Source organism: Xenopus tropicalis, chromosome 6 (assembly GCF_000004195.4).
Source record: "Xenopus tropicalis strain Nigerian chromosome 6, UCB_Xtro_10.0, whole genome shotgun sequence".
In the NCBI taxonomy this organism is placed as follows: domain Eukaryota; kingdom Metazoa; phylum Chordata; class Amphibia; order Anura; family Pipidae; genus Xenopus; species Xenopus tropicalis.
Genome location: NC_030682.2, coordinates 1,338,667 through 1,464,858, shown reverse-complemented (window position 1 = coordinate 1,464,858; position 126,192 = coordinate 1,338,667). Strand labels below are relative to the sequence as shown.

At 52.9% G+C, this 126,192-nt stretch overlaps 4 protein-coding genes across 8 annotated transcripts; 3 read left to right on the top strand and 1 right to left on the bottom strand.

Moving 5' to 3' along the window:
* Positions 1-7,309: 7,309 nt before the first annotated feature.
* On the top strand, positions 7,310-38,826 carry nos3 (nitric oxide synthase 3). Of its 3 annotated transcripts, XM_031903277.1 has the most exons (27): positions 12,931-12,998; positions 13,713-13,791; positions 18,292-18,394; positions 18,735-18,883; positions 19,233-19,395; positions 21,115-21,206; positions 21,756-21,897; positions 22,157-22,296; positions 22,747-22,921; positions 23,520-23,621; positions 24,572-24,766; positions 24,961-25,040; positions 26,038-26,182; positions 26,395-26,499; positions 27,647-27,714; positions 28,944-29,060; positions 29,248-29,422; positions 30,705-30,837; positions 31,868-31,946; positions 32,030-32,220; positions 32,414-32,595; positions 33,653-33,863; positions 33,953-34,040; positions 35,690-35,811; positions 37,592-37,740; positions 38,071-38,265; positions 38,366-38,826. In XM_031903277.1, the coding sequence occupies exons 2-27, from the start codon at positions 13,760-13,762 to the stop codon at positions 38,474-38,476; spliced, it is 3,444 nt and encodes a 1,147-aa protein (XP_031759137.1). In that variant the 5' UTR covers positions 12,931-12,998; positions 13,713-13,759; the 3' UTR covers positions 38,477-38,826. The 3 variants fall into 3 exon arrangements, with proteins under 3 accessions (NP_001243158.1, XP_031759137.1, XP_031759138.1); NM_001256229.1 differs by lacking the exons at positions 12,931-12,998; positions 13,713-13,791 and adding an exon at positions 7,310-7,717 and having other exon boundaries at positions 38,366-38,787; XM_031903278.1 differs by lacking the exon at positions 12,931-12,998 and having other exon boundaries at positions 13,607-13,791.
* Positions 38,827-39,994: 1,168 nt separating this feature from the next.
* atg9b (autophagy related 9B) lies at positions 39,995-56,206 on the bottom strand. 2 transcript variants are annotated; one of them, XM_018094712.2, is made up of 15 exons: positions 55,157-56,206; positions 49,146-49,292; positions 48,897-48,940; positions 48,309-48,373; positions 47,442-47,609; positions 47,207-47,348; positions 46,198-46,946; positions 45,446-45,599; positions 45,131-45,310; positions 44,427-44,672; positions 44,000-44,214; positions 43,732-43,837; positions 43,491-43,575; positions 43,172-43,337; positions 39,995-43,038 (listed from the first exon to the last, which is right to left on the bottom strand). In XM_018094712.2, exons 2-14 carry the CDS (start codon positions 49,252-49,254, stop codon positions 43,192-43,194), a joined length of 2,409 nt encoding a protein of 802 aa, XP_017950201.1. In that variant the 5' UTR covers positions 49,255-49,292; positions 55,157-56,206; the 3' UTR covers positions 39,995-43,038; positions 43,172-43,191. The 2 variants fall into 2 exon arrangements, with proteins under 2 accessions (XP_017950201.1, XP_002943059.2); XM_002943013.5 differs by having other exon boundaries at positions 39,995-43,007; positions 55,157-56,203.
* Positions 56,207-64,296: 8,090 nt separating this feature from the next.
* Positions 64,297-92,774, top strand: abcb8 (ATP binding cassette subfamily B member 8). Of its 2 annotated transcripts, NM_001128043.1 has the most exon segments (20): positions 64,339-64,457; positions 67,675-67,996; positions 68,613-68,768; positions 68,931-69,025; positions 69,965-70,070; positions 70,248-70,409; positions 71,462-71,547; positions 72,906-73,003; positions 73,531-73,636; positions 73,713-73,746; positions 73,910-74,040; positions 75,095-75,189; positions 76,011-76,144; positions 77,100-77,132; positions 77,135-77,220; positions 77,222-77,247; positions 77,403-77,453; positions 77,456-77,622; positions 77,624-77,653; positions 78,801-79,515. In NM_001128043.1, coding segments are annotated over 20 exon segments (2,061 nt in total). In that variant the 5' UTR covers positions 64,339-64,404; the 3' UTR covers positions 78,891-79,515.
* Positions 92,775-94,970: 2,196 nt separating this feature from the next.
* On the top strand, positions 94,971-109,993 carry cdk5 (cyclin-dependent kinase 5). The gene is made up of 12 exons (NM_001079308.1): positions 94,971-95,037; positions 106,020-106,108; positions 106,188-106,255; positions 106,402-106,462; positions 106,865-106,921; positions 107,603-107,698; positions 108,055-108,129; positions 108,214-108,310; positions 108,561-108,630; positions 108,768-108,828; positions 109,134-109,214; positions 109,420-109,993. Exons 1-12 carry the CDS (start codon positions 95,001-95,003, stop codon positions 109,504-109,506), a joined length of 879 nt encoding a protein of 292 aa, NP_001072776.1. The 5' UTR covers positions 94,971-95,000; the 3' UTR covers positions 109,507-109,993.
* The last annotated feature ends 16,199 nt before the right edge of the window (positions 109,994-126,192 follow it).

Here is a 126,192-nt window from a genome sequence, read left to right as displayed (position 1 = left end):
GTGGTACGTCCCCCCCTCCTGCAGGGATGCAATTCTCCGGTGCCCCAGTAGGTGGCAGACAAATATCACTTTCCAAATGGCAGAATTGAAATAACTGGAAATAATAAACAATGAAGCCTCAGTGTGAGCAGAGATTTATTTGCCTTCTATTCCTCCTCTCCCCTGTGCCCCCCTACCCCTGTGCCCCCCTACCCCTGTGCCCCCTACCCCTGTGCCCCCCTACCCATGTGCCCCCCTACCCATGTGCCCCCCTACCCCTGTGTCCCCCTACCCCTGTGCCCCCTACCCCTGTGCCCCCCTACCCATGTGCCCCCCTACCCATGTGCCCCCCTACCCCTGTGCCCCCCTACCCATGTGCCCTGCCCAGCTGGTTGCTGAGGTCCCTGTGCCCCCCTTCCCATGTGCCCCCCTACCCCTGTGCCCCCCTACCCCTGTGCCCTGCCCAGCTGGTTGCTGAGGTCCCTGTGCCCCCCTACCCATGTGCCCCCCTACCCATGTGCCCACCTACCCGTGTGCCCCCCTACCCCTGTGCCCTGCCCAGCTGGTTGCTGAGGTCCCTGTGCCCCCCTTCCCATGTGCCCCCCTACCCCTGTGCCCTGCCCAGCTGGTTGCTGAGGTCCCTGTGCCCCCCTACCCATGTGCCCCCCTACCCGTGTGCCCCCCTACCCATGTGCCATGCCCAGCTGGTTGCTGAGGTCCCTGTGCCCCCCTACCCATGTGCCCCCCTACCCGTGTGCCCCCCTACCCATGTGCCATGCCCAGCTGGTTGCTAAGGTCCCTGTGCCCGCCTACCCATGTGCCCCCCTACCCGTGTGCCCCCGTACCCATGTGCCATGCCCAGCTGGTTGCTGAGGTCCCTGTGCCCCCCTACCCATGTGCCCTGCCCAGCTGGTTGCTAAGGTCCCCGTGCCCAGCAACCAGGAAAAACGCTCCTTCAGGCATTGGTTATAATGCAGTCTGCCAGTTTGCTTCCCCTTTAATCTACTGAGCATATGCCCTGTGTGCCCGAGGGTGCACCCCCTGCCCCAGCAATCACACCTCCCAGTTGGGCACTAACCCCGGGCAGGGGGTCCCTACAGGTCAGTGAGATTCACACAGAATGGGTCGGTACCGCCCGGGCCCAGACTGCACCATGACATCTTATAAACTGCAGGGAGTCAGAACTCCCAGCACCCCCATTGGGCCCTTCTGGAACCCCAATATTAAATCCACAGTAAAAGGAAATTTCCTCTGCGTTTCCCATAGTCGGCAGGAGGGCCCCCAGCAGGTTCCGCCCTCAGTGTCCTGTCTCTCCCCTCCCACTCAGTGTAGGCCCCGCCCATCATCCCCGGGGACTTCTAACTGCCCCCCTGGCTCCTGTGTGGCCCCAATACTGTATATATATCAGCAAGTTCCCTCTATATAAGGGAAAAGGACCCAATAATGAGGGAAAATAGGGAATATTGACCCCCAGCCCCCGGGTCAGACTGTCAGTGGGGAAACCGCCAGTTGCACAAACCCATCAGTAAAGCCTCCGCCCATGAGGAGCTGCCACTTCCCAACTGTCATGTGAGAAACCCCCCGGGCAGAGTTAGTAGAACTATAACAATACAATAACAGGGGGCCCTGCAGCGCTGCTGTATAATAACATTACAACCAGTTTGGCGCACAGGGGGGTTGGGGGCCCTGATCCCAAAAGCTTGCAATCGCCCCTCGGATACTCGGATACTGTGAAAGAGAGAAGAATGGGGCATTTCCACGTGCCGAGGCCCAGATATAATACGTGGCAGTTACTGGGGGGTAAGTTCCCACAGTCTGTAGGGTAAGGAGACAGGGCCGGTGCCAGGGGGTGAGGGTGGTGCCGTTGGCACAGGGTGTTACCTGCTCACCAGCTCGGGAAGTCTCAGCAGGGGGCCTTCCTACCCCAGAGGACAGTGGGGCCCCCAGTGACTGGAATGGTGAAGCTGGGATTTCCCAGTTACACAGAATGGGAACATTGTACTGGGAATATTGCAGGATATGGTGGGGGTCACTGTCCAGTAACGGAACCCACTCGGGTTACTAGATCCATCATTGGATCAGGACCTGATACTGAGAGCAAGGGGTTAAATGGGGCAAAGTCTTGAACAGGTCCCCAATAGTGACCAATAGTTACTAATAGTGACCAGTAGTTACTAATAGTGACCAATAGTTACTGATAGTGACCAATAGTTACTAATAGTGACCAATAGTTACTAATAGTGACCAATAGTTACTAATAGTGACCAATAGTTACTGATAGTGACCAATAGTTACTGATAGTGACCAATAGTTACTGATAGTGATCAATAGTTACTAATAGTGAGCAGTAGTTACTAATAGTGACCAATAGTTACTAATAGTGAGCAGTAGTTACTAATAGTGACCAATAGTTACTAATAGTGACCAATAGTTACTGATAGTGATCAATAGTTACTAATAGTGACCAATAGTTACTAATAGTGACCAATAGTTACTGATAGTGACCAATAGTTACTAATAGTGACCAATAGTTACTGATAGTGACCAATAGTTACTGATAGTGACCAATAGGGACTAATAGTGCCCAATAGTTACCAATAGTTACTAATAGTGACCGATAGTGACCAATAGTTACTGATAGTGACCAATAGTTACTGATAGTGACCAATAGGGACTAATAGTGCCCAATAGTTACCAATAGTTACTAATAGTGACCGATAGTGACCAATAGTTACTGATAGTGAACAATAGTTACTAATAGTGACCAATAGTTAGTGACCAATAGTTACTGATAGTGACCGATAGTGACCAATAGTTACTGATAGTGACCGATAGTGACCAATAGTTACTAATAGTGACCGATAGTGACCAACAGTGTCACTGGAAAGTTCAAGCACAAAAAGCCTTGATATTCTGTTCGATGGTGTCCAGAAAGTAAAACTGTCCAATAACAAGTCCAATGGGTGATAAAGAAGAGCTGGCGCTGCCATTGGCTGCCCAGAGCTGAAGCCTCACAGAGGGGCACATAGCGCTGAGCAATGGCCGCCTCCCAATAGTGACCCTGGCTCCAACCATCGCTATTCCCTATACAGTGTAGGGGCGGTGCCTCCCTCCTCAGACTTTCCCATCACAAACCTACTACGGGGAGAACAGAACAGACCGGCACCGGGGCAGCACCTTCCTATAGGAGACACTTGTGCATCTTTACCAGCAAATAAAAACTGGGAGCAACTGGGAAGCTTGGCATGTATGGGGTTAATGCACTGCTTTAAATCTGCTTTCTGCAGTGTCCTTACTGGCATGTCTGGGGTTAATGCAATGCTCTGAATCCATTTTCTTCACTGATCTTACTGGCATGTATGGGGTTAATGCACTGCTTTAAATCTGCTTTCTGCAGTGTCCTTACTGGCATGTCTGGGGTTAATGCAATGCTCTGAATCCATTTTCTTCACTGATCTTACTGGCATGTATGGGGTTAATGCACTGCTTTAAATCTGCTTTCTGCAGTGTCCTTACTGGCATGTCTGGGGTTAATGCAATGTTCTGAATCCAATTTCTTCACTGATCTTACTGGCATGTCTGGGGTTAATGCACTGCTTTAAATCTGCTTTCTGCAGTGTCCTTACTGGCATGTCTGGGGTTAATGCAATGTTCTGAATCCAATTTCTTCACTGATCTTACTGGCATGTATGGGGTTAATGCAATGCTCATGATGAATAAGGAAATATCCCACGGGGGGTTAACATGCTAAAGAGGCCATGACATAACATTTATATATATATAATAAACCCCTAGGACCCATATAATATTGAGACACCCTGTTATTTGCAACAGCCCCTCCCCACTGCACCGCATAACCCACATCCTATTGCCCCCCCCCAGTCTCTCTATGGCCCATCTGTTCCATAGGCACTGCAGCCACATGGGCTTACACAAGTATGTGGGGGGGCCCTTAGCGTCAGATCCTCAGCTGGGCCCCAGGGGCAGAACTAGGGGTGGGCAGAAAAGGCAACGATGGGGGGGGGGGGGGGGCAGGTAGGTACCTTTCCTGCCCACCCCTAGCCCCCACTCCCATAGCCCCTTCCCATTAGTAGGATGATGCCCCCCATCTCCATTCCCCAGAATTTGTGACCTTTGTTTCCCCAACAAGCCAGAACCCTTGTAATGACCCAAAAACGTTCTTAATTGAAATGGTTAAACTCGAATCCTGGCGCTGCCCCCCCCCCCCCCCCCCCAGTTCTGCTGAAATCTCTTTTCAGTTGAGAATGCGAAGCTGCACAATGGTAAGAGAAGGGTTAAAGTCAGTTTTGGGAGCCGGCCATTGATCAGCGCTGTGTGCCCCTCAGTAAGGCTACGGCTCTGGGCGGCCAATGGCAGCGCCCGATCTGCTTTATCACTATTGGTCACTACTATTCATTATTGGTCACTATTAGTCATTACTGTCACAATTGGTCACTACTAGTCACTATTGGTCACTATTAGTCATTACTGTCACTGTTGGTCACTATTGGTCACTATTGGTCACTATTGGTCATTACTGTCACTGTTGGTCACTATTAGTCACTATTGACCACTATTAGTCATTACTGTCACTATTGGTCACTACTAGTCATTATTGGTCACTATTAGTCACTATTGGTAACTATTAGTCATCACTGTCACTGTTGGTCACTATTACTCACTATTGGTAACTATTAGACACTACTAGTCATTATTGGTCACTTTTAGTCACTATTGGTCACTATTAGTCATCACTGTCACTGTTGGTCACTATTAGTCATCACTGTCACTGTTGGTCACTATTACTCACAATTGATCACTATTAGTCACTACTAGTCATTATTGGTCACTACTAGTCATTATTGGTCACTTTTAGTCACTATTGGTCACTATTAGTCATCACTGTCACTGTTGGTCACTATTAGTCATCACTGTCACTGTTGGTCACTATTACTCACTCTTGATCAATATTAGTCACTACTAGTCATTATTGGTCACTACTAGTCATTATTGGTCACTATTAGTCACTATTGGTCACTATTAGTCACTATTAGTCACTATTAGTCATCACTGTTGGTCACTATTGATCACTATTAGTCACTACTATTCATTATTAGTCACTACTAGTCATTATTGGTCACTATTAGTCATTACTGTCACTGTTGCTCACTATTAGTCACTATTGATCACTATTAGTCATTACTGTCACTATTGGTCACTACTAGTCATTATTGGTCACTATTAGTCACTATTAGTCATTATTGGTCACTATTAGTCATCACTGTCACTGTTGGTCACTATTAGTCACTATTGATCACTATTAGTCACTACTATTTATTATTGGTCACTACTATTCATTATTGGTCACTACTAGTCATTATTGGTCACTTTTAGTCACTATTGGTCACTATTAGTCATCACTGTCACTGTTGGTCACTATTAGTCACTATTGATCACTATTAGTCACTACTATTCATTATTGGTCACTACTATTCATTATTGGTCACTACTAGTCATTATTGTCACTTTTAGTCACTATTGATCACTATTAGTCATTACTGTCACTATTGGTCACTATTAGTCATCACTGTCACTGTTGGTCACTATTAGTCACTATTGATCACTATTAGTCATTACTGTCACTATTGGTCACTATTGGTAACTATTAGACACTACTAGTCATTATTGGTCACTATTAGTCATCACTGTCACTGTTGGTCACTACTAGTCATTATTGGTCACTATTAGTCACTATTGGTCACTATTAGTCATTATTGGTCACTATTAGTCACTATTAGTCATCACTGTCACTGTTGGTCACTATTGATCACTATTAGTCATTATTGGTCACTATTAGTCACTATTAGTCATCACTGTCACTGTTGGTCACTACTATTCATTATTAGTCACTACTAGTCATTATTGGTCACTATTGGTCACTATTAGTCATTACCGTCACTGTTGGTCACTATTAGTCACTATTGATCACTATTAGTCATTACTGTCACTATTGGTCACTACTAGTCATTACTGTCACTATTGGTCACTATTAGTCATTATTGGTCACTATTAGTCACTATTAGTCATTATTGGTCACTATTAGTCATCACTGTCACTGTTGGTCACTATTAGTCATCACTGTCACTGTTGGTCACTATTAGTCACTATTGATCACTATTAGTCACTACTAGTCATTATTGTCACTTTTAGTCACTATTGGTCACTATTAATCATCACTGTCACTGTTGGTCACTATTAGTCACTATTGGTCACTATTAGTCACTACTAGTCACTACTAGTCATTATTAGTCACTACTAGTCATTATTGGTCACTATTGGTAATTCTGGGCCAAGCTATAGAGAAATCCCTGGCCACTGCCTTAATCAATCACAGAAATCTGGGGGTTTGGGGTTCACATGGAGGGGAATGAGCCCCCCGGGAACTGACTGCAGCTCAGCGCTGCGGTGCCGCCGTTATGTCACAGATCTGCTTCTTTCAACAGAAATCGCTACAGGCTGCGGCACGACCCATACAGGTCTCACTGTGTGTAATAATAATAGTAATAACAATAATAACAATAATAATAGTAATAATAATAATAATAATACTAATAATAATAATAGTAATAATAATTGTGATGTTCCGCACTTCTCTTTCTATATCCCGGGAGTAGCTGGGGATGCTGGGAATTGTAGTACATTTAGCTACCAAAAAGAAGATAATCCTGCACAATAGTTTTCAGGGTGCACAGTGTGTGGTACAGAATCTAGATAAGTTCATAAAGAAAGAAAAGGACACACCAGGAAAACCTTTTTTGGCACACCTACATTCTAGAAGTTAAAAACTACTTTATTTAATCACTTAAAATCCCTATTTGCATTAAGAACAAAGAAAAAAGTAGGAAAAGATAAAATTCTCAGATCTCTTCTTTTTCACTGGGCTGACACTTTGTATTGTATCTGCTGTTGTAAATTGGTTGCAATTCGTTACAGTTATCTGCCCATGAGAGGAACTCAGAAGATCATATTACATAGTTGCTAAATTGTTTCCTTTATCGCAAACTATGTGCCTAGGTAAGCTATATTTTTATAGGAATTGTAGTACAAGGACAGGCTAGGGGTGGGAGGGCAGAGAATAGGTTTGGGGAGGTGACACCCAGGTTGGCCAATGGCTGTTGTGCAAGGTGTGTGCTCACACCCTCGGGCCGTTAGCCCCTGTACTTCCCCTTTAACTGGCAACTTGTCTCCGTTTGTTTGCCCCACTGGGTGGGGGAGGGGCTGGGGCATATATAGGAGGGGGTATATAGAATGAACTCTTCGCTCTGTGGCATATAGTACATGTACCCCCTGCCCATGTAGCCCCCACACATGGGTAACTGCACCTTAGTGAATTTGCCCCTACTGGGCAGCTGATACATAAATGAGCCTCTGTAAGGGGGCAGCACAGACAGGCAATAGACCCCCAGGGCAGGAGGGAGGGGGGGCATGGTTATCTGGGGCCGGTGGGCACTGGGGGCACCTCCTTAGCATTGTTACTTAAGGGAAAAGGAAAAGGCAGTTCCTGCCTGACTGAGTGTCCCTTCCTGCCCAAGGAGAGAGAAAGTCACACAGGACAGATGGGGAGCTCGGCCAGTAGCCTCAAGGGCCTGCGCGCCCCCCTCTCCCTAAACTTCTGCCGCAAAGAGGGGACCCTGCCCGACGAGGAGGAGGGGGCACTGACGGACAGGGAGAGTGAGGGGTAAGTGCCTGTGGGCTGGGGGGCAACTGGACTCTCCCGAGGGCACTGATTGGGCTCAGGCTTTGCACCCACAGGGGGGTTTGTACTTGTGTTTGGGGCAATTGCACAGGGGGGGGGGGGGCAATGGATTCCCCCTGTGGCTCTGGGTCTCTCTGGGCCCAACCTTATTCTATCTTTCTACCCCCACTGAGAAAATCTGTACCCCCCACCCTGTGTAGTGAGCTGCTCCTGGGGCTCCTCTAGTGCACCCCTTATTAGTTCATTGGGTGAGGGACGGGGCCCCTATGGCCACTAGCACAGCAAGGGTTGGGGGGGACGCAGGGGGGTCAGTAGCATCAGACTCCATGAGTAGTTTGTGTGCCGTGGGGTCTGGGGCCACATTTACAGCCCATATAGTCTGATAAATCTGTTATTGTCCTCAGATTCACCGGCAAAACTCTGTTACCCCCCCTTGTTATATTCATTATATTATAGAAACATTGGGGTAACAGTCACCCCGCTATAGTTCCAGGGGTACCCAGGGCACAAATAAGCACTCACCCCAAATCCCCCCCTAACTGGCCTTCAGGCTGGGCCCCCTTAGCCCATAACAAGGTTACAGATATATAGAAACATTGGGGTAACAGTCACCCTGCTATAGTTCCAGGGGTACCCAGGGCACAAATAAGCACTCACCCCAAATCCCCCCCTAACTGGCCTTCAGGCTGGGCCCCCTTAGCCCATAACAAGGTTACCGATATATAGAAACATTGGGGTAACAGTCACCCCGCTATAGTTCCAGGGGTACCCAGGGCACAAATAAGCACTCACCCCAAATCCCCCCCTAACTGGCCTTCAGGCTGGGCCCCCTTAGCCCATAACAAGGTTACAGATATATAGAGACATTGGGGTAACAGTCACCCCGCTATAGTTCCAGGGGTACCTAGGCACAAATAAGCACTCACCCCAAATCCCCCCCTAACTGGCCTTCAGGCTGGGCCCCCTTAGCCCATAACAAGGTTACAGATATATAGAGACATTGGGGTAACAGTCACCCCACTATAGTTCCAGGGGTACCCAGGGCACAAATAAGCACTTACCCCCCCCCCCTAACTGGCCTTCAGGCTGGGCCCCCTTAGCCCATAACAAGGTTACAGATATATAGAAACATTGGGGTAACAGTCACCCCGCTATAGTTCCAGGGGTACCCAGGGGCACAAATAAGCACCCCAAATCCCCCCCTAACTGGCCTTCAGGCTGGGCCCCCTTAGCCCATAACAAGGTTACAGATATATAGAAACATTGGGGTAACAGTCACCCCGCTATAGTTCCAGGGGTACCCAGGGCACAAATAAGCACTCACCCCAAATCCCCCCCTAACTGGCCTTCAGGCTGGGCCCCCTTAGCCCATAACAAGGTTACAGATATATAGAGACATTGGGGTAACAGTCACCCCGCTATAGTTCCAGGGGTACCTAGGCACAAATAAGCACTCACCCCAAATCCCCCCCTAACTGGCCTTCAGGCTGGGCCCCCTTAGCCCATAACAAGGTTACAGATATATAGAGACATTGGGGTAACAGTCACCCCGCTATAGTTCCAGGGGTACCCAGGGCACAAATAAGCACTCACCCCAAATCCCCCCTAACTGGCCTTCAGGCTGGGCCCCCTTAGCCCATAACAAGGTTACAGATATATAGAAACATTGGGGTAACAGTCACCCCGCTATAGTTCCAGGGGTACCCAGGGCACAAATAAGCACTCACCCCAAATCCCCCCCTAACTGGCCTTCAGGCTGGGCCCCCTTAGCCCATAACAAGGTTACAGATATATAGAAACATTGGGGTAACAGTCACCCTGCTATAGTTCCAGGGGTACCCAGGGCACAAATAAGCACTCACCCCAAATCCCCCCCTAACTGGCCTTCAGGCTGGGCCCCCTTAGCCCATAACAAGGTTACAGATATATAGAAACATTGGGGTAACAGTCACCCCGCTATAGTTCCAGGGGTACCCAGGGCACAAATAAGCACTCACCCCAAATCCCCCCCTAACTGGCCTTCAGGCTGGGCCCCCTTAGCCCATAACAAGGTTACAGATATATAGAAACATTGGGGTAACAGTCACCCCGCTATAGTTGCAGGGGTACCCAGGGCACAAATAAGCACTCACCCCAAATCCCCCCCTAACTGGCCTTCAGGCTGGGCCCCCTTAGCCCATAACAAGGTTACAGATATATAGAAACATTGGGGTAACAGTCACCCCGCTATAGTTCCAGGGGTACCCAGGGCACAAATAAGCACTCACCCCAAATCCCCCCCTAACTGGCCTTCAGGCTGGGCCCCCTTAGCCCATAACAAGGTTACAGATATATAGAAACATTGGGGTAACAGTCACCCCGCTATAGTTCCAGGGGTACCCAGGGCACAAATAAGCACTCACCCCAAATCCCCCCCTAACTGGCCTTCAGGCTGGGCCCCCTTAGCCCATAACAAGGTTACAGATATATAGAAACATTGGGGTAACAGTCACCCTGCTATAGTTCCAGGGGTACCCAGGGCACAAATAAGCACTCACCCCAAATCCCCCCCTAACTGGCCTTCAGGCTGGGCCCCCTTAGCCCATAACAAGGTTACAGATATATAGAAACATTGGGGTAACAGTCACCCCGCTATAGTTCCAGGGGTACCCAGGGCACAAATAAGCACTCACCCCAAATCCCCCCCTAACTGGCCTTCAGGCTGGGCCCCCTTAGCCCATAACAAGGTTACAGATATATAGAAACATTGGGGTAACAGTCACCCCGCTATAGTTCCAGGGGTACCCAGGGCACAAATAAGCACTTACCCCAAATCCCCCCCTAACTGGCCTTCAGGCTGGGCCCCCTTAGCCCATAACAAGGTTACTGATATATAGAAACATTGGGGTAACAGTCACCCTGCTATAGTTCCAGGGGTACCCAGGGCACAAATAAGCACTTACCCCAAATCCCCCCCTAACTGGCCTTCAGGCTGGGCCCCCTTAGCCCATAACAAGGTTACAGATAAATAGAAACATTGGGGTAACAGTCACCCCGCTATAGTTCCAGGGGTACCCAGGGCACAAATAAGCACTCACCCCAAATCCCCCCCTAACTGGCCTTCAGGCTGGGCCCCCTTAGCCCATAACAAGGTTACAGATATATAGAAACATTGGGGTAACAGTCACCCCGCTATAGTTCCAGGGGTACCCAGGGCACAAATAAGCACTCACCCCAAATCCCCCCCTAACTGGCCTTCAGGCTGGGCCCCCTTAGCCCATAACAAGGTTACAGATATATAGAAACATTGGGGTAACAGTCACCCCGCTATAGTTCCAGGGGTACCCAGGGCACAAATAAGCACTTACCCCAAATCCCCCCCTAACTGGCCTTCAGGCTGGGCCCCCTTAGCCCATAACAAGGTTACAGATATATAGAAACATTGGGGTAACAGTCACCCCGCTATAGTTCCAGGGGTACCCAGGGCACAAATAAGCACTCACCCCAAATCCCCCCCTAACTGGCCTTCAGGCTGGGCCCCCTTAGCCCATAACAAGGTTACAGATATATAGAAACATTGGGGTAACAGTCACCCCGCTATAGTTCCAGGGGTACCCAGGGCACAAATAAGCACTCACCCCAAATCCCCCCCTAACTGGCCTTCAGGCTGGGCCCCCTTAGCCCATAACAAGGTTACAGATATATAGAAACATTGGGGTAACAGTCACCCCGCTATAGTTCCAGGGGTACCCAGGGCACAAGCACTCACCCCAAATCCCCCCCTAACTGGCCTTCAGGCTGGGCCCCCTTAGCCCATAACAAGGTTACAGATATATAGAAACATTGGGGTAACAGTCACCCCGCTATAGTTCCAGGGGTACCCAGGGCACAAATAAGCACTCACCCCAAATCCCCCCCTAACTGGCCTTCAGGCTGGGCCCCCTTAGCCCATAACAAGGTTACAGATATATAGAAACATTGGGGTAACAGTCACCCCGCTATAGTTCCAGGGGTACCCAGGGCACAAATAAGCACTCACCCCAAATCCCCCCCTAACTGGCCTTCAGGCTGGGCCCCCTTAGCCCATAACAAGGTTACAGATATATAGAAACATTGGGGTAACAGTCACCCCGCTATAGTTCCAGGGGTACCCAGGGCACAAATAAGCACTCACCCCAAATCCCCCCCTAACTGGCCTTCAGGCTGGGCCCCCTTAGCCCATAACAAGGTTACAGATATATAGAAACATTGGGGTAACAGTCACCCTGCTATAGTTCCAGGGGTACCCAGGGCACAAATAAGCACTCACCCCAAATCCCCCCCTAACTGGCCTTCAGGCTGGGCCCCCTTAGCCCATAACAAGGTTACAGATATATAGAAACATTGGGGTAACAGTCACCCCGCTATAGTTCCAGGGGTACCCAGGGCACAAATAAGCACTCACCCCAAATCCCCCCCTAACTGGCCTTCAGGCTGGGCCCCCTTAGCCCATAACAAGGTTACAGATATATAGAAACATTGGGGTAACAGTCACCCCGCTATAGTTCCAGGGGTACCCAGGGCACAAATAAGCACCCCAAATCCCCCCCTAACTGGCCTTCAGGCTGGGCCCCCTTAGCCCATAACAAGGTTACAGATATATAGAAACATTGGGGTAACAGTCACCCCGCTATAGTTCCAGGGGTACCCAGGGCACAAATAAGCACTCACCCCAAATCCCCCCCTAACTGGCCTTCAGGCTGGGCCCCCTTAGCCCATAACAAGGTTACAGATATATAGAAACATTGGGGTAACAGTCACCCTGCTATAGTTCCAGGGGTACCCAGGGCACAAATAAGCACTCACCCCAAATCCCCCCCTAACTGGCCTTCAGGCTGGGCCCCCTTAGCCCATAACAAGGTTACAGATATATAGAAACATTGGGGTAACAGTCACCCCGCTATAGTTCCAGGGGTACCCAGGGCACAAATAAGCACTCACCCCAAATCCCCCCCTAACTGGCCTTCAGGCTGGGCCCCCTTAGCCCATAACAAGGTTACAGATATATAGAAACATTGGGGTAACAGTCACCCTGCTATAGTTGCAGGCACAGCAGTCAGTAGGCAGTTACGGCCCCGGGGGGGGGGCGGGGGGGGGACACGTGGGCTGACAGGGGTACAGATTTAGCCCACACACCAATGCTAATAATGCGGGGGGATCGGGTGTCGGGGGGCAGTGCCGGGGAGGGAAGGTCAGAGAGAGAGAGAGACAGGGAATGAGGAAGCTGCAGAGACAGAGACTTACGGTGAGAGTTTCCGGGGGAGAAAGAGACAGCACTGGGGGGGGAGAGAGGGGAAACTTTATGGGGGTGACAGAATAATAAATGGGGTAAGAGACTTATAGATATATGGGATGGGGGGGCCCATTAGTAGCCCAATAAATAGTGACTGTCTGACGCGGGGGTCGGGCAGAGATATGCGGGGGTCGGGCAGAGAGACGCGGGGGTCGGGCAGAGAGACGCGGGGGTCGGGCAGAGAGACGCGGGGGTCGGGCAGAGAGACGCGGGGGTCGGGCAGAGAGAAGCGGGGGTCGGGCAGAGAGACGCGGGGGTCGGGCAGAGAGACGCGGGGGTCGGGCAGAGAGACGCGGGGGTCGGGCAGAGAGACGCGGGGGTCGGGCAGAGAGACGCGGGGGGTCGGGCAAAGAGACACGGGGGTCGGGCAGAGAGACGCGGGGGTCGGGCAGAGAGACCCGGGGGTCGGGCAGAGAGACCCGGGGGTCGGGCAGAGAGATGCGGGGGTCGGGCAGAGAGACGCGGGGGTCGGGCAGAGAGACCCGGGGGTCGGGCAGAGAGACCCGGGGGTCAGGCAGAGAGATGCGGGGGTCGGGCAGAGAGACTCAGGGGTCGGGCAGAGAGAGTCACATTAGGGCAGGGGTCCCTCTCGGTGCCATCGCTGTATGTAGGTCCCCTCGGGTCAGGGTGGGGTGCAGTCCCCTAATGGATCAGTCTCTCTCGCAGTCTCGGCTCGTTGGTGCCACAAGGTGACGGTCTCATTTCTGCTTCACATGAACCTTCCTGACAAAAAGAGAGCAATACGGTAACTTTCTGCCACTTACTGTATTATTGTATAATGACCCCCCCGAGCCCCCCTATTGTCTCTCTATTGCCCCCACACGTGCCCTGGGTACCCCCATATTATACTCCCCACATGGTGCATCTCTATTACACTCACCCGGTGCCTGAGTATAATATAACAATATAGGGGCCCCTAGTGTGTACCCCCCAGGCTGTGTGTGACCCCTGCCCTGTCCTTATCAGTAGGGCCCCCCCAGATATGCAGCCGCACCCCATTATCCATGATACAGATCCCCTTATTGCTCATTATTTGTGCTACAGTTTCCCATCAGTATTAGCCAAGTATTAGGCCGCCATTTGTGTGTCAGTGGCACCGCACATGCTCAGTGGGCTCTGGGCTGCTGGAGGGGGTATGGGAAATGATTAAACCAATGGCAGGCAGTGAGGGCACAGGAGTCACATGGCTGATTAGTAAATCTGATTATTGGATGTTATTGGCTCCTACATCCCAGTAAGTGACTGGTCCTGTTCCTAGAGGGGCTGCTGGGAGATCTCTCCATCTTGCCCTACTGTCTCCATCTTGCCCTACTGTCTCCATCTTGCCCTACTGTCCCCATCTTGCCCTACTGTCTCCATCTTGCCCAACTATCTCCATCTTGCCCAACTGTCTCCATCTTGCCCTACTGTCTCCATCTTGCCCTACTGTCCCCATCTTGCCCTACTGTCTCCATCTTGCCCTACTGTCCCCATCTTGCCCTACTGTCCCCATCTTGCCCTACTGTCTCCATCTTGCCCAACTATCTCCATCTTGCCCAACTATCTCCATCTTGCCCAACTGTCTCCATCTTGCCCTACTGTCTCCATCTTGCCCAACTATCTCCATCTTGCCCAACTGTCTCCATCTTGCCCTACTGTCCCCATCTTGCCCTACTGTCCCCATCTTGCCCTACTGTCTCCATCTTGCCCAACTGTCTCCATCTTGCCCTACTGTCCCCATCTTGCCCTACTGTCTCCATCTTGCCCTACTGTCTCCATCTTGCCCAACTGTCTCCATCTTGCCCTACTGTCTCCATCTTGCCCAACTGTCTCCATCTTGCCCTACTGTCTCCATCTTGCCCTACTGTCTCCATCTTGCCCTACTGTCCCCATCTTGCCCTACTGTCTCCATCTTGCCCTACTGTCCCCATCTTGCCCTACTGTCCCCATCTTGCCCTACTGTCCCCATCTTGCCCTACTGTCCCCATCTTGCCCTACTGTCTCCATCTTGCCCAACTGTCTCCATCTTGCCCAACTGTCTCCATCTTGCCCTACTGTCTCCATCTTGCCCTACTGTCTCCATCTTGCCCTACTGTCCCCATCTTGCCCTACTGTCTCCATCTTGCCCTACTGTCCCCATCTTGCCCTACTGTCTCCATCTTGCCCAACTGTCTCCATCTTGCCCTACTGTCTACATCTTGCCCTACTGTCCCCATCTTGCCCTACTGTCTCCATCTTGCCCTACTGTCTCCATCTTGCCCTACTGTCCCCATCTTGCCCTACTGTTTCCATCTTGCCCAACTATCTCCATCTTGCCCAACTGTCTCCATCTTGCCCTACTGTCCCCATCTTGCCCTACTGTCCCCATCTTGCCCTACTGTCCCCATCTTGCCCTACTGTCCCCATCTTGCCCTACTGTCCCCATCTTGTCCTACTGTCTCCATCTTATCCTACTGTCCCCATCTTGCCCTACTGTCCCCATCTTGTCCTACTGTCCCCATCTTGCCCTACTGTCCCCATCTTGCCCTACTGTCTCCATCTTGCCCTACTGTCCCCATCTTGCCCTACTGTCTCCATCTTGTCCTACTGTCTCCATCTTGCCCTACTGTCTCCATCTTGCCCTACTGTCTCCATCTTGCCCTACTGTCTCCATCTTGTCCTACTGTCTCCATCTTGTCCTACTGTCTCCATCTTGCCCTACTGTCCCCATCTTGCCCTACTGTCCCCATCTTGCCCTACTGTCTCCATCTTGTCCTACTGTCTCCATCTTGTCCTACTGTCTCCATCTTGCCCTACTGTCTCCATCTTGCCCTACTGTCTCCATCTTGCCCTACTGTCCCCATCTTGCCCTATTGTCTCCATCTTGCCCTACTGTCCCCATCTTGCCCTACTGTCTCCATCTTGCCCTACTGTCTCCATCTTGCCCTACTGTCCCCATCTTGCCCTACTGTCCCCATCTTGCCCTACTGTCTCCATCTTGCCCTACTGTCTCCATCTTGCCCTACTGTCTCCATCTTGCCCTATTGTCTCCATCTTGCCCTACTGTCCCCATCTTGCCCTACTGTCTCCATCTTGCCCTACTGTCCCCATCTTTTCTTAGTATAGAATTGCCAACCTCCTGTGGGTGAATTCGGTGAGGTTTATGCCCACTCTCTTGAAGTGCCGTAAGAACACCCTCACTAGCCTGGCTAACTCCCTGGCATGGCTAGCAGTCCCTCGGGCAAGTCTAGCGCTCTCCCTGGCAGGACGGGCACTCTCCCTGGCACAGCTAACACATATGTTAACCCTATGCTGCCCCAGAATAGCCCCAGGGATGTGCCCCTCTCACTCCCACACAAACTCTCACATACAGAGGAAACTCTCCTTCCAACTCCGGAAACAGAAGGGACAAACCCACGTCTGACTCCCCTCTGTCTCTCTCTCCCCTCTGTCTCTCTCTCCCCTCTGTCTCTCTCTCCCCTCTGTCTCTCTCTCCCCCTCAGCATATCTCTCTCTTTTTTTCTATGTCTTTCTCCTCTGTCTCTCTCTCCCCTCTGTCTCTCTCTCCCCTCTGTCTCTCTCTCCCCTCTGTCTCTCTCTCCCCTCTGTCTCTCTCTCCCCCTCAGCATATCTCTCTCTTTTCTCTATGTCTTCCCCCTCAGTCTGTCTCTCCCCCCCTGTCTGTCTCCCCCCCCCTGTCTGTCTCTCTGACCCCCCCCCCCCCCGTCTGTCTCGCCCCCCCCCCCATTTGGGAAGAGATTGGGTTACGTTTCTGACACTCTCAGTGTTTTGCTTGGGATTTAGTGGTTGGACTGAAGGTTCTGGTTTGGTTCCAACACTGGGTTCACATTTCCCATAAACCCTCTGGTACTGACTGGGACTGGATCTGTTTCACAGTTTGGAGCATTTGGGCCCATGTCTCTGAATCTGATTAACCTTTTGCTTTCTGTGAGTACCAGGAGCCAATAAGAACCCTCCTTTCCTGCTGTGTGGGAATTAGAGTGTAAGCTCTTTTGCTCTTTGAGAATATGTTTATTATGGGTACTTGGCACAGTCCAGTTGGGCCCATGGAAACAAGGTGCTAAAGGAACGTGTTATGTCTATATGGGCCCTACAGAACCCAACTTGCCCCTGCCCCAGGTACTGCCTGTATGGGCCCTACAGAACCCAACTTGCCCCTGCCCCAGGTACTGCCCCAGGTACTGCCTGTATGGGCCCTGCAGAACCCAACTTGCCCCTGCCCCAGGTACTGCCTGTATGGGCCCTACAGAACCCAACTTGCCCCTGCCCCAGGTACTGCCCCAAGTACTGCCCCAGGTACTGCCTGTATGGGCCCTACAGAACCCAACTTGCCCCTGCCCCAGGTACTGCCTGTATGGGCCCTACAGAACCCAACTTGCCCCTGCCCCAGGTACTGCCCCAAGTACTGCCTGTATGGGCCCTAAGGGAAGCAATTCTGTAACCCCTTAGTGCCTGTAGTATTGGTCAATGAGCAATAAATTCTGCCCCAGTCAACAACCAATTACATTGGTCAAGATTATAAAGTAATAAAGTAATGAAAGCAAGCATCTGATTGGTTGCTGTACTGAGAGTTGGGCCTCGGAACTTACTGCCCAATTGGGGCTAAAGACACGTTTCAGGTCCCCATACCAGCGCTTGCCAAGAGACAACTGCCTACAAACCCAATGGTACTGGTATTAATTCAGTTCTGCCCCACAGAGCTTACAATCTAATGGTGGCACTGAGAGAGGAATGGGAAAGGGCCACTGACTCACGGATCCTGGAATACAGGCCCATTACAGTAACATGGCGGATATATCTATATAAATATAATGAGACCCAGGGCCCCCGGGGCCCCGTAAGTGACAGCTTCCCCTGGCCCTGAGCGTGAAGCCACAGTGAGTAATGGCCGGCTGCCATGGGGGGTTCCTATTGTTCATTCCAGGAAGTGACCTCAGCAGTGTTGCTTGTTCAGCTGGCAGCCAATCAGATCCTTTCCATGTGTCAAGTGTCTATTCATTAAGTTTCCTTGGCCCAGAGCCCAGCGCATAGTGAGTAGGGTAGGTCTATAGTGGTGGGGAGGTGTGTGGGGCCCCATTGTCTGTAACTGAACCTACATCTCTTCAGCTGGTACTGAACTACATCTCCCACAATCCCCCGACAGACTAACCAGGGCCCTAATATAAAGCTTTACTGCACTTGTGCCAACCTGCCCCTTGCCAGCTGCGCTGCCCAATGGAGTTTCCCAGAACTCAGCATGATTGCCCCCTCTCTCTCCTACCCTCAGCTCCACCAATGGGGGCCAAGCTCAGACCCAGAAATGTATTCGAGTCCGGAACTGGGAAAACAGAACCCTCTCTTACGATACCCTGAATGTGCAGACAGAGAAGGTAAGTTCCATATTCTATAAAGAACCCCCTTTCCCCAACCGGCACGAGATGCCCCCTTCTCCCTTGCATTGCGCTAGTTTCCTAGCTGGTCGGGCAAGTTTAGTCTACGGCTAAAGACAGATGGTCTTTGATAGAAATGTGGGTTTTATTATATTACAATAATATGGGCTCAAGCAGTAGGGGGAGCACTTGGTGAGCGAGGAACCAAGAAACTAATGTGGAGAAAGTCTGGGTTGGGTCCAAAAAAAACCCAGAGTTTCCATTGGATCCAGAGTAAATGTGAAGCCCAGGTGTGCGCAGTACTTAATGTTCTCCCCTTGGGTTCATGTGTCTCCTACAGGATGTTCCCTGCACCAAGTCCCGGTGCCTGGGTTCCGTTGTTTACCCCTCCCAGCTGACCTGCCCATTACCAGAAGGACCAAAGAGCCCGGAGGAGCTGCTACCCAAAGCCAAGGATTTTATCAACCAATATTACAGCTCCATCAAGAGGTGAGTAGCCCTTGGCTTATTGAGTAGCCCTTGGCTTACTGAGTAGGCCTTGGCTTAGTTTTGGCTGCAATACACAATATTGGCAATGCCACGCTGAGGGCTGTTGGTTTAGCATAAGGGCCAAGGTCTGTGCCAGACTCTCACATCTCAAGAGTGACCCTACAAGTTGCTTCCTTCCAGGGAATTGATATCGATATTGACCGTTCCCCTAGTAGCTTTGGGCCACCAGTTTGGTCCAGAAGGTCTGGGTGAAGTAATGTACATAGCGAGTTAGCAGGTTGTTACTCTGTGTGGGGGCTTCCTACCCAGTATTAATATTGTTCCCCCAAATATCTGGTGGTCATTTCAGGGCCCAATCTAAATCTCACCTGGAGAGACTGAAGGAGGTGGAAGAGGAGATTGTATCCTCAGGAACGTACCAGCTGAAGCAGAATGAACTGATATTTGGTGCCAAACAGGCCTGGAGGAACGCCTCCCGCTGTGTGGGCCGGATACAGTGGTCAAAGCTACAGGTATGGTGGCACCTTCCTCCTCCTCCTCATCCTCAGTGACTGTCACTTCTTCAAATCTCATTGTCTCCTTATTTTGCCTTGTTCCTCAGAACTTACCCAAAAATGTCCTCCTCTTCACACTAAAAACCTCTTCCTTCAGCCTCCACCATCCACTCTCCATAAAACCTCCATGTGTATCTGCCTCCCTCTCATAAATCATCTCTTCATCCAAAGTGTCTCTACTCCAATGGTCTCTCACTGCTCAGCTCTCTTCCTACCAAAAATAATCCATCATCAATCAGTCATTCCTGATCCCCCCCTTCCACTCCTCCAGAGCTCCATCATTCTTCACACCAACTCCAAAATACTAAAATTAATTCTTCAACCAAAACTGCCAGAAGCTGAGGAATAAGGGGGTGCTGGGTTGGGTGTCAAATAGTTTCAGACGTGGCTGGGCATTTGTGAGGGTCTGGAAGGGTGGGGAGAAAAAGGCACCCTTGGCTGAAAGCTGGGGAGAAAATGGTATTTTGTAGGACTACTGAGAAGAGATAGAGATGGGGAGGAGTAAGGATAGAAGGACATTTGTGACGGTACTAAAGGGAGAGGGAGGTTAGGTATTAAAAGATAGAAGTTAGATATTTGGAGCCTTCTCTGAGAGGTTTGGTTCATGGAGGTTTGGTTCATGGAGGTTTGGTTCATGGAGGTTTGGTTCATGGAGGTTTGGTTCATGAAGGTTTGGTTCCTGGGTGGAGCTCTGGAGTAGCACTGAGTAGGGGAGGACACTTGGAGGGGTACTAGGGTGGGGTGGAGCTCTGGAGTAGCACTGAGTAGGGGAGGACACTTGGAGGGGTACTAGGGTGGGGTGGAGCTCTGGAGTAGCACTGAGTAGGGGAGGACACTTGGAGGGGTACTAGGGTGGGGTGGAGCTCTGGAGTAGCACTGAGTATGGGAGGACACTTGGAGGGGTACTAGGGTGGGGTGGAGATCTGGAGTAGCACTGAGTAGGGGAGGACACTTGGAGGGGTACTAGGGTGGGGTGGAGCTCTGGTGTAGCACTGAGTAGGGGAGGACACTTGGAGGGGTACTAGGGTGGGGTGGAGCTCTGGAGTAGCACTGAGTAGGGGAGGACACTTGGAGGGGTACTAGGGTGGAGCTCTGGAGCAATACAGAGGAGAAAGGGACACTTGGAGGGGTACTAGGGTGGGATGGAGCTCTGGAGTAGCACTGAGTAGGGGGGGACACTTGGAGGGGTACTAGGGTGGGGTGGAGATCTGGAGTAGCACTGAGTAGGGGGGGACACTTGGAGGGGTACTAGGGTGGAGCTCTGGAGTAGTACAGAGGAGCAATGGACACTTGGAGGGGTACTAAGGAAAGAGGGAGATCTGGAGAAGTATGGCTTTTGAGGGGCAACTAAGGATGAATAAATACCCCCCAACTATCAGATTTTGGTTGGACAGTCGGGATTTAACAGCTCCGGCCTAATTGTCATTTCCCTTTCATCTCCTGCACTGAGCGCCAAAAAAGATACAAAGTTTCCCAAATGTAATAAGATAAGGGGACTTTTGGCAGAGAATACTCGCCCCCTGCATGGTTCAAAAATGTTCCCTGCACATATTTTCTTCATGACATTTCTTTTTGCCCCTCTTTGCATTTTTCAGATGTTGGGAGGTATGTGAATGGGGCAGTAAGCCTTTGGGCAGGGTCCTTCTGTATAACATGATGTATCCCCCCCCCCCCCAGGTGTTCGATGCTCGGGACTGCAGGACAGCACATGAAATGTACACCCACATCTGTAACCATATCAAATATGCCACCAACAGGGGTAACATCAGGTAAGGAGTAAGGGGCAACTACAGAGGGAGAGGGGCAATAGGAAGTGTATATCATACCTAGGGGTATTTGCCCTCATTAGTTCTACCCAGGGGTTGCCACCTTTCCATTGGACTCTTAATTCTTAATCTGTGACATCAGAGGGTGGGACAAGGGCAGATATGGTGAAGGTTGGAGAATTCAAGCAGTGGGAGGGGCTTGATGCTTCAAAGGGCGGAGTCTGGCAGGTTAAACAAGTACATTGCCAGTAAATTTGAAATACTTGCCCCGCCTCTAGCTGGTGAGTTACTGGGCACCACGACTGGGCACAACCCTATATCATGTGACACATACACATAAGGAGCCATTACCCCTGGTTTGTAGTCACAACCGCAGGTTCTTGATTCACATACAATCGCATACAATCGCATACAATCACATACAATCACATACAATCACATACAATCACATACAATCACATACAATCACATAAAGACATGTCCTCCCTTCCTGCTGGGGCGGTGGAGCCCCAAGCCGTGCTCATTTAACCCTTATATGTCTTGCCTGCCCAGATCCGCCATCACCATCTTCCCACAAAGGACTGACGGAGCCTCAGATTTCAAGATCTGGAACAGCCAGTTTATTCGCTATGCGGGGTACAGGCAAGCGGACGACACGGTGGTGGGGGACCCAGCCAACGCCGATATCACTGAGGTCAGATGGGGGTCTCAGCCAGTAATTGGGCTCATTCATGGCAATTAATGTACTAGGGGCACAAGAGAGAACCCCCTCGGTGCCCAAGGTCTGGCCAGTACTGGGGTATGTACAAGGCCCCATAGTGACTGAATGACATGCACGTTAGGGAAGAGCTTGGGTGGCCAACGTTGACCCCCTTGCAAGCGTCCCTCATGAATACAGTGCCACCAAGCACAACCTGCCCCATGTAGTAACATGAATTGTCCTCTTCTCGTAGCTTTGCATCCAGCTGGGTTGGAAACCCAAAGGTGGGAGGTTCGACGTGTTACCGTTACTGCTCCAGGCCAACGGGGATGATCCAAAACTCTTCGAGATTCCACCTGAGCTGATATTGGAAGTACCACTCCGGCACCCCACGTAAGAACAACCTTCTCGTGGCCAATCAGGGGCAGCCAAGGGTGCTATCCTACTCATGCTTGGTACCGTGGCTACCAGGGGAGAAGGGAGGGTCCCTGGTCTGGGCAATGACATTACAGTAGAGACAGGTTCCATATGGACTTGACTCAGGAATGGGCCGTTTCCATGTGAGGGACTTGTTGTTGGCTAAAATCTTTATTAAATAGAATTACTGCAAAGGCCCCAAACATTACTGGAACCCTCTCACCATCTGCCCCCACCTACAGATAATAAAGTACCTTGGGGCAGTTTGTCTCCATAGACTTCGGATAGTCTGAATCTGACCTATGGCAGGAGAAAGTAGACAAGAAGTGGCACTAAGAGGCGGCAGTTAGTACTCTTGCCCTTTATTAATGGGCCCAAATGTAATGGCGCTTGTATCCTTTCAACTGCCCCTCCCTGTGCCCCCAGGTACGAATGGTTTGCAGATTTGGGCCTGAAATGGTACGCCCTACCCGCCGTTAGCAACCTACTGCTGGAGATTGGCGGGCTGGAGTTTCCCGCCGTACCCTTCAACGGATGGTACATGGGCACCGAAATTGGCATGCGCAATCTGTGCGACTCCTACAGATACAATATAGCCGAGGTGAGTCCCAAGAACTGACAATTACTATTTATTTCTTGTACTTGATCTTATCTGTCCGGCTGTCCAACGCTAAAGGTCAAGTCAAGCCTAGTGGGAGATCCTGCGGAAACGCCTCATGATACGGTGCCAAGAGATACGGTGATTGCCCCTTTTAATTGTGAGCCTCCATGTGCTGGAGCAATTAGGCCGCTGAGCATCAGAGCCAACTGGACTCGGGACAGGACAAAGGCTGGGAAGGGGCAGCTGCTGAGCCACAACAATAGGAAACCTTTGGCCGGGGTCCAGGAGTCAATAATAGCACATAGAGTGCGGGGCCGGGGCTATGGGATGGCGGTGGCCAATGACAGGGAGGAAGCGATGAGGTTAATTGTATCCGATTGTGTAGGTCTGATCTGATCCCTGGGGAGAGGGACATATGGACCCCTTAGTGTGAGCTTCTATGGATCAGCAGAACAATGTGCCGCACTCTCTGGTCACTGTTGGTCTTTCTGCAAAATTGAGCAAATTTGCAGTCGTTCGTAGCAACCAGAGATTTGCTTCCAGCCCCAGTTCACTAATTAAATCTAATTTTCCCTTTGCCTTTAATATCTCAACACAGGAAGTAGCCAAGCGGCTGGGACTTGACACCAAGAAAACTTCCTCTCTATGGAAAGACAGAGCTGCCCTTGAAGTCAACATTGCTGTCTTGTACAGTTACCAGGTATGGCAGATATCTCCTGCTGGTGATTTAACTGGTACAACCAAGTATCTCCATAGAGTACAGTAAGGGAATAGAGCATCAACATTTAGTATAATTACCAGAGCAACCCTCTCCATACTTGGTAAGACAATCATCTCAATAATTGTCAGGAGAACCTTGGTAAGAGAACCCTCTCCATAGTTGGTAGAAGAACCATCTCCCTACTTGGAAGGAGAACCATGTCCAGACTTTATCGTACAATCATCCCCATACTTGGTAGGACAACCTTTTCATAAGTGGTAGGACAACCTTGCCAACACTTGGTAAAAGAACCAAGGACAACCATCTCCATACTTGGTAGGACAACCTTTTTCATACTTGGTTGGACAACCCTCCCAACAAAAGAACCATTTTCTGACTTTATAGGACAACCTTCTCCCTACTTGGAAGAAGAACCATGTCCATACTTTATTGTACAATCATCCCTATACTTGGTAGGACAACCCTTCCAACACTTGGTAAAAGAACCATTTTCTTACTTGATAGGACAAATATCTCCATACTTGGAAAGAGAACCATGTCAATACTTTATTGTACAATTATCCCCATACTTGGTAGGACAACCTTTTCCATATGTTGTAGGACAACCCTTCCAACACTTGGTAAAAGAACCATTTTCTTACTTGATAGGACAAATATCTCCATACTTGGAAAGAGAACCATGCCCATACTTTATTGTACAATTATCCCCATACTTGGTAGGACAACCTTTTCCATATGTTGTAGGACAACCCTCCCAACACTTGGTAAAAGAACCATTTTCTGACTTGATAGGACAGCTATCTCCATACTTGGAACCATCTCACCTATAACAGTAACCTCTGTTACTGCAACAGAAACAAATTGACACTGAGCATAATCTTAATCTGTGTCTATTCCTACATTTAATCCTGATCATGTTTCTCACCTAGGCTGACAAAATCACCATTGTGGACCATCATGCAGCTACGGAGTCTTTCATGAAGCATATGGAACATGAGATCCGTCAGAGAGGGGGATGTCCAGCTGACTGGGTTTGGATAGTACCACCCACATCCGCAAGCCTCACACCTGTGTTTCACCAGGAAATGGCCAATTACTATCTGTCTCCCTCTTTCCTCTATCAGGTACCCAAAGACACAGACTAGGAGATTGACTTCTCTTAGGGATATGACTCCATGCCTTCTAACCAGCTACTCCATCCCCTACAAATTGATATGATATTGAGGCTAAAAAACTGGAGATGAATTGGCATGCAAAGAGATTTCAACTTGGACCTTACCTGTTTGTCTTTGCTTAATCTCCCTTCTGTATGTTGCAGCCGGACCCATGGAAACACCATGTCTGGAAGGGATCTCAGAGCACCATCACCAGAAGAAGAACATTCAAGGAAGTGGCCAAGTAAGATGTTTATAGAGCAGTAAGAAGCATTTAGGTAGGGGGCATTATCGAGTAGTATGAATGGATAATCGGTGATGTGTTCCCCCATCAGTCCTGTATATTAGTCCAGATCAGTCCAGACCAGAGTAGAAGTACCTTCAGGCCTTCAAACTCAGCAACAGATTTCATTCTGGAGAACCATGTAAATCATCCAGTCATCTTTTATTGTTTAACGCACAGCATGTTTTTGATCCAATGATCCTTCATTAGGTAATCAGTCAAAAGTGCACCATGAGGTAAGGATCACTGGATCTGAAACATGTTGTGCATTAAACAATAAAAGATGATCCCCAACCAGTGGTTTGGGGGGAACATGTTGCTCCATGACCCCTTGGATGTGGCTTCCAGGGGCCTCAAATTAGGGGCTCATTCTTGAATTCCTGGCTTGGGGGCAAGTTTTGGTGGCATAAAACCCAGTGTAAAGCCAAACAGAGCCTCCTATAGGCTGCCAGTCCCCATAGGGGCTACCAAATAGCCAATCATATCTCTTATTTGCACCCCAGGAACTTTCTCCATGCTTGTGTTGCTCCCCAACACTTTTTCCATTTGAATGTGGCTCATGTGGCTCACAGGTATAAAAGGTTGGGGATATCTGATTAAGATGGTTCTCCAGCATGAATTCTGTGGCTGGCATTATTAATACTTAGTACTCCCAGAGTACTGTGGTTCAATTTTCTGGATTTGTTGCCTCTCAGTCCCAAGTAGCACTGGTTGCCCTCAGAACCTATAAGGACACTAAGGGACTATTTATTTACAGGAGGTAAGGTACAAAGTGCTTAGATTGCACAATCCCCAGAATGCTGGACCCAAGATTGTCAGCCCCCCACAAGGTGCAAGAGAGGCACCAATACACATCATAATTGTGCCATAAAGTGGGCAGATCATGGTCATGGATCATGGTCATCCTCTCATATGCCTTCTATTTGTGTGTTCTGATTGTTACATCTTCCAACTGTAGCGCAGTAAAATTTTCGGCCAAACTGATGGGAAAAGCCATGGCACGCCGAGTGAAAGCCACTATTCTCTATGCCACGGAAACCGGCAGGTCTGAGACCTACGCCCAGAAGCTCTGCAAGATATTCAGCTACGCGTTCGACCCCAAGGTGAGGAGGAGGTTATGAGATAAGGGAAAGCAAACGTAGGGTAGACAGGAAGGAACCTTTCTCTATAGCGCCTCACAGTGACCAATAGCGGAATGGCTGACCAGTGGCTTTGGTGCCATCATCTTGCCGTTGTTCAAGACCAGTAAATTGCATTTAGTATGAGGAGACCCCCACCCAATAAAACCAGTAAACACCCTTTTCTGTCTGAACAGGTGATCTGCATGGACCAGTATGATATTGTCAACTTGGAGCACGAGACTCTGGTTCTTGTGGTCACCAGCACATTTGGTAATGGGGACCCTCCAGAAAATGGGGAGGTACGTGTATGTCCTTGTAGGTCCGGCTACATGAGCCAGTTCTGCTGGGGGCCTTGGGTTGGCAGAAAATGGGGAGGTACGTGTATGTCCTTGTAGGTCCCTCTACATGAGCCAGTTCTGCTGGGGCCCTTGGGTTGGCAGAAAATGGGGAGGTACATGTATGTCCTTGTAGGTCCCTCTACATGAGCCAGTTCTGCTGGGGCCTTGGGATGGCAGAAAATGGGGAGGTACGTGTATGTCCTTGTAGGTCCCTCTACATGAGCCAGTTCTGCTGGGGGCGTTGGGTTGGCAGAAAATGGGGAGGTACGTGTATGTCCTTGTAGGTCCGGCTACATGAGCCAGTTCTGCTGGGGGCCTTGGGTTGGCAGAAAATGGGGGGGTACGTGTATGTCCTTGTAGGTCCGGCTACATGAGCCAGTTCTGCTGGGGGCCTTGGGTTGGCAGAAAATGGGGAGGTACGTGTATGTCCTTGTAGGTCCCTCTACATGAGCCAGTTCTGCTGGGGCCCTTGGGTTGGCAGAAAATGGGGAGGTACGTGTATGTCCTTGTAGGTCCCTCTACATGAGCCAGTTCTGCTGGGGGCCTTGGGTTGGCAGAAAATGGGGAGGTACATGTATGTCCTTGTAGGTCCCTCTACATGAGCCAGTCCTGCTGGGGGCCTTGGGTTGGCAGAAAATGGGGAGGTACGTGTATGTCCTTGTAGGTCCCTCTACATGAGCCAGTTCTGCTGGGGGCCTTGGGTTGGCAGAAAATGGGGAGGTACGTGTATGTCCTTGTAGGTCCCTCTACATGAGCCAGTTCTGCTGGGGCCTTGGGTTGGCTGGAATAGACTGGCAGTGACCAAGTTAAGCGGATTCCTTCCCAGGTGCACAAGACGATTCACCGCTGTGTCAGATTATTTGATGGGTTTGTGTTTGCTCTTCCCAAGTATAACACCAATGGTAAATGGTCTCCCTAAACTGTGGGGGTCAATCTGCCTTGCATGGGCCCCTATAGAATCTGATCATTGTGCCAGACTAGTCCTGTATGACCCACCATCTTGTTAGCTCCATTGCTGTCCCTAAGCTTTAGAGACAGTCGGTTCCCCAGACTGTATGTGGCACCAACCTGAGACCAATCTCTATTGTCCTTCCCTGTTTCTCTGTAGGCTTTTGCTCGGGAACTGATGGAGATGACCTCCCCCAGCACATTGGCCCTGGCTCCAGAACAGCAGAAGTAAGTGCTTTATAGACTCGGAGCAGTTATTGCCCCCAAATAGTGACTGTCTCACCATGACCTGAGGCTTATTCAGTATATACCTGGTGTACAACTGGACAATAGTAGGGCTTGTGTGGCAGGGGTGTAAGGCTGGTTATTGCCTTCCACTGGCATTTTCCATATTTTTTTCCCTTTTCTTCCACTCTCTTTTCTCCCATCATTTATCAGCAACATCTCTTTGTAGGACTGGGTGAGGACTGTCTCTTTTTCTTTTCTTTTACTCTCTCATTTCTTTTATTTCTCCACCAACTTACTGGGAATGGCTGCCTTTATCTCCCGTCTCCTTGGCTTTCCTGTCTTCTACAACAATAATATTCTAGGGCAACTCTAGGGCAACCCGCTTTATCAGTTACCTCTCTTCTCATTCCTTGGCCTTATCTTCTCCCATCTCCCACTTTGCCCTGACCCCATTCTTGGGTATATTCTTGCAATCATTTCATCCTTTGCTTTCCCTTGTTTTCTTTTTCACTTTCCCAGTCTTCTGCCTCGTGTTTAGGTGCATCATTTTCCCCCTCACCTCTTATTTTCTCCTCCATCTTCTCCCATCTCCTACTGCAGTACTTCTTGATATCTTCATACTCTCGTCTTTCCTAACCGTTCTTCATCTCCATTTTTTCTCCTGCCCCTCCAGTATACCACCACAATATATCATAAGTTCATCTTCCCCTATTCTTGAATGGACTGTTTCAGTCCCTGCTTCTTTTCTGTCCCAGTTTATTTTTAACCCATTACTGCCTTCTTCTCTCTTCTCTCATGTTCTACTACTACAATATCTTCCTAGCATTGCCACTTGTCAGACATGGGGGCTGTATATTATCTATTGCCCCTTGTTCTTTCTTCATATTCAATTTCATCCTTCTCCTATCTTCTCCCATTAGGACCTTCCTCGGTTTGTCTCTCCCCGACACCACGCAAGTTACTAAGTTGGGGGGGGACCCCACCTTAAATTGAATCTGCCTTTCCAAAAACAACTCATTAGGCAACTTACCTACCATTCCCTTCAGCCAAAATGCCCAGTAGAAGTTCAGATTTAATATGTGAGTGTAAAGGGGTTACTGGTATGTTGTTTTTCCTACTTCTCCCCCAAATCAATAGAAATGCATATTAATAACAAGCAAAGATCTGATTGGAGGACCTTAGCATCCATATTTCCAGTTCAATGACCTATAACTGTTGTGTTGTTGTAGGAGCTACAAGATCCGGTTTAACAGTGTGTCCCAAGGGGACCAGCTCGTCTCCTCCTGGAAGAATAAAAGGAAAGAATCTAGTAACACAGACAGCGCGGGGCCCCTGGGCACCCTCAGGTACCCTCATACACACAGCACTGGGGGAAACCAATGTCTCACTGCAAGTACAAATAAAATACTGGGGTGCTCATAGTACATGGAATGCAAACTAGCTAAGAGGAACATAGCATGTAGCTGTACTGCAACTCCCAGCATTCCCTGCGGGTCATAACGCCTGCAGTGTATTTACTCCCTCTGCTAACAGGTTCTCAGTTTTTGGCTTGGGGTCCCGGGCCTACCCCCATTTCTGTGCATTTGGCCATGCTGTGGACACGAGGCTGGAAGAACTCGGGGGAGAGAGGATCATGGAGATGGGAGAAGGCGACGAGCTCTGTGGACAGGAGGACTCCTTTAGAATTTGGGCCAAAGCTGTATTCAAGGTGAGAAGGTGTTCCTGGTCCTGATGTCCACTGAGAAAGTTTTGGGCATTTAGCAAGGGGGGGGGGGGGAAATTGGTCAGATGCAAAGCCAATGCACGTCAGACCACCTGAAATCCAAACAGGAGAGCAGCTGGGAGAAATAGATCCAAAAACTCTAGTATATCTCTGGGGCAGTTACTGGGCGGGCACTGTACTCTGAAGTTGCGAGAGATGCCCCTGGTCTGGTGGGCTTTGGTGGAATCAACTGAATTAGACAAATATTTGCTCAGAGACAATAAAGTTTTCTGCTTTGTGATAAATCAGTAAATGAATTTCAGGGTTAATAGTGGGAGGGGTCCAAACCTACCTGCTGACCTCCTCTGCCTCAAAACCTGCCCCTCACCTACATTCCTGTGTGGGAGAAGCGTTTCCCAACACCTGAAGGCATTCCCACCCCAGATCTACAGATCCATGTTCTATAGATCTTCCAGGTTGCACAAAGCATCCCATGGAAGGAGAGCAGCTCATCTGATCTTCTCACCTTTGATGCCGTAGGTTAGTAGACCTTGGGATCCTCAATTTACTTGATTCCAAGAGAGAAATCCTAGAGGGAGTTGGGGTTCAGCAAGCTCTCACTGCTCCTCAGTTAATTTCCATCTGCAGAGATCTTCAGAGATCCTCCAACCCTGCCCCAGAGTTGTGTGGGGAACTACCATCAGCCCCTGGAGGATACTTTATATGGGTGATCTGGAATTCTTGCCTGCTGATTTTGAACATGGGTGCTGAGCCATGTAGGGTGTGGATTCATTATGTTGCCGGTATTAAAGGGGTGAGGCATTGTTGCCTGGTGTGTAATTATGTTCTTCTGGAACATTCTGAGCCCTATCATGTCGTCCCCCCTGCCATGGGCTTGGGAGGGTCTCTGCTGGGTAAACATTACAAAGGTCAGACCTGTTACCCTCCCACAATCCCTTGCATTTCCAGCACCAGAGAGGGGGAAGTGGAAATAGATAAGGAGGGAGGGGTCCTTATTAAAAACACAGCTGTGCCCCCCCACTGGAACCACCTGCTGAGCCCCCCGCCCTGGGTTGCTAGAAAGAGCCGAGGGCAGTGCCTATGACTAAGTGCAAGTCGTTATATAAATATGGCCGGTTGCCACCAACTTGTGGAATGAATAAACATGGCAGGGATCCCATAACGAGATATCCGTATTGCTAATTTCCTTACAGCGCTGTGCAGGAGCCTGATAATTAAACCCTATAACGAACGCAATTTCCCCTCTGTTCCCTCTGCCCCACCCCAGGCTGCCTGCGACACCTTCTGCGTTGGAGATGACCCAGACCTTATAGTCAATGACTTGTTCCAAGCCAAAGGCAACTGGAAGAGGTCCCAGCACCGGCTGTCCATCCAGGTCTCAGCGCCCGACCTCATCACAGGTACCCACTATACATACCCCAAAAATTTCATACACTGACATTTATTCATCTTACACTTAGATTGCACTGGTCCATTGAACTCTACTTTAGTTTGGATACATCTTGGCATATCCCCAGAAGTCCAACTCCAACAAGGAGCCCCTCAAGGAGAACGCCAAGCCCAACAAGCCCCCCCATGGAGAACTCCAACTCCAGCAAGTCCCCCATGGAGAACTCCAACTCCAGCAAGTCCCCCATGGAGAACTCCAACTCCAGCAAATCCCCCATGGAGAACTCCAAGTCCAACAAGTCCCCCATGGAGAACTCCAAGTCCAACAAGTCCCCCATGGAGAACTCCACATCCAACAAGTCCCCCATGGAGAACTCCAAGTCCAACAAATCCCCCATGGAGAACTCCAACTCCAGCAAGTCCCCCATGGAGAACTCCAAGTCCAACAAGTCCCCCATGGAGAACTCCAACTCCAGCAAGTCCCCCATGGAGAACTCCAACTCCAGCAAGTCCCCCATGGAGAACTCCAAGTCCAACAAGTCCCCCATGGAGAACTCCGAATCCAACAAGTCCCCCATGGAGAACTCCAATTCCAACAAGTCCCCCATGGAGAACTCCAAGTCCAACAAGACCCTCATGGAGAACTCCAAATCCAACAAGGCCAAACCATAAAAATCCAATAGCTGCCACCAGAATATAGCAGGGTATTACAGTGTCATTTGCCAATCTGGACCTGCCAATGTCAGCGATACTATAGCAAAGGCTACCAATGTTCTATATAAATGGGGCAAAGTGAGGAAAAGAGGTCATGGATAAAAGAGTGAAATGTTTCCTTGCTGAAATATCTTCTGTGTCCATCATCCTTTATCCCCCTTATGGCCCTTGTCTCAGCAACTACCTCCCGCTATAACCACTCACCCCGTGTCATTAAAAGGTATAACGATCCCACTCCCGGTACAGAGATACCCACTCACCCTGGGGCATTAGGGGATGGAGGTACCAATAATAATGTATTTTTTCGCTCTTGGTTGATCTCTCTAGGCCTCAGCCAGGTTCACAGAAGGAAAGTCTCGGAGGCCAAATTCATTTCTAGGGAGAACTTGCAGAGCGAGAAGTCCAGGTGAGCCGATGACTCCACCAGATCAAGGCTGGTTCTCCAGCTTCTGAAAGCAATTTGAATTTGTGTACTTTCCTTCCACACAGCCGTTCCACCATCTTGGTTAAGCTCAGCATTGAGGAGCAGCCGGAACTGAGTTACTGCCCTGGGGATCACCTGGGGATCTTCCCATGTAACCGAGAGGAACTGGTGGTGGCTTTGTTGGAGAGAGTGGAAGATCCTCCTCCTTCCAATGACACGATACAGGTGGAGACACTCAACACTGATCAAAATAACAGTAAGAGTCTTCTTCTCACAATTCTCCGTCTGGTCAAATGTGTATGCACTAAACCCCCCATTTGGATCTGTTCAGCCCCCTAATTGCCTGTGCTTCTTGCCCAGTTGTCTATAGCCAGTACTGTATATTGACTACCTCCCTATTGGCCAATACTCTGTACTGACTGCCTCTCAAATGCCAATTCTGCCCACAGGGTTTGGCACCAGTCAGAAGATGAAATGGCTCTCAGACACTAGAATACCTCCCTGTACCCTGAAGCAGGCACTTACCAATTATCTGGATATTACTACCCCTCCTACACCTCAGCTGTTGCAGCTCCTCAGTGTGCTGTGCGAGGATCTAGAGGAGAAACGGAGAATGGAAACTCTCAGTCAGGTACAGGGGATGGGGAAGCAGGATTGGGCCACCACCCAAATACAGGTAGAGGTAGCACTGGGCCACCAATCAACTGCAGGTTGTAGAGAACAAGAATGGGGTCACTAGTCCAGTATGGGAAATGGAGGCTCAGGCTGGAGTCATCAGTTGGGGTCATAAATCACAAGGGAGAGAGAGATCCAGGTGGGGTCACCAGTTAGGTGGGAGATAAAGAATCAGGATGGGGCCACCAGTCTGGTAGTAGATACAGAACCAGCAGAACCAGGATAGGGCAACTAGTCAGGTACAGGGGATGGGGAAGCAGGATTGGGCCACCACCCAAATACAGGTAGAGGTAACATGGGGCCACCAATCAACTGCAGGTTGTGGAGAACTAGAATGGGGTCACTAGTCCAGTATGGGAAATGGAGGCTCAGGTTGGAGTCATCGGTTGGGGTCATGAATCACAAGGGAGAGAGAGATCCAGGTGGGGTCACCAGTTAGGTGGGAGATAAAGAATCAGGATGGGGCCACCAGTCTGGTAGTGGATACAGAACCAAGAAAGGGCAACTAGTCAGGTACAGGTGATGATAGAGAATAAAGACAGAGCCAGACAGGATTGGGACAGTAGTCAGGCATAGGGTATAGAGAACCAGAAGGGGTCACCAGTTGGGTACAGGAGATACAGAATCAAGATGATGACTCTCAGTAGAGTTGAGTTGAGATTGTAGCCCAAGATGGGGCTTTTTGTCTGGACTACAGAGGGAATAGAAATACAGGACAGTCTTGCACTATGGCGGGTACAGGAGGGGACGGGGGACACAGGATAGGCAACATTAGGATATGGGAGACATCAGCCCAGGTTGGGGATCCTCAGTCTATAGAAGGTTATGTAATAAATGGTCTTAAATTTTCCACTTGTCTAGCAAGCCTCAACAACCAATGAATAGGCAGCATTTTCTGGGAGGCTGTTTGAAAAGAAATATCTTATTGGTTGCTATGGGTTACTAGATGTGGGTAAATCTAATACTAACCTGTAAGTACCCACTGTCACGTCTCCATATTCTTTGACTCTCAGGATTCCAGGCTGTACGAGGAGTGGAAGTGGTTTCGGTGTCCCACTTTGGTGGAGGTTCTGGAGGAGTTTCCATCGGTGAGTCTCCCCAGCTCCCTGCTACTGACCCAACTGCCCCTCCTGCAGCCGCGCTACTACTCCATCAGCTCCTCCTCGGACGTTTGCCCAGGGCAGATCCACCTCACTGTGGCTGTGGTGTCCTATCATACGCAGGGTAGGTACCACACATGGGGCATTTCATGTCTCATGTAGATGTACATCCGGGGTCTCACACTAATAATCACTGCTGTCTCTCCATGGCAGACAATAAAGGGCCCCTGCACTATGGCGTCTGCTCTACTTGGCTGGACCAGTTGGCTGCCGGGGACTCTGTGCCATGTTTTGTCCGTGGGTAAGTTGCCCCCTCTGTCCTGCTACTGCCCAGTCCATTTAAAGATGTGAAAAAATTATACCCCACTGCCTTATTCTATGAAATTACAGCAGTTTCCCAGATATTCCTTCTTCAATTAAAGCCCTATATTTGCCCTCAGCCTCCCCTTCCTGGGTTATTGCAGCTTTCCCAGACCTTTAGCCTTCTGTATAGCAAACCCCTACTCTTCCAGTGCCCATTTGGTTCTAAGATATCTCTGCTTTATATCTGTTACCCCCTTCCCCACGCAACCCCAAATCTCACCCCTTATTGAAGAGCTCCCATTGGGGCATCTCGTACAGACGGGCCCAGAGCCCACCATTCAATGGTTCATCTCATACAGACGGGCCCAGAGCCCACCATTCAATGGTTCATCTCATACAGACGGGCCCAGAGCCCACCATTCAATGGTTCATCTCATACAGACGGGCCCAGAGCCCACCATTCAATGGGGCATCTCGTACAGACTGGCCCAGAGCCCACCATTCAATGGTTCATCTCGTACAGACGGGCCCAGAGCCCACCATTCAATGGGGCATCTCGTACAGACGGGCCCAGAGCCCACCATTCAATGGTTCATCTCATACAGACGGGCCCAGAGCCCACCATTCAATGGTTCATCTCATAAAGACGGGCCCAGAGCCCACCATTCAATGGGGCATCTCGTACAGACTGGCCCAGAGCCCACCATTCAATGGGGCATCTCGTACTGACGGGCCCAGAGCCCACCATTCAATGGGGCATCTCGTACAGACTGGCCCAGAGCCCACCATTCAATGGGGCATCTCGTACAGACAGGCCCAGAGCCCACCATTCAATGGTGCATCTCATACAGACGGGCCCAGAGCCCACCATTCAATGGGGCATCTCGTACAGACTGAACCAGAGCCCACCATTCAATGGGGCATCTCATACAGACTGGCCCAGAGCCCACCATTCAATGGTTCATCTAATACAGACGGGCCCAGAGCCCACCATTCAATGGGGCATCACGTACAGACTGGGCCCAGAGCCCACCATTCAATGGGGCATCTCGTACAGACGGGCCAGAGCCCACCATTCAATGGGGCATTCAATAGTTCATCTCGTACAGATGGGCCCCAGACGGGCCCAGAGCCCACCATTCAATGGGCATCTACAGACCCAGCCCACCATTCAATGGGGCCCAGAGCCCACCATTCAATGGTCATCTCATACAGGAGCCCACCATTCAATGGGGCATCTCGTACAGGAGCCCACCATTCAATGGGGCATCTCGTACAGACGGGCCCAGAGCCCACCATTCAATGGGTTCATCTCATACAGACGGGCCCAGAGCCCACCATTCAATGGGGCATCTCGTTCAGACGGGCCCAGAGCCCACCATTCAATGGGGCATCTCGTACAGACGGGCCCAGAGCCCACCATTCAATGGGGCATCTCGTACAGACGGGCCCAGAGCCCACCATTCAATGGGGCCACCAGGTACAGGGGATATAGAATCAAGATGATGACTCTTGAGGGCCCCAGAGCCCATTGTTCCACCCACTATCTCCAGTGACTCCATTGTTGGACTGTCTCCCCTGCTTGTTCCATAGTGATTGCTAGATGATTTTGGGGTGCCCATGTACTTACTTTTAGTCTCCCCACAGAGCTCCAACATTTCATTTGCCATCTGACAAAACTGCCCCATGCATTCTGGTGGGTCCTGGCACTGGAATTGCCCCATTCCGGGGCTTCTGGCAGCAGCAACTTTATGAAATTGAAAATAATGGTAAGTTGGTGTATAACCTCCTACACCTGGTGTGATGGCTTAGTAGCGCCCTCTAGTGAGTAAGTTATCTTAGCCCTGGTGCCCTCAATGTGCGCCACGCTCTATCTGGCTGTGAACATCCATGGGGGGCACCTATTGGATCTAATTCCCAGAACATCCATGGGGGCACCTAATGGATCTAATTCCCAGAACATCCACGGGGGGCACCTATTGGATCTAATTCCCAGAACATCCACGGGGGGCACCTATTGGATCTAATTCCCAGAACATCCACGGGGGGCACCTATTGGATCTAATTCCCAGAACATCCATGGGGGCACCTAATGGATCTAATTCCCAGAACATCCACGGGGGCACCTATTGGATCTAATTCCCAGAACATCCACGGGGGGCACCTATTGGATCTAATTCCCAGAACATCCATGGGGGCACCTATTGGATCTAATTCCCAGAACATCCACGGGGGGCACCTATTGGATCTTATTCCCAGAACATCCATGGGGGCACCTATTGGATCTAATTCCCAGAACATCCATGGGGGCACCTATTGGATCTAATTCCCAGAACATCCACGGGGGGCACCTATTGGATCTTATTCCCAGAACATCCACGGGCACCTATTGGATCTAATTCCCAGAACATCCATGGGGGCACCTATTGGATCTAATTCCCAGAAAATCCATGGGGGCACCTATTGGATCTAATTCCCGGAACATCCATGGGGGCACCTATTGGATCTAATTCCCAGAACATCCATGGGGGCACCTATTGGATCTAATTCCCAGAACATCCATGGGGGCACCTATTGGATCTAATTCCCAGAACATCCACAGGGGCACCTATTGGATCTAATTCCCAGAACATCCATGGGGGCACCTATTGGATCTAATTCCCAGAACATCCACGGGGGCACCTATTGGATCTAATTCCCAGAACATCCACAGGGGGCACCTATTGGATCTAATTCCCAGAGCATCCATGGGGGGCACATATTGCATCTAATTCCCAGAGCATCCATGGGGGGCACCTATTGGATCTAATTCCCAGAGCATCCATGGGGGGCACCAATTGGATCTAATTCCCAGAGCATCCATGGGGGGCACCTATTGGATCTAATTCCCAGAGCATCCATGGGGGGCACCTATTGGATCTCATTTCCAGAACTTCCATGGGGGGCACCTATTGGATCTCATTTCCAGAACTTCCATGGGGGACACTTATTGGAAGCATCGCTTCATTGGCTAGTTTCACCTAGTTATTTCCAGATGGATCTCTTGGCCACTCCCAGTTTATAGACACTGGAGGACAAAATTCCCCATGGATCTCCTTATTTAATGAATACCTTATTCCGAGTAACGATTCTTTAGCACTTAATCAATAATGAAGTTCTTTTGGGATATAAATATTGTAATAATAATGCTGGGTGGGGGGGGCTAACTGGGTATTAAATGATTGGAGATTGAGTTTTGATATCACTAAACATAAGGGCAGGTCCAGGTCCCATGTATGAGACCTGCCTCTTCCAACTGGCCTTAGTGACCTCAATTGATCCCTCACTTCCCATGTCTAATAGTAGGGCCAAGGCCAAGGGAGATTGGGAAGGGTTGGAAAGGGTGGGACTAATGAATGCACCCTCTAATGGAGGTTGGCATAGGTGGTGTTGGCAGAGGGAGGGTATGGTTATAGGGTTGTAGATAAATATCCGACTGATATCTACTGACTGATCAGTGTGAGCCAAGAAGACACCAAGGGGCTACCATCTCATAGCCTTCTGTTTCAGATCAAGTGCCCGGCAACATGACCCTGGTCTTCGGCTGCCGATGTGCAGAACTTGATCACATCTACAAAGAGGAGACCCAAGAAGCCAAAAACAAAGGAGCCCTGAGTGACATCTACACGGCCTTCTCCCGGGAGCCTGGCATGCCCAAGGTAAGACCAAACGGGCCATCTTCTGGCATCTACACAAGACTTTGTCCTTCCTTGCTCAGCTCTCTCTGATCTAATGTTTGTACGTTCTTCCCTTCTGATTGGGCTTCCTTCCATCTTTTACCATAGGGGTTGGGTATCATAATGAAGTCTTTGGGGATCTTTCCTTCTGCTGTACCCATAATCCTTTGTTCACACCTAGATTTCCCTCGCCTGTGCCTAGGGTCCCTTGCAGTTCTTGTATCAGTCTGTATCCCTGGGTATTATGGTGTTGTGCCCCAGCTCCCAGGAATAATTACACACTGGGTGTATGTTCTGCTTCTCCCCCATCAGACCTACGTGCAGGATATTTTGCGCACACAACTGGCGTGTGAGGTGTATGACGTTCTGTGTCAGAGCGGGGGCCACATGTATATATGTGGCGACGTCACAATGGCCACAGATGTTCTGCAAACAGTTCAGCTGATCCTTGTGTCTCAGGGGGACATGAGCATCGTGGAGGCCGGAGAGTTTATTGGGGAACTGAGGGTAAGTAGCCAAGTACCTACAGATGGTTAGTGTGGTGGGACTGATGTACCAGGACAGCTAATACCTCCGCACCCTCCTAATTCCTCTGTTGCCCCCACAGGACCAGAACAGATACCACGAGGACATCTTTGGCATCACACTTAGGACCCAGGAAGTGACCACAAGGGTGCGGTGCCAGTCCATGTCCCTACAGGAGCGGAGAGAGAAATGATGGAAGCTGCTGGGAAGGACAGATACATAAGAACAATGCCCTGTGCCCCCCCCCCCCCGGGGCTCAGATTCATGGGAAAACGAATAATAATGGGCAGCCCCAAAATGCCTGAATGTATTGAACCCAGGAACATGGAGCAGCCTTGCAAGTGGTCTCTTTTATTGGGAGCAGCCCTGCCTGGGGGGCACAGTGTCAATAAATGGGCCACTCTGATTGGGAGGATTCCCAAGCACCTCCTGACTGACAGGCCTTGGCCGTAATTCTGCTGCTGGGGGTTTAGCAAGGATGCTGGGAGTTGCAGTTGGTTGGTTGGACATCCCTTAAGTAAACACTAAAAATGATTAAATATTGACATGAGGTGTAATTGTTAGGGCTCTGCCTCTCCCTTCGGCATATTGACCCTACCTACTCCCAGTACAGAATGGAATAGGACCCCCCTACTCACACACAGGACCCCCCCACTCACACACAGGATCCCCCCCCCACTCACACACAGGCCCCCCTACTCACACACAGGACCCCCCCACTCACACACAGGACCCCCCCCACTCACACACAGGCCCCCCTACTCACACACAGGCCCCCCTACTCACACACAGGACCCCCCCCACTCACACACAGGCCCCCCTACTCACACACAGGACCCCCCCCCACTCACACACAGGACCCCCCTACTCACACACAGGCCCCTCTACTCACACACAGGACCCCCCTACTCACACACAGGACCCCCCCCCCACTCACACACAGGCCCCTCTACTCACACACAGGACCCCCCCCCCACTCACACACAGGCCCCTCTACTCACACACAGGACCCCCCCCACTCACACACAGGACCCCCCCACTCACACACAGGACCCACCTACTCACACACAGGACCCCCCCCCACTCACACACAGGACCCCCCTACTCACACACAGGACCCCCCTACTCACACACAGGACCCCCCCACTCACACACAGGACCCCCCTACTCACACACAGGATCCCCCCACTCACACACAGGACCCCCCCCCCACTCACACACAGGACCCCCCCCACTCACACACAGGACCCCCCTACTCACACACAGGACCCCCCTACTCACACACAGGATCCCCCCACTCACACACAGGACCCCCCTACTCACACACAGGACCCCCCTACTCACACACAGGACCACCATACAGACTCCATGCAGATAGATAGGCACATCCCCATGTCCATGTAACCCTCTGCGGTGGAACATTATATTCACATATATACATATACTTTCAAGTCGAGGTGCTACTTGCCCTTTAAAGCACAGAGGGGCTTGGGGTCAGGAACATGCCCCACACTATGGGGGTAATAAGAGGAGTAATTGGCCTGGGAGAGGGATGGAATAAAGTTACCGGATCTGTTGATCTTGGGAAGCTCAGATCTACACAACATGCCCTAGGGATGAGAATCTCCAAGTGTCGCTGCCAAGGAAGCAGGGGAAGGGGCAAATTGCCCGTAGTGGGGCAGATAGATGCAAATAACACAAGACTCATTTCTTACAAGTATGTAAACATTTATTGCAAATGAGCCAGGCTGGGGCCCGGAACTGTAGTGCACCCCAACACAATGGGCACACAGGGGGCACCCTGCCCACAGCAAGGTTTGTGGGGTTAGGGCACCTCCATCTGCTACCCCCAGACAGAAAATATGGCGGATATGTTTCCTACTGCCCTCTGCAGGCCGACCTCTTGGCTTTACCTCTCCCTACTTTCTTCTCTAAATGTCCAGATCTCCTGGGCCTCTAACTAGATCCATTGGAACCTCCTGGTACCTCCTAACCCCTGTCCCAGCACCGCTGTATATTATCTGCCCTCTACAGAACCTGGCCCTGTCATTATGTTTGAGAATTTACCCCACTTTCTGTTCTATAGTTTCCAATTAAGTCCCAGACCTTCATCTTACCTTCTGCCTCCATTTTGAACAACAGCTTCTTCCACAAGGACTTACTAAATAACCATTCCCCCTATTGATGGTGTGGATAAAAAATATGGGCAAATGCTTCTCCCTGGCCCTTAGGGCACCCCAGGGACTGTTATTGAGGGGGACTGTTGGGGCAGTTTTGACTGCTACCATTCTACTGAAGGATCGATGCCAAGGTTCTGCCAGGTTGCCCCTTAATGCCACTCATTTCCTATTCTTTTGTACAGACCAGTACTCCCAGAGGTTCTCCTACACCTTAGCCAAGTAATAAGATGTACAGTGGGTACCCTGTGGCCCAAAAGCCATGGTATTTGCCGGCCCGGTGACTAAGGAGAGACTGAACCACATTTACACCGAAAGAGTTGGGTTTGGCACCAGTTTCTCCGTAACACAATATTTAAATGCAGAAAACCAACCTGGAACAGTCACACTCTGAACCAATCAGATTCAGCGTAAGAAACCGTACAGCCCTCGCTCCAAAGCACCAAAGTAATAAGAATACCCCCCCCCCCAGCAGACAATAATTTATCAGAATGTAAAAACAAACTAAGAGCTGTTTCTGGCTTTAGAGTCCCAAGTCCACCTCCGCTGGAAGTCCATTCACTGGGCCGAGAAACAAGAGCTACATTCCCATAGCAACGCAACACGCTGGGCATAGTGCTCGGCTCCTTGCTGCACCCCACCCCGCACATGTGATACTGCCCCCCCAGGTGAGGTACGTCAGCTCCTTGAGTCTATGGGGACCACGATGTTGGCTCAATACTGGTCAACTTCCAGAAACAACAGGAATATATTATTGGCTCAATGAGTCTTTCAGGCCAGATATGATGTTGTCCATGACTTCTTGTGCTTGTTAGGGTTTGGCAGAAAGAGACCATATTGTTGGTGATGGCAGATTATGGGCATCCGGAACATGGGTCAGATACGAAGCTGCCATATTGAACGTAGTCACTCGGTGAGTGTTGATGGACACCAGGGTGGGACAACGTACCATTGGGAGTGGGTTTTGTTGGCCTTCAGGATAAAGAGTTGGGATCCTAATGGTCTCCAGTTGGACTTTCCAACATGAATGGCTCCTCAGCGAGTGTTCCTTGGGATCTAGAACGTTCTTACATATTATGGTCATTAAGTGCAAAGATTACTGGACAGAACATCATGGGGCAAAGGATGGGAACCTACACACTGTTGGGTTTCTATCACTTTCAAATACAAGGTGGAAAATCACAGGGTTTCTTGGGCACATGGTCCACATGGGATTGTATTTCATTCTCAGGTGTAGGATGGATCCCTGCCTTCCCAGTATGGGAATTATGGGAAACTGTGTAGGTTTTGGGTAAATGAGCCCCAGCAATGTTACCAGACCATGGTACGACCAATATGTCCAAGTATGAAAGGCCATTGCTTCCTACAGTACCTGTGAATGGACAGAGCCTGCCCATACCCATAAGGTTCTTCTGGGGTTCTTCCAATTTCCAGGCATTTCTGAATAAATAGGGATTGGCCACAATCTGGGCGTGGTACCAGCGACCCAGGAGTTCTACCCTAAACAGAGACAGCAGTAGGTGCATGTGACTGGTAATCTGGGTTCATAATTTTCCCATAATGCTCTTCAGGCAGCAGTGACAGTTCCTTAAGGTTTCTGAGAGCTCTAGTTCAACAACAGCATTTCAGCATACCCAATGTGATAAGTACTTTTATTACTCTAAGGCCATTCTCAAGGAACCCGGGGCCCTTCACATCTTGGAACCCAAGTTCCTTTTTGAACCCCATTTTCAAACTCAGCCTGTGGGTCAAACTGTCTAACTTGGGTTTTTTTTCACCCCAAAATGCTGATGACACCTTAGGGGGGTAACGCAATGGCCCACAGCCTGACTCCTTTGTGCCCCAAGGCCACTCTCTCTTGTTCCAAAGGCACTTCTCTGGCTCGTCACACTCCTCCCAGTCACCCCTATAGTTAGTGCAGTGGAACGGGCCGCCATGATATGCAGAGGCCAAGGGGGGGTTCCCTGTAGGAAGCACGGGGCCACCTTGGCCCACAGTAAGCTCAGTTCCTCACCACTCCTGTAGGGGTCACTGCACTCACGGTGACCAGGCTGTGCCCACTTGGAAGGGACCATAGGTGAGAAGGCGGAGCTTTATGATTAGGGAACCAATCGCTTCTTGATTCCAAATATTAATGACATTCTAGCAAATCAAAGTTCCCTGAAGAACTTGCACTTTCCTCCAATCCCCAATGAGTGCAAGTAAATAAAAATAACACTGTAAATAAATACTCTTCCTTTACATACGGGGATTAGCTTATTGTGCGCCGCTCTCTCCTCTAGCAAAATAGTAAGTGGGTCACAGCACCCCCTCCTGGCAGGGAGACAGCACTGCACCTCATCCTGTAAATAAGAACTGCAAAAAAACACTGAATTCTCCCCAAAACGATGAGTAACCGTGAATCCATGAGCAGCAAGGCAATATACATGGCAGCACAGCAGCAAGAAATGTCCCAAAAACAAGAATGGAAAGAGGTCGTCTTTATGGTCCTCCTCCCAGAATGTCCGAGACCCGGTCCAGATCCACTTCAGCTCTTATTCAAGGGACCTTTGTGGGACAGAACCAAAGAGAGAAAAGCCTGGAATAAGCAGAGGTTGAACTCTCATAATCAGCTCTGGGTCAGTAAACACTTACCTGCCCATTTGTTGCACTGCCCCCCTGTAATGCCCCTGGCACCCCCCAATGGAATACTGTCCTCTCTCACCACTCACCCAGGCCCCAGTAAGGCACATTAGCTGCTGTTGCTGCCACTTGTGCTGGGTCCCACAGAAGGTGCCTGGGGGGGGCTCCTCTCATCCACCTTGTGCAGCTGCTCCTCCTCTTCCCAACCCCCGAGTTGCAGACCCCGATATCCGGACCGAGAACCCGATCTCGTTGCTGGAAAAGATTATAATGGGGTAGGAATGATTCTGTTGTGACATAGGTTAGCGGTAGGATCTCTAGTGGACAGAAGGTTCTGGATAATGATCCGCCACTCGCAGTCCTACAGGGAAAGGGTTAATCAGGAAGTACAGTGCCCACATGACCTACCTGTCTGCTGCCTCTGATGGGGTGAGAGCTCAGAAGCCTGCCACATCCCTAGGGGGCGCTGAGTGATTCCTTGATTCTGGTGCACCTAGCAGCCAATGGGGTGCAATAAATAAAGAAGAACAACATTCAGAACGTTTCCAGGTCAATTCAAAGTCATCCCCCGAATCCCAGAGACGGCAGGACTAGCACCAAGGCTGTTATTGGTCCGAGGCCCCTACAGCGCCCCCTGGAGGAAGCTCACCTCATGCATGTATATGGCGTGCAGACTCATCTCAGCAGAGGCAAACTCTGAGGCAAAGAGAGAGGAGCGAGACATGTTCTTCTGCTGGGAGTCACTCTGAGACATGCTGAGGAGAGACACACAAGCCATCAACTGAAAGAACTGAACCCCCCGAGGCTCCCCATTTGCATCGTACAACCCTAAACGTCTTTCTTATTCTTGGAACCCAATGAAATCGGCAAGTCAGGCTCATGAGAAGACCGAGAACCCGACCAGGTCAATATCTCACCTCTCCTGCTGGAGGGTCTGGTCACTGCGGTACATTGAGCTGTGGGCATTTGCGCCAAGATGGCGTCCAGAAAACTGTGAGCCGGAAAGGGAGGCAAGCACGCTGGCCGCCGCTGAGGCTGTTGTGGTTGGCTGGGCAAAGCGCCGGTCTCTGGTAGGCAGGCCACTAGCAGTTAAGACTGGATGGACGAGGACACTGGCCAAAAGGTTATCTGGCTGCATAGAGACAAGGAGGAAGACTGTGACTACACAAATAACCAGGATTTGGGGAGAGTTAGCCATAACGGCAAGGCAACCCCATGGCACAGTAGCATGCCCAGTCCCTTAAACACAAATATTCCATATATTACCCCAGTCCCCCAAGGCCATTACAACTGTAACTGTGGGCAGCCATGCCCCAGGTGGCCTGAACACAAGGAAGTACTGACCGCTGTCCCAGACTCATTGGATAGGAAGGAGCTGCAAATGGGAGCATCACACAGAATCTGCTGGGCAGGTGGAGCATTGGCCGCATCCTGCTGAACCTTCTCCTTTAGGTGCCCAATGAAGACAGAGCTTTCCAGGGGGGGCTGCCAGTGCGGGTTTGTGATGGCAAAATGCATCAGGGACAGTTCGGTCTTGCCATTCTCTGCTTGCTGGTACACGGAAGCCTGAGTCTGGCCCTCTGAAAGCCACTGCAGGAGACAAGGAACGAGGCGTGAGATGGACACAAGGTTGGGATCCCCCCAACTACAAGGCTTTATCCTTATTAGGTTCTACAGTACAGGGGGGCACTTCCTCTACTCTTCATTCCCTGCCCCAAATGTGCCCTCTCCTTCCTACTCATAGCAAGTGCCTTCTACCCTCTAATGTCATCTTCCACTTAGACCCTTCAACTCTCTCCTTTTCTAGACTCTGCCTGCTCTTCTCTTTCATATTCTAGACTATATATCTGCCCTTGTTTTCTAGACCCAATCATTGTTCTTACCAAAACTATTGTTCTAGTTTTCCAGACTCTGTTACTGCTCATACGTTCTAGTCTCTATGTCTGCTCTCCTGCTCTAGACTCAGACCCTGCTCACGGGTTCCAGTGTCTCACAAAACATCCTGATGGCACAGCCAGTGCTTTTAGACTCCATGACTGTCTCTTTACCTGTGGGTTCCCATGTCTCCGGATGTCCATCTGAGCGAAGGAGCAGATGTCTCCGACTCCCACCACCTCCACCGAGAAGTTGCGGAAGAAGTCGATAATTTCCAAGGACTTGTGGCGCAAGGAGAAGATGAGGATGAATGGAGTGATGATGGGACTGAGGAGTTCTTCCAAGATAAAAACCTATGGGACAAGGACGGCATAGGCTGGGCATACAGTTGGCAGTAGAAGACCAAGGTGCCCAGAGGAAGGCTGCACACACATAGGAAACAAATCTGCCCATAGGGTTTCAGTGCCAAGTGAGGGCCCATCACTTACTGCCTTATACTGGAAGAGTTGTGCCAACTCATCCCGGGTCTCGGACTTGTGCGCGTGCCCCTGCCAGTGGTCAGGCATGTAGTGTATATGTGCCAGGACGCACTGCAGGAGCTGCTCGGGGCACCACACCATGTGCTCATCTGGTATGAAGGACCTGCAGGGAAAGGGGCAATAGGTGAATCTCAGTGGCATCCCTTCCAAATGTCCCTGCCATGCCAATCCCCATCCAATCAAAGCCAAGTCATAACCCCATCAATTCTTTCCCAACTCAATCATATCCTTGCCCCCCTATGCTGTAAAGACCCTCTCCCTCCAACCTTAGTGATCTCTGCCCCATCTCCCTGCCCCCTATATCTCTAAGCTACCTGAGCGCTCAGTATCCAACTGGCTGACCCTGTTCCCCTCTAACCAGAACCTGCTGGTCCCCTACATTGGGATCCTCAGCTACAACATCCCACAGAAACTGCTCTGACCCAACTCACTAATAATCTGTAATCAGCAAAAGCCCAACCCACTTACTCACTCACCACTAATACCCCTAGATCTTTCAGCCCCTCCTCCCCCAGACCCCCCTTTCCTCTTACTTCATGAACTATTCTGTCAGTGTCTCATACAATGGGGCATCACCTTCTGCCTTCCTTCTGTCTGTTGGGGTTCCTCAAGGCTCTGCCCTAGGCCACTTAATATTTTCTCATTATACCCCCTCCCTTGGCCAACTAATCAGTTCTTATGATTCCTTATGTGGCACTTACCTGGCTACTGTGACCATTACCCCCAGGACAGTGATGGCCGTCAGGATGTGCTGGACAGTCAGAACATCTTCATCATAAACAGTCAGTGCGATGAGAACAGCCAGCAGGGAACCAGCAAAGAAGGCAATGTTCTTAGCCGCAATGGCCAGCAACGGGGAGGCAAAGGAGTTCATGTACTTGGTGGCCGGCTTGTAGCCTCTGCTTAGCCGAGCCTGAAGTTCATGGGTCAGTTCATTAAAGTGGCGCAAATAGAGTCGCCCATAAAGTGACCAGCGCCTGGCACCAAGGCTGCCCGGCTCCCTTTTGATGACCTCAGTGTAGCTAAAGAAGGCATAAAGGATCTGCCAGACCAGAATGAAGGGGCAGAGGAAAAGGTTGGCCAAGCCCAGAAGTACAATGGTCCGATTCAGCTCTTGGGCCAGTTCCAGCCTCTGACCCAGGCGTTTATACTTGGGCTGCAAGTTCCATTTGTTCTGGAAAAGGGAGCCAGGGCCCCAAAAGAAGAGGAACTCCATGTTGTACTTGAGGCCCTGGGTTAGGAAGGTGGCCTCGCCAATCAGAGGCAGGCGGAAGCGGACAGGGAGAAGGCTCTTGTTGACCATGGCCACCATGTAGTTCTTGAAGCGGAGGATTCGGTGGTAGATGTCCAGTTCCGTCAGCTCCTTCTTGTGCACGCACATGGGCTGCTCCCGCTGCAGGGAAATCAGGCGGCTCTGCACTTCTTGCCAACTGAAGTTACACAGCTCGTCCTGCACCAGGGGCAACAAGGTGGCACATATGAGTGGGGCAGAGGGGATGTGTCAGAAAGAAAGAGGGTAAGAAACATGGAGGGTCGGGTAATAACCCAGAGGGCAATGGGGACAATGGCATAAAGGTGACTTCTGTTCAGTTTCAGTCACATTATGTTTGGGTTGGACACGAAGAGCCCCAAACCTTCATTTCAGCCCTTGAACTGAGAGAAACCCCAGCCGTTGGATCCCAACCCACCTCCCATCTGCCTCTCACTTACCGAGGGAATCTTTAGGGCTCGGATATAGAACCTGCGGATCTCCCAGTAGCTGAGGAGGCTGCAGAACATCTTGATGAGGCGGTACAGCCAGAAGATGGCGGCCATGACCAACAGGAAGATGATCCAACCACTTTCCTGGATCCTGGGGGAGGGGACCAGAGATACCTTTTGAGATGAAATGTTTCCTTAGACATCTGCCCTGGCCCCAAAGCCACTGACCCCCACCCGTGGTTACCTGAGGGCACATTGTTGAGCAGGTAAGATGGCGTCAGCCAGGGTCACCTTATTGCGCTCGGGGGCACCTCCTGAGTGTGTGTGGTTAACCGGTTTGTTGGCAAAGAGAACATCATATTCCACACAGTGGAAGAGGAAGGTGGTGAAGGTGACAACGAAGAGGAACTGGCTGCAAAACAGAACATCCCGTTACATTCCCAACGGACCCCGTGCACAGAACCCCCGAACGGATGTGAGGTGCCAGGCACCAACGACACAGAATCCCTTCTGCTTAAAGGAGAAGGAAAGGCATTTTATTGCCATTAGATTAACCACAATAGTGCAAGCTAGAATGCTATATTTTGGTTGGTCTCGGAAGCTTCCGTGCTGCAGCTCTGGCTGCTGGTAGCTCAGATTACACAGCACACTTAGGAGGGGGAGGGAGGAGAAGGGAGGGGGAGAGAGGAGAAGGGAGGGAGGAGAAGGGAGGGGGAGAGAGGAGCAAACTGAGCAGACTCGTGCCGTGCCCTGAAGGATATTTATGAGAACAGGACGTCTGACAGAGAAGAACATGTTTACAAAAAAGGAGACAAGAAATCCTGTGTTACTTTAGATAGAGGACAGCGTTTCTGTTAGTGCTTATGGCTGTATTTATATAGACCTTTCTGATATACAGTAGCTTACTGAGTTTTTACCTTTAACCACAGACATGGGCATCAGCTACAAACAGTAATAAACAAAAGAACATGCAATTATGTGGGCCCTACGGTGCATCCCACAGGGCACAGGTGGAAAATGATGGGGTTCCTATTAGGGTTATTATGGGTAGGCAGAGAGGCCTAGAATGTATATGGGAGGGGCAGTTGTACAAAACAAACATGTTACATACATGAGCTCGAAGAAGTCGGACAGCACCATGCAGGCGAACCCATTCTTCTGGTGGAAATGATAGATGTGCGCTGAGCAGTCAAGGAAGATTCTGGGGGATTATTGGTTGGCCGGGGGGGTGGTCCTGATCTCCTTTTCAGATTCCTACACTTGTGTGGGTCTCGCTATGGTTACCAACTGCTCCAATTCAGAGGAAGTTATGTGCATGGGGTATGGGGGTGCAGGTTTCAGGCCAGCTACACACATTAGTGCCCCTAGTGGGCAATGACGGTACCATCTCTGCACTTCTTACTTCCACTAGGTGTATTGCAAGGTTTATATACCCCGAGCATTTACCCCAAATATAATGCCCAGTGTCCAGATCTCATTAACCAGCTGAATTCCTGCCAGTGTGCAGCAATGATCCTATAGCCGGGCTCTGGCTGTGCTTTTGTGCCCCGGGGCTATTGGCCGTATCCCCGGGAATAATGCCATTTGGCATAAACAAGAGCCCTATAACTCTACAACCTGCCCTATAACTCTGGTTAATCTGGTTAATGCCCCCCTGTAACTCCCAGCAGCCCTGGCATGTTCCCCAGGGAAAGGATATTTTGGTGAAGAAATTGTCCAGGTTCTTGATGTGGTGCCAGGAATCTGTGGAAGAGAAGACAGAAGCGTTAGAACATTGTGCAGCCCTGTGATTGGCTACATGCTCTGAGGGTCACTGTCACCCATTGGGCACATCCAGGATAGACAGGAGATATACCAGGTACCCAGTGGGGGAAACTATAGAGATCAGATCCCCCTTCTCCTCCCATGTCTATCCGTGCATCCGATTGCCCCTTGACCACACCCCTACCTTTAACAGCGTCGGGCACATGTACCAGCGGATCATCTTCTCCAGGTGGCGAGTCCTCCTCAAAGTCCTCCAGCCTCTGGTACTCGCGAAACTGCTCCTGCTCCTCCATCCTCAGGGCATCCTCCCCCAGGCCTCCCTATCGCCAGGCTGTTGGGCAAGGAAGATGGATGTGGTGAGTCTCCTTGATCTACTTCTTGGCATGGGAATTAGCGGCCGGGGGAGACATGGGGACGAGAGTACATCGGCTAATTACACCCCTTTTTAATTATATTGGGGGGGCAAATGGTTATTCCAGGCAGGGGGAATCCTGGGAGGGTTCTGCCCTACTACTCCCAGCAGCCCCAGAAAGGCATTGGCTGGCAGGGAGATACTGTGACCAACCCAGGGCTGAAGGTGGGATGGAGCCGACCATGGACTCTAAGGTTTCCAGCAGCATAAACTGGTAGCCACATGTTCTCTATTGCGAGCCACTCCTGCCTCATGAACTGAACTCCTGCCAATAAAGCTGGACTTGTGGCTATGAAACCCCTCTGCTGATCTTGCCTCTCCTCCCTATTGGCACATCACTGGCATCATTGTACCAGGCAGCTGTTAAACCTCTCAGTGGCCATTCTGACTAATGAATGTACTCCCTTTCTATAAATAATTTCCTAGAGTCGCGGCACTGCACAGAGTGTTCTGCCCCCGTGACAAGTGGCACACAGCCCAGTAGGGTTATTATTGGTGTGGGTGCCACGTGCAGGCTCATGTAAACAAGGCAAACGGCTCCAGCAACACAACGTGGGTGTCACCATGACAACTTCCTGTGAGTTCCATGGGAAAACATGGCTACTTCCTGTGAGTTCCATGGGAAAAATGATTACTTTCTGTTAGTTCCATTGGATAATATGGCTACTTTCTGTGAGTTATTGGCCAGTGTGTGAGAACATGGCTACTTCCTGTGAGTTCCATGGAAAACATGGCTACTTCCTGTGAGTTATTGGCCAGTGTGTGAGAACATGGCTACTTCCTGTGAGTTCCATGGAAAACATGGCTACTTCGTGTGAGTTATTGGCCAGTGTGTGAGAACATGGCTACTTCCTGTGAGTTCCATGGAAAACATGGCTACTTCCTGTGAGTTCCATGGAAAACATGGCTACTTCCTGTGAGTTCCACTGGAGACTATGGCTACTTTCTGTCACTGGAAAGTGTTAGAATATGGCTACTTCCTGTGAGTTATTGGCCAGTGTGTGAGAACATGGCTACTTCCTGTGAGTCACCGGCCAGTGTGTGAGAACATGGCTACTTCCTGTGAGTTATTGGCCAGTGTGTGAGAACATGGCTACTTCCTGTGAATCACTGGCCAGTGTCAGAATATGGCTACTTCCTGTGAGTTATTGGCCAGTGTGTGAGAACATGGCTACTTCCTGTGAGTTATTGGCCAGTGTATGAGAACATGGCTACTTCCTGCGACTCATCAGCCAGTGTCAGAATATGGCTACTTCCTGTGAGTTATTGGCCAGTGTCAGAATATGGATACTTCCTGTGAGTTATTGGCCAGTGTCAGAATATGGCTACTTCCTGTGAGTTATTGGCCAGTGTCAGAATATGGATACTTCCTGTGAGTTATTGGCCAGTGTCAGAATATGGCTACTTCCTGTGAGTTATTGGCCAGTGTCAGAATATGGATACTTCCTGTGAGTTATTGGCCAGTGTGAGACCTTGGCCATGTGGGTGCCAGACGCAGGAAACCTTGGGTGCAGCAGGGTGCAGAAGCGGTGTTGGGCGCAGGATAATGTCTCAGACTGACTGGGCACCAATACTGGGACATGTGTATAAGCGGCCGAGCCAGTTGGCAATCAGGATTCACTCACAGAAAGGTTTAAACATGCCGTGGCAGTTTGTGCCTGACTCATGGGCCCCACCCAGAAAAATGCAGCAGGGCCACATCAAAACCAATTAGGGTAATGAGTCGGTGTGGCCCCTCCTCTGGATACACATTGTGCCCGCATTGTGGGTAACAAGGGGGGACCCCAATATACTTTACTTATGGGGAAGTTTTTCTTGGCACTCATGTGACCATCACTACTTCCTTTTCAGCAGTAACATCTGCCCTGCTTTATGGCTGTGGCAGGGACCCCCCACCCCCCGAATCAGTGGTACTGGCAGATACATTAGATAGGTACAAGGAAGGGGAGTTACAGGGGGGGCTGGGAAGTTGTGGGATCCCCCCCCCTGAATCAGTGGTACTGGCAGATACATTAGATAGGTACAAGGAAGGGGAGTTACAGGGGGGGCTGGGAAGTTGTGGGATCCCCCCCCCCCTGAATCAGTGGTACTGGCAGATACATTAGATAGGTACAAGGAAGGGGAGTTACAGGGGGGCTGGGAAGTTGTGGGATACCCCCCCCTGAATCAGTGGTACTGGCAGATACATTAGATAGGTACAAGGAAGGGGAGTTACAGGGGGGGCTGGGAAGTTGTGGGATCCCCCCCCCCTGAATCAGTGGTACTGGCAGATACATTAGATAGGTACAAGGAAGGGGAGTTACAGGGGGGGCTGGGAAGTTGTGGGATCCCCCCCCCTGAATCAGTGGTACTGGCAGATACATTAGATAGGTACAAGGAAGGGGAGTTACATGGGGGGGCTGGGAAGTTGTGGGATACCCCCCCCCTGAATCAGTGGTACTGGCAGATACATTAGATAGGTACAAGGAAGGGGAGTTACAGGGGGGCTGGGAAGTTGTGGGATACCCCCCCCTGAATCAGTGGTACTGGCAGATACATTAGATAGGTACAAGGAAGGGGAGTTACAGGGGGGCTGGGAAGTTGTGGGATCCCCCCCCCTGAATCAGTGGTACTGGCAGATACATTAGATAGGTACAAGGAAGGGGAGTTACAGGGGGGCTGGGAAGTTGTGGGATCCCCCCCCTGAATCAGTGGTACTGGCAGATACATTAGATAGGTACAAGGAAGGGGGGTTACAGGGGGGGCTGGGAAGTTGTGGGATCCCCCCCTGAATCAGTGGTACTGGCAGATACATTAGATAGGTACAAGGAAGGGGAGTTACAGGGGGGGCTGGGAAGTTGTGGGATCCCCCCCCCCTGAATCAGTGGTACTGGCAGATACATTAGATAGGTACAAGGAAGGGGAGTTACAGGGGGGGCTGGGAAGTTGTGGGATCCCCCCCCCCTGAATCAGTGGTACTGGCAGATACATTAGATAGGTACAAGGAAGGGGAGTTACAGGGGGGCTGGGAAGTTGTGGGACCCCCCCTGAATCAGTGGTACTGGCAGATACATTAGATAGGTACAAGGAAGGGGGGTTACAGGGGAGGCTGGGAAGTTGTGGGATCCCCCCCTGAATCAGTGGTACTGGCAGATACATTAGATAGGTACAAGGAAGGGGAGTTACAGGGGGGCTGGGAAGTTGTGGGACCCCCCCCTGAATCAGTGGTACTGGCAGATACATTAGATAGGTACAAGGAAGGGGAGTTACAGGGGGGGCTGGGAAGTTGTGGGATCCCCCCCCTGAATCAGTGGTACTGGCAGATACATTAGATAGGTACAAGGAAGGGGAGTTACAGGGGGGCTGGGAAGTTGTGGGATCCCCCCCCCCTGAATCAGTGGTACTGGCAGATACATTAGATAGGTACAAGGAAGGGGAGTTACAGGGGGGCTGGGAAGTTGTGGGACCCCCCCCCTGAATCAGTGGTACTGGCAGATACATTAGATAGGTACAAGGAAGGGGAGTTACAGGGGGGGCTGGGAAGTTGTGGGATCCCCCCCTGAATCAGTGGTACTGGCAGATACATTAGATAGGTACAAGGAAGGGGAGTTACAGGGGGGGCTGGGAAGTTGTGGGATCCCCCCCCCCCCGAATCAGTGGTACTGGCAGATACATTAGATAGGTACAAGGAAGGGGAGTTACAGGGGGGGGCTGGGAAGTTGTGGGATCCCCCCCCCTGAATCAGTGGTACTGGCAGATACATTAGATAGGTACAAGGAAGGGGAGTTACAGGGGGGGGCTGGGAAGTTGTGGGATCCCCCCCCCCTGAATCAGTGGTACTGGCAGATACATTAGATAGGTACAAGGAAGGGGAGTTACAGGGGGGCTGGGAAGTTGTGGGATCCCCCCCCCTGAATCAGTGGTACTGGCAGATACATTAGATAGGTACAAGGAAGGGGAGTTACAGGGGGGGCTGGGAAGTTGTGGGATCCCCCCCCCTGAATCAGTGGTACTGGCAGATACATTAGATAGGTACAAGGAAGGGGAGTTACAGGGGGGGGGCTGGGAAGTTGTGGGACCCCCCCCCCGAATCAGTGGTACTGGCAGATACATTAGATAGGTACAAGGAAGGGGAGTTACAGGGGGGGCTGGGAAGTTGTGGGACCCCCCCCTGAATCAGTGGCATAGTGATATAGAGCCCGGCGGCGCGGGGACTGTATATTAAAGGGATATATAGAGCCCGGCGGCGGGGGGACTGTATATTAAAGGGATATATAGGAGCCCGGCGGCGCGAGGACTGTATATTAAAGGGATATATAGGAGCCCGGCGGCGCGAGGACTGTATATTAAAGGGATATATAGAGCCCGGCGGTGCAGGGACTGTATATTAAAGGGATATATAGAGCCCGGCGGCGGGGGGACTGTATATTAAAGGGATATATAGAGCCCGGCGGCGGGGGGACTGTATATTAAAGGGATATATAGGAGCCCGGCGGTGCGGGGACTGTATATTAAAGGGATATATAGAGCCCGGCGGCGTGGGGACTGTATATTAAAGGGATATATAGAGCCCGGCGGCACGGGGACTGTATATTAAAGGGATATATAGAGCCCGGCGGCGCGGGGACTGTATATTAAAGGGATATATAGAGCCCGGCGGCGCGGGGACTGTATATTAAAGGGATATATAGAGCCCGGCGGCGCGGGACTGTATATTAAAGGGATATATAGAGCCCGGCGGCGCGGGGACTGTATATTAAAGGGATATATAGAGCCCGGCGGCGTGGGGACTGTATATTAAGGAAAAGCCGGCGGGGACTGTATTAGGATATATAGAGCCCGGCGGCGCGAGGACTGTATATTAAAGGGATATATAGAGCCCGGCGGCGCGGGGACTGTATATTAAAGGGATATATAGAGCCCGGCGGCGGGGGGACTGTATATTAAAGGGATATATAGAGCCCGGCGGCGCGGGGACTGTATATTAAAGGGATATATAGAGCCCAGCGGCGCGGGGACTGTATATTAAAGGGATATATAGAGCCCGGCGGCGCGGGGACTGTATATTAAAGGGATATATAGAGCCCGGTGGCGTGGGGACTGTATATTAAAGGGATATATAGAGCCCGGCGGCGCGGGGACTGTATATTAAAGGGATATATAGAGCCCGGCGGCGTGGGGACTGTATATTAAAGGGATATATAGAGCCCGGCGGCGAGGGGACTGTATATTAAAGGGATATATAGAGCCCGGTGGCGTGGGGACTGTATATTAAAGGGATATATAGAGCCCGGCGGCGTGGGGACTGTATATTAAAGGGATATATAGAGCCCGGCGGCGAGGGGACTGTATATTAAAGGGATATATAGAGCCCGGCGGCGAGGGGACTGTATATTAAAGGGATATATAGAGCCCGGTGGTGCGGGGACTGTATATTAAAGAAAGAAATAAAATGAGAGAATCCCCCTCCCACATGCTGCATGGCTAATTAGCAATTAGTTTAGATTCTGCATGGCTGCACAGAAACCATTGCAGTCAGCAGGTCTCTCCTAACTACACTGTATGAGGGACAGGCTCAAGCAGGGCCGGGTTTGCAGTGAGTGTAGGGGGGGCCATTAGTATATAAAAGACCAATTCCCTGTATAGACAGGTGCCCCCACATACAGGTTGGATTCCCCGGCTGGGTACGGAGCGCAGGAGGGGTCAGTTCCAGGGGGAAAGTGTATATTTGTGTTCCCATGTGACACTAACTGCCCGACAGCACCAAACCCAGCTGCCCCGGCCCCTCTCTCTGTCCCCCTCACCTGGGATCCTACGGTCTCTCCATCCTGCAGTCTCTCTCTTTCCACAGTGACATACAGGGATGTCTCTCTGTGACCCACCAGCAAGTCTCAGCCTTGGATCCAAGTGGGTACAGGTAATAGACTCCTGTGGATCCTGGCAGTCTGTCCCGTGGCCCTCTAGATCCCACGATTCTGATCCCTGTGTCTCTCTGGATCCCAGCAGTCTGTCTTCACACTCTCTCTCTCTGTAACCCAGCAGTCTGATCTCTCTCTCGCTCTCTGTAACCCAGCAGTCTGAGCTCTGTTGCTCTGGATCCTGGCAGTCTGTCCCGTGGCCCTCTAGATCCCACGATTCTGATCCCTGTGTCTCTCTGGATCCCAGCAGTCTGTCTTCACACTCTCTCTCTGTAACCCAGCAGTCTGATCTCTCTCTCGCTCTCTGTAACCCAGCAGTCTGATCTCTCTCTCGCTCTCTGTAACCCAGCAGTCTGAGCTCTGTTGCTCTGGATCCTGGCAGTCTGTCCCGTGGCTCTCTAGATCCCAAAATTCTGATCCCTGTCTTTCTCTCTTTGGGTTCCAGCAGTCTGATCTCTGTCCCTCTGGATCCCAGCAGTCTAATCTCTCTCTCTTGATCCTAGGAGTCTGATCTCTCTCTCTCTCTCTGCGGATCCCAGCAGTCTTATCCTTCTCTTTTGATCCTAGCAGTCTGATCTCTCTCTCTGGATCCTAGCAGTCTGATCTCTCTCTCTCTGGATCCCTGTAGATCCCAGCAGTTGTGCTGAGGGCCCCAGTAGGCAGTTCTCCTTGCAGGGCCCAGGGAATGTCTCTCCAGCCTATTGTGTTTCCCAGCTGGCAGTCAGGCAGGCAGGGGGATTAGGGCAGCAGCAGCAGCAGAGGGAGGAGGGCAGAGAGTGTAGGGGGGGGGGGGAGACAGAATTCCTGGCCTCCCATTGGCTCTTCCCTTCTGTTACGCAAGGTCCTTGTCTGTCACAGCAAACTGTAACCCTTGCACTGCCAGAGGGAGCAAGATCAGGCGCTGACAATTCCCCTCTGAACTCTCCTCCCATTTACAGCTGTCACCTGCCCTAGCCGCCCTTAGGCCCCTCCTCCCAGGGAGCCCGGGGCCACAGCAACACAAACACACACAGACACAATGTGTATATATATATATACCTATAACCTGCCCCCGGCATGGGCACAATGTGTACATATACCTATAACCTGCCCCCGGCATGGGCACAATGTGTATATATACCTATAACCTGCCCCCGGCATGGATACAATGTGTATATATACCTATAACCTGCCCCCGGCATGGATACAATGTGTATATATACCTAAACCTGCCCCCGGCATGGATACAATGTGTATATATACCTAAACCTGCCCCCGGCATGGATACAATGTGTATATATACCTATAACCTGCCCCCGGCATGGGTACAATGTGTACATATACCTATAACCTGCCCCCGGCATGGGCACAATGTGTATATATACCTATAACCTGCCCCCGGCATGGGCACAATGTGTATATATACCTATAACCTGCCCCCGGCATGGGTACAATGTGTATATATACCTATAACCTGCCCCCGGCATGGGTACAATGTGTATATATACCTATAACCTGCCCCCGGCATGGATACAATGTGTATATATACCTATAACCTGCCCCCGGCATGGATACAATGTGTATATATACCTATAACCTGCCCCCGGCATGGATACAATGTGTATATATACCTATAACCTGCCCCCGGCATGGATACAATGTGTATATATACCTATAACCTGCCCCCGGCATGGATACAATGTGTATATATACCTAAACCTGCCCCCGGCATGGATACAATGTGTATATATACCTATAACCTGCCCCCGGCATGGATACAATGTGTATATATACCTATAACCTGCCCCCGGCATGGATACAATGTGTATATATACCTAAACCTGCCCCCGGCATGGATACAATGTGTATATATACCTATAACCTGCCCCCGGCATGGATACAATGTGTATATATACCTAAACCTGCCCCCGGCATGGATACAATGTGTACATATACCTATAACCTGCCCCCGGCATGGGTACAATGTGTATATATACCTATAACCTGCCCCCGGCATGGATACAATGTGTATATATACCTATAACCTGCGCTTGGCATGGATACAATGTGTATATATACCTATTACCTGCCCCCGGCATGGATACAATGTGTATATATACCTATAACCTGCCCCCGGCATGGGTACAATGTGTATATATACCTATAACCTGCCCCCGGCATGGATACAATGTGTATATGTATATATACCCCCGGGGTACTGTACCCAATGATATCAGTAAGTGTGAGACCCCCTGGGGTACTGTACCCAATGATATCAGTAAGTGTGAGACCCCCGGGGTACTGTACCCAATGATATCAGTAAGTGTGAGACCCCCGGGGTACTGTACCCAATGATATCAGTGTGAGACCCCCGGGGTACTGTACCCAATGATATCAGTAAGTGTGAGACCCCCGGGATACTGTACCCAATGATATCAGTAAGTGTGAGACCCCCGGGGTACTGTACCCAATGATATCAGTAAGTGTGAGACCCCCTGGGGTACTGTACCCAATGATATCAGTAAGTGTGAGACCCCCGGGGTACTGTACGGCGGCGGGGGGACTGTATATTAAAGGGATATATAGAGCCCGGTGGCGGGGGGACTGTATATTAAAGGGATATATAGAGCCCGGTGGCGGGGGGACTGTATATTAAAGGGATATATAGAGCCCGGTGGCGGGGGGACTGTATATTAAAGGGATATATAGAGCCCGGTGGCGGGGGGACTGTATATTAAAGGGATATATAGAGCCCGGTGGCGGGGGGACTGTATATTAAAGGGATATATAGAGCCCGGTGGCGGGGGGACTGTATATTAAAGGGATATATAGAGCCCGTACCCAATGATATCAGTAAGTGTGAGACCCCCGGGGTACTGTACCCAATGATATCAGTAAGTGTGAGACCCCCGGGGCACTGAACCCAATGATATCAATAAGTGTGAGACCCCCGGGGTACTGTACCCAATGATATCAGTAAGTGTGAGACCCCCGGGGTACTGTACCCAATGATATCAGTAAGTGTGAGACCCCCGGGGTACTGTACCCAATGATATCAGTAAGTGTGAGACCCCCGGGGTACTGTACCCAATGATATCAGTAAGTGTGAGACCCCCGGGGTACTGTACCCAATGATATCAGTAAGTGTGAGACCCCCGGGGTACTGTACCCAATGATATCAGTAAGTGTGAGACCCCCGGGGTACTGTACCCAATGATATCAGTAAGTGTGAGACCCCCCGGGGTACTGTACCCAATGATATCAGTAAGTGTGAGACCCCCGGGGTACTGTACCCAATGATATCAGTAAGTGTGAGACCCCCGGGGTACTGTACCCTATGATATCAGTAAGTGTGAGACCCCCGGGGTACTGTACCCAATGATATCAGTAAGTGTGAGACCCTCGGGGTACTTTAGGAAGGATAGGGAGTGCCCCCGGGGTACTATAATAAGGTGGGTACTAAGGAGGGGCAGGAGTGAATACTGAGGGGAAGGTAATTGCCACCCTACAGATATTGTGAGTGAATAAGGGGCCACACTGTTACCCGGCCAGTGGGACAGGGGTAACTGCTGGGGGGGGGGGGGGGCAGTTAAGCACATGACACACAGACAAAGCTGACACTGAACCAAGGGTGAAAGGGCAAGTGCACACATGGGTGAAGCAAATACCCTAATGAGGGTGTTTAATGGGGGGGGGGGTGTAGCCAGATAATGAGAGACCCCCCCAGCACAGCCCTGAGAATAGCAGCTAACTGGGGATAACTGCAATCACTGGATCATGGCTGCCCCCAGGGTATCTGGTCTGATCTCTGTTTTGCCCTTAGGGGTTACAGCGGTTGAACCATAAACAATTAAAGTGCTTCCTGCCCTCCATTCCCGGCACTCCCTGTGCCACAATATCCCATCCTGCCCCATTCCCAGTACTCCCTGTGCCACAATACCCCATCCTGCCCCATTCCCAGTACTCCCTGTGCCCCAATATCCCATCCTGCCCCATTCCCAGTACTCCCTGTGCCCCAATATCCCATCCTGCCCCATTCCCAGTACTCCCTGTGCCACAATATCCCATCCTGCCCCATTCCCGGTACTCCCTGTGCCACAGTATCCCATCCTGCCCCATTCCCAGTACTCCCTGTGCCACAATATCCCATCCTGCCCCATTCCCAGTACTCCCTGTGCCACAATATCCCATCCTGCCCCATTCCCAGTACTCCCTGTGCCACAATATCCCATCCTGCCCCCCATTCCCAGTACTCCCTGTGCCCCAATATCCTAACCTGCCCCATTCCCAGTACTCCCTGTGCCCCAATATCCCATCCTGCCCCATTCCCAGTACTCCCTGTGCCACAATATCCCATCCTGCCCCATTCCCAGTACTCCCTGTGCCCCAATATCCCATCCTGCCCCATTCCCAGTACTCCCTGTGCCACAATATCCCATCCTGCCCCATTCCCAGTACTCCCTGTGCCCCAATATCCCATCCTGCCCCATTCCCAGTACTCCCTGTGCCCCAATATCCTATCCTGCCCCATTCCCAGTACTCCCTGTGCCACAATATCCCATCCTGCCCCATTCCCAGTACTCCCTGTGCCACTATATCCCATCCTGCCCCATTCCCAGTACTCCCTGTGCCCCAATATCCCATCCTGCCCCATTCCCAGTACTCCCTGTGCCACAATATCCCATCCTGCCCCATTCCCAGTACTCCCTGTGCCCCAATATCCCATCCTGCCCCATTCCCAGTACTCCCTGTGCCACAATATCCCATCCTGCCCCATTCCCAGTACTCCCTGTGCCCCAATATCCCATCCTGCCCCATTCCCAGTACTCCCTGTGCCCCAATATCCTATCCTGCCCCATTCCCAGTACTCCCTGTGCCACAATATCCCATCCTGCCCCATTCCCAGTACTCCCTGTGCCACTATATCCCATCCTGCCCCATTCCCAGTACTCCCTGTGCCCCAATATCCCATCCTGCCCCATTCCCAGTACTCCCTGTGCCACAATATCCCATCCTGCCCCATTCCCAGTACTCCCTGTGCCCCAATATCCCATCCTGCCCCATTCCCAGTACTCCCTGTGCCACAATATCCCATCCTGCCCCCCATTCCCAGTACTCCCTGTGCCCCAATATCCCATCCTGCCCCATTCCCAGTACTCCCTGTGCCACAATATCCCATCCTGCCCCATTCCCGGTACTCCCTGTGCCACAATATCCCATCCTGCCCCATTCCCGGTACTCCCTGTGCCACAATATCCCATCCTGCCCCATTCCCGGTACTCCCTGTGCCACAATATCCCATCCTGCCCCATTCCCGGTACTCCCTGTGCCACAATATCCCATCCTGCCCCATTCCAAGTACTCCCTGTGCCACAATATCCCATCCTGCCACATTCCCTGTACTCCCTGTGCCACAATATCCCATCCTGCCCCATTCCCAGTACTCCCTGTGCCCCAATATCCCATCCTGCCCCATTCCAAGTACTCCCTGTGCCACAATATCCCATCCTGCCCCATTCCCAGTACTCCCTGTGCCACAATATCCCATCCTGCCCCATTCCCAGTACTCCCTGTGCCACAATATCCCATCCTGCCCCATTCCCTGTACTCCCTGTGCCACAATACCCCACCCTGCCCCATTCCCAGTACTCCCTGTGCCACAATATCCCATCCTGCCCCATTCCCAGTACTCCCTGTGCCACAATATCCCATCCTGCCCCATTCCCGGTACTCCCTGTGCCCCAATATCCTATCCTGCCCCATTCCCAGTACTCCCTGTGCCACAATACCCCACCCTGCCCCATTCCCGGTACAATGTGTATATATACCTATAACCTGCCCCCGGCATGGATACAATGTGTATATATACCTATAACCTGCCCCCGGCATGGATACAATGTGTATATATACCTATTACCTGCCCCCGGCATGGGTACAATGTGTATATATACCTATAACCTGCCCCCGGCATGGATACAATGTGTATATGTATATATACCCCCGGGGTACTGTACCCAATGATATCAGTAAGTGTGAGACCCCCGGGGTACTGTACCCAATGATATCAGTAAGTGTGAGACCCCCGGGGTACTGTACCCAATGATATCAGTAAGTGTGAGACCCCCGGGGTACTGTACCCAATGATATCAGTAAGTGTGAGACCCCCGGGGTACTGTACCCAATGATATCAGTAAGTGTGAGACCCCCGGGGTACTGTACCCAATGATATCAGTAAGTGTGAGACCCCCTGGGGTACTGTACCCAATGATATCAGTAAGTGTGAGACCCCCGGGGTACTGTACGGCGGCGGGGGGACTGTATATTAAAGGGATATATAGAGCCCGGTGGCGGGGGGACTGTATATTAAAGGGATATATAGAGCCCGGTGGCGGGGGGACTGTATATTAAAGGGATATATAGAGCCCGTACCCAATGATATCAGTAAGTGTGAGACCCCCGGGGTACTGTACCCAATGATATCAGTAAGTGTGAGACCCCCGGGGTACTGTACCCAATGATATCAGTAAGTGTGAGACCCCCGGGGTACTGTACCCAATGATATCAGTAAGTGTGAGACCCCCGGGGTACTGTACCCAATGATATCAGTAAGTGTGAGACCCCCGGGGTACTGTACCCAATGATATCAGTAAGTGTGAGACCCCCGGGGTACTGTACCCAATGATATCAGTAAGTGTGAGACCCCCGGGGTACTGTACCCAATGATATCAGTAAGTGTGAGACCCCCGGGGTACTGTACCCAATGATATCAGTAAGTGTGAGACCCCCGGGGTACTGTACCCAATGATATCAGTAAGTGTGAGACCCCCGGGGTACTGTACCCAATGATATCAGTAAGTGTGAGACCCCCGGGGTACTGTACCCAATGATATCAGTAAGTGTGAGACCCCCGGGGTACTGTACCCAATGATATCAGTAAGTGTGAGACCCCTGGGGTACTGTACCCAATGATATCATTACTCCCGGTACTCCCTGTGCCACAATATCCCATCCTGCCCCATTCCCAGTACTACCTGTGCCACAATACCCCACCCTGCCCCATTCCCAGTACTCCCTGTGCCACAATATCCCATCCTGCCCCATTCCCAGTACTCCCTGTGCCACAATATCCCATCCTGCCCCATTCCCAGTACTCCCTGTGCCCCAATATCCTATCCTGCCCCATTCCCAGTACTCCCTGTGCCACAATACCCCACCCTGCCCCATTCCCAGTACTCCCTGTGCCCCAATACCCCACCCTGCCCCATTCCCAGTACTCCCTGTGCCACAATATCCCACCCTGCCCCATTCCCAGTACTCCCTGTGCCACAATACCCCACCCTGCCCCATTCCCACTACTCCCTGTGCCCCAATATCCCATCCTGCCCCATTCCCAGTACTCCCTGTGCCCCAATATCCCATCCTGCCCCATTCCCAGTACTACCTGTGCCCCAATATCCCATCCTGCCCCCATTCCCAGTACTCCCTGTGCCCAAATATCCCATCCTGCCCCATTCCCAGTACTCCCTGTGCCACAATACCCCATCCTGCCCCATTCCCAGTACTCCCTGTGCCCCAATATCCTATCCTGCCCCATTCCCAGTACTCCCTGTGCCACAATATCCCATCCTGCCCCATTCCCAGTACTCCCTGTGCCACAATATCCCATCCTGCCCCATTCCCAGTACTCCCTGTGCCACAATATCCCATCCTGCCCCATTCCCAGTACTCCCTGTGCCACAATATCCCACCCTATTCCCAGTACTCCCTGTGCCCCAATATCCCATCCTGCCCCATTCCCAGTACTCCCTGTGCCACAATATCCCACCCTATTCCCAGTACTCCCTGTGCCACAATATCCCATCCTGCCCCATTCCCAGTACTCCCTGTGCCCCAATATCCCATCCTGCCCCATTCCCAGTACTCCCTGTGCCCCAATATCCCATCCTGCCCCATTCCCAGTACTCCCTGTGCCACAATATCCCACCCTATTCCCAGTACTCCCTGTGCCACAATATCCCACCCTATTCCCAGTACTCCCTGTGCCACAATACCCCATCCTGCCCCATTCCCAGTACTCCCTGTGCCCCAATATCCCATCCTGCCCCATTCCCAGTACTCCCTGTGCCACAATACTCCATCCTGCCCCATTCCCAGTACTCCCTGTGCCCCAATATCCTATCCTGCCCCATTCCCAGTACTCCCTGTGCCACAATATCCCATCCTGCCCCATTCCCAGTACTCCCTGTGCCACAATATCCCATCCTGCCCCATTCCCAGTACTCCCTGTGCCCCAATATCCCATCCTGCCCCATTCCCAGTACTCCCTGTGCCACAATATCCCACCCTATTCCCAGTACTCCCTGTGCCCCAATATCCCATCCTGCCCCATTCCCAGTACTCCCTGTGCCACAATATCCCATCCTGCCCCATTCCCAGTACTCCCTGTGCCACAATATCCCACCCTGCCCCATTCCCAGTACTCCCTGTGCCACAATATCCCACCCTGCCCCATTCCCAGTACTCCCTGTGCCCCAATATCCCATCCTGCCCCATTCCCAGTACTCCCTGTGCCCCAATATCCCATCCTGCCCCATTCCCAGTACTCCCTGTGCCCCAATATCCCATCCTGCCCCATTCCCAGTACTCCCTGTGCCACAATATCCCATCCTGCCCCATTCCCAGTACTCCCTGTGCCCCAATATCCCATCCTGCCCCATTCCCAGTACTCCCTGTGCCCCAATATCCCATCCTGCCCCATTCCCAGTACTCCCTGTGCCACAATATCCCATCCTGCCCCATTCCCAGTACTCCCTGTGCCACAATATCCCATCCTGCCCCATTCCCAGTACTCCCTGTGCCACAATATCCCATCCTGCCCCATTCCCAGTACTCCCTGTGCCACAATATCCCATCCTGCCCCATTCCCAGTACTCCCTGTGCCACAATATCCCACCCTATTCCCAGAATTCCCTGTATATCAGGCAAGAGTTGGACTATAATCCCCATCCCAGTGAGTACCATGTGTCTAGCCTGTAGTATCAGGTGACTAGCTTGGCCAATCAAGGCTCAGAACGGCAGAGGCGGGCAAGGGGGAGTGGCTGCCTGACCTGCCGGTACCACACAGGGATCCCGGACAGATTGGACCCCGTAAGGCCATGTTGTTCCACTTTCTCCAGGCCGGACTCCGCCAGTGCCGACCTCCCGCAAGGTAACTACCTGCTCAGACCCACCAAACATGGCTGGGCTTAACCAGCGGCTATCTCTTATAGTCATTGGCTCCGCCTTGACATCAACCGTTTGGGATTCTGGGAAAGGCGGCTTTTATTAGCGCGCAGGGTGTTATGGGATATGTAGTTCTTTTGTGTTCTGCATGCGTATATCGGAGAACGTTCCGCACTACAATTCCTATAAATCCCTGTTCTGTGAGCTCGACCGAATTGACTGAGAGAGCCAGTGAGAAGATTGCAGTAGCCCAGGGACTGTTTGTATGTGTGTATGAAAGCCTTGGTGTCCGGTGGGGCCCCGTATGATGTGGCCCCGTATGATGTGGCCCCGTATGATGTGGCCCTTGGGAGCCCATGGGAATAACAATAGTTGATAGTTATCATGCTTTGGGGGCGGGGCAAAGGAAGCAGCAGAGCCATGAATTGCACTTGGTCGTCTTTTCCCCTCATCTCCCTTCCTCCCCCTCCTCCCCCACATTAATCCCCAGGCCCCTACTGCAGCTCATGTTGTTATATTCCTCTCCACATGCCATTTGTGTCTGGCTTGGTTGCTATGGCGAGGGACCCTGGCAACCAGATAAGTTTCAGTTTTGCCCTGAGAACAAAAAGAGTTTCTTATTAAGGAACGAATGGAAATAATTGAGCAAATGCAATTTGTATAACAGATCCCTAGAGTGTAAGTGACCCAGCCCCCCAGCGACTCCCCGTGACCCTGCCCCCCCAGTGACCCACCCCCCCCAGCGACTCCCCGTGACCCACCCCCCCCAGCGACTCCCCGTGACCCTGCCCCCCCAGCGACTCCCCGTGACCCCCCCCCGCCCCCCGTGACCCTGCCCCCCAGCGACTCCCCGTGACCCTGCCCCCCCAGCGACTCCCCGTGACCCTGCCCCCCCAGCGACTCCCCGTGACCCGCCCCCCCAGCGACTCCCCGTGACCCGGCCCCCCAGCGACTCCCCGTGACCCTGCCCCCCCAGCGACTCCCCGTGACCCTGCCCCCCCAGCGACTCCCCGTGACCCTGCCCCCCCAGCGACTCCCCGTGACCCTGCCCCCCAGCGACTCCCCGTGACCCTGCCCCCCCAGCGACTCCCCGTGACCCTGCCCCCCCAGCGACTCCCCGTGACCCTGCCCCCCCAGCGACTCCCCGTGACCCTGCCCCCCCAGCGACTCCCCGTGACCCTGCCCCCCCAGCGACTCCCCGTGACCCGGCCCCCCAGCGACTCCCCGTGACCCTGCCCCCCCAGCGACTCCCCGTGACCCTGCCCCCCTGCTTTCCCAGCTACTTAGTGCGACTATCATGGCTTAGGGCAGTGCTGTCCAACTGGCGGCCCGCGGGCCGCATGCGGCCCGCGACCCCCCTCTGTGTGGCCCCCCACCTGTCTGGCTGCTTTGATGGCTTACCTTTGAGTAAGCATTAAATGGTATCAGTACTGAGATTAACTGCCCCCCCTGCATGGTTCTCACCTCAGATTCAGGCTGTAATCCCCCTGTATTGTTTAATCATGTAATCCCCTGTGTTGTTCCACCTTTTAATCTCTGCATTGTTCTACCCCTGCAGTGTTCCCACCTCAGGCTCAGACTGTAATCACCCACATTGTTCACTTATTCACACCTCAGACATAGGTACTGTAGGCAGAGTATGGCACATACAGCCAGCATAGGGCAGGTAGAGTATGGCACACACAGGCAGCATAGGTCAGGGAGGGTATGGCACACACAGGCAGCATAGGCCAGGGAGGGTATGGCACACACAGGAAGGGTATGGCAGGCAGAGTATGGCACACACAGGCAGGGTAGGGCAGGCAGAGTATGGCACACACAGGCAGGGTAGGGCAGGTAGAGTATGGCACACACAGACAGCATAGGACAGGCAGAGTGCTGCCTGTGTGTGCCATACTCTGCTTGCCCTATGCTGCTTGTGGGAGGGGAACCTGGCAGGGGTTTGTTGTGGGAGTTTGTTAGCAGTTGGAAATAGCCATTAAATGGTCCCCTAAGGTGTGTAATTATGTACTGGGGGTTGCTGTGCTATCCACAGGGGAGGAGGAGGCATATGGAATTTAAGGGTATATCTTAATATGACATAATTCTTTCACATATGAATGATGGTTGATATCCCCACAGTAAGGACCAAGCATTTGGGATTTTGCTGTGCTACCACCATTGTGATAAAATAGGTGTGGTTTGAAGTGGGTGTGGTTTCAAAAAGGGGAGTGGTCAAAACTGGCTTCCATTAGCGGCCTTCCACCATGTATGCTAGAGAAATTCCGGCCCTCGGCACCGTAGAAGTTGGACAGCACTGGCTTAGGGGGACCGACCCAGTTACACTCCTGACCTAGGGGGACCGACCCAGTTACACTCCTGACCTAGGGGGGCCGACCCAGTTACACTCCTGACCTAGGGGGACCGACCCAGTACACTCCTGACCTAGGGGGGGCGACCCAGTACACTCCTGACCTAGGGGGGCCGACCCAGTACACTCCTGACCTAGGGGGGCCGACCCAGTACACTCCTGACCTAGGGGGACCGACCCAGTACACTCCTGACCTAGGGGGGCCGACCCAGTACACTCCTGACCTAGGGGGGCCGACCCAGTACACTCCTGACCTAGGGGGGCGGACCCAGTTACACTCCTGACCTAGGGGGACCGACCCAGTACACTCCTGACCTAGGGGGACCGACCCAGTACACTCCTGACCTAGGGGGGCCGACCCAGTACACTCCTGACCTAGGGGGGCCGACCCAGTGCACTCCTGACCTAGGAGGACCGACCCAGTTACACTCCTGACCTAGGGGGACCGACCCAGTACACTCCTGACCTAGGGGGACCGACCCAGTTACACTCCTGACCTAGGGGGGCCGACCCAGTTACACTCCTGACCTAGGGGGACCGACCCAGTACACTCCTGACCTAGGGGGGGCGACCCAGTACACTCCTGACCTAGGGGGACCGACCCAGTACACTCCTGACCTAGGGGGACCGACCCAGTTACACTCCTGACCTAGGGGGACCGACCCAGTACACTCCTGACCTAGGGGGACCGACCCAGTTACACTCCTGACCTAGGGGGACCGACCCAGTACACTCCTGACCTAGGGGGACCGACCCAGTGCACTTTGGGCCTATTTGGTACCAAGCCATGAGTGAGTCGGTTGGTCCCATAGGGGGCAGTGTGTACTCCCTGTGTTTATTATGTTCCCTGCAGGTTAGTTGGCCTTGAGACCGGACTCTCCGGGGCCCGGGGCCCCTCCCTCCCAGCTACACTAGCCAATTACAGCCGCCTGAGAAACGCCTGCCGCCCCCCCTGGCGCTCACCATGGAAACCAGTGAAGAAGGGGAAGCTGCTGGCGGTGCTTCTGGGCCCGGCGGTTCTGGGGGTTGGTGTGAGAGCGGCACGGTGCCAAGTGGAGCTGATTGCCCCCCCACTGATTGTGCCACAGGGGGCACGGCCTGAACCCGAGTTCAACTGGGCCGAGTTCTGGAAGCTTCTGCGCCCGCAGCTCATCGCTCTGCTTACGGCTGTACTTGTAAGTGCCTAACCTCCTGCTGCTCTGGGGCCCATTTACTAACAGCCCCCCCTTCTGGGGCCCATTTACTAACAGCCCCCCCTTCTGGGGCCCATTTACTAACAGCCCCCCCTTCTGGGGCCCATTTACTCACAGCCCCCCCCCCTTCTGGGGCCCATTTACTCACAGTCCCCCCCTTCTGGGGCCCATTTACTCACTGTCCCCCCCCCCTTCTGGGGCCCATTTACTCACAGCCCCCCCCCCTTCTGGGGCCCATTTACTCACAGTCCCCCCCTTCTGGGGCCCATTTACTCACTGTCCCCCCCCCCCTTCTGGGGCCCATTTACTCACAGTCCCCCCCTTCTGGGGCCCATTTACTCACAGTCCCCCCCTTCTGGGGCCCATTTACTCACAGTCCCCCCCTTCTGGGGCCCATTTACTCACTGTCCCCCCCCCCCTTCTGGGGCCCATTTACTCACAGCCCCCCCCCCCCTTCTGGGGCCCATTTACTCACAGTCCCCCCCTTCTGGGGCCCATTTACTCACAGTCCCCCCCCCCTTCTGGGGCCCATTTACTCACAGTCCCCCCCTTCTGGGGCCCATTTACTCACAGTTGCCCTGTCTGCCCCCTTCCCCAGTTGGCATTTGGCGCCGCCCTGCTGAACATCCGGATCCCGTTAATGCTGGGGGAGTTGGTGAACGTTGTTTCCCGCTACACCAGAGAGCATGCTGGGAATTATCTGCAGGAAGTGCAGGGGCCGGCCCTGAAGCTGCTGTGCCTTTATGGAGCCCAGGTAGGTTCCTTATCATATGCTGTAACTCCTCCCACTGCGCCAGATGATTAGTAGAACTGGCTGTGTGAGTATTATATACCCAGCGGGGCAGATTCCCAGGGATATGGGTCCTTTTTCATCCTCAGCCGCTATGTAACCAAATGTCTCCTTTGTGCCTTCCAGGGGCTACTTACCTGCGGGTACATCGTCCTGCTGTCCAGGGTGGGGGAGCGAGTGGCCGGGAGTATGCGCAAGTCCCTCTTCTTCAGCCTTTTACGGTGAGTGGGAGGGGCCTAAGCTCACAGCGACACCCCCCCCACCCTTGTATTATGGGTATCAGCCAACCAGAGCAGGGCTTACCTGCAGGGTCAGGCATCGGAGGGAAGCAGAATTAAAGGGTTAATCAACTTGGCATAGAATTCACTTACCCGGGGGTAGGTTCCTGCCTGACCATGGGAAAGAGAGCAGCCCAGGAGCAGGAAGTACAGAGAATCAGAGCTCTGTACCTGGGTAAGTACTGGGGGGAGATTGGATTCACTTACCCAGGGGGAGGTTCCTGTCTGACCATGGGAAAGAGAGCAGCCCAGGAGCAGGAAGTACAGAGAATCAGAGCTCTGTACCTGGGTAAGTACTGGGGGGAGATTGGATTCCCTTACCCAGGGGGAGGTTCCTGCCTGACCATGGGAAAGAGAGCAGCCCAGGAGCAGGAAGTACAGAGAATCAGAGCTCTGTACCTGGGTAAGTACTGGGGGGAGATTGGATTCACTTACCCAGGGGAAGGTTCCTGCCTGACCATGGGAAAGAGAGCAGCCCAGGAGCAGGAAGTACAGAGAATCAGAGCTCTGTACCTGGGTAAGTACTGGGGGGAGATTGGATTCACTTACCCAGGGGGAGGTTCCTGCCTGACCATGGGAAAGAGAGCAGCCCAGGAGCAGGAAGTACAGAGAATCAGGGCTCTGTACCTGGGTAAGTACTGGGGGGAGATTGGATTCACTTACCCAGGGGGAGGTTCCTGCCTGACCATGGGAAAGAGAGCAGCCCAGGAGCAGGAAGTACAGAGAATCAGAGCTCTGTACCTGGGTAAGTACTGGGGGGAGATTGGATTCACTTACCGAGGGGGGGGTTCCTGCCTGACCATGGGAAAGAGAGCAGCCAGGGTAAGTGCTCACACCCCATTGCCCCACACTCAGGCTGTTTGTGCCCCCCCTCGCTATCAGGCAGGACGTGGCTTTTTTTGACGCAGAGAAGACAGGGCTGCTGGTTAACCGTCTCACCTCCGATGTGCAGGAATTCAAGTCTTCCTTCAAGCAGGTCATTTCCCAGGTAAGTGGGCACCCGGCTCTCTGTGCCAGTGTGGGACTGTGAGTTCCTGGGTGCATCGGTTACGCATGGGTGTTGCCCCTCAGTATATACTGAGCTGCTGCTCCCCCCACCCAGAAATTCCATACTTACCCACAATGCACTTCTGGTGCACATTAACCCTCTCTTACTCATATTCAGGGCCTGCGCAGCCTGACCCAGACTGTGGGCTGCTTTCTCTCTCTCTACTACATCTCCCCCAAGCTGACCGGCCTCTTACTGGTGGTGATGCCGGTGCTGGTTGGTTCCGGTGCTCTGATTGGTTCTTTTCTGCGCAAGCTATCACGCCGGGCACAAGAGCAGGTAAGTCACTGTGTGAGGAAGCTGGGGTAGGTAAGTCACTGGGAGAGGAAGCTGGGGTAGGTACGTTACTAGGAGAGGAAGCTGGGGTAGGTAAGTCACTGGGAGAGGAAGCTGGGGTAGGTACGTTACTAGGAGAGGAAGCTGGGGTAGGTATGTTACTGGGAGAGGAAGCTGGGGTAGGTACGTTACTGGGAGAGGAAGCTGGGGTAGGTACGTTACTAGGAGAGGAAGCTGGGGTAGGTACGTTACTAGGAGAGGAAGCTGGGGTAGGTTAGTTACTAGGAGAGGAAGCTGGGGTAGGTAAGTCACTGGGAGAGGAAGCTGGGGTAGGTACGTTACTAGGAGAGGAAGCTGGGGTAGGTACGTTACTGGGAGAGGAAGCTGGGGTGGGTACATTACTAGGAGAGGAAGCTGGGGTAAGTACGTTACTAGGAGAGGAAGCTGGGGTAGGTACGTTACTAGGAGAGGAAGCTGGGGTAGGTACGTTACTAGGAGAGGAAGCTGGGGTAGGTACGTTACTAGGAGAGGAAGCTGGGGTAAGTACGTTACTAGGAGAGGAAGCTGGGGTAAGTACGTTACTAGGAGAGGAAGCTGGGGTAGGTACGTTACTAGGAGAGGAAGCTGGGGTAGGTACGTTACTAGGAGAGGAAGCTGGGGTAGGTACGTTACTAGGAGAGGAAGCTGGGGTAGGTACGTTACTAGGAGAGGAAGCTGGGGTAGGTACATTACTGGGAGAGGAAGCTTGGGTAGGTACGTTACTAGGAGAGGAAGCTGGGGTAGGTACGTTACTAGGAGAGGAAGCTGGGGTAGGTACGTTACTAGGAGAGGAAGCTGGGGTAGGTACGTTACTGGGAGAGGAAGCTGGGGTAGGTACGTTACTAGGAGAGGAAGCTGGGGTAGGTACGTTACTAGGAGGAGGTGCATAAAGCAGTAGGGCAATTCTTGTAGTTGGATTAGCCCCTCCTCTGGCGGGGGGGTATATAAAAGCTGGTAGATGCTGGTTGGTGCCCCTGGTACTGCCCCGGTGACATCTGAGTCGGGTGTATTCGCAGGTTGCCAGAGCCACGGGATTGGCTGATGAAGCGCTGGGGAACGTACGGACTGTCAAAGCCTTCGCCATGGAGAGCAGAGAGATGGAGTAAGTACCTACCCACCCCGCCCAGCCTTCTTACCCCTGCGCTCTGTCTCCTAAACTCTGGGTTATATTCTGTGCTTCTCTCTGCCCCTTCCTACCCACCCCCCGCTATCTGCCCCTTGCTACCCACCCCCCCCATCTGCCCCTTGCTACCCACCCCCCCGCTATCTGCCCCTTGCTACCCACCCCCGCTATCTGCCCCTTGCTACCCACCCCACCCGCTATCTGCCCCTTGCTACCCACCCCCCCCGCTATCTGCCCCTTGCTACCCACCCCCCGCTATCTGCCCCTTGCTACCCACCCCCCCGCTATCTGCCCCTTGCTACCCACCCCCCCGCTATCTGCCCCTTGCTACCCACCCCCCCGCTATCTGCCCCTTGCTACCCACCCCCCCGCTATCTGCCCCTTGCTACCCACCCCCCCGCTACCTGCCCCTTGCTACCCACCCCCCCGCTACCTGCCCCTTGCTACCCACCCCCCCCGCTACCTGCCCCTTGCTACCCACCCCCCGCTACCTGCCCCTTGCTACCCACCCCCCCGCTACCTGCCCCTTGCTACCCACCCCCCCGCTACCTGCCCCTTGCTACCCACCCCCCCGCTACCTGCCCCTTGCTACCCACCCCACCCCCCACTATCTGCCCCTTGCTACCCACCCCCCCGCTACCTGCCCCTTGCTACCCACCCCCCGCTACCTGCCCCTTGCTACCCACCCCCCCGCTACCTGCCCCTTGCTACCCACCCCCACGCTATCTGCCCCTTGCTACCCACCCCCCCCGCTATCTGCCCCTTGCTACCCACCCCCCGCTATCTGCCCCTTGCTACCCACCCCCCCTATCTGCCCCTTGCTACCCACCCCCCCGCTATCTGCCCCTTGCTACCCACCCCCCCGCTATCTGCCCCTTGCTACCCACCCCCCCGCTATCTGCCCCTTGCTACCCACCCCCCCGCTACCTGCCCCTTGCTACCCACCCCCCCGCTACCTGCCCCTTGCTACCCACCCCCCCGCTACCTGCCCCTTGCTACCCACCCCCCCGCTATCTGCCCCTTGCTACCCACCCCCCGCTATCTGCCCCTTGCTACCCACCCCCCGCTATCTGCCCCTTGCTACCCACCCCCCGCTACCTGCCCCTTGCTACCCACCCCCCCGCTACCTGCCCCTTGCTACCCACCCCCCCGCTACCTGCCCCTTGCTACCCACCCCCCGCTACCTGCCCCTTGCTACCCACCCCCCCGCTACCTGCCCCTTGCTACCCACCCCCCCGCTACCTGCCCCTTGCTACCCACCCCCCCGCTATCTGCCCCTTGCTACCCACCCCCCCGCTACCTGCCCCTTGCTACCTGCCCCTGTCTCTCTGTTGCAGGCTGTACTCGGCAGAGGTAGACAAGTCCAGTGGGCAGAATGAGGTTCTCGGGGTGGGCATCGCTGTGTTCCAGGGACTGTCCAACGTCGTATTGAACTGTGAGTTGATCCCTGAGTTGATCCCCTTTGCCCTCTGGGGGGGCGGGGCTGGGTAGGACCTGCTGCAGCCTGTAGCGGGCAGTAAATGTGCCCCCCATGTAGAGCTGTTTGCCATTAGCAGTGTTATTGGGGAAGGTTCCTCCTCTCTCCTGTAGCAGCGCCGGCTAGTGGTGAGGGCTGGTAATGCCCAGGTGTATGAGGGCAACATTTCCTCACCTTTCCTTGGCACTTGGGGGCTACTTCTCATTGGTTTCAGGCATGGGGGGGCTGTGCTTCAGGACAGGGGATTCTGGGAAATGTAGTCTGCTCATACAGATGCCACTGAGTGTTTGCTCTAACCATAGGGGCTGCCCATGATCTCTATACAGGGCTGGTTGGTGCCCCCCCCCATACCGGGGGCCAGTATCACATGACAGGAAGCCAAGGAGGCTCAGATTGGTGCCATTGTAATGTCAGTACTAATAGGGGCTGATGGGGGCGCTGTACACTCAAGCTAATAATCCCGCCCCTCTGCCCCGCCCACCCAGGTATCGTGTTGGGCACCATATTCGCCGGGGGCTCCCTCATGTCCAGCAAGGAGCTGTCTGCGGGGGAACTCATGTCTTTCCTGGTGGCTTCCCAGACTGTGCAGAGGTAGGTCCTGGGCTCTAGGGATGGGCCATTATATCCCTTGTGCCCACTTACCTACCTACCTGCCTCTCACACACAGGTCCATGGCCAATATGTCTGTCCTCTTTGGCCAGGTAAGTCTCTGCCTTGGTGTGTGTGTATCTTTATTTTAATACTACAGGGGGTCCCTGCCCCGTAGAGCTTACAATCTAAATGGTGTGTCAGTATCGGGTGAGTGTTACAGTTGCACGTGTGGGTGAGTATCTCCCATGATGCTCTGGGTTGTTCCCCCCACAGGTAGTGCGGGGTCTGAGTGCCGGGGGAAGGGTGTTTGAGTTCATGAGTCTGGAGCCCACCATTCCCCTGAGCGGGGGCTTCAAGCTTCCTGTGCTGAGAGGGGAGATACATTTCAAGGACGTCTCTTTCAGGTGAGATGTGGGGGTAAGTGGCACTGTACCTATGGGGCAAATTCCACTCAGGGAGAGGGGGTGATCTGCTGGGTACAGACGTTTTATTGGATGGCACTGTTACTATAGTTACTCACTCGCACTGACGGGGCAGTTATTCCTATCCAGTACCTGCAGGGATAGTTACTCACACTGACGGGGCAGTTATTCCTATCCAGTACCTGCAGGGGTAGTTACTCGCACTGACGGGGCAGTTATTCCTATCCAGTACCTGCAGGGATAGTTACTCACACTGACGGGGCAGTTATTCCTATCCAGTACCTGCAGGGATAGTTACTCGCACTGACGGGGCAGTTATTCCTATCCAGTACCTGCAGGGATAGTTACTCGCACTGACGGGGCAGTTATTCCTATCCAGTACCTGCAGGGGTAGTTACTCACACTGACGGGGCAGTTATTCTATCCAGTACCTGCAGGGTGTTACTCACACTGACGGGCAGTTATTCCTATCCAGTACCTGCAGGGATAGTTACTCACACTGACGGGGCAGTTATTCCTATCCAGTACCTGCAGGGATAGTTACTCACACTGACGGGGCAGTTATTCCTATCCAGTACCTGCAGGGGTAGTTACTCGCACTGACGGGGCAGTTATTCCTATCCAGTACCTGCAGGGATAGTTACTCACACTGACGGGGCAGTTATTCCTATCCAGTACCTGCAGGGATAGTTACTTCACCACTGACGGGGCAGTTATTCCTATCCAGTACCTGCAGGGATAGTTACACTGACGGGGCAGTTATTCCTATCCAGTACCTGCAGGGATAGTTACTCACACTGACGGGGCAGTTATTCCTATCCAGTACCTGCAGGGGTAGTTACACTGACGGGGCAGTTATTCCTATCCAGTACATATACAATGGCTGAATACTCACTGCAATGTAAAAACAGTATTTCTGCCCCACAGAAGTGACTTAACAGGGTACAGGGTAGAAATAAGTGGCACATACTGGGGGGGGGTAAGTGTGGGAGTGGAAGAGTTAATGGGGCTACAAGACATGCTCTCTCTCTCCCAGTTACCCAACCCGACCGGGGCATGAAGTACTGAGGAGCTTCGACCTTAGGATCCCTCATGGCAAGACGGTGGCCCTTGTGGGACAATCAGGTGGAGGTGAGGACCCTCTATAGCAGTCAGTATGTCTCTCTCTCTAGCACTGGGACCCTCTATAGCAGTCAGTATGTCTGTCTCTCTGGCACTGGGGCCCTCTATAGCAGTCAGTATGTCTGTCTCTCTAGCACTGGGACCCTCTATAGCAGTCAGTATGTCTGTCTCTCTAGCACTGGGACCCTCTATAGCAGTCAGTATGTCTGTCTCTCTAGCACTGGGACCCTCTATAGCAGTCAGTATGTCTGTTCTCTTCTAGCGACTGGGACCCTCATAGCATCTGTTGTCTGTCCTCTAGCACTGGACTCTCTATAGCAGTCAGTTATGTCTCTCTCTCTAGCACTGGGACCCTCTATAGCATCAGTATGGCTGTCTCTCTAGGCACTGGGACCCCTTATAGCAGTCAGTATGTCTGTCTCCTCTACACTGGGACCCTCCCTATAGCGTCCGCTATGTCTGTCCTCTAGTCACTGGGCCCTCTATAGCAGTCAGTATGCTTCTGTCTCTCTAGCACTGGGAACCCTCTATAGCAGTCAGTATGTCTGTCTCTCTAGCATGGGACTCTATTAGCAGGTCAGTATGTTCTGTCTTCTCTAGCACTGGACTTCTATAGCCGTCAGTATTGTCTGTCTCGGTTCTAGCACTGCGACCCTTATTAGACAGTCAGTATGTCTGTCTCTCTAGCACTGGGACCCTCTATAGCAGTCAGTATGTCTGTCTCTCTAGCACTGGGACCCTCTATAGCAGTCAGTATGTCTGTCTCTCTAGCACTGGGACTCAATGTAACAGTCACGTGGCTATTAAATAAAAGTACTGACACTTTTCAGGAAAGTCGACGGTGGCCGCGCTGCTAGAAAGGTTCTATGACCCGACAGAGGGGGCAGTTCAGCTGGATGGGGTCGACATAAGGATCCTGGATCCATCGTGGCTTAGGGGGGAGGTCATTGGCTTCATCAACCAGGTACCTGCCCCCCACCTACCCCCCACCTACCCAGCCTCTGTATGTGTGTGTGAGATCCTCTCTGTTATATATGTGTAAAGTCCCCCTATATCCCTGATACCCCCCTGTATCCCAGAGCTAGGGGGGCCCAGCCTGAAGGGTCCAGTTAGGGGGGATTTGCGCGTGAGTGCTGATGGTGTGCCTGGGGTACCCCTGGAACTATAGCGGGGTGACTGTTACCCAATGTTTCCTTATATCCTGGAACCCTTGTTATGGGTAAGGGGCCCAGCCATGGAAGCCAGGATTGGGTGTGAGTGCTTATTTGTGCCCTGGGTACGCCCTGGAACTTAGCCGTTCGTGACTGTTACCCAATGTTTCTTTATATATCTGTAACCTTGGTACTGGGTCTAAGGGGGCCAGGCCTGAAGGCCATTAGGGGGGGGATTTTGGGGTGTGTGCTATTTGTGCCTGGGTACCCCGGAACTATAGCGGGGTGACTGTTACCCCAATGTTTCTATATATCTGTAACCTTGTTATGGCTAAGGGGCCCAGCACGAAGGCCAGTTAGGGGGGGATTTGGGGTGAGTGCTTATTTGTACCCGGGGTACCCCTGGAAACGGTATAGCGGGGTGACTTGTTACCCCAATGTTTCTATATTATCTGTAACCTGTTATGGGCTAGGGGGCCAGCGAAGGCCTTAGGGGGGGATTTGAGGTTGAGTGCTTATTGTGCCCTGGGTACCCTGGACTATAGCGGGTTGACTGTTACCCAATGTTTCTATATATTCTGAACCTTGTTATGGCCAGGGGCCCAGCCTGAAGGCCAGTTAGGGGGGGGATTTGGGTGAGTGCTTATTTGTGCCCTGGGTACCCCTGGAACTATAGCGGGGTGACTGTTACCCCAATGTTTCTATATATATGTGTAACTTTGCTATGGGCTGAGGGGCCCTGACGCTGGTACTGTTCTGGGTTCCCAGGAGCCGGTTCTGTTTGGCACCACCATTATAGAGAAATACGCTTTGGGAGGCCGGATGCCACGGATGCTGAAGTCCATGAAGCCGCCATACAGGCCAACGCAGACAGCTTCATCCGCAGCTTTCCCGGAGGGATACAACACCATGCTGGGTGCGCCCCCCCCCGTTATTATATTTCTCCACCCTTCCTATTGTTCTGTGCCACACCCTAAACCCATTGTGTTTCTAGTAAAGTTTGTTCCATTGGCTCCTCCTCTTCTGTTAGTAATTTAAGCTCCACCCATTCTGTCCCTGTGCTGATTTAGGGGGAGCGCGGGGTGACCCTCTCAGGGGGGCAGAAGCAGCGGGTGGCTATTGCCGAGCGCTACTGAAAGATCCCAAGATCCTGATCCTGGATGAAGCCACAAGCGCACTGGATACAGAGTCAGAGAGGGCGGTACAGGTGGCGCTGGATCGGGCCAGGTCGGGGCGCACGGTTCTGGTTATCGCTCATCGGCTCAGCACCATTTCTGAGGCAGATTTCATTTGTGGTTCTGTCAAAAGGCCAAGTGGCTGAGGTAAGAGGTGCTGATTGGCTGCCATAAACTACATGGTTCAAGTGCCGATTGGCTGGCCTGATCAAAGGGTTCAAGTGCCGATTGGCTGGCTGATCCAAGGGTACAAGGGCCCATTGACTGGCGATCCAAAGGGTTCAGTGCGATTGGCTGGTCTGCTCCAAAGGGAGCTATTGGCTGGGCTGATCAAAGGGTACATGAGCTGATGGCTGGGCTGATCCAAAGGGTACATGAGCTGATTGGCTGGGCTGATCCAAAGGGTACATGAGCTGATTGGCTGGGCTGATCCAAAGGTTTCAAGTGCTGGCTGGGCTGATCCAAAGGGTACAAGAGAGCCGATTGGCTGGGCTGATCAAAAAGGGTACATGAGCTGATTGGCTGGCCTGATCCAAAAGGGTACAAGAGCCGATTGGCTGGGCTGATCAAAAGGGACAGGGAGCCGATTGGCTGGGCTGATCCAAAGGGTACAAGTGCTGATTGGCTGGGCTGATCCAAAGGGTACAAGTGCCGATGGCTGGGCGATCCAAAGGGTACAGGAGCCGATTGTGGGCTGATCCAAAGGTACATGGCTGATTGGCTGGCTGATCCAAAGGTACAAGAGCCGATTGGCTGGGCTGATCCAAAGGGTACAAGTGCTGATTGGCTGGGTGCTGATCCAAAGGGTACAAGAGCCGATTGGCTGGGCTGATCCAAAGGGTACAGGCCGATTGGCTGGGCTGATCCAAGGGTACATGAGGATTGGCTGGGCTGATCCAAAGGGTACATGAGCTGATTGGCAGGCCTGATCCAAAGGGTTCAAGTGCCGATTGGCTGCCTGCTCCAAAGGGTCAAGTGCCGATTGGCTGGGCTGATCCAAAGGTAACAAGAAGCCGATTGGCTGGGCTGATCCAAAGGGTACAGGAGCCGATTGGCTGGGCTGATCCAAAGGGTACAGGAGCCGATTGGCTGGGCTGATCCAAAGGGTACAAGAGCCGATTGGCTGGGGCCAAAGGGTACAAGAGCCGATTGGCTGGGCTGATCCAAAGGGTACAAGAGCCGATTGGCTGGGCTGATCCAAAGGGTACAAGAGCTGATTGGCTGGGCTAGTAAGGATGGAGCAGTGGAGATATAATATTTTATCGCTAAGATTCATTCCATCTTGTTCCCCCAGTTTGGGACCCACCAGGACCTGCTCAGGAGAGGAGGACTCTATGCAGATCTGATACGTCGTCAGAACCAGGAGTCGCAGGAGGCCCAGTAACACAGGGAGAAAAGACTGAGCAACACATACCTCACGGGCCCCTGCAGTGACTGTTATGGGCCCCTGCCTGGGCCTCTGGGTAACGGCACTACCTCTCGCCTGGGTTTTACAGGGGCCCGATACTAACTGGTCTCCATTGCACTGTGCAGGGATGGGGAGTATGGGCCCTCCTGGGGCTCCCTGTGGGGTGTAAGGGGCCCCTACTGAGCATCTAGGAACCCCCTCACTATCATTCTATTTTCCTAGCGGGAATCTTATATCTAAGTCTTTTCCATTGGGAATAACTAGGAGCCAAAGCGGATCAGCCCATAAGACTTCCAGCAGAACCTCAGTACCAACTGCAGTAACGCTTCTGTTCCTCTGTACATACTGGCACTTACCCATTAATAGCTGCCCCCCCATTGGCCGATAGCAGTACCTCCGGGTCCCAGCCTGGCACCAGCACGTGCCAGAGAACAGCCAGCTGGGCGGAACCATGAGAGGAAATGCCTGTAAGTGTATAATTCATTATGGCTTCTAGTGCAGGCATACTTGCCCTTTAATCCTGCAGCCATAGGCCGGTGTGTCTGGGTAAGATGAGGTGTGTGGGTTGGACTCTTGGCTCAATAAAAGCCTTATTTCCATATACTGTGCCAGTCCCACCCTCTCTGCTTCCTGCCCCCCTGGGGGCACAGGGTGGATTCCTACTGACCCGCTGCTCTCCTGGCAGTACCACCAACAGAACCACAGCCGGCTGCCTTACTGCCCCATTCTGCCCCCCCCCCATACAGCACAAGCTAATTATTATTATCACAGTCACCCCCATACCTGTAAAAACATCACGGAGCTCTGGCACCCTGTGTGTGATGTCATAGGGCACTGGCACCCCGTGTGTGATGTCATGGAGCACCGGCACCCTGTGTGTGATGTCATCGAGCACTGGCACCCTGTGGGTGATGTCATTGAGCCCTGGCACCCCGTGTGTGATGTCATGGAGCACCGGCACCCCGTGTGTGATGTCATCGAGCACTGGCACCCTGTGTGTGATGTCATAGGGCACTGGCACCCTGTGTGTGATGTCATGGAGCACCGGCACCCCTGTGTGATGTCATCGAGCACTGGCACCCTGTGGGTGATGTCATTGAGCCCTGGCACCCCGTGTGTGATGTCATGGAGCACCGGCACCCCGTGTGTGATTGTCATCGGCACTGGCACCCTGTGTGTTGATGTCAGGCACTGGCACCCTGTGTGTGATTGTCATGGAGCACCTGGCACCCCGTGTGCACGAGCACTGGCACCCTGTGGTGATGTCATGAGCCCGGCACCCGTGTGTTGTGTGTCATGAGCCCGCACCCCGTGTGTGATGTCATCGAGCACTGGCACCCTGTGTTGTGATGTCATAGAGCACTGGCACCCTGTGTGTGATGTCATGGAGCACTGGCACCCTCTGGGTGATGTCATTGAGCTTCTGGCACCCTGTGTGTGATGTCATGGAGCACCGGCACCCCGTGTGTGATGTCATCGAGCACCGGCACCCTGTGTGTGATGTCATGGAGCACCGCACCCCGTGTGTGATGTTCATGGAGCACCGGCACCCTGTGGGTGATGTTCATTGAGCTCTGGCACCCTGTGTGTGATGTCATTGAGCTCTGGCACCCTGTGTGTGGATGTCATTGAGCACTGGCACCCTGTGTGTGATGTCATGGCGCTCTGACACCCCGTGTGTGACGTCATGGAGCACCGGCACCCCGTGTGTGACGTCATGGAGCTCCGGCACCCGTGTGTGATGTCACAGAGCTGAGGGAGAGGTCTTGACCCTGCTGTATGGTTAGTTACCGGTCTCTACCCTCAGCCTGATACACACAAAGCAACACGCCATATCCCTCTGTAGGCGCATTGTGAGGCCAATAACCCCAGGAATTCCATAGCTCAGTGCCCTACTCCCACCCCTATTTTCTCTCTCAAACACTATTAGCAGCTTTATAAGGAAAGGACAGCGCTACTGCAGGGGACAAAGCTGCATAGATGGGTTTACCAACATGGCCGCCTCCCGCCCCCACAAAAGCGTCCCATTCCTACTGTCTCCATGGTAACCGCTTCTCCGTGACAGACTGGGCGGGCTAACCCTGCCGCCACAGCGCTCAGTAAGAGGGGAATCCAGTAGCACAGATTGGATTGGCTGAAGTCTCCTTCCGGGGCGGGTCTGTACGCATGCGTACTGAGTGGAACAGTGAGGGCGGCCTGCCGTGCTATCATGCAGAAGTACGAGAAGCTGGAGAAGATCGGGGAAGGTGAGTGGCCCCCGGGCCGTGTGTCTGCTGGGGGGGGGCCCTCCGGCTCCTTCTGCTCTGTCACTGGCTGGGACTCCCGTCACTTGTAGTGCGGCCTGGTCCGTATTCAACTTACAACTCCCAGTATCCCTCCCCAGCAGCTACTGTGTGTGTGTTGTGTGTGGTGTGTGTGTGTGTGTGTGTGAGGGACAGAAGAGCAGGGAATTGTGGGTAGGATACCGGATATGATGGTGTGAAATTTTGTGTGTTGTGTGGTGTGTGTGGGTGTTGTGGAGGGACAGAGAGCAGGAATTGTGGGTAAGGATACTGATATGTGTTCTGTGTGTGTGTGTGTGTGGTGAGGACAGAGAAGCAGGGAATTGTGTTGTAAGGGATACCGGGATATGTGTGGTGTGTGTGTGTGTGTGTGTGTGTTGGGACAGAGAGCAGGAATTGTGGGTAAGGGATAACCTGGATATGTGGAAGTGTGTGCAAAAAGTTGTGTGTGTGATGTGTGACTGTGTTGTGTGTGGAACAGAGAGCAGGGAAATTGTGGGTAAGGGATAACTCTGGATTATGTGTGTCGTGTGTGTGTGTGTGTGTGTGTGTGTGTGTGTTGTTGTGTGGTTGTGTTGTGAGGGACAGAGAGAGGGAATTGTGGGTTAAGGGATACCTGGAATGTGTTGTGTGTGTGTCGTGTGTGCATTGTGTGTTGTGGTGTGGGACAGAGAGCCAGGAATTGGGGTAAGGATACTGTGATATGTGTGTGCATGTGTGTGTGTGTGTGTGTGTGGTGTGCTGTGACAGACGAGCAGGGATGTGGGTAAGGATACCTGGATATGTGTGAGTGTGTGTGTGAGGAACAGAGAGCAGGGAATTGTGGGCGAAGGATACCTGGATATGTGTGTGTGTGTGTGGTGGTGGGTCATCCTAAGTGTGGACAGAGAGCAGGGAATTTGTGGGTAAGGGATACCTGATGTGTGTGTGTGTGTGTGTGTGTTGTGTGTGTGGTGTGTGTGTGGGACAGAGAGCAGGGAAATTGTGGCGTTAATGGGATACCTGGATATGTGTGGTGTGTGTGTATGTGTGAGCGGACAGAGAGCAGGGAAGTGGGTAAGGTGATACCTGATAATGTGTGTGTGTGTGTGGTGTGAGGGACAGAGAGCAGGGAATTGGTGGTAAGGATATCCTGGCATATGTGTGATTGTGTGTGGTGTGTGTGTGTGTGTGTGTGGGTGAGGACAGAGACAGGGGAAATTGTGGGTAAGGATACCTCGGATATGTGTGTGTGTGTGTGTGTGGTGTGAGCGGACAGAGAGCAGGGGAATTGTGGGTAAGGGATACCTGGATAGTGTGTGTGTGGTGGTGTGTTGTTGTTGAGGGACAGAGAGCAGGGAATGTGGGTAAGGATACCTGGATATGTGTGTGTGTGTGTGTGTGTGTGTGTGATGTGTTGTGTGTGTGTGTGTGGGACAGAGAGCAGGGAATTGTGGGTTAAGGATACCTGGATATGGTGATGTCGTGTGTGTGTGTGTGAAATTTCTTGTGTGTGTGCTGTGGGACGAGAGCAGGGAATTGGGTAAGATTTACCTGGATTATGTGGTGTGTGTGTGTGTGTGTGTGTTGTGTGTGTGTGTGACGGACAGAGAGCGGGAATTGTGGGGTAAGGGATACCTGGAATATGTTGTGTGTGTGTCATGTGTGAGTGTGTGTGTGTGTGTGGGGACAAGAGCAGGGAATTGTGGTAAGGAGATACCTGGGATATGTGTGTGTGTGTGTGTGTGTAGTGTGTGTTGTAACTGGTGGGGACAGAGAGCATAGGAATGTGGGAAGGGATACCTGGATATGTGTGTGTGTGTGACGTGTGAGGGACAGAGACAGGGAATTGTGGGTAAGGGATACCTGGAGATGTTGATACTAGTGAGATGTGTGTGTGTGTGATGTGTGTGGTGGGGACAGAGAGCAGGGAATTGTGGTAAGGATACCTGGATGTGTGTGATGCTGTGTGTGTGTGTGTGTGTGTGTGTTGTGGGACAGAGAGCAGGGAATTGTGGGTAAGGATTACCTGGATATGTGTGGTGTGTGTCAAGCCGATGTGTGTGTGAGGGACAAGAGCAGGGAATTGTGGGTAAGGGGATACCTGATATGTGTGACTTGTGTGTGTTGTGTGTTGAGGGACAGAGAGCAGCGAATTGTGGGTAAGGGATACCTGGAATGTGTGTGGTGTGGTGTGTGGGGTTGTGTGTGTTGTGTGTGTCAGTTGTGAGGGACAGAGAGCAGGGAATTGTGAGGGTAAGGGATACACTTGGATATGTGTGTGTGTGTGGACACCATGTGTGTGTGAGGGCAGAGAGGCAGCGGAATTGGGGGTAAGGAATACCTGGATATGTGTGTGTGTGTGTTTGTGTGTGGTGTGTGTGTGTGGTGGGACAGAGAGGGCAGGGAATTGTGGGTAATGGGATACCTGGTGTGTGTGTGTGTGTGTGCTGTGTGTTGTGTGGTGTGGGACAGAGAGCAGGGAAATTGTGGTGTAAGGGATACCTGGATATGTCGTGTGTGTGTGTGCATTACGTGTGTGAGGGACAGAGAGCAGGGAATTGTGGGTAAGGGATACCTGGATATGTGGTGTGTGTGTGTTGTGTGTGGGGACAGGAGAGCGGGAATTGTGGGTAAGGATACCTTGGATATGTGTGTGTGGTGTGTGTGTGTGTGTGTGTGTGTGAGCGGTTACAGAGAGCAGCGAATTGTGGGTAAGGGGTTACCTGGATATGTGTGCAGCCACTGTGTGTGTGTGCGTGTGATGGGACAGAAGACAGGGAATTGTGGGTAAGGGATACCTGGCTGGATATGTGTTGTGTGTGTGTGTGTGTGTGTGTGTGTGTGTGTGGGACAGAGAGCAGGGAATTGTGGTAAAGGATACCTGGATATTTGTTTGTGTGTGTGTGTGTGATGAATTGTGTGGTGTGTGTGTGAGGGACAGAGAGCAGGGAATGGTGGTAAGGATACCTGCGATATGTGTAGCTGTGTGCTTGTGTGGGACAGAGAGCAGGGAATTTGGGTAAGGGATACCTGGATGTGTTGTGTGTGTGTGTGTGTTGGTGTGTGTTGGTGGACAGAGAGCAGGGAATTGTGGGGGGGGTTAAGGGATACCTGGTATGTGGTGTTGTGGTGGTGTGTGTTGTGTGTGTGGTGTGTGGGACAGAGAGCAGGGAATTGTGGGTAAGGGATACCGGATATGTGTGTTGTGTGTGTGTGTGAGGGGGACAGAGAGCAGGGAATTGTGGGTAAGGATACCTGATATGTGTGTGTGTGTGTGTGTTGTGTGTGTGTGGACAGAGAGCAGGGAATGTGGGTAAGGGATACTGGATATGTGTTGTGTGAGGGACAGAGAGCAGGAATTGTGGGTAAAGATTACCTGGATATATATGTGTGGTGGTGTGTGGTGTGCTGGTGTGTGAGGGACAGAGAGCAGGGAATTGTGGGTAAGGGATACCTGGGGATATGTGTGTGTGTGTGTGTTGTGGGACAGAGAGCAGGGAATTGTGGGTAAGGATACCTGGATATGTGTGTGTGTTGTGTGTGTGTGTGTGTGTGTGTGCTGTGTTGTGGGACAGAGAGCAGCGGAATTGTGTTGGGTAAGGAACCTGGATGTGTGTGTGTGTGTGGTGTGTGTGTGTTGTGTGTGTGGAGGGACAGAGAGCAGGGATTGTGCGTAAGGATATCTGGATATGTGGGTGTTGTGTGTGTGTGTGCAGGGACAGAGAGCAGGAATTGGGGTTAAGCGATAACCTGGATATGTGGTGTGTGTGTGTGTGTGTGTGGTGTGGGACAGAGAGCAGGGAATTGTGAGTAAGGATACCTGGATATGTGTGTGTGTGTGTGTGTGACGGGACAGAAGCAGCAGGAATTGGTGGGTAAGGGATACCTGGATAGTGTGTGTGTGTGTGTGTGTGTGGTGTGGTTGGGACAGAGAGCAGGGAATTTTGTGGGTTAAGGATACGCTGGATGTGTGTGTGTGTGTGTGTGTGTGTGTGTTGTGGACAGAGAGCAGGAATTGTGGGTAAGGATACCTGGATTGGTGTGTGTGTGTGTGTGGGACAGAGAGCAGGGAATGGGGTAGGATACCTGGATATATATGTGTGATTTTGTGGCATTCTGGTTTGTGTGTGTGTGGACAGAGAGCAGGCGAATTGTGGTAAGGGATACCTGGATATGTGGCGTGTGTTGTGTGTGTTGTAGGGACAAGAGAGCAGGGGAATTGTTGGGTAAGGGCATACCTGGATATGTTGTGTGGTGTGTGTGTGTGGACAGAGACAGTGGAATTGTGGGTATAGGATACCTGGAATGTTTAGTGTGTGGTGTGTGACTTGTGAGACAGGGAGCAGGGAATTGTGGGTAAGCGATACCGCTGGATATGTGTGTGTGTGTTGTGTGTGTGTGTGTGTGTGTGTGTGTGGACAGAGAGCAGGGGAATTTGGGTAAGGGATACCTGGATATGTGTGTGTGTGTGTGTTAAAATGTGAGGCAGAGAGCAGGGAATTGTGGGTAGGGATACCTGGATATGTGTGTGTGTGTGGTGTGGATGTGTGTATGTGTGTGGTGGACATGAGAGCAGGGAATTGTGGTAAGGAGATACCTGGATGTTCGTGTGTGTGTGTGTTGTCGTGTGATGTGTGTGTGTCGTGTGTGTCGGTGTGACAGAGAGCAGGAATTGTGGGTAGGATACCTGGATATGTGGTGTGTGTGTGTGTGCTGTGTGTGTGTGTGTGTGCGGACAGAGAGCAGGGAATTGTGAGGTAAGGGATTACCTGGATGTGCGTGTGTCGTGTACATAAGGTTCGTTGTGTGTTGATGTGTGCTGTGGTGCTGTGGGACAGAGAGCAGGAATTGTGGTAAGGGATACCTGGATATGTGTGTGTGCAATGTGTGTGTGGTGTGTGTGTGTGTGGGACAGAGAGCAGGAATTGTGGGTAAGGGATACTGGATTATGTGTGTGTGATAAGTATAATCTGTGTGTGGGTGTGTGAGGGACAGAGAGCCAGGGAATTGTGGGTAAGGATACCTGGATATGTGTGGTGTGTCATCTGTGTACTGTGTGTGGGACAAGAGCGGGAATTGTGGTAAAGGATACCTGATATGTGGTTGTGTGTTGTGTGTGTGTGAGGACAGAAGCAGGGAATTGTGGGTAAGGGATACCTGGATATATATGTGTGTGTGATGTGTGTGGTGTCGCTAGTGTGTGTGTGTGGGTGTGAGGACAGAGAGCAGGGAATTGTGGGTAAGAGATACCTGGATATATAGTCTGCGGGTAAGATTGATGTGTGTTGGGTTGGACTCTTGGCTCAATAAAAGCCTTATTTCCATATACTGTGCCAGTCCCACCCTCTCTGCTTCCTGCCCCCCTGGGGGCACAGGGTGGATTCCTACTGACCCGCTGCCTCTCCTGGCAGTACCACCAACAGAACCACAGCCGGCTGCCTTACTGCCCCATTCTGCCCCCCCCCCATACAGCACAAGCTAATTATTATTATCACAGTCACCCCCATACCTGTAAAAACATCACGGAGCTCTGGCACCCTGTGTGTGATGTCATAGGGCACTGGCACCCCGTGTGTGATGTCATGGAGCACCGGCACCCTGTGTGTGATGGTCATCGAGCACTGGCACCCTGTGGGTGATGTCATTGAGCCCTGGCACCCCGTGTGTGATGTCATGGAGCACCGGCACCCCGTGTGTGATGTCATCGAGCACTGGCACCCTGTGTGTGATGTCATAGGGCACTGGCACCCTGTGTGTGATGTCATGGAGCACCGGCACCCCTGTGTGATGTCATCGAGCACTGGGCACCCTGTGGGTGATGTCATTGAGCCCTGGCACCCCGTGTGTGATGTCATGGAGCACCGGCACCCCGTGTGTGATGTCATCGAGCACTGGCACCCTGTGTGTTGATGTCATAGGGCACTGGCACCCTGTGTGTGATGTCATGGAGCACCGGCACCCCTCGTGTTGATGTCATCGAGCACTGGCACCCTGTGGGTGATGTCATTGAGCCCTGGCACCCCGTGTGTGATGTCATGGAGCACCGACCCCGTGTGTGATGTCATCGAGCACTGGCACCCTGTGTGTGATGTCATAGAGCACTGGCACCCTGTGTGTGATGTCATGGAGCACTGGCACCCTCTGGGTGATGTCATTGAGCTCTGGCACCCTGTGTGTGATGTCATGGAGCACCGGCACCCCGTGTGTGATGTCATCGAGCACCGGCACCCTGTGTGTGATGTCATGGAGCACCGGCACCCCGTGTGTGATGTTCATGAGCACCGGCACCCTGTGGGTGATGTCATTGAGCGTCTGGCACCCTGTGTGTGATGTCATTGAGCTCTGGCACCCTGTGTGTGTGATGTCATTGAGCACTGGCACCCTGTGTGTGATGTCATGGCGCTCTGACACCCCCGTGTGTGACGTCATGGAGCACCGGCACCCCGTGTGTGACGTCATGGAGCTCCGGCACCCCGTGTGTGATGTCACAGAGCTGAGGGAGAGGTCTTGACCCTGCTGTATGGTAGTTACCGGTCCTACCCCTCAGCCTGATACACACAAAGCAACACGCCATATCCCTCTGTAGGCGCATTGTGAGGCCAATACCCAGGATTCCATAGCTCAGTGCCCTACTCCCACCCCTATTTTCTCTCTCAAACACTATTAGCAGCTTTATAAGGAAAGGACAGCGCTACTGCAGGGGACAAAGCTGCATAGATGGGTGTACCAACATGGCCGCCTCCCCGCCCCCACAAAAGCGTCCCATTCCTACTGTCTCCATGGTAACCGCTTCTCCGTGACAGACTGGGCGGGGCTAACCCTGCCGCACAGCGCTCAGTAAGAGGGGAATCCAGTAGCACAGATTGGATTGGCTGAAGTCTCCTTCCGGGGCGGGTCTGTACGCATGCGTACTGAGTGGAACAGTGAGGGCGGCCTGCCGGTGCTATCATGCAGAAGTACGAGAAGCTGGAGAAGATCGGGGAAGGTGAGTGGCCCCCGGGCCGTGTGTCTGCTGGGGGGGGGCCCTCCGGCTCCTTCTGCTCTGTCACTGGCTGGGACTCCCGTCACTTGTAGTGCGGCGCTGGTCCGTATTCAACTACAACTCCCAGTATCCCTCCCCAGCAGCTACTGTGTGTGTGTGTGTGTGTGTGTGTGTGTGTGTGTGTGAGGGACAGAGAGCAGGGAATTGTGGGTAAGGGATACCTGGATATGTGTGTGTGTGTGTGTGTGTGTGTTGGGTGTGTGGAGGGACAGAGAGCAGGGAATTGTGGGTAAGGATACTGATATGTGTGTGTGTGTGTGTGTGTGTGTGAGGAAGAGAGCAGGGATTGTGGTAAGGGATACCGGATATTGTGTGTGTGTGTGTGTGTGTGTGTGTGTGTGTGGGACAGAGAGCAGGAATTGTGGGTAAGGGATACCTGGATATGTGTGGTGTGTGGTTGTGTGTGTGTGTGTGTGTGTTGTGTGTGGACAGAGAGCAGGGAATTGTGGGTAAGGGATAACCTGGATATGTGTGTGTGTGTGTGTGTGTGTGTGTGTGTGTGTGTGTGTGTGTGGTTGTGTGTGAGGGACAGAGAGCAGGGAATTGTGGGTAAGGGATACCTGGAATGTGTGTGTGTGTGTGTGTGTGTTGTGTGTGTGTGGTGTGGGACAGAGAGCAGGAATTGTGGGTAAGGGATATGTGTATGTGTGTGATGTGTGTGTGTGTGTGTGTGTGGTGTGTGTGGGACAGAGAGCAGGGATTGTGGGTAAGGGATACCTGGATATGTGTGATGTGTGTGTGTGAGGACAGAGAGCAGGGAATTGTGGGGTAAGGGATACCTGGATATGTGTGTGTGTGTGTGGTGTGTGGTGTTTGTGTGGGACAGAGAGCAGGGAATTGTGGGTAAGGGATACCTGGATGTGTGTGTGTGTGTGTGTGTGTTGTGTGTGTGGTGTGTGTGTGGGACAGAGAGCAGGGAATTGTGGGTAAGGGATACCTGGATATGTGTGTGTGTGTGTTGTGTGAGGGACAGAGAGCAGGGAATGTGGGTAAGGGATACCTGGATATGTGTGTGTGTGTGTGTGTGTGAGGGACAGAGAGCAGGGAATTGTGGTAAGGGATACCTGGATATGTGTGTGTGTGTGGTGTGTGTGTGTGTGTGTGTGTGGTGAGGACAGAGAGCAGGGGAATTGTGGGTAAGGGATACCTGGATATGTGTGTGTGTGTGTGTGTGTGTGAGGGACAGAGAGCAGGGAATTGTGGGTAAGGGATACCTGGATATGTGTGTGTGGTGGTGTGTGTGTGTGTTGAGGGACAGAGAGCAGGGAATTGTGGGTAAGGGATACCTGGATATGTGTGTGTGTGTGTGTGTGTGTGTGTGATGTGTTGTGTGTGTGTGTGTGGGACAGAGAGCAGGGAATTGTGGGTAAGGGATACCTGGAATATGTGTGTGTGTGTGTGTGTGTGTGTGTGTGGGACAGAGAGCAGGGAATTGGGTAAGATTACCTGGATATGTGGTGTGTGTGTGTGTGTGTGTGTTGTGTGTGTGTGTGAGGACAGAGAGCAGGGAATTGTGGGTAAGGGATACCTGGATATGTTGTGTGTGTGTTGTGTGGTGTGTGGTGTGTGTGTGGGGACAAGAGCAGGGAATTGTGGTAAGGGATACCTGGATATGTGTGTGTGTGTGTGTGTGTAGTGTGTGTTGTTGGTGTGGGACAGAGAGCAAGGAATGTGGGTAAGGGATACCTGGATATGTGTGTGTGTGTGGTGTGAGGGACAGAGAGCAGGGAATTGTGGGTAAGGGATACCTGGAATGTGTGTTGTGGATGTGTGTGTGTGTGTGTGTGTGTGAGGGACAGAGAGCAGGGAATTGTGGGTAAGGATACCTGGATGTGTGTGTGTGTGTGTGTGTGTGTGTGTGTGTGTTGTGGGACAGAGAGCAGGGAATTGTGGGTAAGGGATACCTGGATATGTGTGGTGTGTGTGGTGTGTGTGTGAGGGACAGAGAGCAGGGAATTGTGGGTAAGGGGATACCTGATATGTGTGATTGTGTGTGTTGTGTGTTGAGGGACAGAGAGCAGGAATTGTGGGTAAGGGATACCTGGAATTGTGTGTGTGGTGTGTGGTTGTGTGTGTTGTGTGTGTGTGTGAGGGACAGAGAGCAGGGAATTGTGGGTAAGGGATACCTGGATATGTGTGTGTGTGTGGTGTGTGTGTGAGGGACAGAGAGGCAGGGAATTGGGGGTAACGGATACCTGGATATGTGTGTGTGTGTGTTTGTGTGTGTGTGTGTGTGTGTGGTGGGACAGAGAGGCAGGGAATTGTGGGTAAGGATACCTGGATGTGTGTGTGTGTGTGTGTGTGTGTTGTGTGGTGTGGGACAGAGAGCAGGGAAATTGTGGGTAAGGGATACCTGGATATGTGTGTGTGTGTGTGGTGTGTGTGAGGGACAGAGAGCAGGGAATTGTGGGTAAGGGATACCTGGATATGTGGTGTGTGTGTGTTGTGTGTGGGGACAGGAGAGCAGGGAATTGTGGGTAAGGGATACCTGGATATGTGTGTGTGTGTGTGTGTGTGTGTGTGTGTGTGTGAGGGACAGAGAGCAGGAATTGTGGGTAGGGGTTACCTGGATATGTGTGCAGCCACTGTGTGTGTGTGCGTGTGACCCTGGAACTATAGCGGGGTGACTGTTACCCCAATGTTTCTATATATATGTGTAACTTTGCTATGGGCTGAGGGGCCCTGACGCTGGTACTGTTCTGGGTTCCCAGGAGCCGGTTCTGTTTGGCACCACCATTATAGAGAACATACGCTTTGGGAGGCCGGATGCCACGGATGCTGAAGTCCATGAAGCCGCCATACAGGCCAACGCAGACAGCTTCATCCGCAGCTTCCCGGAGGGATACAACACCATGCTGGGTGCGCCCCCCCCGTTATTATATTTCTCCCCACCCTTCCTATTGTTCTGTGCCACACCCTAAACCCATTGTGTTTCTTAGTAAAGTTTGTTCCATTGGCTCCTCCTCTTCTGTTAGTAAATTTAAGCTCCACCCATTTCTGTCCCTGTGCTGATTTAGGGGAGCGCGGGGTGACCCTCTCAGGGGGGCAGAAGCAGCGGGTGGCTATTGCCCGAGCGCTACTGAAAGATCCCAAGATCCTGATCCTGGATGAAGCCACAAGCGCACTGGATACAGAGTCAGAGAGGGCGGTACAGGTGGCGCTGGATCGGGCCAGGTCGGGGCGCACGGTTCTGGTTATCGCTCATCGGCTCAGCACCATTTCTGAGGCAGATTTCATTGTGGTTCTGTCAAAAGGCCAAGTGGCTGAGGTAAGAGGTGCTGATTGGCTGCCATAAACTACATGGTTCAAGTGCCGATTGGCTGGCCTGATCCAAAGGGTTCAAGTGCCGATTGGCTGGGCTGATCCAAAGGGTACAAGAGCCGATTGACTGGGCTGATCCAAAGGGTTCAAGTGCCGATTGGCTGGTCTGCTCCAAAGGGTACATGAGCTGATTGGCTGGGCTGATCCAAAGGGTACATGAGCTGATTGGCTGGGCTGATCCAAAGGGTACATGAGCTGATTGGCTGGGCTGATCCAAAGGGTACATGAGCTGATTGGCTGGGCTGATCCAAAGGGTTCAAGTGCCGATTGGCTGGGCTGATCCAAAGGGTACAAGAGCCGATTGGCTGGGCTGATCAAAAGGGTACATGAGCTGATTGGCTGGCCTGATCCAAAGGGTACAAGAGCCGATTGGCTGGGCTGATCAAAAGGGTACAGGAGCCGATTGGCTGGGCTGATCCAAAGGGTACAAGTGCTGATTGGCTGGGCTGATCCAAAGGGTACAAGTGCCGATTGGCTGGGCTGATCCAAAGGGTACAGGAGCCGATTGGCTGGGCTGATCCAAAGGGTACATGAGCTGATTGGCTGGGCTGATCCAAAGGGTACAAGAGCCGATTGGCTGGGCTGATCCAAAGGGTACAAGTGCTGATTGGCTGGGCTGATCCAAAGGGTACAAGAGCCGATTGGCTGGGCTGATCCAAAGGGTACAGGAGCCGATTGGCTGGGCTGATCCAAAGGGTACATGAGCTGATTGGCTGGGCTGATCCAAAGGGTACATGAGCTGATTGGCAGGCCTGATCCAAAGGGTTCAAGTGCCGATTGGCTGGCCTGCTCCAAAGGGTTCAAGTGCCGATTGGCTGGGCTGATCCAAAGGGTACAAGAGCCGATTGGCTGGGCTGATCCAAAGGGTACAGGAGCCGATTGGCTGGGCTGATCCAAAGGGTACAGGAGCCGATTGGCTGGGCTGATCCAAAGGGTACAAGAGCCGATTGGCTGGGCTGATCCAAAGGGTACAAGAGCCGATTGGCTGGGCTGATCCAAAGGGTACAAGAGCCGATTGGCTGGGCTGATCCAAAGGGTACAAGAGCTGATTGGCTGGGCTAGTAAGGATGGAGCAGTGGAGATATAATATTTTATCGCTAAGATTCATTCCATCTTGTTCCCCCAGTTTGGGACCCACCAGGACCTGCTCAGGAGAGGAGGACTCTATGCAGATCTGATACGTCGTCAGAACCAGGAGTCGCAGGAGGCCCAGTAACACAGGGAGAAAAGACTGAGCAAACACATACCTCACGGGCCCCCTGCAGTGACTGTTATGGGCCCTGCCTGCGGCCTCTGGGTAACGGCACTTACTCTCGCCTGGGGTTTTACAGGGGCCCGATACTAACTGGTCTCCATTGCACTGTGCAGGGATGGGGAGTATGGGCCCTCCTGGGGCTCCCTGTGGGGTGTAAGGGGCCCTACTGAGCATCTAGGAACCCCCTCACTATATTCTATTTTCCTAGCGGGAATCTTATATCTAAGTCTTTTCCATTGGGAATAACTAGGAGCAAAGCGGATCAGCCCATAAGACTTCCAGCAGAAACCTCAGTACCAACTGCAGTAACGCTTCTGTTCCTCTGTACATACTGGCACTTACCCATTATAGCTGCCCCCCCATTGGCCCGATAGCAGTACCTCCGGGTCCCAGCCTGGCACCAGCACGTTGCCAGAGAACAGCCAGCTGGGCGGAACCATGAGAGGAAATGCCTGTAAGTGTATAATTCATTATGGCTTCTAGTGCAGGCATACTTGCCCTTTAATCCTGCAGCCATAGGCCGGTGTGTCTGGGTAAGATGAGGTGTGTGGGTTGGACTCTTGGCTCAATAAAAGCCTTATTTCCATATACTGTGCCAGTCCCACCCTCTCTGCTTCCTGCCCCCCTGGGGGCACAGGGTGGATTCCTACTGACCCGCTGCTCTCCTGGCAAGTACCACCAACAGAACCACAGCCGGCTGCCTTACTGCCCCATTCTGCCCCCCCCCCATACAGCACAGCTAATTATTATTATCACAGTCACCCCCATACCTGTAAAAACATCACGGAGCTCTGGCACCCTGTGTGTGATGTCATAGGGCACTGGCACCCCGTGTGTGATGTCATGGAGCACCGGCACCCTGTGTGTGATGTCATCGAGCACTGGCACCCTGTGGGTGATGTCATTGAGCCCTGGCACCCCGTGTGTGATGTCATGGAGCACCGGCACCCCGTGTGTGATGTCATCGAGCACTGGCACCCTGTGTGTGATGTCATAGGGCACTGGCACCCTGTGTGTGATGTCATGGAGCACCGGCACCCCGTGTGTGATGTCATCGAGCACTGGCACCTGTGGGTGATGTCATTGAGCCCTGGCACCCCGTGTGTGATGTCATGGAGCACCGGCACCCCGTGTGTGATGTCATCGAGCACTGGCACCCTGTGTGTGATGTCATAGGGCACTGGCACCCTGTGTGTGATGTCATGGAGCACCGGCACCCCGTGTGTGATGTCATCGAGCACTGGCACCCTGTGGGTGATGTCATTGAGCCCTGGCACCCCGTGTGTGATGTCATGGAGCACCGGCACCCCGTGTGTGATGTCATCGAGCACTGGCACCCTGTGTGTGATGTCATAGAGCACTGGCACCCTGTGTGTGATGTCATGGAGCACTGGCACCCTCTGGGTGATGTCATTGAGCTCTGGCACCCTGTGTGTGATGTCATGGAGCACCGGCACCCCGTGTGTGATGTCATCGAGCACCGGCACCCTGTGTGTGATGTCATGGAGCACCGGCACCCCGTGTGTGATGTCATGGAGCACCGGCACCCTGTGGGTGATGTCATTGAGCTCTGGCACCCTGTGTGTGATGTCATTGAGCTCTGGCACCCTGTGTGTGATGTCATTGAGCACTGGCACCCTGTGTGTGATGTCATGGCGCTCTGACACCCCGTGTGTGACGTCATGGAGCACCGGCACCCCGTGTGTGACGTCATGGAGCTCCGGCACCCCGTGTGTGATGTCACAGAGCTGAGGGAGAGGTCTGTACCCTGCTGTATGGTAGTTACCGGTCTCTACCCCTCAGCCTGATACACACAAAGCAACACGCCATATCCCTCTGTAGGCGCATTGTGAGGCCAATAACCCCAGGATTCCATAGCTCAGTGCCCTACTCCCACCCCTATTTCTCTCTCAAACACTATTAGCAGCTTTATAAGGAAAGGACAGCGCTACTGCAGGGGACAAAGCTGCATAGATGGGTGTACCAACATGGCCGCCTCCCCGCCCCCACAAAGCGTCCCATTCCTACTGTCTCCATGGTAACCGCTTCTCCGTGACAGACTGGGCGGGGCTAACCCTGCCGCACAGCGCTCAGTAAGAGGGGAATCCAGTAGCACAGATTGGATTGGCTGAAGTCTCCTTCCGGGGCGGGTCTGTACGCATGCGTACTGAGTGGAACAGTGAGGGCGGCCTGCCGGTGCTATCATGCAGAAGTACGAGAAGCTGGAGAAGATCGGGGAAGGTGAGTGGCCCCCGGGCCGTGTGTCTGCTGGGGGGGGGGCCCTCCGGCTCCTTCTGCTCTGTCACTGGCTGGGACTCCCGTCACTTGTAGTGCGGCCTGGTCCGTATTCAACTACAACTCCCAGTATCCCTCCCCAGCAGCTACTGTGTGTGTGTGTGTGTGTGTGTGTGTGTGTGTGTGTGAGGGACAGAGAGCAGGGAATTGTGGGTAAGGGATACCTGGATATGTGTGTGTGTGTGTGTGTGTGTGTGTGTGTGTGTGTGTGAGGGACAGAGAGCAGGGAATTGTGGGTAAGGGATACCTGGATATGTGTGTGTGTGTGTGTGTGTGTGTGAGGGACAGAGAGCAGGGAATTGTGGGTAAGGGATACCTGGATATGTGTGTGTGTGTGTGTGTGTGTGTGTGTGTGTGTGGGACAGAGAGCAGGGAATTGTGGGTAAGGGATACCTGGATATGTGTGTGTGTGTGTGTGTGTGTGTGTGTGTGTGTGTGTGTGGGACAGAGAGCAGGGAATTGTGGGTAAGGGATACCTGGATATGTGTGTGTGTGTGTGTGTGTGTGTGTGTGTGTGTGTGTGTGTGTGTGTGTGTGTGAGGGACAGAGAGCAGGGAATTGTGGGTAAGGGATACCTGGATATGTGTGTGTGTGGTGTGTGTGTGTGTGTGTGTGTGTGTGTGGGACAGAGAGCAGGGAATTGTGGGTAAGGGATACCTGGATATGTGTGTGTGTGTGTGTGTGTGTGTGTGTGTGTGTGTGTGGGACAGAGAGCAGGGAATTGTGGGTAAGGGATACCTGGATATGTGTGTGTGTGTGTGTGAGGGACAGAGAGCAGGGAATTGTGGGTAAGGGATACCTGGATATGTGTGTGTGTGTGTGTGTGTGTGTGTGTGTGGGACAGAGAGCAGGGAATTGTGGGTAAGGGATACCTGGATGTGTGTGTGTGTGTGTGTGTGTGTGTGTGTGTGTGTGTGTGGGACAGAGAGCAGGGAATTGTGGGTAAGGGATACCTGGATATGTGTGTGTGTGTGTGTGTGTGAGGGACAGAGAGCAGGGAATTGTGGGTAAGGGATACCTGGATATGTGTGTGTGTGTGTGTGTGTGAGGGACAGAGAGCAGGGAATTGTGGGTAAGGATACCTGGATATGTGTGTGTGTGTGTGTGTGTGTGTGTGTGTGTGTGTGTGAGGGACAGAGAGCAGGGAATTGTGGGTAAGGGATACCTGGATATGTGTGTGTGTGTGTGTGTGTGTGAGGGACAGAGAGCAGGGAATTGTGGGTAAGGGATACCTGGATATGTGTGTGTGTGTGTGTGTGTGTGTGTGAGGGACAGAGAGCAGGGAATTGTGGGTAAGGGATACCTGGATATGTGTGTGTGTGTGTGTGTGTGTGTGTGTGTGTGTGTGTGTGTGTGTGTGGGACAGAGAGCAGGGAATTGTGGGTAAGGGATACCTGGATATGTGTGTGTGTGTGTGTGTGTGTGTGTGTGTGTGTGTGGGACAGAGAGCAGGGAATTGTGGGTAAGGGATACCTGGATATGTGTGTGTGTGTGTGTGTGTGTGTGTGTGTGTGTGTGAGGGACAGAGAGCAGGGAATTGTGGGTAAGGGATACCTGGATATGTGTGTGGTTGTGTGTGTGTGTGTGTGTGTGTGTGGGACAGAGAGCAGGGAATTGTGGGTAAGGGATACCTGGATATGTGTGTGTGTGTGTGTGTGTGTGTGTGTGTGTGTGTGTGGGACAGAGAGCAGGGAATTGTGGGTAAGGGATACCTGGATATGTGTGTGTGTGTGTGTGAGGGACAGAGAGCAGGGAATTGTGGGTAAGGGATACCTGGATATGTGTGTGTGTGTGTGTGTGTGTGTGTGTGGGACAGAGAGCAGGGAATTGTGGGTAAGGGATACCTGGATGTGTTGTGTGTGTGTGTGTGTGTGTGTGTGTGTGTGGGACAGAGAGCAGGGAATTGTGGGTAAGGGATACCTGGATATGTGTGTGTGTGTGTGTGTGTGAGGGACAGAGAGCAGGGAATTGTGGGTAAGGGATACCTGGATATGTGTGTGTGTGTGTGTGTGTGAGGGACAGAGAGCAGGGAATTGTGGGTAAGGGATACCTGGATATGTGTGTGTGTGTGTGTGTGTGTGTGTGTGTGTGTGTGTGTGTGTGTGAGGGACAGAGAGCAGGGAATTGTGGGTAAGGGATACCTGGATATGTGTGTGTGTGTGTGTGTGTGTGAGGGACAGAGAGCAGGGAATTGTGGGTAAGGGATACCTGGATATGTGTGTGTGTGTGTGTGTGTGTGTGTGTGTGTGTGTGTGTGTGGGACAGAGAGCAGGGAATTGTGGGTAAGGGATACCTGGATGTGTGTGTGTGTGTGTGTGTGTGTGTGTGTGTGGGACAGAGAGCAGGGAATTGTGGGTAAGGGATACCTGGATATGTGTGTGTGTGTGTGTGTGTGTGAGGGACAGAGAGCAGGGAATTGTGGGTAAGGGATACCTGGATATGTGTGTGTGTGTGTGTGTGTGAGGGACAGAGAGCAGGGAATTGTGGGTAAGGGATACCTGGATATGTGTGTGTGTGTGTGTGTGTGTGTGTGTGTGTGTGAGGGACAGAGAGCAGGGAATTGTGGGTAAGGGATACCTGGATATGTGTGTGTGTGTGTGTGTGTGAGGGACAGAGAGCAGGGAATTGTGGGTAAGGATACCTGGATATGTGTGTGTGTGTGTGTGTGTGTGTGTGTGTGTGTGTGGGACAGAGAGCAGGGAATTGTGGGTAAGGGATACCTGGATATGTGTGTGTGTGTGTGTGTGTGTGTGTGTGTGTGTGTGTGTGTGAGGGACAGAGAGCAGGGAATTGTGGGTAAGGGATACCTGGATATGTGTGTGTGTGTGTGTGGGACAGAGAGCAGGGAATTGTGGGTAAGGGATACCTGGATGTGTGTGTGTGTGTGTGTGTGTGTGTGTGTGTGTGGGACAGAGAGCAGGGAATTGTGGGTAAGGGATACCTGGATATGTGTGTGTGTGTGTGTGTGTGTGTGTGTGTGTGGGACAGAGAGCAGGGAATTGTGGGTAAGGGATACCTGGATATGTGTGTGTGTGTGTGTGTGTGAGGGACAGAGAGCAGGGAATTGTGGGTAAGGATACCTGGATATGTGTGTGTGTGTTGTGTGTGTGTGTGTGGGACAGAGAGCAGGGAATTGTGGGTAAGGGATACCTGGATATGTGTGTGTGTGAGGGACAGAGAGCAGGGAATTGTGGGTAAGGGATACCTGGATATATATGTGTGTGTGTGTGTGTGTGTGTGTGTGTGAGGGACAGAGAGCAGGGAATTGTGGGTAAGGGATACCTGGATATGTGTGTGTGTGTGTGTGTGTGGGACAGAGAGCAGGGAATTGTGGGTAAGGGATACCTGGATATGTGTGTGTGTGTGTGTGTGTGTGTGTGTGTGTGTGTGTGTGGGACAGAGAGCAGGGAATTGTGGGTAAGGGATACCTGGATGTGTGTGTGTGTGTGTGTGTGTGTGTGTGTGTGTGTGTGAGGGACAGAGAGCAGGGAATTGTGGGTAAGGGATACCTGGATATGTGTGTGTGTGTGTGTGTGTGAGGGACAGAGAGCAGGGAATTGTGGGTAAGGGATACCTGGATATGTGTGTGTGTGTGTGTGTGTGTGTGTGTGTGGGACAGAGAGCAGGGGAATTGTGGGTAAGGGATACCTGGATATGTGTGTGTGTGTGTGTGTGAGGGACAGAGAGGCAGGGAATTGTGGGTAAGGGATACCTGGATATGTGTGTGTGTGTGTGTGTGTGTGTGTGTGGGACAGAGAGCAGGGAATTGTGGGTAAGGGATACCTGGATGTGTGTGTGTGTGTGTGTGTGTGTGTGTGTGGGACAGAGAGCAGGGAATTGTGGGTAAGGATACCTGGATGTGTGTGTGTGTGTGTGTGGGACAGAGAGCAGGGAATTGTGGGTAAGGGATACCTGGATATATATGTGTGTGTGTGTGTGTGTGTGTGTGTGGGACAGAGAGCAGGGAATTGTGGGTAAGGGATACCTGGATATGTGTGTGTGTGTGTGTGTGTGAGGGACAGAGAGCAGGGAATTGTGGGTAAGGGATACCTGGATATGTGTGTGTGTGTGTGTGTGTGGGGACAGAGAGCAGGGAATTGTGGGTAAGGGATACCTGGATATGTGTGTGTGTGTGTGTGTGTGTGAGGGACAGAGAGCAGGGAATTGTGGGTAAGGGATACCTGGATATGTGTGTGTGTGTGTGTGTGTGTGTGTGTGTGTGTGTGTGGGACAGAGAGCAGGGAATTGTGGGTAAGGGATACCTGGATATGTGTGTGTGTGTGTGTGTGAGGGACAGAGAGCAGGGAATTGTGGGTAAGGGATACCTGGATATGTGTGTGTGTGTGTGTGTGTGTGTGTGTGTGTGGGACAGAGAGCAGGGAATTGTGGGTAAGGGATACCTGGATGTGTGTGTGTGTGTGGTGTGTGTGTGTGTGTGTGTGTGTGTGTGTGTGTGGGACAGAGAGCAGGGAATTGTGGGTAAGGGATACCTGGATATGTGTGTGTGTGTGTGTGTGTGTGTGTGTGTGTGTGTGGGACAGAGAGCAGGGAATTGTGGGTAAGGGATACCTGGATGTGTGTGTGTGTGTGTGTGTGTGTGTGTGTGTGTGTGTGTGGGACAGAGAGCAGGGAATTGTGGGTAAGGGATACCTGGATATGTGTGTGTGTGTGTGTGTGTGTGTGTGTGTGTGGGACAGAGAGCAGGGAATTGTGGGTAAGGGATACCTGGATATGTGTGTGTGTGTGTGTGTGTGTGTGAGGGACAGAGAGCAGGGAATTGTGGGTAAGGGATACCTGGATATGTGTGTGTGTGTGTGTGTGTGGGACAGAGAGCAGGGAATTGTGGGTAAGGGATACCTGGATATGTGTGTGTGTGTGTGTGTGTGAGGGACAGAGAGCAGGGAATTGTGGGTAAGGGATACCTGGATATATATTGTGTGTGTGGTGTGTGTGTGTGTGTGTGTGTGTGTGTGTGAGGGACAGAGAGCAGGGAATTGTGGGTAAGAGATACCTGGATATATATGTGTGTGTGTGTGTGTGTGTGTGTGTGTGAGGGACAGAGAGCAGGGAATTGTGGGTAAGGGATACCTGGATATGTGTGTGTGTGTGTGTGTGTGTGAGGGACAGAGAGCAGGGAATTGTGGGTAAGGGATACCTGGATATGTGTGTGTGTGTGTGTGTGTGTGTGAGGGACAGAGAGCAGGGAATTGTGGGTAAGGGATACCTGGATATGTGTGTGTGTGTGTGTGTGGGACAGAGAGCAGGGAATTGTGGGTAAGAGATACCTGGATATGTGTGTGTGTGTGTGTGTGTGTGAGGGACAGAGAGCAGGGAATTGTGGGTAAGAGATACCTGGATATGTGTGTGTGTGTGTGTGTGTGTGTGTGTGTGTGTGAGGGACAGAGAGCAGGGAATTGTGGGTAAGGGATACCTGGATATGTGTGTGTGTGTGTGTGTGTGTGAGGGACAGAGAGCAGGGAATTGTGGGTAAGAGATACCTGGATGTGTGTGTGTGTGTGTGTGTGTGTGTGGGACAGAGAGCAGGGAATTGTGGGTAAGAGATACCTGGATATGTGTGTGTGTGTGTGTGTGTGTGTGTGAGGGACAGAGAGCAGGGAATTGTGGGTAAGAGATACCTGGATATATATGTGTGTGTGTGTGTGTGTGTGTGTGTGTGTGTGAGGGACAGAGAGCAGGGAATTGTGGGTAAGAGATACCTGGATATGTGTGTGTGTGTGTGAGGGACAGAGAGCAGGGAATTGTGGGTAAGAGATACCTGGATATATATGTGTGTGTGTGTGTGTGTGTGTGTGTGTGTGTGTGTGTGTGTGTGTGTGAGGGACAGAGAGCAGGGAATTGTGGGTAAGAGATACCTGGATGTGTGTGTGTGTGTGTGTGTGTGTGTGTGTGTGTGTGAGGGACAGAGAGCAGGGAATTGTGGGTAAGGGATACCTGGATATGTGTGTGTGTGTGTGTGTGGTGTGAGGGACAGAGAGCAGGGAATTGTGGGTAAGGGATACCTGGATATGTGTGTGTGTGTGTGTGTGTGGGACAGAGAGCAGGGAATTGTGGGTAAGAGATACCTGGATATGTGTGTGTGTGTGTGTGTGTGTGAGGGACAGAGAGCAGGGAATTGTGGGTAAGGGATACCTGGATATGTGTGTGTGTGTGTGTGTGTGTGTGTGTGGGACAGAGAGCAGGGAATTGTGGGTAAGAGATACCTGGATGTGTGTGTGTGTGTGTGTGTGTGTGTGTGTGTGTGTGTGTGTGTGTGTGGGACAGAGAGCAGGGAATTGTGGGTAAGAGATACCTGGATATGTGTGTGTGTGTGTGTGTGAGAGGGACAGAGAGCAGGGAATTGTGGGTAAGAGATACCTGGATGTGTGTGTGTGTGTGTGTGTGTGTGTGTGTGTGTGTGTGTGTGTGTGGGACAGAGAGCAGGGAATTGTGGGTAAGAGATACCTGGATATGTGTGTGTGTGTGTGTGTGTGAGAGGGACAGAGAGCAGGGAATTGTGGGTAAGGGATACCTGGATGTGTGTGTGTGTGTGTGTGTGAGAGGGACAGAGAGCAGGGAATTGTGGGTAAGAGATACCTGGATGTGTGTGTGTGTGAGAGGGACAGAGAGCAGGGAATTGTGGGTAAGGGATACCTGGATGTGTGTGTGTGTGTGTGTGAGAGGGACAGAGAGCAGGGAATTGTGGGTAAGGGATACCTGGATATGTGTGTGTGTGTGTGTGTGTGTGTGGGACAGAGAGCAGGGAATTGTGGGTAAGGGATACCTGGATATGTGTGTGTGTGTGTGTGTGTGTGTGTGTGTGTGTGTGTGTGTGGGACAGAGAGCAGGGAATTGTGGGTAAGGGATACCTGGATATGTGTGTGTGTGTGTGTGTGTGTGTGTGTGTGGGACAGAGAGCAGGGAATTGTGGGTAAGGGATACCTGGATATGTGTGTGTGTGTGTGTGAGGGACAGAGAGCAGGGAATTGTGGGTAAGGGATACCTGGATATGTGTGTGTGTGTGTGTGTGTGGGACAGAGAGCAGGGAATTGTGGGTAAGGGATACCTGGATATGTGTGTGTGTGTGTGTGTGTGTGTGTGTGGGACAGAGAGCAGGGAATTGTGGGTAAGGGATACCTGGATATGTGTGTGTGTGTGTGTGTGTGTGAGGGACAGAGAGCAGGGAATTGTGGGTAAGGGATACCTGGATATGTGTGTGTGTGTGTGTGAGGGACAGAGAGCAGGGAATTGTGGGTAAGGGATACCTGGATATGTGTGTGTGTGTGTGTGTGTGTGTGTGAGGGACAGAGAGCAGGGAATTGTGGGTAAGGGATACCTGGATATGTGTGTGTGTGTGTGTGTGTGTGTGTGTGTGTGTGGGACAGAGAGCAGGGAATTGTGGGTAAGGGATACCTGGATGTGTGTGTGTGTGTGTGTGTGTGTGTGTGTGTGTGAGGGACAGAGAGCAGGGAATTGTGGGTAAGGGATACCTGGATATGTGTGTGTGTGTGTGTGTGTGTGTGTGTGTGTGAGGGACAGAGAGCAGGGAATTGTGGGTAAGGGATACCTGGATATGTGTGTGTGTGTGTGTGTGTGTGTGGGACAGAGAGCAGGGAATTGTGGGTAAGGGATACCTGGATATATATGTGTGTGTGTGTGTGTGTGTGTGTGTGAGGGACAGAGAGCAGGGAATTGTGGGTAAGAGATACCTGGATATATATGTGTGTGTGTGTGTGTGTGTGTGTGTGAGGGACAGAGAGCAGGGAATTGTGGGTAAGAGATACCTGGATATGTGTGTGTGTGTGTGAGGGACAGAGAGCAGGGAATTGTGGGTAAGAGATACCTGGATATATATGTGTGTGTGTGTGTGTGTGTGTGTGTGTGAGGGACAGAGAGCAGGGAATTGTGGGTAAGGGATACCTGGATATGTGTGTGTGTGAGGGACAGAGAGCAGGGAATTGTGGGTAAGGGATACCTGGATATGTGTGTGTGTGTGTGTGTGTGTGTGTGTGTGTGTGTGTGTGTGTGTGTGTGTGTGTGTGAGGGACAGAGAGCAGGGAATTGTGGGTAAGGGATACCTGGATGTGTGTGTGTGTGTGTGTGTGTGTGAGGGACAGAGAGCAGGGAATTGTGGGTAAGGGATACCTGGATATGTGTGTGTGTGTGTGTGTGTGTGTGAGAGGGACAGAGAGCAGGGAATTGTGGGTAAGGGATACCTGGATGTGTGTGTGTGTGTGTGTGACAGAGAGCAGGGAATTGTGGGTAAGGGATACCTGGATATGTGTGTGTGTGTGTGTGTGTGTGTGAGGGACAGAGAGCAGGGAATTGTGGGTAAGGGATACCTGGATATGTGTGTGTGTGTGTGTGTGTGTGGGACAGAGAGCAGGGAATTGTGGGTAAGGGATACCTGGATATGTGTGTGTGTGTGTGTGTGTGTGGGACAGAGAGCAGGGAATTGTGGGTAAGGGATACCTGGATATGTGTGTGTGTGTGTGTGTGTGTGTGTGTGTGTGTGTGGGACAGAGAGCAGGGAATTGTGGGTAAGGGATACCTGGATATGTGTGTGTGTGTGTGTGTGTGTGTGTGTGGGACAGAGAGCAGGGAATTGTGGGTAAGGGATACCTGGATATGTGTGTGTGTGTGTGTGTGTGTGAGGGACAGAGAGCAGGGAATTGTGGGTAAGGGATACCTGGATATGTGTGTGTGTGTGTGTGAGGGACAGAGAGCAGGGAATTGTGGGTAAGGGATACCTGGATATGTGTGTGTGTGTGTGTGTGTGTGTGTGTGTGTGGGACAGAGAGCAGGGAATTTTGGGTAAGGGATACCTGGATATGTGTGTGTGTGTGTGTGTGAGGGACAGAGAGCAGGGAATTGTGGGTAAGGGATACCTGGATATGTGTGTGTGTGTGTGTGTGTGTGTGTGAGGGACAGAGAGCAGGGAATTGTGGGTAAGGATACCTGGATATGTGTATGTGTGTGTGTGTGTGTGTGTGTGTGTGTGTGTGAGGGACAGAGAGCAGGGAATTGTGGGTAAGGGATACCTGGATATGTGTGTGTGTGTGTGTGTGTGGGACAGAGAGCAGGGAATTGTGGGTAAGGGATACCTGGATATATATGTGTGTGTGTGTGTGTGTGTGTGTGTGAGGGACAGAGAGCAGGGAATTGTGGGTAAGAGATACCTGGATATGTGTGTGTGTGTGTGAGGGACAGAGAGCAGGGAATTGTGGGTAAGAGATACCTGGATATATATGTGTGTGTGTGTGTGTGTGTGTGAGGGACAGAGAGCAGGGAATTGTGGGTAAGAGATACCTGGATATGTGTGTGTGTGTGTGTGTGTGTGAGGGACAGAGAGCAGGGAATTGTGGTAAGGGATACCTGGATATGTGTGTGTGTGTGTGTGTGTGTGAGGGACAGAGAGCAGGGAATTGTGGGTAAGGGATACCTGGATATGTGTGTGTGTGTGTGGGACAGAGAGCAGGGAATTGTGGGTAAGAGATACCTGGATATGTGTGTGTGTGTGTGTGTGTGTGAGGGACAGAGAGCAGGGAATTGTGGGTAAGAGATACCTGGATATGTGTGTGTGTGTGTGTGTGTGTGTGTGTGTGAGGGACAGAGAGCAGGGAATTGTGGGTAAGGGATACCTGGATATGTGTGTGTGTGTGTGTGTGTGTGTGTGTGTGTGTGTGTGAGGGACAGAGAGCAGGGAATTGTGGGTAAGAGATACCTGGATGTGTGTGTGTGTGTGTGTGTGTGTGGGACAGAGAGCAGGGAATTGTGGGTAAGAGATACCTGGATATGTGTGTGTGTGTGTGTGTGAGAGGGACAGAGAGCAGGGAATTGTGGGTAAGGGATACCTGGATGTGTGTGTGTGTGTGTGTGTGTGTGGTGAGAGGGACAGAGAGCAGGGAATTGTGGGTAAGAGATACCTGGATGTGTGTGTGTGTGAGAGGGACAGAGAGCAGGGAATTGTGGGTAAGGGATACCTGGATGTGTGTGTGTGTGTGTGTGAGAGGGACAGAGAGCAGGGAATTGTGGGTAAGGGATACCTGGATGTGTGTGTGTGTGTGTGTGTGTGAGAGGGACAGAGAGCAGGGAATTGTGGGTAAGAGATACCTGGATATGTGTGTGTGTGACCGGGCTCTGTTATGTGCAGCTTGGGGACTGGGGCCCTTCTTTGTACTTGTGCGCCCCTCTGTTCCTCCCCCCTGCACTCTGCGCCTCTCTGTTCCCCCCCCCCCGCACTCTGCGCCTCTCTGTTTCACCCCCCCTGCACTCTGCGCCTCTCTGTTCCCCCCCCCCCGCACTCTGCGCCTCTCTGTTTCACCCCCCCACACTCTGCGCCACTCTGTTCCTCCCCCCCCGCACTCTTTGCCCCTCTGTTTCTCCCCCCCCCGAACTGTGCGCCTCTCTGTTCCTCCCCCCCCCCGCACTCTGCGCCCCTCTGTTCCTCCCCCCCCGAACTCTGCGCCCCTCTGTTCCTCCCCCCCCCCCCGATCTCTGCTCCCCTCTGTTCCTTCCCCCCGCCCTGTGCTCCCCTCTGTTCCTTCCCCCCGCACTCTGCGCCCCTCTGTTCCTTCCCCCGCACTCTGCGCCCCTCTGTTCTTCCCCCCCCGCACTCTGCGCCCCTCTGTTCCTTCCCCCCCCGCACTCTGCGCCCCTCTGTTCCTTCCCCCCCGCACTCTGCGCCCCTCTGTTCCTTCCCCCCCGCACACTGCGCCCCTCTGTTCCTTCCCCCCCGCACTTTGCGCCCCTCTGTTCCTTCCCCCCCGCACTCTGCGCCCCTCTGTTCCTTCCCCTCCGCACTCTGTGCCCCTTTCTATCCCCCCAGCCTGTGCCCCTCTGTTCCTCTCCCCCCCCCCCCCCCAGCCTTCGCCCCTCTCTCTCCCCCCCCCCCCCCCCGCGCCCCCGTTTCTCACTGGGCTGCCTTACAGGTACCTATGGGACAGTGTTCAAGGCCAAGAACCGGGAGACCCATGAGATTGTGGCGCTGAAACGAGTGCGCCTTGATGACGATGATGAGGTGAGTGGGGGCCCCAGAGGATTGTGGGAGGGGCAGGTTACAGTGTGGGGGTGACACTGTGTCTCTTGCTATAAAACAGGGGGTGCCAAGCTCAGCGCTGCGGGAGATCTGCCTCCTCAAGGAACTCAAGCACAAGAACATCGTCAGGTAAGTGCCCCCCCCCCATTGTCTGCCTGGGGGTGCGGCTTTGTGCCAGTCCTGTTAGTCACCCTTTGGCTGAACCCTCCCAGGTGTATGTGAGTGAATGCCCCACCCATGGGTGCTGGTTCTGACCCACGGTTCTGCCCCCACAGGTTACATGATGTGCTGCACAGTGACAAGAAGCTGACGCTGGTGTTTGAGTACTGTGACCAGGTGGGTACTGGGGGGGGTGGCTGCCTGGCGCGTACACCCATTGGCTGCCTGGCGCGTACACCCATTGGCTGCCTGGCGCGTACACCCATTGGCTGCCTGGCGCGTACACCCATTGGCTGCCTGGCGCGTACACCCATTGGCTGCCTGGCGCGTACACCCATTGGCTGCCTGGCGCGTACACCCATTGGCTGCCTGGCGCGTACACCCATTGGCTGCCTGGCGCGTACACCCATTGGCTGCCTGGCGCGTACACCCATTGGCTGCCTGGCGCGTACACCCATTGGCTGCCTGGCGCGTACACCCATTGGCTGCAGACTGGCGATGCCCCGCCCTGCTACACAGACCGCCTCCCACTCACATTCCGGGTCCCCTAATTCCCCCACCCCCCCATGTTTCTCTCAGGATCTGAAGAAGTATTTCGACAGCTGCAATGGGGACCTGGACCCAGAGATAGTGAAGGTGAGTGGGGTTGGGAGGGTGCTGGTTCTGTACTGCTCCAATTGTGCCCATTCTACCTGTTTGTCTGTGGCCCTTACTGTTACTGTAGGCCCCTGGCTTCCCCCCCGTATGGCTGTGGCCCTTACTGTAGGCCCCTGGCTTCCCCCCCCTGTATGGCTGTGGCCCTTACTGTAGGCCCCTGGCTTCCCCCCTGTATGGCTGTGGCCCTTACTGTAGGCCCCTGCTTCCCCCCCTGTATGGCTGTGGCCCTTACTGTAGGCCCCTGGCTTCCCCCTGTATGGCTGTGGCCCTTACTGTAGGCCCCTGGCTTCCCCCCCTGTATGGCTGTGGCCCTTACTGTAGGCCCCTGGCTTCCCCCCCCTGTATGGCTGTGGCCCTTACTGTAGGCCCCTGGCTTCCCCCCCCCTGTATGGCTGTGGCCCTTACTGTAGGCCCCTGGCTTCCCCCCTGTATGGCTGTGGCCCTTACTGTAGGCCCCTGGCTTCCCCCCTGTATGGCTGTGGCCCTTACTGTAGGCCCCTGGCTTTCCCCCCCTGTATGGCTGTGGCCCTTACTGTAGGCCCCTGGCTTCCCCCCCTGTATGGCTGTGGCCCTTACTGTAGGCCCCTGGCTTCCCCCCCTGTATAGGGTATGGGGGTACCTGCCCGGTCACCTGACATTGCTGTTCTGTTGCCCCCATAGTCGTTCATGTACCAACTGCTGAAGGGCCTGGGGTTCTGCCACAGCCGGAATGTTCTGCACCGGGACCTGAAGCCACAGAACCTGCTCATCAACAGGGTGAGTCCTGCCCCTTCCTGGGGCACTTACTGGGCATGGGGCAGATATGGAAATATGTATGTGAGGTTCTCCCATGGTGCCCCCTAGTACCCCAGCTCACTGCCAGTCCTACCAGTGGCGCCAGTCCTACCAGTGGCGCCAGTCCTACCAGTTGTGCCAGTCCTACCAGCGGTGCCAGTCCTACCAGCGGTGCCAGTCCTACCAGCGGTGCCAGTCCTACCAGCGGCGCCAGTCCTACCAATGGTGCCAGTCCTACCAGTGGTGCCAGTAGTGGGACTGGCATGGGCTGGTACGGGCACCAGGTGGTGCTGCAGCCATTTCATGTATAACCCAGTGTTTGACCAATCTCTGTGCAGAATGGGGAGCTGAAGCTGGCAGACTTCGGATTGGCTCGTGCCTTTGGGATCCCGGTGCGATGTTACTCGGCTGAGGTAAGTACCACTGGGGGTATCTGGGGGGGGGGGGGGGGGCAGATGTATGTGGCAGTCTGTGTGCCAATTCCTTTATCCTTTCAGGTGGTTACCCTCTGGTACCGGCCCCCCGACGTGCTCTTTGGGGCTAAACTCTACTCCACCTCCATAGATATGTGGTCGGCCGGCTGCATATTTGCAGGTATTGGGGTGCCAGCAGGAATAATGGGGTGCCAGCAGGATTATTGGGGTGCCAGCAGGATTATTGGGGTGCCAGCAGGATTATTGGGGTGCCAGCAGGATTATTGGGGGGCAAGGGACAGGTGTTTGGGGGGAATGACAGGCCATGTTGTGCTGGGTGGGGGTAACTAGAGAGGCATTTAGGGGCCCTAGGGATAACCCCACCTTATTGTGTCGCACTAACACTTGGGGGTGTCATGTTGCCCCCACAGAGTTGGCCAATGCCGGCCGCCCACTGTTTCCCGGAAATGATGTCGACGACCAACTGAAGAGGATCTTCCGATATCCTTGGGGCCTTTAAGGCAAGGGTTGGGCCCCATGGGAGCTGTTCCTGCCCTCAGGGGGGTTGGTTTGGGGTGGGTAGGGGTGTGTGCCCCCCCATGCATGGGTTTTCATGTTCTTGCCCTTAACACGCGCACGTTGCTGGGGACCCCCACGGAGGAGCAGTGGCCAGCCATGACCAAACTTCCCGACTATAAGGTACCGAGGGTATGGGGGGGGGGGTATGGGGGGACTGGGGGTACAGGGGGGGATGGACGATTTCTGGAGATATCAATGCTAAAGAGCTGACTGCCTTTCTGCAGTGGGTTTCCTGGCATGTCTGGGGTTAATGTTCCCTGAAGGGGGTGGAGGGTGTGATAGAGGTGTGGCCTAATTACTTCAGGACTGATTTGGAGATTGCCCTTTGGGGGCCTTAGTTTCAGTCCTGTAGGGTTGGGGCAGTAAATCTATTGCCCCCGTGCCCCACACTGTGCCAGTCTGACGGTTGCCTTTGCACTTCACAGCCCTACCCCATGTACCCCGCCACCATGTCTCTAGTGAACGTTGTGCCCAAGCTGAATGCCACGGGGCGGGACTTGCTGCAGGTAAGTAAGGGGCCCTGGGGTCGGATCCTGTGCGGGGGGGGGATAGCAGGAAGGGCAAATAACAGGCTTGAAGGGTGGAGAGGGGCTGGAGAAGAAGAAGGGGGTAGGGGGAATGTGTAGAGTGGGCGGGGCTGGGGGGATGGAGTGGGCGGGGCTGAGGGTACATACGCCAGGCACCCACACTGTTGCCCCTTTCTCCCTGCAGAATCTGCTGAAGTGCAACCCGGTGCAGAGAATCTGTGCGGATGAGGCCCTCCAGCACCCTTACTTTGCTGACTTTTGCCCCCCGTAACCTGCCCTTCCCTCTGAGCCCTGAAGATCATGTCCCCCCCTGCCCTTCTGTGTCTCTGATGTCACCAACTGTCACACCTCCCCCAGCGACCCGCCAGTTACTGGCACTGACTCCGCCCATGGCCAGCGCAGCCGGGGAAGAATCAACATTCTGATTGGCTGCCAGTCTGTGGGGCCCTGCGCTGTCATTGGTTCCTGATCCTGCACTGGCCGGAGGATCATGTGACTGGCCATGCCCACTACTGGAATAAAGTGATGGATTCGGGGTGCAACCAGTTACCCCAGAACATTTAACTGCTTAAGTGCCAGAGGCCTAACGCTACGGCTGCCATTGGTTCAGGCTCAGCCCTTCCCATCCGGATGCCCCTCCCCGTAATGTTCTCCCCCCAGACATCAGAGGGCTCCTCCCCCTTATTATTTATTTGGGAGGCATGAACTCCTCCCCCCCAGGTATCAGGTGTATATTTTAATATTAATTAATTATGTTGGATTATTTGTATGAATTTTGTTTATTTTTCCCTGTAAATTTTCCCATCATTCTTAGAAATGCAGTTATTTTACTGACCCCCCCCCCAGACGTCTTCAGCCTCTTATTGTACCCCCTAAACTGTGTCTCATTGAAAGTCTCATTTGATTGGCCCAGCCTCTCGTGGGAGGGAGTGGCACACATGTGGGCATATTATTGGCCTTCAGGATAGCCCCGCCCCCCATTACTGCTGCTCCAGCCTCACATTGTGGGAAACTCTATGGAATGGGGGGGATGAGTGGAAGAACCCCCAGAGAGCAGACTGAAGGATTGTGGGTAAGCAACGTGGCTGCTGGTTATTTATATTTATTGCACCATGGGGGGGGGGGCAGTTGGGGTTCTTTGTAGCTGATGCATTTAATGTCTCTCAGCAGCGTCTGTCTCGTTCCTCTCTACCATCTCCGCTGTCCTTTTGGCCTCTATAAGGGCCGTAACCCTCTCCCGGTGGCCTGTACCGGCCTCCTCTAGCTCCGCCTCTATGAGCAGCTCAATGTGTTGGGTAGAGAGCAGGGGGTTGGGCCTGAGGGAAAGTTCTCTGAGAAGCGTTAGCTCTTGGGTACATTTGTGTGTGAGTTGGGGGGTCCCCCCCATTGAGCAGCCTTCTATGATTCGCTGCCTCTCTAACAAGGACTCTGCTTCTGCTCGAGCTCTGTAGTAAGCCTCCTTCTTCTGCCAGTTGGTTGCCCTCTGGGTTCTCCGGACATAGCCTGTGGCAAACTTCTGAATGAAGTGGGCGCCCGAGTGGCATCTATTGGGGCACGAGGTGCAGAAACCTTTCTTGTCCATGGCGGAACATTTAGACACGTCCGTATCGGTGATGGCACAAGTGCAAGGGAAATGGCACACGTGGTCACAGCGGGGACAATTCAGTAGAACCTCATCGAGTGGCACTAAGGTCTCCTCTTGGGTCTCCTCATCATACTCGTAGTCTTGGTTGGCCTCAATGGTGGCGTGGGCCTCCTGTAGAAGTCTCTGGGTCTCCACCATTTCCTCCTGTTTCATAAGCCCAACCTGAAGCTCTGACAGCAGCTCCTGCAGCTCCATGTCCAGTTCTTTCCGGCTCTTGAGAACCTTCTGGGTCAGTTCCAGGCTCTTGGGCTCGGTCGTCCTTAGGTACCTGAAGAACACGGCGAGGCTTTCCTTTCCAATGGACCAGAACAACTTGCTTAATGGTGCCGTCCTCGACTTGTTGGTGGCAAACAGGGAGGAGTTATTGAGCTTGAAGTGGAGCAGGTCTCCATCGCTGTCTACGGCACAAGGGATATTATGGGCTTTGATTGCCCCCACTACAGGGGGTTTCTGGCCGTCGGCGTGGGTTGTGAGGAGCATGATATTGTCTTTGAGGTCTTTTCCGAACATGGAGCACACGGAATGGAACAAAAGCCTCTGGGTGGCAGTCAGCTGGGCAGAAGGCGCCCGTACCACAAAGCAGATGGCGTCAATGTGGCCAATATCGCGGGCAGTTGTAAGGAATACATGGATGGCCTCTGTGACCCGTGTAACCAGGCCAACCCCATCCGTGGCACCAAGCGTGGGCGTGTCTATCACAGTGAGGGAATGTGTAAGCTCATATGCACTATCGTAGTGAATCTTGTACACCGTGACCTGAGAGGGATGCCGGTGTGTGAGCTTCAAGCGGAAGCCATCTTGCCATTCCACTCCGAAGATGTAGTTGGCCATCCCATCGATCACTGTTGCCTTCCCTGAGCCCGGGGTTCCCACTAACAAGATCACTTTGTTCATTTTCCGTGGGTTTTCCTTGCCCAGAGTGTACTGGTGATAGCCAAACTGGGAGTAGTCTGGTTGGATCTGGTATATACTGGGATGCCCAGCCATTAGCAGAGTACTAGCCCTGACCATCTGCTGTGCCGCTTTGGCTGGTTTGTCTGCTGGAGTCACGGCCTGGGCTTCATCGCTTGCCCTGCTCTCCCCGGAGTCTCCACACTCGGCCGTGACCCGGACCCGGTACTTGGTACTGGCGCTGAGTCCCTCAATAACGCAGGAATTTGTGTTGCTTCCAGTTCGCTTCTGTAGCCAAGTGCCCTTGCTCTCCTCTTTATACTCAACCCTGTATTGGCTTATGGTGGCCCCCTCGCCCACAAGCAGCGGGGCTCCCCAGAACACTGTAATGGCTTGGGGTTCTGCCGTGATATCCGGGGTTCCGGGAGGAGTGGTGGGAAGGGTTCTCACCGGGGCGGTGACCTCACTCGGGGTGCTGAGACCTGCCCGGCACACGGCCGAGTACCTGAACTGGTAACGGGAATTGGCTTTTAGTCCCGTAATGGTTATTTTTGCCTCCTTTTTCTCCGTGTTCCGACAGAGCCAGGCGTCGCCCCCCGTGGGTTTGTATTGGACTCTGTAGCCCTCGATGGAATCTTTCCCAAAGTCGGCTGCTTGTGGGGTGAGCGCTACGGTGTCGGTTGTTTCCACGGTAACCAGCGGGACATGGGGTTGAGCTGGAGGCTCGAACTTTGCGTTCACCAGATCTCCGCCTTCGTACAAATGGATCGACACCCCGGGACTTCCCGCGTCTGCAACAGAAGCAACAACAAACTTCATCTCTCTGCTGCACAAGTTGACGGCCGCGAATGCTTGGAATTCCCTCACGTACTGCCGGGCCTTCCTGGCCAAACCTTTCTCTTGGAACCACGGGAGCGAGTTGGGCGCCCGATACATCTCCTCCGAGTGATATTTATTGGTTTGGAGCCAATAGGCGACGTCTGACAGGTACTGCTCGCTGGCGCCCAAGGACGAGAAGTTGAAGGACACGGTGTATTCTGCATCCTGGTCGGCAAGGACTCGCCTCAGTTCATTTTCCGTCGGGACGACCGCGACGTTGGCGAGACCCTTCAGGTAGGAACCAATCACATCCAGCTCCTGCTGTTTCCTGTTCAAGAAGTCTTTGATATGAATCTGCCTAAAGGGAGATTGTTCTTTCCTAGTGAAAATGGCCTCGATGGCCTCTTCGTCTAAGCTGCCACCTCGAACTGAGGGCAGGGCTTGAGCCAACTGCTTCTGCAGCATCAGTGTGAACTGCTGGCAATGACTGCCGAACTGATGGATCTTCCTGGTGACTTCAGGGAAGGTGAGTGCCACCGGATGTCTCATCAGATCATTGCACAACATGTCCACCTCCGCCATCTGCTCTAGGACCCCCTCTGCCCTGAACACCAAGGTTTCTCTGATCTCCCGGACCAGCTGGGCAGCTTTACTGTCTAGTTTGTTCAGGGGGTAGAGCCAGACTGTCACGGGCACGGCCTTCTCTCCCCGGGAGCCCAGTGCCTGTGGGAGACTGCCGTAGATCTTAATGGCGTCCTCGTAATTAACCGGGTTTCTTTCTAAGGCAAAGTCCCCGTGAAACTGGCAACTGAATGTATGCGCAGTCCTCTTCTCTTGGCTCTTGGCCTGATCCAGCCCCAAGCCTTGGGGTATTCTCCTGATCATGGCCTGGAGATTGCCCTTCACATCCTGCACTGACTCTACAGGGGAAACTTCTTGGTCAAATATGAAGAAGGCCTGGGCGCCATAGAGGATCCCGGTCACCACGTGGGTGGCTGTCACTTTGCTGAAGACGTTGTGGTAGGACATGTTCTCCATGGAGAGGTGGTTCATGCTGAGTTGCTCGAACCTCGTTGTTCTGGAGTAATGCAGAGTCACTCTCGCTTGCTTGGTGGAACTCTTCATGTCTCTCAGGAATTTCCCAGAACCCCCCACCTCTACCAGACCGAAGAGGAAACTGGCCTTGAGGGACAGCCCCAGACTCAGGGCTGAAGACTTATCAGAAATTGTGTCTGAGGCCAGAACTTCAAACGATGTGTTGTTCTGAGGTTGGACGGACACGTCTTTTTCTAAAGCCTCCCTTTTCCATAGGGTGATGCCTGCGTGGGGCAACAAGGTTTCATTAGTCGGGGCAATTAGCAGAGTTAGAGAGTGCAAATCATTGCTCATGGCATGACCCCCAAAAGAGAAAGCAGAATGCATGGGGGGGAGTTACGGGTCACAGAAGGGGATATGCGGGGGGGCTGACAGGTCAGGGAAGCAGATTGGCAGTGGGGTATGGGTCGTGGAAGTGGATTGGCAGGGGCGGGGGTTATGGGTCGTGGAAGTGGATTGGCAGGGGCGGGGGTTATGGGTCGTGGAAGTGGATTGGCAGGGGCGGGGGTTATGGGTCGTGGAAGTGGATTGGCAGGGGCGGGGGTTATGGGTCGTGGAAGTGGATTGGCAGGGGCGGGGTTATGGGTCGTGGAAGTGGATTGGCAGGGGCGGGGGTTACGGCTCGTGGAAGTGGATTGGCAGGGGCGGGGGTTACGGCTCGTGGAAGTGGATTGGCAGGGGCGGGGGTTATGGGTCGTGGAAGTGGATTGGCGGGGGTTACGGGTCGTGGAAGTGGATTGGCAGGGGCGGGGGTTACGGCTCGTGGAAGTGGATTGGCTGGAGGCGGGGGTTACGGCTCGTGGAAGTGGATTGGCAGGGGTTACGGCTCGTGGAAGTGGATTGGCTGGGGCGGGGATTACGGGTCGTGGAAGTGGATTGGCAGGGGCGGGGGTTACGGCTCGTGGAAGTGGATTGGCAGGGGTTACGGCTCGTGGAAGTGGATTGGCAGGGGTTACGGCTCGTGGAAGTGGATTGGCTGGGGCGGGGGTTACGGCTCGTGGAAGTGGATTGGCAGGGGTTACGGCTTGTGGAAGTGGATTGGCTGGGGCGGGGGTTACGGCTCGTGGAAGTGGATTGGCAGGGGTTACGGCTCGTGGAAGTGGATTGGCTGGGGCGGGGGTTAAGGGGAAGAGGAGAAGCGGATTGCAGGCTGAGGGGGAGGAGCTATGACCAGGACAAGGTGCAGGTTTCGGGGGGGGGGGGGTGCACTGTTGGCCTCTGGTTCGATACAGACACAGGGTGGGGGTACGTTGGGCACAGGGGGGGGTACGTTGGGCACAGGGGCACTTGGTGGCATGAGTTGGCAGTTTCACTACACGGTGCCACTTACACTGCAGGGGAATGTCTCACTTTATGGCAGAGGTGTCTCTGTGCTGCCCCATAATATCTGCCCCCCAGTTCCTAGATCTCGGGGTGCTACAGAATCGGCACCGGCAGGTAAATACGGAGAAGGTGATTGCTGGGCGGGGCCAAATACCTTTGTCTGTACAGGTTGCCTAGAAACCTCCCTATATTTATAATAACAACTGTGACCTGTGCCCAGCATGCGTCATGGCCACGCCCACTCTGTCCCTCAGTCCCGCCCCCACGTTCAGGTGCCAGCCCAGAGCCAATGGGATACGCTGTATCATTAGGAACATGGTGGTTGTTACCTGGGATGAGGGCGTCGCTCCGGCAGTCGTACAGCATGCCCAGGGAGAAGGGGCGCCCCAGGGCTGGCGTTGCTAGGGCCATGCTGGGCACCTTGTTTCCAGGCAGTTCTGCTAAAATAAAGGGCAGGGGGGTAATTACTTCATGGTAAGTGCGGTAATGGGCACAGCACTAGGGCAAATAAATTGAAATAAGCGGTCCCGTCCCCTAACCAACTGTTAGCGGAGGGGCAGAGCGGTATAAAGTCCGGCCCCCACCCAACATCGAGTCCGGCCCCCACCCAACATCGAGTCCGGCCCCCACCCAACATCGAGTCCGGCCCCCACCCAACATCGAGTCCGGCCCCCACCCAACATCGAGTCCGGCCCCCACCCAACATCGAGTCCGGCCCCCACCCAACATCGAGTCCGGCCCCCACCCAACATCGAGTCCGGCCCCCACCCAACATCGAGTCCGGCCCCCACCCAACATCGAGTCCGGCCCCCACCCAACATCGAGTCCGGCCCCCACCCAACATCGAGTCCGGCCCCCACCCAACATCGAGTCTAGTCTGTACCCAAGCATGGAGTCTAGTCCCTACCCGGGCATCGAGTCCTGCCCCTACCCAACATCGAGTCTAGTCCGTACCTGAGCATGGAGTCCTGCCCCTATCCAACATCGAGTCTAGTCCCTACCCGGGCATTGAGTCCTGCCCCTATCCAACATCGAGTCTAGTCCCTACCCGGGCATGGAGTCCTGCCCCTATCCAACATCGAGTCTAGTCCGTACCCGAGTATGGAGTCTAGTCCCTACCCGGGCATTGAGTCCTGCCCCTATCCAACATCGAGTCTAGTCCGTACCCGAGTATGGAGTCTAGTCCCTACCCGGGCATTGAGTCCTGCCCCTATCCAACATCGAGTCTAGTCCGTACCCGAGTATGGAGTCTAGTCCCTACCCGGGCATTGAGTCCTGCCCCTATCCAACATCGAGTCTAGTCCGTACCCGAGCATGGAGTCCTGCCCCTATCCAACATCGAGTCTAGTCCCTACCCGGGCATTGAGTCCTGCCCCTACCCAACATCAAGCCTAGTCTGTACCCAAGCATGGAGTCTAGTCCCTACCCGGGCATCGAGTCCTGCCCCTACCCAACATCGAGTCTAGTCCGTACCCAACATCGAGTCTAGTCCGTACCCGGGCATGGAGTCCTGCCCCCACCCAACATCGAGTCTAGTCCGTACCCGAGCATGGAGTCCTGCCCCTATCCAACATCGAGTCTAGTCCGTACCCGAGCATGGAGTCCTGCCCCTACGCAACATCAAGCCTAGTCTGTACCCAAGCATGGAGTCTAGTCCCTACCCGGGCATCGAGTCCTGCCCCTACCCAACATCGAGTCTAGTCCGTACCCAACATCGAGTCCTGCCCCCACCCAACATCGAGTCTAGTCCCTATCCGGGCATCGAGTCCTGCCCCTACCCAACATCGAGTCTAGTCCGTACCCAACATCGAGTCCTGCCCCCACCCAACATCGAGTCTAGTCCCTATCCGGGCATCGAGTCCTGCCCCTACCCAACATCGAGTCTAGTCCGTACCCAACACAGAGTCCGGCCCCTACCGCAGCATGAAGTGCATTAGAGACCAATCAGACAAGTTCCTTTGGGTAAGCTGTGCCCAGTGACCTGCCCACCCTTTGCCCTACAGATACCCACAAGCACTTGATGCCCCACCTCTCTAATAGAGACACTGAGGGCAGAGAGACGGCAGTTGCAGTCGGACACTCGGATCACATGTCTGTGGAACTGCCTGAAACTGATTGGTGCCCTTTGGGCAGAGCCAACGAGATGCCCAGTTTTATCAAAAGGGAGTGAAACCCATTTGCTTACCTGCTGGCACTGGGGCAACTGGGAGCACTGGGGGCACTGGGGGCAGGAGAAGCAACAGCAACAGTAGCGCAGTGGCACAGGCAGGGAGTCGGACCGCTCAGGGAATGTACAGGGGGAGGAGCTGGGAGGGGAAACCGAAACCAACCAAGTGCCACCTCTGCTCCCTGACTCCTTTATCCCAGCTGAACTACAGCTCCCAGCAGCCTCTGCTCCCTGACTCCTTTATCCCAGCTGAACTACAGCTCCCAGCAGCCTCTGCTCCCTGACTCCTTTATCCCAGCTGAACTACAGCTCCCAGCAGCCTCTGCTCCCTGACTCCTTTATCCCAGCTGAACTACAGCTCCCAGCAGCCTCTGCTCCCTGACTCCTTTATCCCAGCTGAACTACAGCTCCCAGCAGCCTCTGCTCCCTGACTCCTTTATCCCAGCTGAACTACAGCTCCCAGCAGCCTCTGCTCCCTGACTCCTTTATCCCAGCTGAACTACAGCTCCCAGCAGCCTCTGCTCCCTGACTCCTTTATCCCAGCTGAACTACAGCTCCCAGCAGCCTCTGCTCCCTGACTCCTTTATCCCAGCTGAACTACAGCTCCCAGCAGCCTCTGCTCCCTGACTCCTTTATCCCAGCTGAACTACAGCTCCCAGCAGCCTCTGCTCCCTGACTCCTTTATCTCAGCAGAACTACAGCTCCCAGCAGCCTCTGCTCCCTGACTCCTTTATCCCAGCTGAACTACAGCTCCCAGCAGCCTCTGCTCCCTGACTCCTTTATCCCAGCAGAACTACAGCTCCCAGCAGCCTCTGCTCCCTGCCTCCTTTATCTCAGCAGAACTACAGCTCCCAGCAGCCTCTGCTCCCTGACTCCTTTATTCCAGCTGAACTACAGCTCCCAGCAGCCTCTGCTCCCTGACTCCTTTATTCCAGCTGAACTACAGCTCCCAGCAGCCTCTGCTCCCTGACTCCTTTATCCCAGCTGAACTACAGCTCCCAGCAGCCTCTGCTCCCTGACTGCCTTATCCCAGCTGAACTACAGCTCCCAGCAGCCTCTGCTCCCTGACTCCTTTATCCCAGCTGAACTACAGCTCCCAGCAGCCTCTGCTCCCTGACTGCCTTATCCCAGCTGAACTACAGCTCCCAGCAGCCTCTGCTCCCTGACTCCTTTATCCCAGCTGAACTACAGCTCCCAGCAGCCTCTGCTCCCTGACTCCTTTATCTCAGCAGAACTACAGCTCCCAGCAGCCTCTGCTCCCTGCCTCCTTTATCTCAGCAGAACTACAGCTCCCAGCAGCCTCTGCTCCCTGACTCCTTTATTCCAGCTGAACTACAGCTCCCAGCAGCCTCTGCTCCCTGCCTCCTTTATCTCAGCTGAACTACAGCTCCCAGCAGCCTCTGCTCCCTGCCTCCTTTATCTCAGCAGAACTACAGCTCCCAGCAGCCTCTGCTCCCTGACTCCTTTATCTCAGCAGAACTACAGCTCCCAGCAGCCTCTGCTCCCTGACTCCTTTATCCCAGCTGAACTACAGCTCCCAGCAGCCTCTGCTCCCTGACTCCTTTATCTCAGCAGAACTACAGCTCCCAGCAGCCTCTGCTCCCTGCCTCCTTTATCTCAGCAGAACTACAGCTCCCAGCAGCCTCTGCTCCCTGACTCCTTTATTCCAGCTGAACTACAGCTCCCAGCAGCCTCTGCTCCCTGACTCCTTTATCTCAGCAGAACTACAGCTCCCAGCAGCCTCTGCTCCCTGACTCCTTTATCTGAGCTGAACTACAGCTCCCAGCAGCCTCTGCTCCCTGACTCCTTTATCCCAGCTGAACTACAGCTCCCAGCAGCCTCTGCTCCCTGACTCCTTTATCCCAGCTGAACTACAGCTCCCAGCAGCCTCTGCTCCCTGACTCCTTTATCCCAGCTGAACTACAGCTCCCAGCAGCCTCTGCTTCCTGACTCCTTTATCCCAGCTGAACTACAGCTCCCAGCAGCCTCTGCTCCCTGACTCCTTTATCCCAGCTGAACTACAGCTCCCAGCAGCCTCTGCTCCCTGACTCCTTTATCCCAGCTGAACTACAGCTCCCAGCAGCCTCTGCTCCCTGACTCCTTTATCCCAGCTGAACTACAGCTCCCAGCAGCCCCTGCTCCCTGACTCCTTTATCCCAGCTGAACTACAGCTCCCAGCAGCCCCTGCTCCCTGACTCCTTTATCTCAGCAGAACTACAGCTCCCAGCAGCCTCTGCTCCCTGACTCCTTTATCTGAGCAGAACTACAGCTCCCAGCAGCCTCTGCTCACTGACTCCTTTATCCCAGCTGAACTACAGCTCCCAGCAGCCTCTGCTCCCTGACTCCTTTATCCCAGCTGAACTACAGCTCCCAGCAGCCTCTGCTCCCTGACTCCTTTATCCCAGCTGAACTACAGCTCCCAGCAGCCTCTGCTCCCTGACTCCTTTATCCCAGCTGAACTACAGCTCCCAGCAGCCTCTTCTCCCTGACTGCCTTATCCCAGCTGAACTACAGCTCCCAGCAGCCTCTGCTCCTTGACTGCCTTATCCCAGCAGAACTACAACTCCCAGCAGCCTCTGCTCCCCGACTCCTTTTTCCCAGGTGAACTACAACTTCCAGCAGCCTCTGCTCTCTCACTCCTTTATCCCAGGTGAACTACAACTCCCAGGAGCCTCTGCTCCCTGACTCCCTTATCCCAGCTGAATTACAACTCCCAGCAGCCTCTGCTCCCTGACTTCTTTATCCCAGGTGAACTACAACTCCCAGAAGCCTCTGACCCTGACTCCCTTATCCCAGCTGAACTACAACTCCCAGCAGCCTCTGCTCCCTGACTACTTTATCCCAGGTGAACTACAACTCCCAGCAGCCTCTGCTCCCTGACTCCCTTATCCCAGGTAAACTACAACTCCCAGCAGCCTCTGCTCACTGACACCCTTATCCCAGGTAAACTACAACTCCCAGAAGCCTCTGCTCACTGACACCCTTATCCCAGCTGAACTACAACTCCTAGAAGCCTCTGACCCTGACTCCCTTATCCCAGCTGAACTACAACTCCCAGAAGCCTCTGCTCCCTGACTTCTCCTTTCTCCCAGGTGAACTACAACTCCCAGCAGCCTCTGCTCCCCGACACCCTTTTCCCAGCTGAACTACAACTCCCAGAAGCCTCTGCTTTACATCACAGGCAGGTCAGCAGGTCTATTGGGGGTGTAACCATGGCTACCTGATTCCACCTGCACATGGCTCTAGTGTGTGGAATTACCCCGCTGTGCATTATGGGAGAGGTCACATGGCTCTAGTGTGTGGAATTACCCCGCTGTGCATTATGGGAGAGGTCACATGGCTCTAGTGTGTGGAATTACCCCGCTGTGCATTATGGGAGAGGTCACATGGCCCCAGTGTGTGGAATTACCCCGCTGTGCATTATGGGAGAGGTCACATGGCTCCATTGTGTGGAATTACCCCGCTGTGCATTATGGGAGAGGTCACATAGCCCCATTGTGTGGAATTACCCCGCTGAGCATTATGGGAGAGGTCACATGGCCCCATTGTGTGGAATTACCCCGCTGTGCATTATGGGAGAGGTCACATGGCCCCAGTGTGTGGAATTACCCCGCTGTGCATTATGGGAGAGGTCACATGGCTCCATTGTGTGGAATTACCCCGCTGTGCATTATGGGAGAGGTCACATGGCCCCAGTGTGTGGAATTACCCCGCTGTGCATTATGGGAGAGGTCACACAGCCCTAGTGTGTGGAATTACCCCGCTGTGCATTATGGGAGAGGTCACATGGCTCTAGTGTGTGGAATTACCCCGCTGTGCATTATGGGAGAGGTCACATGGCCCCAGTGTGTGGAATTACCCCGCTGTGCATTATGGGAGAGGTCACATGGCTCTAGTGTGTGGAATTACCCCGCTGAGCATTATGGGAGAGGTCACATGGCTCTAGTGTGTGGAATTACCCCGCTGAGCATTATGGGAGAGGTCACATGGCTCTAGTGTGTGGAATTACCCCGCTGTGCATTATGGGAGAGGTCACATGGCTCTAGTGTGTGGAATTACCCCGCTGAGCATTATGGGAGAGGTCACATGGCTCTAGTGTGTGGAATTACCCCGCTGAGCATTATGGGAGAGGTCACACGGCCCCAGTGTGTGGAATTACCCCGCTGTGCATTATGGGAGAGGTCACATGGCCCCAGTGTGTGGAATTACCCCGCTGTGCATTATGGGAGAGGTCACACAGCCCTAGTGTGTGGAATTACCCCGCTGTGCATTATGGGAGAGGTCACATGGCCCCAGTGTGTGGAATTACCCCGCTGTGCATTATGGGAGAGGTCACACGGCCGTAGTGTGTGGAATTACCCCGCTGTGCATTATGGGAGAGGTCACACGGCCGTAGTGTGTGGAATTACCCCGCTGTGCATTATGGGAGAGGTCACATGGCTCTAGTGTGTGGAATTACCCCGCTGAGCATTATGGGAGAGGTCACATGGCTCTAGTGTGTGGAATTACCCCGCTGAGCATTATGGGAGAGGTCACACGGCCCCAGTGTGTGGAATTACCCCGCTGTGCATTATGGGAGAGGTCACATGGCCCCAGTGTGTGGAATTACCCCGCTGTGCATTATGGGAGAGGTCACACAGCCCTAGTGTGTGGAATTACCCCGCTGTGCATTATGGGAGAGGTCACATGGCCCCAGTGTGTGGAATTACCCCGCTGTGCATTATGGGAGAGGTCACATGGCCCAGTGTGTGGAATTACCCCGCTGTGCATTATGGGAGAGGTCACACGGCCGTAGTGTGTGGAATTACCCCGCTGTGCATTATGGGAGAGATCACATGGCCCCAGTGTGTGGAATTACCCCGCTGTGCATTATGGGAGAGGTCACATGGCCCCAGTGTGTGGAATTACCCCGCTGTGCATTATGGGAGAGGTCACACGGCCCCAGTGTGTGGAATTACCCCGCTGTGCATTATGGGAGAGGTCACATGGCCCCAGTGTGTGGAATTACCCCGCTGTGCATTATGGGAGAGGTCACACGGCCCCAGTGTGTGGAATTACCCCGCTGAGCATTATGGGAGAGGTCACATGGCTCCATTGTGTGGAATTACCCCGCTGAGCATTATGGGAGAGGTCACATGGCCCCAGTGTGTGGAATTACCCCGCTGAGCATTATGGGAGAGATCACATGGCCCCAGTGTGTGGAATTACCCCGCTGAGCATTATGGGAGAGGTCACATGGCCCCAGTGTGTGGAATTACCCCGCTGAGCATTATGGGAGAGGTCACATGGCCCCAGTGTGTGGAATTACCCCGCTGAGCATTATGGGAAAGGTCACACAGCCCCAGTGTGTGGAATTACCCCGCTGAGCATTATGGGAGAGGTCACACGGCCCCATTGTGTGGAATTACCCCGCTGAGCATTATGGGAGAGGTCACACGGCCGTAGTGTGTGGAATTACCCCGCTGTGCATTATGGGAGAGATCACATGGCTCTAGTGTGTGGAATTACCCCGCTGTGCATTATGGGATGTGTCACATGGCCCCAGTGTGTGGAATTACCCCGCTGAGCATTATGGGAGAGGTCACATGGCCCCAGTGTGTGGAATTACCCCGCTGTGCATTATGGGAGAGGTCACATGGCCCCAGTGTGTGGAATTACCCCGCTGAGCATTATGGGAGAGGTCACATGGCCCCAGTGTGTGGAATTACCCCGCTGTGCATTATGGGAGAGATCACACGGCCCCAGTGTGTGGAATTACCCCGCTGTGCATTATGGGAGAGGTCACATGGCCCCAGTGTGTGGAATTACCCCGCTGTGCATTATGGGAGAGGTCACATGGCCCCAGTGTGTGGAATTACCCCGCTGTGCATTATGGGAGAGGTCACACGGCCCCAGTGTGTGGAATTACCCCGCTGAGCATTATGGGAGAGGTCACATGGCCCCAGTGTGTGGAATTCCCCCGCTGTGCATTATGGGAGAGGTCACATGGCCCTAGTGTGTGGAATTACCCCGCTGAGCATTATGGGAGAGGTCACATGGCCCCAGTGTGTGGAATTACCCCGCTGTGCATTATGGGATGTGTCACATGGCTCCATTGTGTGGAATTACCCCGCTGAGCATTATGGGAGAGATCACACGGCCCTAGTGTGTGGAATTACCCCGCTGTGCATTATGGGAGAGGTCACATGGCCCCAGTGTGTGGAATTACCCCGCTGTGCATTATGGGAGAGGTCACACGGCCCCATTGTGTGGAATTACCCCGCTGTGCATTATGGGAGAGGTCACATGGCCCCAGTGTGTGGAATTACCCCGCTGTGCATTATGGGAGAGGTCACATGGCCCTAGTGTGTGGAATTACCCCGCTGAGCATTATGGGAGAGGTCACATGGCCCCAGTGTGTGGAATTACCCCGCTGTGCATTATGGGAGAGGTCACATGGCCCCAGTGTGTGGAATTACCCCGCTGTGCATTATGGGAGAGGTCACACGGCCGTAGTGTGTGGAATTACCCCGCTGAGCATTATGGGAGAGATCACATGGCCCCAGTGTGTGGAATTACCCCGCTGTGCATTATGGGAGAGGTCACACGGCCGTAGTGTGTGGAATTACCCCGCTGAGCATTATGGGAGAGATCACACGGCCCCAGTGTGTGGAATTACCCCGCTGTGCATTATGGGAGAGGTCACATGGCCCGAGTGTGTGGAATTACCCCGCTGTGCATTATGGGAGAGGTCACATGGCTCTAGTGTGTGGAATTACCCCGCTGTGCATTATGGGAGAGGTCACATGGCTCTAGTGTGTGGAATTACCCCGCTGTGCATTATGGGAGAGGTCACATGGCCCCAGTGTGTGGAATTACCCCGCTGTGCATTATGGGAGAGGTCACATGGCTCCATTGTGTGGAATTACCCCGCTGTGCATTATGGGAGAGGTCACATGGCCCCAGTGTGTGGAATTACCCCGCTAAGCATTATGGGAGAGGTCACATGGCTCTAGTGTGTGGAATTACCCCGCTGTGCATTATGGGAGAGATCACATGGCTCTAGTGTGTGGAATTACCCCGCTGTGCATTATGGGAGAGGTCACATGGCCCCAGTGTGTGGAATTACCCCGCTGAGCATTATGGGAGAGATCACATGGCTCTAGTGTGTGGAATTACCCCGCTGTGCATTATGGGAGAGGTCACATGGCCCCAGTGTGTGGAATTACCCCGCTGTGCATTATGGGAGAGGTCACATGGCCCCAGTGTGTGGAATTACCCCGCTGAGCATTATGGGAGAGATCACATGGCTCTAGTGTGTGGAATTACCCCGCTGTGCATTATGGGAGAGGTCACATGGCCCCAGTGTGTGGAATTACCCCGCTGTGCATTATGGGAGAGGTCACATGGCCCCAGTGTGTGGAATTACCCCGCTGTGCATTATGGGAGAGGTCACATGGCCCCAGTGTGTGGAATTACCCCGCTGAGCATTATGGGAGAGGTCACATGGCTCCAGTGTGTGGAATTACCCCGCTGTGCATTATGGGAGAGGTCACATGGCCCTAGTGTGTGGAATTACCCCGCTGTGCATTATGGGAGAGGTCACATGGCCCCAGTGTGTGGAATTACCCCGCTGTGCATTATGGGAGAGGTCACATGGCCCTAGTGTGTGGAATTACCCCGCTGTGCATTATGGGAGAGGTCACATGGCCCCAGTGTGTGGAATTACCCCGCTGAGCATTATGGGAGAGGTCACATGGCTCCAGTGTGTGGAATTACCCCGCTGTGCATTATGGGAGAGGTCACATGGCCCTAGTGTGTGGAATTACCCCGCTGTGCATTATGGGAGAGGTCACATGGCCCCAGTGTGTGGAATTACCCCGCTGTGCATTATGGGAGAGGTCACATGGCCCCAGTGTGTGGAATTACCCCGCTGAGCATTATGGGAGAGATCACATGGCTCTAGTGTGTGGAATTACCCCGCTGAGCATTATGGGAGAGGTCACATGGCTCCAGTGTGTGGAATTACCCCGCTGTGCATTATGGGAGAGGTCACATGGCCCTAGTGTGTGGAATTACCCCGCTGTGCATTATGGGAGAGGTCACATGGCCCCAGTGTGTGGAATTACCCCGCTGTGCATTATGGGAGAGGTCACATGGCCCCAGTGTGTGGAATTACCCCGCTGAGCATTATGGGAGAGATCACATGGCTCTAGTGTGTGGAATTACCCCGCTGTGCATTATGGGAGAGGTCACATGGCCCCAGTGTGTGGAATTACCCCGCTGTGCATTATGGGAGAGGTCACATGGCCCCAGTGTGTGGAATTACCCCGCTGTGCATTATGGGAGAGATCACATGGCTCTAGTGTGTGGAATTACCCCGCTGTGCATTATGGGAGAGATCACACGGCTCTAGTGTGTGGAATTACCCCGCTGAGCATTATGGGAGAGGTCACATGGCTCCAGTGTGTGGAATTACCCCGCTGTGCATTATGGGAGAGGTCACATGGCCCTAGTGTGTGGAATTACCCCGCTAAGCATTATGGGAGAGGTCACATGGCCCCAGTGTGTGGAATTACCCCGCTAAGCATTATGGGAGAGGTCACATGGCTCTAGTGTGTGGAATTACCCCGCTGTGCATTATGGGAGAGATCACATGGCCCCAGTGTGTGGAATTACCCCGCTGAGCATTATGGGAGAGGTCACATGGCTCTAGTGTGTGGAATTACCCCGCTGAGCATTATGGGAGAGATCACATGGCCCCAGTGTGTGGAATTACCCCGCTGTGCAGCTAATGCTGGACTACAACTCCCAACAAACCCTCCCAGCACATGAATTTCCCTCAGGAGCAGAAGAGGCGGAGTTCCCTGAGCCACAAACTCCTGAAATCTCAGAGCCGAACTCTGCGCTTCCGGCTACTCCCACGGGGCGGGGCTTCCGCTCAGCTTCACGCCGGCTTCCATCCCAGCATGCATTGCGCCAAGCAGCACCGGAAGCCGCCGGAACCAAGAGGGAAGCGGAAGCTGAGACACCAGAGA

Coding starts and splice junctions, on each gene's coding strand:
- nos3 (NM_001256229.1), top strand. CDS start 7,596: ATGGGGAGCTCGGCCAGTAGCCTCAAGGGCCTGCGCGCCCCCCTCTCC. Junction 26,500..27,646: donor ACCCTCCAGAAAATGGGGAG/GTACGTGTATGT, acceptor GTTTCTCTGTAG/GCTTTTGCTCGGGAACTGAT. Junction 30,838..31,867: donor AGCGCCCGACCTCATCACAG/GTACCCACTATA, acceptor TGATCTCTCTAG/GCCTCAGCCAGGTTCACAGA.
- atg9b (XM_018094712.2), bottom strand. CDS start 49,254: ATGGAGGAGCAGGAGCAGTTTCGCGAGTACCAGAGGCTGGAGGACTTT. Junction 43,838..43,999: donor CAGACCCTCCAGCAGGAGAG/GTGAGATATTGA, acceptor GTCTCTCCTCAG/CATGTCTCAGAGTGACTCCC. Junction 43,576..43,731: donor ACGCCATATACATGCATGAG/GTGAGCTTCCTC, acceptor ATTGGCTGCTAG/GTGCACCAGAATCAAGGAAT.
- abcb8 (XM_031903240.1), top strand. CDS start 64,405: ATGTTGTTCCACTTTCTCCAGGCCGGACTCCGCCAGTGCCGACCTCCC. Junction 91,080..91,237: donor GGGATACAACACCATGCTGG/GTGCGCCCCCCC, acceptor GTGCTGATTTAG/GGGAGCGCGGGGTGACCCTC. Junction 91,489..92,667: donor CAAAAGGCCAAGTGGCTGAG/GTAAGAGGTGCT, acceptor TTGTTCCCCCAG/TTTGGGACCCACCAGGACCT.
- cdk5 (NM_001079308.1), top strand. CDS start 95,001: ATGCAGAAGTACGAGAAGCTGGAGAAGATCGGGGAAG. Junction 108,311..108,560: donor GGCCGGCTGCATATTTGCAG/GTATTGGGGTGC, acceptor TTGCCCCCACAG/AGTTGGCCAATGCCGGCCGC. Junction 108,631..108,767: donor CAACTGAAGAGGATCTTCCG/ATATCCTTGGGG, acceptor TAACACGCGCAC/GTTGCTGGGGACCCCCACGG.